At 51.2% G+C, this 117046-nt stretch overlaps 5 protein-coding genes and 1 long non-coding RNA gene across 10 annotated transcripts; 1 reads left to right on the top strand and 5 right to left on the bottom strand.

Annotated features, from left to right (window-relative positions):
* Positions 1-2285: 2285 nt before the first annotated feature.
* Positions 2286-26963, bottom strand: LOC109554305 (uncharacterized). Its single transcript, XR_002180138.2, has 2 exons — positions 2891-26963; positions 2286-2659 (listed from the first exon to the last, which is right to left on the bottom strand). It is a non-coding gene; the product is annotated as an uncharacterized lncRNA (long non-coding RNA).
* Positions 26964-32907: 5944 nt separating this feature from the next.
* On the bottom strand, positions 32908-54241 carry FRMD8 (FERM domain containing 8). Of its 2 annotated transcripts, XM_019955170.2 has the most exons (12): positions 54085-54239; positions 53690-53774; positions 53152-53375; positions 51884-52051; positions 49615-49716; positions 49228-49286; positions 48937-49103; positions 46460-46684; positions 44987-45110; positions 43937-44080; positions 37587-37785; positions 32908-34602 (listed from the first exon to the last, which is right to left on the bottom strand). In XM_019955170.2, the coding sequence occupies exons 4-12, from the start codon at positions 52014-52016 to the stop codon at positions 34484-34486; spliced, it is 1272 nt and encodes a 423-aa protein (XP_019810729.2). In that variant the 5' UTR covers positions 52017-52051; positions 53152-53375; positions 53690-53774; positions 54085-54239; the 3' UTR covers positions 32908-34483. The 2 variants fall into 2 exon arrangements, with proteins under 2 accessions (XP_019810729.2, XP_019810728.2); XM_019955169.2 differs by lacking the exon at positions 53152-53375 and having other exon boundaries at positions 54085-54241.
* Positions 54242-61410: 7169 nt separating this feature from the next.
* Positions 61411-67803, top strand: SLC25A45 (solute carrier family 25 member 45). Of its 2 annotated transcripts, none has more exons than XM_070782390.1 (6): positions 61411-61610; positions 63011-63054; positions 63242-63313; positions 63630-63815; positions 65960-66218; positions 66343-67803. In XM_070782390.1, exons 3-6 carry the CDS (start codon positions 63287-63289, stop codon positions 66609-66611), a joined length of 741 nt encoding a protein of 246 aa, XP_070638491.1. In that variant the 5' UTR covers positions 61411-61610; positions 63011-63054; positions 63242-63286; the 3' UTR covers positions 66612-67803. The 2 variants fall into 2 exon arrangements, with proteins under 2 accessions (XP_070638491.1, XP_019810907.2); XM_019955348.2 differs by lacking the exon at positions 61411-61610 and adding an exon at positions 61625-62102.
* Positions 67804-78895: 11092 nt separating this feature from the next.
* TIGD3 (tigger transposable element derived 3) lies at positions 78896-84620 on the bottom strand. Its single transcript, XM_070782994.1, has 2 exons — positions 81601-84620; positions 78896-80680 (listed from the first exon to the last, which is right to left on the bottom strand). Exons 1-2 carry the CDS (start codon positions 81813-81815, stop codon positions 79249-79251), a joined length of 1647 nt encoding a protein of 548 aa, XP_070639095.1. The 5' UTR covers positions 81816-84620; the 3' UTR covers positions 78896-79248.
* Positions 84621-84753: 133 nt separating this feature from the next.
* Positions 84754-97496, bottom strand: DPF2 (double PHD fingers 2). Of its 2 annotated transcripts, XM_019954958.2 has the most exons (12): positions 97343-97496; positions 92964-93124; positions 92472-92579; positions 91984-92147; positions 91080-91172; positions 90842-90920; positions 90291-90332; positions 89164-89301; positions 88908-89036; positions 88655-88767; positions 88048-88129; positions 84754-86051 (listed from the first exon to the last, which is right to left on the bottom strand). In XM_019954958.2, exons 1-12 carry the CDS (start codon positions 97372-97374, stop codon positions 85975-85977), a joined length of 1218 nt encoding a protein of 405 aa, XP_019810517.1. In that variant the 5' UTR covers positions 97375-97496; the 3' UTR covers positions 84754-85974. The 2 variants fall into 2 exon arrangements, with proteins under 2 accessions (XP_019810517.1, XP_019810518.1); XM_019954959.2 differs by lacking the exon at positions 90291-90332.
* A 9876-nt stretch (positions 97497-107372) lies between these two features.
* CDC42EP2 (CDC42 effector protein 2) lies at positions 107373-113556 on the bottom strand. Of its 2 annotated transcripts, none has more exons than XM_019955227.2 (2): positions 113155-113556; positions 107373-108802 (listed from the first exon to the last, which is right to left on the bottom strand). In XM_019955227.2, the coding sequence occupies exon 2, from the start codon at positions 108508-108510 to the stop codon at positions 107878-107880; it is 633 nt and encodes a 210-aa protein (XP_019810786.1). In that variant the 5' UTR covers positions 108511-108802; positions 113155-113556; the 3' UTR covers positions 107373-107877. The 2 variants fall into 2 exon arrangements, with proteins under 2 accessions (XP_019810786.1, XP_019810787.1); XM_019955228.2 differs by lacking the exon at positions 113155-113556 and adding an exon at positions 112460-113124.
* Between the last annotated feature and the right edge of the window lie 3490 nt (positions 113557-117046).

The following is a 117046-nucleotide window of genomic DNA, read 5'->3' as shown; positions in this document are numbered from 1 at the left end:
CAGGGAAGGGTATTTATAGAGACCCACCAGGAGTAGGCAGGCAGTGTGTGGGAAAGCTGCTGGTGTCCACTTCCTTCTCGCTTCACTTGTGGGGCCACTGGCTCTTCTGCTTGGTGGGAGCGTGTATCCTAACCCAGCTCCAGCAGGAGGCAACTTAAACTCTGGAAGTGGGTGTGGTACTCAAGACGGGGTGGGCTTTCCTCCTAGGCCAACTGTCCCTACAGTCCCCTGTGAAAATGGTTGAGCCCCTGCCCCGTGCCCTGCCAGGTGGTGTTGGGCCCTACAGAGCTGGCCCAGAGATGGGCCTGAAGGACAGTGCCCTTGGGTGGTAGGACTCTAGGGTGGTAGACCAGCTGTGATGCCCCCACCAGTCTCTTCCACTTCAGAACCTCTCTTCACTCAGACATGGCAGCTTTGGGTTCTCACAGACCTGAGTTTAAATCCCACTACACTTTCCTTGGTGGCTCAGTGGTAAATGTGCCATTGCAGGAGATGCTGGAGACATGGGTTTGATCCCTGGGTCGGGAAGATCTGCTGGAGAAGAGCATGGCAACCCACTGCAGTATTCTTGCCTGGAGAATTCCCTGGACAGAGGAGCTTGGCAGCCTACAGTCCATAGGGTCACAGAGGGTCGGACATGACTGACCATGCACGCACACATGCAAATTAAGCAATGTTAGCCCTGATTTTCTCAACAACCCTGCAAGGCAGGTATCACTGACTCTATTTTGGAAATGGGGAAACTGACTCTCACAGGCTAGGTTGGACTCGGAGACCTAGGTTCTTTTTGCCATGTGTTGGCTCCCCTCTGGCATTAACTCTGGTGCCTCTGTGCCTTTGCTCATGCATGCGCATAAGCCTGTCAGCCAGGTCCCACGGCTTCTTTTTGCCCTTGCGCCTGCCAAGCTTCAGATAGATGGGCACCTTGGTGGACATGGTGATCTCACCACCCAGGCCTGGACAGTCTGCTCGTTGGGATCATAGCCTCCTCTGTCTCCTCTTACCACCCTCCAGAAACACCATCTCCAAAGAGGGATTCTGTCACCAGAACTTGCCAAGGGGCTGAGGCATTGCAGATGATGGCAAAGCAGCCACTGCTCTCATTCAGGAGGCCCAAGCCAAGGCCCCTTATTAAGGAATTCTTTAACCAAGGCTGGCTGGCCCGCACCCTTCTCTTTCCTAGTTCTGCCCCCCATCCCTCCCCCGACCCCACTCCAGGCTTGCAGCCTGTGTCTGCCTCAGGCTTGTCCAGGTATGGGAGCCCGGCTTCCTGGGAGAACCTGTCCCATCATGTGACTGGAGTTTGAGCTGAGAAGACCTACAGGGGCCTGGTGTTCAAACTGGGCTCCGAGAGCCCTGTGTCCCAGGCCAACTTGGCATACCTCCCCTCCTGCTTCCAGCTGTTCTTTATGGGATGCGTGTTGTTAAAGGGAGAGATTATTGCAATGATGGGCAGGGGCTCCCTCGGGAATCGCAGGGTTTGACTGGAGCCCAGGCAGCCCTGCTCCGAGGTGCAGACTGTCAGCATCAGGTCCAGCAAAATGGGCTGTGATCCTCTTGACCTCTTGCAAGGTGGGAATGAGGGAAGCTGGTCAAAGTTAGGGGACGGGCAGAGGGAAACTCTGAGGCTGAGAGACGAGGCACCCAATGTCAGCTTGTGTTGGGGCTTGCCTAGGATCATAGCCACCCCTGTTGGGTCCTGAGCTGGGGTCTCCTGGGGTCCTGCGTCCAGTCCCAGGTGCCAGGAGAGTGCAGGCTCAGGGCCACTCAGGCCCCTCTTGCGTTTTCTGCACCGAGGCCTGCTTATTGTTGAGGCCCCGCTCCCCAGGGCCACTCCACGACCTGCCCACTTCGGCCAGGCCTACCTTGTCCACCCAGCCCTTCCTGGCCCTCAGAAGCAGAGAGGAGGGCAGTGGTGAGTTGATCCCAGGAGCCCTGGGTGGATAAGGCCAGGTGGGGAGCACACCCTGGCTGTCCTCCCCTTTCCACGTCCGCCCACCACACGTGGCCTGGGGGAGGGGGGCTGCAACCTGTAGAGCCCTTGAGCTCCAGCCACCTTCCATGTCTGCTGTCTCAGCCAGGCCCCTCCAGGGGTTGAGGGGCCGAGCGGGGCTGGAGGGCTCCTGGGAGAGGCCCTGGGTGCCCCACCCCCACACCTCTCTCCTTGGGGACCATGATGCCTGATGAGGCGGGAAGGGCCTGGAGTGGGGAGCCGGAAGGAAGCAGGGACGCTGCAGGGACTCGAACCCCAGCCCAGCAGTGCCAGGCGTGCCACCACCAGCGCCTTTTGCTTTTTCCTGCTCATTTTCTCACAGACTCAAAGGTGAAAAGCAAAACCTGGATGCGGCCATGAGCCGCATCTAGGAAAAGAAACACCTGCGGCGGCTCCGTGCTCCCCGTCCCCCAGGCTCAGTCCTCCCCGGACACCCCTTTCACAGGCACAGCCAGGGGACACGCGTCCCCTCAGCTTCACAGAGATGTGTCTGCTGTCGTGTTGCGCTGCACAGCGTCCGGGAGCACGTGACATCCGACGGGCAAACCCACCCACGAGTTACAATCCTGATGCTTCTAGGACAGGGCCAGCGGTGACAGGATGTGTATGGGTGCAGAAACCTCCGAGACCCTGAGACACTTGAGAAGTCACTTCTGCGTAGTAGGGCTGGGATGGGTGAGGGAAAGGAATTTTACTTTTGTTTTCTAGCTTTTCCATGGCTTGATTTTTTAACTCTATGCAGATTACTTTTAGGATGAAAGACAAAAATCTTAAGTCTTTCATCACAACAGGAAATCTAAGAGCCAGGGGAAACTTGAGCACTCAGGCCTAGCACCAATGCCAACGGTCCTGCAGGTCTGCTGTGCCCCGGCTGCCTGGGGTCAGAGACATGCCCACCTGCCTCGCCTGCTGTCCTCCGTCTCAGCCATCGTCATCTGTGGAATCCCTCCTGGGAACTGCCTTGACTGGAAGACGAAGTCGGAAGCACAGGGTCCCCACCAGTCTCTCCTCTCACCGACTCAGTGGGGCCTGCGTTCCAGGGTCCAGAGGTACAAGGGGCTCACTGTGGACCCTGGCCAGCACCTCCCGCAGCTCTCCCTCTCAGCCCCCTGCCCGCAGCACCCACTGCTCCCAGGCCAGGCTCTGCCTCCCCTGGGCCCACGACTGGTCCAGTGGGTGCACCCCTCCCAGCTCCGTAATCTTCATCCAGAAGTTCTGCCCCGGCCTCTCAAAGGGAGAGGGCTCCTGGCCCCCTGCTGTCAGCCCCGAGAAGCTCAGAAGCCCCTTCCTTTGCAAAGTCCAGATGAAAGGCTGAGAGGCTCAGAGAGGACCCAGACCTGCTCGGGGCCACAAACATCAGGCTGAGAGGTGTGAGCGGAGCTGACCCCGTTCACACACACCCCACACCCCAAGGCCTGGGGCCCACCAGGCGGGCTCAGAGCCAGGCCTGTGACCCGAGCCTCCATCCCCTCACCCACATCCCTTGTGTCCCTTTCCCTCTCTCTAGCCCATCTCCCCTCACAGCCTTCCTTCAACTCACCCCCCCCAAACACACAACAAAAGGCAGCACTTACTTATTGCAGCAGGAGAGAGAGAGACGTGCATGGCCATCTAAGTCCCAACCTGATGAAGAAGCAACAAAGCTCTGACCTTAAAAGGCCCCAGAAATGGGGGTAGTCAAAACACACTCTGCAAGATGAGCAAAGAGTTAATTTGACACGTTAGTGACAAGGCCCTCACTGTTTGTACTTTGGGAAACCCAGGGGGTGATCTACACAGGGAAACATGCCACCGACTAAAGGGTTGAAATTAAGGTGGTGTCAAGAAACCACCACACACTCATAGTCAGTGAGCAAATGTAAGCGCGTCACTGGCCACTGAGAGCCATCTGGGGGGCACAGGGCAGTGAGCAAGGAGCACTAGGCAACTGCTGCTTCCCTTTGGGGTTCCAGTGGGGAATGCAAGGCCATGAGGGATTTGCCCAAAGGCGTCTGTGACAGTCATCTGTCATCACAAAATGCTGGGCCCCAGCTGCTGTGGCTCACAAGGCACCAGTAACAGTCTCCCACCTGGGATGCCCAGGGGCCTCAACTAGAGCAGGTGCATGCTTTCAGAGGGTAACTGTGCCCACAACGTGACCTCAAGTGGAAAAAGCAAAATAGCACCAATTTAACAATGTAAAGTGAACACACATACATAGGCAGAAAGGCGTAAAAATAGTTTCAAATTCCAGTTGAAAATACTCTCCACAGGTACTTCAGTCAAATGCAAATGAGACATGGCCCGGCCGGGGGTGGGGTGGGGTGAAGGTCTGCCCTGTCTACATCAGACAAAGGGAATTCCAAGCAGGCAGCAGTCAAACAGGCAGATCTTGTTCCAATGATGCTGCAGCAAAACACAGAGAACAGAGCTGCTGAACCATCTTGGGGGACGTGGGGAGAACCAGAAGAGGTGCTGAGAGTGTAACCACATTCCTCATACAAAAAGACTGGATTTGAACCAGACCAAAAAACACACAGAAGGACTGATCCAGAATGTGGAACGTATCAGAGAATACCTTCTTGAGTGCCGTGGAACATTTATAAAAATAACACTTTAAGCAATGAACAAAGGGAGCCATAGATTCAAAAAAGCAGTAGTGTTTAGAACTACTTCTCGTCACTTCTTCAAGTAACCATTCAGTAAACCACAGCCTGATTACCATAGTTAAAAAACAACGTGTACCATGAAGGCAGGGCCAGTCGTCATGTTTACCTGTGTTCCTGGGGACCAGCTCAGGGTCTGGCCATGGAGATGAACGTTAGAAGTCAAAGCTTGAAGGAGGCGACAGCAGCTCACTGCTTCTCTTTGCTGAATTCCCTGTGTGTCTGCCAGGCCCCAGCCACCAGCTGGCATTGGTACATCCTCCTGGGTGGCATCAGTAGCCTCTCTTAGGCCCCACAGCCCAGTAGTTGAGGGCCCTGTCCAAGGTCACAGGGATGACAGAGCCACAGGGCTGGAGCAGGACCTCAGGCCACAGCCACCCTGTGCCATTCTCCACCTCCTTCCGTTGTTGAAAGTGTGTGAGTCTGAACATGAGTGAATGAGGTATGCAAGACTCTAGAAAGAGAGTAACAGAACAAAGTCCAAGGAAAGCCAGAGAGAAGAATGAAATAAAAGCAGAAATTTATGAATTACAAAATGAAAGCAGTAGAACTGGTTATTTTATCTAAAGCTGCTTCTTTGGAAAGGTCAATAAAATAGAGTTCTTAAAAGACTATTCAAGAAAAAGAAAAACCAGTAGGAAGAACATAGTGGAGGACTTCGTGGTGGTCCAGTGGTTCGGAGTCCACCTGCAGGGGACACAGGTGTGATCCCTGGTCCAGGAAGGTTCCACATGCCACCGGACAGCTAAGCCCGTGCTCCACAACTGCTGAGCTCACCTGCCCTGGAGCTGGGGCTCCACAGCGGGGGAAACCACTGACAGTGAGGGTTCTGCGCGGGCAACTAGAGAGCAGCCCAAGCTTACCGCAGCTAGAGACAGCCCGTGCACGACAACGAGGACTCAGCACAGTCAGCAATAAGTTCATTTAAAACAAAGAACAAAGTGAAGAAAACTACTCATAAGGATATTAAAATGTAAATAAAATGTAAAAGGATATTGCACACTAATACATATGAATGACGTGATTTTCTTAGAAAATAAACCTAAAAAGTGTATGATCAGATAGAAATATTGACTAGTCCAGGACTGAGTTTTCAAAGAATCACTCAACCTCCACAAAGAAGTGGCAAACACCCCACTGTGTGCGATCTGGGAAGAGAAGGCTGGGAACTTTCTATCCTTAGGTGTTTCTGTCATAAGGGACAGGAAGGGTGGCGCCGCCCCCTCACTTCAGCTTCACACATGCACCCCTCACTTCAGCTTCACACCTTTGGAGAGCGATGCACTGTTTTTACCCCCATTCTCAGGAAATTGGCTTTAAGAATTTAAGGAATTTGGCCAAAAGCATGTGCCCATAAGCACCAAAGCAGGGAACAGGGACCAGCTATCAGAGCTGAGCTCAAACCAATGCCCTGAAGTTATGTCTGCCTTTCCTGAGATCCCCACACCTGCCTGCCTGGCAAGGCCCCAAGTCAAAGTCGACCCTCTGGTTCATTTCTGTCAACAAAATAGAGCTCCAGGCCTGGAAAAGTTTGTTTCAGAAGTCAAAGGAGGGCTTACCATCCCATTAATTCTTAATCATTAGAAAATGCAAGGAGAAAACCCTGATGCTCCATCTCAAAAGATGCAGAAAAGACATTAATAAATCCCTATCACTGATTTAAAAAATACAATAGAAGCTTCCTCATAATCTACTAACAAATGATCCCAGTGCATCTAGCAGTGAACCCGCTGACATCAGTATGGAGGGACGGTGCTCCTCATTCACTTACTTCTCATTTAAGGTTCACACTCTTTTTTTCCCCAAACGCTTGTGGTTTCACAGAAGACACTTTCCCAAACCGTAATTCACACATCTTTTTGCCACATCTGAATACAGCAGTCCTATTTCCCCCACTTAAATCAACTAACTTTTAAAATATAAATTAACTTATTTCAAAAGACAGTATCAAGAAAGTAGAGTTGCAACCTACAGAATGGGAGAAAACATGAGGAGATCATATATCAGATAAGGGTATAGCATCCAGAATATAGAAAGAACTCACAGCTCAACGATGAGAAGACAAACACCCAATTGAAAAGATGGCAAAGGATCAGTATAGACACTTCCTTAAAGAAGATACACACGTGGCTAACAAACACGTTAAAAATGTGCTTGACGTTATCAGTCATCACAGAAAGGCAAATCAAAATTATGAGATGCCACCATCATTTTCACTCAGATGGCTACAACCAAAAAGGTAAGAACAAGTGTTGGCAAGAATGTGGGAAAACTGGAACCCTCGTAAATTACTGATGGGAATGTAAAACAGCATAGCTCCACTGAGAAACACTCTGGTTAAAGTTAAACAGAGTTGTTGTATGAACCAGCAGTTCCACGCCTAGGTATACACGAGAACTTAAAACTTGTGTTTTCACAAGAACTTGTAGACAAATGTTCACAGAAGAATTACTTCTAATTGCACAAATGGTGGGACAATTCAAATGTCCAACTGATGAATGGATAAACAAATATGGTATATCCATACCATGAAATATTACTCAGTCACAAAAAGAAATATTATTGCCTGCCACAACATGAATGAACCTTGAAAACACCACACTAAATAAGACAGACACAAAAGGACAAACATCGTATGGTTCCACTTATACAAGGTATCAAGAAAAGGCAAATTCACAGAGCCAGAGAGTGTAATAAAGGAACCAGGGATCAGGGGGGTAGGGTTGGAAGATGGGAAACTGCAAGGGTAGAGAACTTCTGTTTGAAATAATGAAACGTTCTGGAAATGGATAATGGAAATGGAACATTAGTGCATGTGAACTAATGTGAACACACAGTACATTCACAACATACTGAACATACTGCTGCTGCGTCACTTCAGTCGTGTCCAACTGTGCAACCCCATAGACGGCAGCCCACCAGGCTTCCCATCCCTGAGATTCTCCAGGCAAGAACACTGGAGTGGGTTGCCATTTCCTTCTCCAATGCATGAAAGTGAAAAGTGAAAGTGAAGCCGCTCAGTCGTGTCCAACTCTATTGACCCCATGGACTGCAGCCTACCAGGCTCCTCCGTCCATGGGATTTTCTAGGCAAAAGTACTGGAGTGGGGTGCCATTGCCTTCTCCACTGAACATACTAAAACCCACTTAATCATACACTTTGAAAGCAAGAATTTTACGGTACTGTGAATATTTCAGTTAAAAAAGGAAAAATAAATCTAGTTAAAAGGAAACTTTGTATTACCACAAGTGGAAAACAAGGAATTTCCAAGTACATGTTAAAAAAATACATAAATATTGAAATTTAAAATGTATATCAGCAGATCACCCCAACTCGCCTTGAGGACCACCAGCAGAACAATCACTCCCTTGGGCAACCTGGTGTGGGCTGCCTGCGTGGCCTCCTCCATTTGCTAATGGGTGGCTCAGAAGGGAACAGGATCACAATGTAATTACAGCCAATGCAAACAAGACAGGAGAGAAGCATGAAAACGGAATAAATCATATGGATAATATGATTAAAGATGACGTTAGTTACTTGGAAACCACTTTGAACAGTGCTCATGCCATGGCAGGCCAGCACCAAGCACAAAGCTTACATTGCTCCGTTAGTCCTCATCCCACTTCTCCACAGATAATACGATTAGCACTCCCCTCCCTGTACAGATGGGAAAACCGAGGCAGAGAGATGGTCACACAGAAATGAGGCAGGCCCAGCATGAAAGTAGGGTCACCCAACTCAAAAGTCCACACTTTTAGCCAAGATGCTATATTGCATCTCAACCGGCTCTAGTAATGAAGTTCAATGTGTTTGTTTATAAAATACATAAAACCAGTCTTACCATATGCTACCATAGTCAGAAAGTTTAATAGGAAAATGTATCCAACCACAATACAGAATACTTCTAGGAACATACTTTATAAACGTGCTTAATTTGAATGAAGTCTAAAATTCCCAAGAGAGGTGAAAATCATCCTATCCTGAAGTAACAGGGAGGCCAGTTCCTAAACGGGAAGTTTCAGTAACATATATATATAAATGCAATTCAACTCCAATAAAATCCAAATACTTGAAAAAAGAATGGTGGGGGCCTGTATTACTTATATTAAAGCAGATATTATAAAGCTAAATACTTAAAACATTGGGTTGGCACAAGGAAAGACATCAGTGGAGCAGACTGAAGAGTTCATGAACAGATTCAGAGTATTTAGCCCATAATTAACAAATCAGTAGAGAGAGCAATTATTTAGTAAAGGTGTGGGAAAATTTGTTAACCATTTCAAAAGATCTAAATTAGATTCTTACCTCATACGGTACACCAAAACTTCTAGATGGAGTAAAACATTAAATGTCAAAAATGAAACCAAAAAAGAACCAGAAAAAGGACTTCCCTGGTAGGTCAGTGGTTACAACTCTGCGTTTCCACTGCAGGGGTCTGGATTCGAACTAAGATCTCACAGGCTGTGCAGTGACGCCGAAGTACATAACCCTAATGATAAAATCAGATTTGGTTACAAAATTTAAAACCAACAGCAAGATCCAAGATGTAAACTTAAAAAGCAAATTACAAACTTTAAAAACATTTTGTAGTTATCTACAGTAAATGTCCTCAACATAAAAAAGGATTCTCAGGAAGCGATGAAAATAAAAGTGAAGCACAAAGCAGATGGAGAGACCAACTAACAAACACAGATAGTGTATATTCAGCCCTACAGAGTCATATGTGCAAATTAAAACACTAAGACACTGCTTAAACTGCCTATCAGTTTGGCTTAAACTGCCAAGAAAAGGGCAGGGCCGGGCTGAAGTGTGCTGGCCTTTCAAGAAGGCACTCAGAAACGTGAGACCAAAGCCTTCACACTGGCCATGCCCACTGAGCCAGTAATGTCACCAGTAAGAAATTCCCCTAAGGAAACAATCAGGTTTCTGCACAACGACATCTTCCAAGACAAAGAAAAGCATCCTGGTGTATTTCAACAGTAAATGAGAAAAAAATCATAATCAGAAAACAGAATTGTGTTGGGTTGAAAAACAAACCCATACACATTACCTCTGAAGAGACGCAGGCCACCACTGACGCACAGGTGAAACAGTAAAATAACTGAAGGGAAGGCCTGGCTGTCTCACCTCCAGTCACCTCCAGTCCGCCCCTAGTACAGACACCGCAAGTCTGGTACAGGAGGGGTGGGCCAACCCTGAGGAAGGGCTGCGCTGGGGAGGGTGGTCAGCGAGGGGACAAACAGGCCACTGAAGCAGACCCCAAATCAACTGCCGTGTGCCAGACAGGACAACATGGCTGTGGATGGCGGCCTTGAGACGCTAAAGCAATGGTAAATTCTAGTTTGCATAACCACTCTGATAAGGCAGGAAAGCATGCAAGACATTCTGTAAACAGTCTGTCAGGCGTTGACAGGAGAAAAAGGCAGTTCAGGGTCAGGCGCTGCTTTCCAGGACAGAATTCCCCTTGACATTCTGGGTACACAGATCATCCTAGCTGACAGGAGTCAGCCACACAGGGACAGAGGTTCAGAATGCAAACCCTCCTGCTGAACTCCCTTCCTAGGAGGTCACCTCCTAGAATATGCCCAATTCATTCTTCACGCTGGGTCTGCAGAAAGCTATTGGCATTGTTGGCAGTATGTTTTGGAGCATTTCACCTGTAAAGTCCACTGAACAGGACATCGTCAGTTCAATAGTGACAAGTACCCATTAGGCTCAGCAGAGACCAGCAGAAAAACATGTAAGTACTGTGATGGGGGTGGTCATGAGGGTGGCTGCTGGGGGCTCTCTCGAAGCAGGTTAGGACGCCCAGACACACAGGAAGAAAATGGCTAAAATAGTCATACAAATGTGTGAGAGTAACCGTTACAGAGTCATGAAAATATTAATAACAGACAGATTAAGATCAGTCTAATGGACCACAGCTTTCCACATCCTATGGACCCAAATCAAAATAACGGGAGTAAACAGGAGGACATGCCTTATCCTCGCACAGGGAGACAACAGCGTGAAGACATCATACGGAAGGAAAAGGAAACAGGCAAGAACCCCCAGGAAAATCTGGGAGTGAAATAATGAGGCGGGCCTATCTTCACCGTATAATGAGGCACAGAACTACAGTATTGAAAACTGGAACTGGAACATGGACAGATAAATGGTGAACAGGTACATAAACCAGTAAGTCATGGAGGGATGATAGGCTGATTACCAGTCACTCATTATGACAAGATTAAGTCCAGATGGAGCTAAGATTCAAATAAAAATAAAATCTTAAAAGAACTGGGTAAAACACAAGGTTTAACAAAAAATAATCTTGAGCTGGATTAGTCTTTCTGAAAGACAGAAAGTGAAGCCGCTCAGTCGTGTCCACCTCTTTGCGATCCCATGGACTGTAGCCTACCAGGATCCTCCATCCTTGGGATTTTTCAGGCAAGAGTACTGGAGTGGGTTGCCATTTCCTCTCATAAAATCCAGAAGTCATAAAAGAAAACACTCATAAAAAAGCTTAAATATATTTAAAACTCTTGAACACCAAAAAATCTAGAAGCATAAAATCTAAAGGTAAATGACAAACAAATCACAAAGGGTTATTAACTAATATGTTAAGAGCTCTTCTTTACCAGCTGAGCCACAAGGGGAGCCCTAAGAGCTCTTAAAATTCCCTAAGTACACACCCCAATAGAAATGCAAATCAAAACTGCAATGAAATAACTGTTTTTACTTTTCACACAGACAAATAACCAAGTTCAAGAACAGTGTCAGTAAAGGTGTAGGAAATGGTCAACCAGAACAGCCTTCCTGGAGTGTAAGCTGATGGCTCCCTCATGTTTGGAAAGGAAGAACTACGGGCCAGAATTTCCCTCAAAAGAAGCGTACGGCACAGATATAGCTGCCATGTACATAGAAACACATAGAAACTGACACTTAGCATAGATGTACATACAGTAAAAGTTGCTGGAAACAACCTTAGTTGTTCCTCAAAAGGGGAATGGGCAATTCAAACACGGACCTGCACGCAGACACTGGAGTGCCCACGGCAGACAAGAGCACAGGTGCACAGTGAGCTCAGTGCACCGTTATCTGAACCACGCGGAGTAACACAGGGCCTGTGGTTTATCAGGGCCTCACAGCAAAGTGCATACAAGAGCTCTCCAGAAAACTCCAGCAACTACCTGGCCACAATAGCAGTCTCTACGGGACGGGAGGCCGGGGTTAGAGGAAAACACATCACAGTAACTCTCATGGGTTTGGATTTTAACATGTGCAGGTTTTACTTTGAACATTTTTTACACCTTTAAGTTGAATTAGAGGAGTCTTTGCCCTTAGGGTCAGCTCAGGGCAGAGGCAGAGCCTGGATCTGACACCCAGACGGCGGGTCACACAGTTGTCACATCGAAAGAAGAGTAAGGGGGACATTGCAGCAATCACCCCAGAAGCTGCGAGGAGAGAACAAGGCTGGGGGACAGATCCCGAACTCCTCGTGACCCTACAAGGAGAGTGAGAGACAGAGGGATTCACACCTGTGTTCCCGCCATCGGGTGGCCTCTCAGAGGAGAGCGAGCATGCACCTAAACCAGAAAGCAGCCAAGGCAGCGCTGAGAAGACAGGGAGCACACTGTGCCTCACCTGAACACACCTCTTTCCCCTGAGGAGAGAAATGCCTACAGACAGCGGCCAGTCAGGTTTCAACAGACCAAACGCATAAGGTAATTTTGCAAATGTCACAACTGCTTTTCTAGAAGTTTGTTTTTCAACCTTAGGGGAAGAACACTGGAAAAGACTGAGGTTTGTTAGGCCTGTCCTTGTTTTGTGCTAAAAAGTCGGATACCATCTTCAGTTAAAATCTGGTATGAACAAGCAGTTTCAACTGAACTCCACAGCACATTAGGAGAAGACCAGCATTATTCTACTTGGGCAGCAGAAACTCTCAACCCACCGCACAAGACTGTGAGCCCCAGACCTGGACAGCACCAGGGCAGGCGAGCTGGGCGCAGGGCGTTTGGAGCAGGTGTGCCTGGAACTCACGCTTCCTGCAGCATCATGACCCGAGGGCTGGCATAGCACATGCACAGAAAAGTATTTGTCAGACGCTCACTGCAGCACTGTTTGTAGGCCAGAAAACCCTGGAAACCACCTTAAAAACTCATCAACAGGAAAATGGTTAAGATGACTAAAGATTAAGTAAATATTATAGAATCATGAAAATAATAAAGATGTTGCAGAACAGTCACACCACATGTTTGCGATTGAGCAGATAATAGGATAAAACTGTTGTATGTCCACAGAGGGGAAATCTCTGAAGGACAATAAATGAAGTTTCTATTAGTAACTATTCTTGGGAGAAGAACTACAGAGAAACATCTTCTATGTTTTTTTACACAGTGTTTAAAATTTAAATGCAAAACCAGTGATTTATAAAGGGATTAATATAAATTCTGCCACAAACATACACTCCACAGTCCCATCCATTATACAGTACACAGTATAGTGACATTAGCCACGAACTTACCTAAATCTTCCAGGTTTTGGTCCCTTCAAGAGTTGCTGCAATGCAGACAAGTGGAGAACAAAGCCACAGGGTGACGTGGATGGAGAGTGTTCGGCTGGGTACTCTCAGCAGCCTCATGACATGAATAATTTACAAAATTATACCTCAAGAAGATTACCAATGATGATATGCCTTGGATCTGGCACCTCCATCAGCTTCAAGCCCACAAATGTAAACCCACAGATGACAGGAGTCCACTGTACCCATTAGAGTCTCAGTGGGTCACTGTGAACACGACAGATCAAAGACAGCATCTGGCAGGAATTTCAGAGCTTGCTCTTCAGACTGTCTAAGAGGACATGGACATACGCACTACACTCTGGCAAGCACATTTGTACGCCCACTCTGGAGAACGGGGCAGAATTGAGTATACAACGTCTGACATTTTGGTACCGACTCTGAGAAACATTCATGTGTATGCACACAGGGTGTGTCTGACAATGATCACACAGCATCCAAAAGGACTGGAAAGAGTGTAAATATCCATCAGCAGCAGAAGCTCTAAATAACCCACGGAACGTCCAAGTGAAGGACTAGTGCCCAGCAGCTTAATACAAGGCTGGCAGTTCAACACGTACTCATGGGAATCTCCCTACTGCCAAGTGAAAAAAGCAAGTCAGTAATGATATATGCTATAAAACAGTATTTTACCACTTACATAGATTTTTTAATATTAGATGTGGATAAAAGTGTACAGAAAAACGTCTAGCAGGAAACAGCACTCAAGGTGGTAGGGGCTGGGGTCAGGGGGTGGTGTTTGGAAATGACAACCTAGTCAAACTTTAATTCTGTATAAGAGAGCATCCACCTACCACTTATCCAATGACACTGACCATAATAAAAAACAATGGGAAAAATGGAATCATTAACTATGTCCATATAGTCACATGAGAGGCTCCAAAACAACTACACACTAAGGTAAAGGATGAATGGTAACATCATTAAATGAGAAAATTCCAGAAACTTATATACTTTTTCTATAAAGTTAAAAACTACTAAAATGAAAATTATAGTTCATTTAGGTAAGTTTTTTCCTTTTTCCAAAGTTAGATGAGAAAAGAATAAGTAAAAGAAAAACTTAGTATTCAGGATCATAACCACTTTGGCTTAGAGGGAGGCAGGAAGGGGAACGAGCAGAACCACACAGGTGGCCAAAGTCAGTGTCTACAAGTCCTAGTTATATACTAGAAGATTCAGAAATGTTTGCCACAGCATTAAAACATCATGGAACCAAAAAAACGACAGCCATGTTTTATGTCTCGAACCAAAGATTAGCCCAGTTCTGTCTGCTCAAGTTCCAACAAAGAGAAGGAATAGTCTTGTCTTAAGGAGTATCATATCTTCCACTTACTAGATTTTATAATGAACACTAAGTCATTACAATCCAAAGCATTTGATTAGAAACAACAAAAACTAGAGACTAAAAATTTGAGAAGCAGATTCAGGCAGATAATGACAAGAAGCTAATACTGACAGACCTGGAACAAAAGAGTGATGACAGTATTTACTTGAAGTCTGATAATTCAACTCTGATAATTCAACTTTATCAGTGTAATTAGTTTAGAGACATCAAGTAGGCTGGATACATAACTCCTTAAATGGAGGACAGCATTTACTGTAAGGTGGGAGTACACACATGTTTAGCTGCTAAAGAAAAAGTAATCAGAAGCAAACCCAACAGTCTTAATTCATTGTTATTATTAGTCTTGTTACATCAATCTTTAAAATGTCTTTGTATAATACTTTCTAAGCACAACAATAAAAGGAAAAAATGAGAGTAAGTTTGATAATCACTGGCAAAAGCTTCCCTTCCCAACTATACAAGGAATTCATGATCTTTATAAAAATCAATATAGAAATTTTAAATGGTAAATGGTCAAAGAAAAAATACAAATGGTAAATCAAGTGGTAAAATAGACTAAAAAGTTATTACATAAATACAGGCTGACCATGTAAGTAGTTTTAAAATAAAGTAACAATAAATACTTTATAACATTCAACATGGCAACAGTTTCTTGGACATGACACCAAAAGCAGGGGAAACAAAAGTAAAAACAGATAAATTGAATTACATCAAAATTAGAACCTTCTGTGCATCAACAGACACAATCAACAGTGAAAAGGCAACCTATGGAATGGAAAAACATGTTTGAAACCATGTATCTGATAAGAGGTCAATATTCAGAATATGTAAATAACTCCCATATATCAACAACAAAAAATAAACCATTTTTTCAATGGGCAAAGGTGAAAGGACATTTCTCCAAAGATACAGAATTGGGCAGACAGCATACGAAAAGATGCAACACCACTACTAGGGAAGTGTAAATCAGATCACAACGAAATATCTCTTCACACCCGTTAAGATGGCTATACTAAAAACAAGTGTTGCTGAGGATATGAGACCTTGTAAATTGTCCACAGGAGTATAAAATGGTGCAGCTGCTACAGAAGATAGCATGAAAGTTCGCCCCAAATTTAAAATAGCAATATCCTATGAGGCAACAATACCCTTCTGAGTACTGTTCTCTATATCCAAAAGAATCGAAAGCAATGTCTCAAGAAGACATTGTACACCCATGTTCATAACAGGATCGTTCACAACTTACAAGTAGAAGCAACCCAATGTTCAAGGATGAGCTGGTCAATAGCTATGTCCAATATAAACAAGTTGTGATGTATACGTACAATGGAATCTTCTTCTAAAAAGGAAAAAAACCTTGACTCATGGTACAATATGCATGAACCTAGGGGACATTATGCTACATAAAATAAGCCAGTCACAAAACACAAATATCACATGATTCCACTTAATACGAGGTACCCAGAGTTCTCAAACTCATAGAAACAGAGAAGCAGAATGGTGGTTGCCCAGGGTTAGGGAGAAGAGGATGAGTTTAATGGGTACAGAGTTTCAATTTTACTAAATGAGAAAGTTCTGGAGATTATCTGAACGCTACTGAACTGTACAGTAGAATGGTTAAGATGGTGAAATTCATGTTATGCATATTTTACCACTCGTTTTTTAGAAAGTAGCAATAAATAAAACAGAAAAACCTGATGCTAGCAATTATGAAGGGAAATGGATATTCTCACAAGAGGAAGTGTAAGGTATCTGGAGAGTATCTGAGAGTCTGTGACAAAAGCTAGAAAACCATGCATGCTCAGTGCCCAGGCTGTGCCACCCTAGAAAACAGATATGGATATACATATATTTCTACCAATACATATTTACATATTTTCACAAAACTTAAGAGATGCTCATACTAGCACAACTGAAAACAGTTAAAACGCTGTTTACAACTTAAGAAACCGGCTCAATGTCTTATAGCATACGCACAATAGGATAAAGTACTGCAACTGTTCATTATGGTATTTTCTTGAGGTCATGAACCCCTTCAGCAAGCTTATGCCTTCCGTGGAAAAACAGTTTCAGAGCACTCACAGGCTTCTAGAAGAGTCCTCCATGGGATTTCTGTGGGAGAATTATTAATATTCCTGAGAAAAAGCACTTCCAACACATTTATTTGTGGACTCTGCTGATACAGGGAAATCTGCATGGAAACAAACTTAAGGTGGAAAACCAGAACAGCCCAGAACACGCACACGGATTACACGACATGAAAGGCCCAGAGAAGGCGGGGAACTAGTGGGAACCAGAAGGAAGAGGCTGGACCTAGGCTGGCCACAAAGGAGGCGAAGGAATCACCATCACCACTCAGTGGGGAGCGGCCACGTGCCAAATACAGACATCCATTCTCCCACCTCACACTGGAGGAAAACCAGCCCCGCGAGGCTCAGAAACTGCTCCCAGTCAGGAGTAGATCCGCACGTCTGTCTGCACCAGAACCGCCCCACCCAGGGGTGCCAGGTGGGCTCAGTTAACACAATAGCCACCTGCCCCCACGTCTTCAGCGAACTGTCCAGTTGTGACAAGTCTCCCAGCTGACAGCACTCTCTGCCACTCCATCATCCAGCCACAGGGAAGGAGCAAGCCCGGGGGCTCTGGGCGGGCACCAGGCCTCCTCTTGTATACATACACACACCCCCCCAGCCCCGACTGCTAATAAAACCCAGTTGGATTGAACGCTTAAATGTAAAAAAATGAAACCATACAATTGTCACAAAATAAGAGATTGATACATACTTTGGGGTTGGGAGAGATCTAGACATAACACAAGTACAGAAACCACATGAAGAATGATGGACTCAGAAACACTAACTTTTGTATGACTGAAAAATGAAAAGGCAATCTACAAACTGGGAAAATATTTGCATCAAACAGAATGAAGCATTATTAATACATAAGTGCTTTTACAAAATAGAAAAATGAGCCATTTCGAAGTACGAAGTCACACATGGACGCACATACAACACTGCAGATGTCGAAACACACGGATTTCAGCGTCACTAGCAGGGCTCACACACAAAAAACGCTGCTGGATCCAAAACGGAAGCAAAGGTTTTTAGTGTGAAACTACCTCGTTCGAGAAAAAGCGGGGCCAACAAGGTTTACCTTAAGATTGAGGATGCTATTTACAAAACCCCTCCCAGGAGGGCAACTTAGCAACATGAACTCAGACGTAAGAAGTCTGACAAAGGCAATTCATGTGCTGAAATACATTCATGTACCCCAAAGAAATACTATCAGGTATGATAAAGTTTGAGCTAGAAGGAGGGTTATCACAGCATTACTTACTAAAAAAAAGTGGAAAATAACTTACATGTTGTCTAAATGAAGATATTTTAAATTGATAAAGTCACACAATGCACATTATGTCACCACAAAGATGCCTAAGTGAAAAGAGTTGCACAACAGAATCTACAGTATAATTCCAATTTTGTGTAAAAAGGTATAAATATCCTATGCATAGGAAAAAAAACCAAACCTCTAGAAGCAAAGAGGCCAATAACAATTGTCAGTAAGATTACTGAGTTTTTTTTTTTATCAATTTTCTTATTTGTAAACTTTACAATAAAGCCCTTTACAACATGAGAACTAACACTTACTTGGTGCAACGCTGAGGGGCCCTGGAAGGTGGAGCCTTCAGCAGAAGGCATCCTACTTGGGAGACCAAGGGTAGAAGCAGCTGCCTTCACCCAAAGGTCAAGGCCACCCTCCCCAAATACAGCTTTCTTATTTCTGGTTATTTTTCTATCTTCCTCTTGTCATTTCCAGACTGCATCTGTATATTTTTGCATGTTAACCATTTAAAATTTACCACAAATATCCAAAGCTGTCTTGCCGTTTCATTTAACATCAGCACTGCACAATAGCAAGTACTGCTCAAGGCCAGAGGTTAACATTTCCTCCAGAAACTTAAGTACACAAGAGGTTAGCCCTGGCATAAGAGGTTCAAGGAGTCCCTTCATGGCCACAACCAGTAAGACAAACCAGGGGCAGCCAAGAGAGTGAAGTGGGGGTGAGGAACCCCTTCTGTAACACAGGCCATTTCCACAGTTCTCAGGGTGTCCAGTCTGGGCCCACAAAGGAGCCTCAACCAACACTTCCTCTCTGGCTATTTCTTTTTGAAAGGACTTCCAAATTCACCTCTTGTTATTTTTATACCCCATTACATTTAGCTGCACCAGGTCTCCATTGTCTACTAAATGCTACAAGCCCATTCACTGAATTTCATTGTACCATCCACTGCCTCTCAGAGTTCAGAGGGAAGGCTGAATTCAGATCTGTGTACGAAGACAAAAACTGATCAGCAGTGATCACCAACACCATCAATACCTTTGACCTATCCCACCTGACCTGTGAGCAGAGGGTAAAGAACAGGCAGGGCCCTGGGACAAGGCAGAGGCCAGGAGGGCATGGGCACAGCCTCTAGCCGCCTGCTCTGCTCCTGCACCATCAGGCCCACCTCACAGTCCCTTTTCAAAGACGAACATTTACACCCCTGCGGAGAAACCCTTCATCAGCCCGCCGGTCGCTAGGTAACAGCACCCAGAGGCACTCATAGCAGCTACCCTCGAGTTTGATAACCACTGTATAAAAACAAAAGGAAAAATAAGTTCTGAAAAAAAGGAAAAGCAGGCAGAGAGAGCTGAGCAAAAACAAGAAGGGCAAGGTAGGAAAGGAAGCCTCGATTGTTCTGGGGAAATCAGAGAACAAGGTGCCGAGCAGGGAAAGATCCTGGAACCTGGACAGCTGTGAGCCTTGGACAGGCGGGAACCTTATTCCAGTCTCTGCAGGGGCCACACCCAGCTGCTCTCCCAGCCCCTCACTGTGGTCAGAGCACAACCTGTCCCTGTCCCCTTCCCACTCCCTTGGACATAAAAGCCTTCTCAGTAGAAGCGGGTGGTGGTTTCTATTCCAAGTTCATCTCGCGCAAAGCAAAACCTTAGGGCCCCAATGAACACACAACAGCATCCCTGCTGGGCTCTCCCCGCCCAGGACACAGGGTCAGCTTAGACACAACACACACCCTGGATTCCAAATTGCTTAGCACAGCACTTACGCAACTCTTTAGTAAAATGAGATGTGCTTAAACCCAAATTCTAGACACATTCCAGCCTCCCAAAGACCACAACTACGTCAAACATATATTACATGTTCTTTCCATTTGTTAGGCTGCTTACAGTCATCGAGAGAGATCCCCTTTTTGACAACATCATTTGGAAACAGAATTGGGTAAAATTCCAAGAATTTAGGAAACAGTCCCCCCACCCTGACAATGACCTTCGTTGGCTTGTGCTTTGTCATCACATTTTGCACAACCATCACACACTCCCAGTCAGCAGAGTCCATCCCCAACTGCCACTGGGGATGCAGGCCATTCAGGACCTACCCGTTCTGTTGAGGTTACCACACCGAGCTCAACGAGCTCAGTCTGGAGTTATATTAGTGAATCCAAGCCTAAATCTACAGTATGAAGGTACATTTCACTTCATGATACACAGGCAAGATCAGGGTTGAAAAAATATAGCAATACAAGCAATTCTAATGAGTCCAGAACGCAAACCTTTATTCGTGCTGTAAAGGGGAAGAAAGTGTTAGTAGTCACATACATGATGCAACAAGGACTGGTTCTTACCATACAGAGCAACGTACAAGAACCCTTTCCACCTGTTTTTACAGTTTCAGTTTCACAACAGCTTACCGGAACATATTTCCCCACAGACGCATGACTAATACTCTAAATTCATGACAGTAACTGTATCACATGCCCAAGTTACAGGTTAAGATCGGATCAACATACTTGTAAACATTCAAGAGAGAACCCAGAAAAATTCCGTGTCGTAAGTATTGAGGGTTTAAAATTCTCAAAACGAAATTCAATGGGAAAATGGACAGGATAGTCACTGGTATTCTCACAAAACTACTTCCCTAAATTTTTACAAACACCATAATCCAGGAAAGAAACTCCCCACCCCCAGTTTTGCTCTTATTTCCCTACCTGATTTTGGTTAAGTTTCCCCTCTAGTACCGCCTTCACTTAACACAAACATTCAAACTGAAGATGGAGTAAACTATTAACTGGAACCTTAGCAAGGGTACCTAGATTGTTTGCTACCAAATATTACAGTAATTAGAGTGATCACGATTTAAGTTCTCCTTGTTACAATGAGGATGAAAAGAAAGCACTCTGGCTATTACTAATTACTCATCACAAAGAAAAGATAAGATGTTTATAAGGCAGGAAGTAACATATAAAACTCCTTTAAAAACCATTGTGTTTTCACTTTGCTCAAACTTTCAACTGCAAAATATCAAGTGAACAAAAATGTTACAAACCCAGAAGAGGGCATCTAAGCCTGTACCAAATCTCAAAATACTTTAAAAGCCCACAATTAGGGTACTGAAAGTCTTTTCTGAAACTAGTCCCTGAACATTGCACACCTTCAGATAAACCACTTAAGAAGCTTGCAAAGGAGTGAAAGATGTTAATCTGCTGATGCAAGTCCCTAACAATCTTTCAAGAGACTGATACCCAGGTTTCAGTTAACTTTTCAGTCTTCCCCTTCTTGTAGCAAAGCAAAACAATTTTGCTTTTTTCCTTCCCCACACTTAGCAGTTTTAAGCATTGTAGAAACTTTTCAAGTAACAATTTAACATTAACAATGTACTATTAACTAGCATTTTCTTTGCCTTTGAGCTCTATTCCCCAGAGCTCTGCCTACTGATCTTTTCTCCAGAGAATTCCCTTCAACCCACTTTCCCTACCCTCCCACCCTCCGCAAGCCACACCTAATCACAGCCTTCTCTTCAGCTCACCCTCCCCAGCCCAGGCTGTTTCCCACCCAAACCCTCACCTCAGGGCCCTCCCATTTGAACACGAAGATTCCTCTGAAATCTAATCAAGTAAGATAAATTAAGCATATACAGCAAGATGAACAGAAGATTACTCTTGGTACCCCAACTATTCCCTTCTGGTAGCAGAAGTGACCAAACGAAACCTGCCATTTTTATCACCATCTGGACATGACCATATCGCGCCCTCCCACCTAGCACAGCACAATGACACCCCACCCCCACCCCCACTTCGCCAGTTGGCTTCATTTAAGTCAGTTGGCTTCATTTAAGTATTTGCCTAATGCATTTCAGTCTGGAACGCTTCCCCAACACACACATTACATATCACACTAAGAATTCCTCTGACAAAAGCACAGGCAGGCAGGTGGGTAGATGAGGGTCACTGGGATCCATGTGCAAGCTCCATCTACAAGGCATCATCTGTGTTGTGGCATCAGCGTTAAAATGTTCTACAGCTTAAGAGTCTTCTGGAAACAAGGTTCGTAGCACACTAGTATGACAGGAGACAATTTAGAAGATGGCAGCATCTGAAACCTCCAACCCAGGAGACGTGCTTTTTGACATTCACGTGCCCAGAGATCGTTGCTCCCGGATCAAATACTCAAAGCAACACATCTGCTGACGGCCCGGCTCCATCTGCTTTGGCCTTTTAAAGACTGCCCCTCATAAGCTCATGAAAACCTTAAAGGATGGCCTCCTGAATACAGGGCTTCCTGAGCAAGGCCTGGAAACATGCCACTGGAGAACTTCCTCCTCCTAAGCCTCTGGAAATTCACTCTGCAGACAGCAATTTAGGCGGGCTCTTTCCTCCAGGGTCTCCCCTCCTGCACCGCTACGACTCACACTGGCCAGGGGCTCCATTTCTCCTGGTGCCATCAGATCGCCATGATGAACACTACAGTAACAAACCACCGTCTATGAGGCATTTTCGTAGCTTTTAGATGGTACCGTCGCTGCGGGCCCACCCAAGGGTGCACATTCAATCCCCACCCTCTCCACTGGCAAGCAACACCACCCCGCCCACCCAGAGTCTCAGCAGGGGATGCCTCTCCTCTCGACGGTTACCAAGATACCGACTCCAATGGCAACAACTTTCCCGTCTTACCAGATTACCAGAAGCAATGTTTTAAGTGAATGGGTAACCTCGAGAGAGTGAAGGGGAGGAGGGGGAGTGGGGGGTGGGCAGAGTGAGCTCGCAGAACAGGTTAGCGCAGAACCTAGAGGAAAAGTCCAAAGGGGAGCACTGCCACCTGGAAAATAAAGTGAGGGTCAATTTTGTCTGCCTACAGCTCCCACCTGCCAGACATAATAGTAACCGCTTGGACCGGCACCTTACCTCCTCACTCACTCCCTAGACCACCCTCACACCCAGACCTGGGTTTCACCAGGCTGGGCCTGGCTGGACCCTGTCCCGGGCCCAGCCAGACTTACATACCGCCCTGGGCCAGAGCTGTCAGCCCCGCGAAGCTAAGGGCAGCTTCCACCACATGAGGCCTCATCCCCAGGCAGGCTCACAACCCTTTGTCTGGAAAAAAAGGGGCTGCTGGTATTGACAAGTTCAAGTCCTGCCCTCCCTGCCCACCTGCCACCCTGCACCCCACTGCCTGCCTTCCAGCTCCTTTTCAAAGCATCGACTGACCAACTCCGCCTCCAGCAAGGGAGGCAAGACCCTCAACCTCCTCCACCTCTCCGTCTCTGTCTTCCTCCTCCTACACAAACCAGGGCACCGGGGGCCGCTCAGCCTAAGCAGGAGCGGCGCCCACCCGAAGGTCAAGTTCCCCTTCTCCAGCAGACAGCTGCGACAGCCAGGCCTGGGGTGTCGTCTTCCCCCTGGACTACTAAGAGCCCTTTCAACACAGCTCTCCCCAGCACAATTTCCCCAAGATCTAGTCCGCCCGTTAACCCTCCTTCTCTTGGCACCCCAAATCCCCCAGGCTCATCTAACTCTGCCATCTCTCTCATCGGTCCCCTAAGACCCTAAACTGGTCTACTCCGCCCTCCACAACTAAGCCCAGGCCCCCGGCCCTCCCTGTCGCTAACTCCTGCTGGACAGGCCACAACTTTTGCTTTTATAGTCCTGGGCCGCGTCACTGGGGCACTGCTCAACGGGACGATTCCTCCACTGCCACTAGAAAAAAAGTCCCTCCCCGACCCTGGCCAAGTAGACGACTCGGGGCGGCTCCCAGTTTCCCGAGTGTCCAGGTCTCGAATTCCCCGATTATCCCCACTCCTCTAAGCAAGTGCTTCCTGAGATCGACGACAGATCTCAAGGTCACCTTGCGGGGGAGGCGGATTCCAACGGGGACGAGGATGGGGAGAGAAATCCCCTTCTCAGCCTGTGATGGAGCCGAGGGTTGGCAGGCTTCCTGTTCCTTGAGGGGAGGTGTGGGTGGGGAGTGGATGAGGCGGGTTGGGGCTGCTCTCTGGAAGCGAAGGGAACTGCTGGGGGTCGCCTCAGGTCACCCCTGCCCAGCAGAAGTCCGAAAGAAGCGCCGGCAGAGCGTCTGGAAAATTCCAGGCGGCGGCCGCGGAGGGATCTCTGCAGAGGGCGCATCACTCCCTAGCGGCGGGGGTGGGGGTGGAGCGGCAGCGCGTGACTCCTCGGGCGTCGGCTGGGCCTCGTGAGCGCCGGTGACGTCAGCGCTGAGGCCTGCGGGTGGGAGCGGGGCGGGGGAGGGGAAGCCCGCGGCCCGACGGGCTGGAGCCAGGGCTCCGCCTGCGGGGGTCGTGGATTGTGAGCACGTCTGCACCCGGGCGGCTCTTAGAGAACCGCACCCACAGCTGTGCTCAGTGTCTCTGGCTAAGAAACATCGCTGTGATTTTTAAAACGTTGATTAAAAAGTTAAGCCCCCATGTTGCTGCTTGGTAGCTTGAGGGACGTGTGTCATCGCTTTGTTATTCTGTTACCAGGGGCCTGGAGGCTTGAAGTATTTCATCAGAAAAGTTGTGCCTGTTGGGTTAGAGTACTTTATGATTATTCATTCTCTATTAACTGGGAAAAGGTAGTTGTGAGGTAATGAAAAGCAAGAGCTTGTTTGTGCAGAAAACAAAACGTGTAATTGTATGGCAACAAGACTAAAAGGATATAGATAACCCTCTTTCTTTTGGGGTTGGGAGGTGAGGGAAAACATTTGGGGTGCGAAGGGAACTAGTTTGTCCAAGCTACTTGACAACCTGTGATGGGCCTCAGGGAGTCTGCCTGATGATTGTGGGGGGCACCTCCCGGTGACTGCCTACAGGGAGCAGGCCCTCAATGTGACTCTTCCAAAGTGGAAGCAAAAGCAACCCCGTGAGCGCCTGTCCACTTCACCGAGGCCTGGCAGCGCCTGCGGGACTGGTGAGAATTTGGAAAGGGTCGCTGGCACCTCCCTTGCCCATGTAGGGACCAGAGTAAGGGGAGTCGCAGCCCCAGACCCCCACGGGGCGTCCTCTCAGCCCTGCCGCATGGGATGGAAGGACGGTGGTCAGGAGTAAGGAGAACTGAGAAGGGCCTCTTGGACCAACTCCAGCCAGGAAGTCTTCTCCCAGGATAAACACCCACACCCTAAACAAACCCACCTGTGACAACAGGCTCCCTTGGCAACAAGGGGAAAACTGGGGAAGGAGGTTTTCCCCCTCAGCCTCTGCAAGATGGCATCTGCAGCTGCTAGGTGGGGGCTGGGGCCAGCTGCTGCACCCTTCCTGGTTCTCGGAAAACTGCTGTTGCTCATGTGACCGTCGACCCAGAAGGTTGAGTATGTGGCAAGCCCAGGCTTGTTCACAGGACAGCTCAGCTGCTCTCTCCAGCCAGGGAAAGATTATGGAAGCTCACTTTTCCCCAAGGTCTGGCTCATCTGTCTTGTCCTGACATTTCCGTAGGTGGGTTGGGGAGACTAGACCTGAAAGAACAGTGTGGAAAAAGGGAATTGCATGTCAGAATGTTCTAGAAAGGCTGAGAGGTGTGTGTAATACCAAGCAAGTACCTTCTCTGCTGAGTCACAGTACCAGGCTGTGGGCTCAGCTCTATATTTATCTACAAGGTGCCTGAGAGGATGTAGTCACTGCTGTGTGTCTGCTTGATGTCTCAGCTTGCTGCTTTCTGTGTGTTTGTCTCTCGGTCGTGTCCGACTCTTTGTGACCCCGTGGACTGTAGCCCGCCAGGCTTCTCTGTCCATGGAATTCTCCAGGCGAGAATATTGGAGTGGGTTGCCATGCCCTTCTCCAGATGCTGCTCTCTACCTGGTCTAATAACCTTTCTGATTCACACATACTCCCAAATTCCAGGACCACACCACCTTAGGTTTTCTTTTTCAGGAGAGCAGGAGTACGTGGAAGTAGGCACACAGAAAGCATTAGGATCCTACAGATCTGATGACTCCAGCACAAAAGGAATGAACCACCTCCTCTGTGCCCTTATGTCTGGAGGAGCCCAGCTCCATTTCAAGGACAAAATGACAGGGTTGCAGTGGGTCCTGGTTTGTTTCTCCTGGCCATGGACTTTTCCACAGCTAGTTTTCTTTGGAAACGGGATGTGGGACGTGTTTGAGCTCAGATGAGGGTAGAAAGCCACACAGGGACCACTCTGTGCTGCCTTAAGGGGCCAAGGCAGTGCTCACAGTACGGTGGACAAATGTGGGACCTGGGTTCTGCCTCTTTCTCTGCAAATAAGGCTAAAAATACTTCCATCCTGACAGAGGAGGAGGGGCAAGGCGGCCAGTGTGTCAGCAGATTTCTGTAGATCAAAACAAGCTGTTCCAGGAAACAGGCGTAAACAAGATGACCTTGGATCCCTGGGTGGGGCTGGGTAGTGATGGGTCTGCCACACCCGGGTGGGTGGCTGAAGCCTGCTGCTTCTGGCCAGCCAGCTTAGGAGCTCATGGTTGGAGGGGAAAGGAGGTTAGGAAGGACCCCTTGGGTAACCAGTGTTGCCCAGGATTTCAGGGTCAAAGTCCAGGTTCCAAGTCTTTTCTCACAGCCAGGGTTGCCTCCCCGACTTGTTCCGCAGCCTGCTCAGCTGGATTGTTAACTAGCATACACACCACCTGGAAAAGGATTCAGCAGAGAGAAGATGAGGGGTGAGGGACATCCCTGGTGGTCCAGTGGTTAGAACTCCTCACTTCCACTGCAGGGGGAACGAGTGCCATCTCTGGTTAGGGAACCAGGATCCCATAAGGGGTGAAGTGTGGCCAAAAATGGAGAAGGAGAGGGGTGAGAAGGGGTGGTACTTCAGGTTCAAATGGGGACAGGATGACAGTATTGCTGCAGCCAATAGAGAAGGTGTCAGAACCCTGCCCCCCACCGCCCCCAGGTCCAATTCCAGAGCCATGGCCTCCTGGGTCACCTTGGGCTCACCACTCACAGGAGACCAGCGGTGGGGGCCTTTTCCCTCTGAGCCCTGAGGCCCCTGGTCCCCGGGCCTGAGTGAGGAACTGCACAGTCACCGCGTACTGGCCCAGAGCCCTTCCTGCCCTGGCCCGCCTCACTGCAGCCCAGCAGGAACCACAACCGGGAACTCCTGCCCAGCCCGCCCTGGCCTCTGCTGCCCTGGCAGGAAGCGGGCCTCAGCCTGGGCTTCAGCCTGCTCCCCACACCCCCTTGCAGCATGACCCTGGCAGGCCCTCACACGCTCACAGCGCGCCTTCCTGTTCTCACTTCATAATTCTGATGAATACTGTCCTGCCTAAAAGCACTTCACCCAGTGGTCGCCTGGCCCAGTCCACACTCAGCTCCTCCTGGCTTCTGCCGGGGTCACCTTCTCATTGAGTCCCCCCGTCCCTACCCCTTCCCTGTGGCTCAGATGGTAAAGAATTCGCCTGCAATGCAGAAGACCTGAATTCTATCCCTGGGTGGGGAAGATCCCCTGGAGAAGAGAATGGTAACCCACTCTAGTATTCTTGTCTGGAGAATCCCATGGACAGAGGTACAGTCTATGGGGTAGCAAAGAGTTGGACATGACTGAGCCACTAACACCTTCATCCTACCCTACTCCACCCCCACTGGGACTTGAGCTCCTCAAGGGAGGGGTTTCTCTCTGTTTTGTCCTCCACTGGGCCCGGCAGTCTCTGAAAATGGCTCTGGCATGGAACAGACCTCCAGGCACGTGTTGACCACACAATTTACGTTGGTTTGGTTTTGTTATTTTGTCACTCAGCATGCAGGATCTTATTTCCCTGACCAGGGATTGAACCTGTATCCCCTGCAGTGAAAGCACAGAGTCTTAACCACTGGACTGACAGGGAAGTCCCTAACAATTATGTTTTGTAAAGGTCACTTTGCAAAAGGAGGTTATGGTTGGATGGCATCACTGACTCAACCAACATGAATTTGAGCAAACTCCAGGAGATCGTGAAGGACAGCGAAGCCTGGCAGGCCGCAGACCATGAGGTTGCAAGGAGTGGAACACAACTTAGCAACTGAACAACAAAAAGCTTGCTGTCCACTGTGAGGCTCTCAGTAAATATTTGGGATGTTTCTGGACAGATGGAAGGAAGGAAATGAGTTCCCAGGTCAGCAGCAGGCCCACAAGCTCGATTACAGGTCCAGCTCTGGCGGCCTGTCCAGCCCTGGACTCCCAGGTCTTGAGAGGAGGAGAAAGGAGAGGGTTGCTCCCTGTGGCCTCTGACCAGCAGTTCACATGAAGGGTGGCCCTGGTCACTGCTGAGCAGCTCCAGCTGGGCCTCCGAGGTGGTGCTAGTGGTAACGAACCCCCCTGCTAATGCAGGAGACATAAGAGAGGCAGGTTCGATCCCTGGGTCTGCAAGATCCCATGGAGGCATTGGACAGGACTGAAGTGATTCAGCAGGCAAGCTCTTTTTTTTATGGCTCCCCTGGTGGCTCAGCTGGTAAAGAATCTGCCTGCAATGTGGGAGACCTGGTTCAATTCCTGGGTTGGGAAAATCACCTGCAGAAGGGAATGGCTACCCACTCCAGTATTCTGGCCTGGAGAATTCCATGGACAGAGGAGCCTGGCAGACTGTAGTCCATGGGGTCACTAAGAGTTGGACACAACTGAGTGACTTTCACTTTCATTTTTTGGGCGGCTAAGGGAACCAGGGGGCGCCTCCCTCAGCCAGTGCTGGTGGGAGGCATTCCAGGGAGAGGGTGCCAGGGGTGGATACTCCCAGTGTATGTAAGACAGAGTGTGTAAGACAGAGGAGTAGATGGGCCAGCCCACCTGCAGTTCACACTCATTTTTTGGATCCATGTGTGTAGAAAAGTGGGAGGGAAGCAAGGAGGGGATGCTAAGTTAGGAGAGGGCTTTTCACAGGTGTGACCCACGCCTCCTCTGGGGGTCCCAGGCCACGTAGGTTCTGGGTTCCTGAAGTCCTTTCTTGGCCACTGCCAGGCAGCTCCAACCAGGACCACCCCCCTGTTCCTAAGGCCAGGCCTCGGGCCTCAGGCCATGCCTCCAGGAAATAACTTTGTCATTGTGTTTCCTGCATCCGGATGTTTGGGACTCCCTGCCACGTAAAGGGCATCAGGCCCTTGGTGCCTCAGCCCTTCTACCCGCCTCCCTGCCATCCCTGAGCCTTGCCCACGCTGGCCTCCTGCCTGGAGCTCTCTCTGCCCTTCTCCTGCCAGCTCCTTTACAGGTTCATGGTCCTTGTGCCCTGAAGCCCTGCCCCTAAGTGCTGACCAGATTCAGTTGTCCCCTCTGCCCCACCCTGAGCGGTTGTGTCCTCACCCCCAAGCCCCCAGCAGAGGGAAGGCCTGTGGAATGAGGGACTTGGTCCCACACGTCTTGCCCCCCTTGACCACTGTTGCCCCACTAGTGGCTTCCAGATCTCCTTGCCAGCCCCCCTGTTGCAGACTGTCAACTACAAATTGGCACGTGCCAAAAGCTTTGCCAAGGACTGAACAACAAGGCCATTTGCCATCTGCTTCTGTGGAGACTGAACCCTGTGCTCTGCAGCTGTTGACCTTCAACCCCTGGAGGGAGTTCCAGGTGGAGTGAGGCACTCTGTACCCTGGTAGGGCAGGTCTGTAGATAATTGGATATTTTCAGGAACTGATTTCATGGTCTCAATCCTGCATCTCCTCATATCTAGAAAAGCACTAAATCCCTTCATGATGACATCAGATGCTTGTGACTAGCAGAAAACCTCTTGTAAAGTAAGTGCTTGATTGCATGGAACTCCCCCTTCACCAAATCTTACATATTGACCTTCCGCCACTGCCTCTCTTTTGGACAAGGAAATGGCAACCCACTCCAGTATTCTTGCCTGGAGAATCCCATGGACAGAGGAGCGGTGCTGACACCTCCCATGTCTGGGTCTGCACAGCCCCCCTCCCCCTCTCCCAGACCCGCCTGCAGCCCCCACTGCCAGAGCTCGCTTAGCCTGCGTCCCTGCGGATGGGACTATCTTCCGGCCTGAGCCTGTCTCACCCCCTCAGTGACCTCGCTGGAGCACTGGTTGTTCAGACTCTCCTTGACCCTCTGAAGGAGACTTTTCTGTTCTGACTCCCTTTGGCCGCCTGAGTGGCATCGGAGGGAGAGAGAGAGAGAGAGAGAGAAAGGCGTGTGTGGTGCCAGGGCTGCCTCTGGGCAGAGGAATCCCTCCAAATGGTTCATCTGCCCCTGGAGGCTGCTGACCTTGATGCTGGGAGCGAGGCCTGTGCTTACTGACCCAGAGAGTCAGCTATCACCACTTCCCCCTCCTCCCCAAAGGCCAAGTTCAAAGGGGCAGGGGACACAGAGGTCCTGGGAAGAGCTGGAGCTATTATTACTCTGCTGCTTGCAAATTATACCTATGACAAGTAGCTCAAAGTAGCTGCGGGCGCAGTAGGGGTGGGGGAAGGGAGGTGCTTAGAGATGGGCGGGACTGCCAGGAAGTGGGGTGGGGGGAGGGTTGGGGCCTGGGACAGTCAGCTCCTCCTGTGCGCAAGGTGGGGAGCAGGGCGGACCCCGGATGTGCCCACCCCACTTCCTGGATTCCATGGTTTTAAATATTTTGACTCTGTTTTCATTACATACACACAACACACACACAATCCCAAAGCAGAATCTGTTTTCATCACACACACACACAGTCCCAAAGCAGAATCTGTTCTTGGGATGTAGATCCTGATCTTTGAAAAATATGGTCCCTCACCAACCTAGACAGCATATTAAGAAGCAAGCAGAGATACTACTTTACCAACAAAGGTCCATCTAGTCAAGGCTATGGTTTTTCCAGTAGTCATGTATGGATGTGAGAGTGGGACCATAAAGAAGGCTGAGTGCCGAAGAACTGATGGTTTTGAACTGTGGTGTTGGGGAAGACTCTTGAGAGTCCCTTGGACTGCAAGGAGATCCAACCAGTCCATCCTTAAGGAGGTCAGTCCTGAGTGTTCATTGGAAGGACTGATGTTGAAGCTGAAACTCCAATACTTTGGCCACCTGATGTGAAGAGCTGACTCATCTGGAAAGACCCTCATGCTGGGAAAGATTGAAGGCGGGTGAAGGGGACGACAGAGGATGAGATGGTTGGATGGCATCACTGACTCAATGGACTTGAGTTTGAGTAAACTCCGGGAGTTGGTGATGGACAGGGAGGCCTGGCATGCTGCAGTCCATGGGGTCACAAGAGTAGGACATGACTGAGCGACTGAACTGAACACCAACTGGGGACCACAGGGAGAAACCCTGTATCTGGTGCTCTTGAAGGCCCAAAACCCCTGATGGTGGACCAGAGGAAGGTGGCGGCGGTCAGAAGCCAGGGGGCCCCTCTGAGAAGCAGCAGGCATGCAGCGCCAGACCCGAGGAACGCAGAGCTGCTCCGGGTTCCGGGCTGCGTAGGATACGGGCAGGAAGTGCGGGATCCGCCTCTGCTGCTGAGCTGGAGAGGAAAGGGCGGGCTCAACTGCCCCCTGCTGGCCACAGCCGGACCAGCAACCTACAGGCAGCCGCTCCAGCTCCCCTGCGACTGCATACGGAGGCCTGGTCAGAGCCCGCTGAGAAGAGTCAAACCCATTGCCGCATGCAGCACAAAGCAGGAAAGATGGCGCGGTAGACAGAATAAGGACCCCCAGGATGTCTGCATCCTAACCCCGGAGCCTGTGAATGTTAAGTTACATGGCGAAGGGGAATTCAAATTGCTAATCAGTAGACTTTAATAGATGGACTTCCCTGGTGGCTCAGATGGTAAAGCGTCTGTCTACAATGCGGGAGACCTGGGTTCGATCCCTGGGTCGGAAAGATTCCCTGGAGAAGGAAATGGCAACCCACTCCAGTACTCTTGCCTAGAAAATGCCATGGATGGAGGAGCCTGGTGCAGGCTACTGTCCATGGGGTCGCAAAGAGTCGGACACGACTGAGCAACTTCACTTTCACTTTCAGACTTTAATAGGGAAATTATCCTAGATTATCTGCCTTCAGTTCAGTTCAGTCGCTCAGTCGTGTCCGTCCCTTTTGCGACCCTATGGACCACAGCACGCCAGGCTTTCCTGTCCATCACCAACTCCTGGAGCTTGCTCAAACTCATGTCCATCCAGTTGGTGATGCCATCCAACCATCTCATCCTCTGTTGTCCCCTTCTCCCGCCTTCAGTCTTTCCCAGCATCAGGGTCTTTTCCAATGAATCAGTTCTTCCCATCAGGTGGTCAAAGTGTTGGAACTTCAGCATCAGTCCTTCCAGTGAATATTCAGGACTGATTATCTGCCTTGGCCCAGTGTAATCGTGAGGAAGAGGAAGGCAGAAAAGCCAGAGAGAAACATGGAGAGAGAAGGCAGAGAGCAGTGCTGTGAGGACCCCACTGGCCTTCACTGGCTTTAGGGATGGAGGAAGGGGTCCCAGGAAATAGATTTATTCTCCCTTGGAGCTTCCAAAAGGAATGTGGCCCTGCCAACATGGATCTCAGCTTGGTGAGACTTCAGTTCAGACTGACCTCGAGAACTGTGAGATCATGAATGTGGGTTGTTTTATTTGTATTTATTTGGCCATGCCACATGGCTTGTGGTTTCTTCATTCCTCCACCAGGGATTGAAGCCGGGGCTTTAGCAGTGATAGCAGTGAGTCCTAACCGCTGGACCACCTGGCAATTCCCTGTGGGTTGTTTTATTTACTTTTTATCAAGTATTTTAATTGATTTTTTATTTTAAAAAGTATTTATTTGGCTGTGCCAGGAGTCAGTTGCAGCACTTGAGATCTTAGTTCCCCAACTAGGGACTGAACCTGTGCCCCCTGAATTGGGAGCATGGAGTCTTAACCACTGGACTGCCAGGTAAGTCCTTCTTCATGCATATTTAACAAAAAACAAATATGCAGCCTATAATCAACTCCCAGACTGTAATTAACACACTCTCATTATTTGATAACATAAACCACCCCACAGTTTGCTGGAAATGGATTTTATTAATAATAAGTCACATGATGAGATGGTTGGATGGCATCGCCGGCTCAATGGACATGAGTTTGAGCAAACTCCAGGAGACAGTGAAGGACAGGGAAGCCTGGAGTGCTGCAGTCCACGACTTAGCAACAGAACAACAATAACAAAGTTTGCTGGAAATTGATTTTAATAAGTCACATGATACAAAAGGATAGGAACATTCAAAGGGCACTTAGTGAAACACTGCTTTGTCCCGCAAGGGCAGAGAGAAAAAGTTAAGGCACAATGGATGCTCAGAAAACAGGAAGAGGAGGCTGAAGAGTCAAAACAAGTAATCTGTGTACACACACACACCCATCACGTCCCTCAGGCCCCTCAATCTGTCAGATAAGAATTCACTTGGCATCAAAACAGTGCATGGGAGCAGATAACCAGAGGGCTAGGAGCCGGAGGGGCTGAGAGCCAATGAGGTCTCCAGGAGAGATGAGATGTCCTCTAGCTGGGACATTTGCAAAGGCTGGAAACACCTATTCATTATGACAGATAACAAAGGCCCTACTGCTGGAGGGCAAGCCCCCCCCCCCAACATCTGGAGTGTTCAAGAGCCAACAAAGGGAGGAGGAGGTGAGTGGGCTCTGACATCCGGAGACAAGAGGTTCACATTCCCTTCCCCACATTCTCCACCGGGAAGGAAAGACAAAGCAAACCCTGTGTCGGGCTGGATCTGCCTCCTTCCTGTGGAAAGTCCCCGGAAGCGCCCCAGTGGTGGTGGTGAGGGGGGTGACCGCTGAGAAAGAGCCCAAGGCTGAGAGGCCAGCTCTTCTGGGAGGAGGCAGGAGGCCATGGGAAGAGCCCCACCCAGGCCACATCCACCGCCCTACAAGGTCCCCGAGAAAGAACAGACCCCTCCCTGCCAGGGACTTCCCGTGCATGGGCCTAGGGCTGGATGAAACCTCAGTATCATCCTGGAAGGAGCGCCAGCAGCTCCGAGATGGTGGGGGCACCCTCGTGAGTAGCCTGAGTTTGCAGGCTTCATGGAACCAAAGCGGATCAAAAAAAGATCAAAACTGAAACTGGAAGCCTCAAGGGGGTTTGGGAGCTCCTCTGGGTGTGGAATGTGGGCCCGCGGGCTGGTGGGTCCACAGGGCAGCCACCTCCCAGCACAGTGACATCACCAAAGATCAGCAGGCTTGCTTTCCTGCTGGTCAGAGTCTCCTGCTTACAAAGGAGACCAGAGTGAGGGGCACAGGGGGCCCTCCAGTTCCATCGAACTGGAGAGGGTTCTGTGGGGGCCTCACTGTGGAGGCCCCGACCCTCTCCTCGCAGGGCCATGTCCCAGCCTGGCCACATGAGCTGGAATGTGGGGATGTGGTCACCAATGTCCAGGGAAAAAACCAAAGACACACATGCTCCTCTGGAGTGTCCTGAACCCTACTGCTCAGCCACCTGCCAACCAAGGGACTTCAGAGCGGGGGATACTCTGTCTTGAGAGGGCACAAAGGCGAGTCCCTGGGTGGGAGGGGGTGGCTGGGGCCTAGTCAGATTGGTTCTGAGACTGCAGCGGAGCCCGGAGTCCAGGGACAGCAGGCAGGCTGCAAGAGGGTGCCTGCAGCAGCCCCCAGCCAGTTCTGCACACCCCAGCCCGGCACAGCAGCGGCTTGGCCACACACGGAGGCCGCCCTCCCCCCGGCACGCGCCTTCAGGCAGCACGATGCCCCCATGCTCTCCCGCCTGCACGGCGGCCCTCAGCCTTGCTCCAGGCTGTCGGCGGGCTGGACCACGGTGTAGCTCCCCTGGCCCAGGGACAGCTGCCGGCTGAAGAAGGATGTGGTGCGTTTCGGTTTCACCCGCTTGATCGTCTCACCTGTTGGGGGAACAAGAGGGACGCACTGAGGAGGGTGTCCCCCCGGGGAGGGGCCCGGCCCCAGGGGAGCCCCTTCTGGAGCCTGTTCAGGCTGAGCTCCCCTCTTCACTCCCACCAGCTTCGTGAGCCTCAGCCCGACCCCCAACCCTCCCATAGTGAGAGGATCGGGGTTGGGGGGGGTGCCCAGTCTCCTATATCAGGTCACCAGGGTTTCCATTTGATGGTGGGCCTGCTGTGGTGTCTAAACCTGTTCGAAAAGAGACTGGAGAGGGGTACAAACGTCCAGCTAAAAAAGAACTCACAGGGATGTCCTGGATAGTATAAGGAATATGGTCAGTAATACTATAGTAACTCTGTATGGTGACAGATGACCAGACTCAGGAAGATCACTTCATAACGTATAAAAATACTGAATCACTATGGCAAAATCACTATATATACGAATATATAATATGTCAACTGTAGTTCAGTTCTGGAGTAGGAAAGGGCAGCCCACTCCAGTATTCTTGCCTGGAAAATTCCATGGTCAGAGGAGCCCGGCGGGGTGTAGTACATGGGGTCGCAAAGAGTCAGACATGACTGAGCACACACATAATTCAATTACAAAAAAGAAGAAAGAACAGACCAACATCACAAAATACCTATAATACATACCACTGGCTGAAAATGATCCTTGATGAAACAGACAGACTTTTTCTGAGGGAGGGAGGAGAGGGTGGTGCTTGTGGAATTTTAGTTCCCCAACCTGGGATCGAACCTGGCAGTAGAAGCCTGGAATCCTAACCAGTGGACTGCCAGGAAAGTCCATAAAAAGACTTCTTAAAAGTTAAAAATTTCAAGCCAGGTGATCAAGGTCAACATCAAAAGTCACAAATCATGTTGATAATGCACCTTTGATATGATGTGGCAAAAATGGCACATTACCTCTGTGACCTTCCTCCCCCAAACCCTTCACTCTTGTCTAATAAGGAGAAAAACAGAAGAGAGATTCCAGTAAAGGGGCATCCTACAATATGCCTGACCAGTCCTCCTCAAGACTTCAAGGTCATCAAAACCAGGAAGGTCTGAGAAACTTGTCACAGCCAAGAGGAGCCTAAGGAGACACAACAGCCACATGAGGTGTGGTGTTCTGGATGGGACCATGCATCTGAAAGAGGATGTTAGGTAAGGTTAAAACTAAGGACTTCAGTTAATTTACTGCATCGTGTCAGTTCATTAATTCTAACAAACATACCGTATTAACATAATACGTTCATGTTAAAAAGCAAGTGACAAGAAAAACAGGCAACAGAAATAAATGGTAACGCATGATGAAAGTGAAAGTGGAGAGTGAAAAAGTTGGCTTAAAGCTCAACATTCAGAAAACGAAGATCATGGCATCTGGTCCCATCACTTCATGGCAAATAGATGGGGAAACAGTGGAAACAGTGTCAGACTTTATTTTTTTGGGCTCCAAAATCACTGCAGATGGTGACTGCAGCCATGAAATTAAAAGACACTTACTTCTTGGAAGGAAAGTTATGACCAACCTAGATAGCATATTCAAAAGCAGAGACATTACTTTGCCAAAGGTTCATCTAGTCAAGGCTATGGTTTTTCCTGTGGTCATGTATGGATGTGAGAGTTGGACTGTGAAGAAGGCTGAGCGCTGAATTGATGCTTTTGAACTGTGGTGTTGGAGAAGACTCTTGAGAGTCCCTAGGACTGCAGGGAGATCCAACCAGTCCATTCTGAAGGAGATCAGCCCTGGGATTTCTTTGGAAGGAATGATGCTAAAGCTGAAACTCCAGTACTTTGGCCACCTCATGCGAAGAGTTGACTCACTGGAAAAGACCCTGATGCTGGGAAGGATTGGGGGCAGGAGGAGAAGGGGATGACAGAGGATGAGATGGCTGGATGGCATCACTGACTCGATGGACATGAGTCTGGGTGAACTCCGGGAGTTGGTGATGGACAGGGAGGCCTGGTGTGCTGTGATTCATGGGGTCGCGAACAGTCGGACACGACTTAGCGACTGAACTGAACTGAACTGATGAAGAAACTGCACGGAAAAACGGCCCTGCTTCACCAGCATCCGAACACCAACTCTGATGAGCCCACAACGCTCAGGGTGATAACACCTGTCATGGGTGAGGATGGAGAGGCACGTGCGTCCTTCTCACTGGGGGGGTACAGTGGCTGCACACTTTGACCTGGCAACCCTATTTCCAGTAATTTATCTCGAGGAAACAGTTATGGATTCCAGGTAAGGATTTGGTATGCTGTTTATAGTAGCTGATGAACTACAAATACAGTTGGCCCTTAGATAACAAGCGGGTTGAGATGCCAACTCTCTGTGCAGTTGAAAATCCAAGTATAACTTCTCGCTGGCCCTTCATAGGGTGGTTCCGTCTCACCCACCAGTTCAATCAACTGCAGATCACGTGTGTATGTTTGTTAGTCGCTCAGTCGTGTGTCTTGCCTCTGCGATCCTATGGACGGTAGCCCGCCAGATTCCTCTGTCCATGGGATTCTCCAGGCAAGAATACTGAAATGGGCTGTCATTCTCTTCTGTAGGGGATCTTCCTGACCCAGGGATCAAAACTGCATCTCCTGCACTGCAGGCGGATTCTTTACCACTGAGCCAGCAGGCAAAGCATGCATTAGGGCACCTATGTCATCTTTACCAGCTGCACCGATTCCACAGGGTGTGTATCCGTCCTTCCTATACCCATAGCTTTAGTAACTAAGAACTACTAAAAACCAGTAGTTTCTAGTTTTTCAGACACAGCAGTGAGGGGCTCTTACTGCTGGGGCCCCAGAGAGAAGCCTCCAACTCTCCATCAAACGATGGGATGCTCAAACCCAGCCCTTGTCCCCCGCCAGGTCCTGCCGGCTGGAAGCTAACTCATTGCATCTGGAACTGCTTCCCACTTCCAGAACTCCCCGTGGTGTGCATGTGCACACGTGTAGGTGTGTGTGCACAGCATGAGGTGGTCACTCACCCTCCTCCACGTAGTCGATGGTGGAGAGATGCTGGATGCGGCTGCACACCACGCTGCCCTGCCTCCGCAGCTGGGGGCGCTGGTGAGGGGGTGGTGAGGAGCCAGAGGCCGAGGTGGGGCCGGCCTCCTGGGAGGCGGCGGGCTCTGCAGCCTGGCTCAGCTCGATGCAGTACTCGATGAGGCTGCTCATCAGCTCGGCCTGGGGAGGAGAAGGGGCTGGTGTGAGGCCTGGGGGGCTCTCTATTACCTGCTACAGAGCGAGAGGATCCAGACCCACATGCCCTACCAGCTGGTGGGGGAGGCCGATGAGGAAACAAATACCTTTTACACAATAGAAGAAGGGGAGTCTGCTCTGTGGGCCAGGGGAGGCACCCCATTTGGGTTGACTTCAGGGGTCAGATTGTTGCTGTTTAATTGTGTGGTTGTGTCTGACTCTTGCGACCCCATGGACTGTAGCGCTCTAGGCGCCTCTGTCTATGGGATTTCTTGGGTAAGAATATTGGAGTGGGTTGCCATTTCCTCCTCCAGGGGATCTTCCCGAAAGAAAGGAGAGTGAAAAAGCTGGCTTGAAACTCATCATTAAAAAAATAAGATCATGGCATCCGGTCCCATCACTTAATGGCAAACAGATGGGGAAAAAGTGGAAGCAGTGACAGATTTTATTTTCTTGGGCTCCAAAATCACTACGGATGGTGATAGCAGCCACGAAATTAAGATGCTTGCTCCTTGGAAGGAAAGCTATGACAAACCCAGACAGTGTATTAAAAAGCAGAGACATCACTTTGCTGACAAAAGTCTGAATAGTTTGAAAAGCAATGGTTTTTCCAGTAGTCATGTATGGATGTGAGAGCTGGATCATAAAGAAGGACCATAAAGAATTGATGCTTTTGAACTGTGGTGTTGGAAAAGACTCTTGAGAGTCCCTTGGACTGCAAGGAGATCAAACCAGTCCATCCTAAAGGAAATCAGTCCTGAATATTCATTGGAAGGACTGATACTGAAGCTGAAGCTCAAATACTTTGGCCACCTGATGTGAAGAATTGACTCATTGGAAAAGACCCTGATGCTGGGGAAGACTTAAGGCAGGAGGAGAAGGGGGTGGTAGAGGATGGGGTGGTAGGAGAGCATCACCGACTCAGTGGACACGAATCTCAGCAAACTCCAGGAGAGAGTGAAGGACAGGGGAGCCTGGCTTGCTAAATAGTGAGGTCAGCTGAGTGGGGTAGGCGGTTCCCCTGAACACATTCCTCAAGCCTTCTCAACAGACTTGAACATCACACACATTGACATAAAAGGTGACGTGACCAGACGTTAGAGGGCAGGGTCTGGGCACCTTAGGGCGGGGACGGCCAGGGCTGGCAGATCCACAGACAGAAAGTTGCCAGCAGGTGGCGTCGCCTAGGCAGGGTGTGTTCAGGGAGCAGGACACAGCAAGGACTGGGGTAGACACAGGCTGGCCTTGGACCCCAAGATGAGAACCCACTGGGGAGCAGGGTCAGAGGCCAAGGGGGCAGTCGGTGACTGCCTGCCCGATGGGGGGACCCGAGGCTGCTCCAGAGCAACACAAGCCGCCCTGAGGAGGGCAAGCAGGGCAGGAAACTGCATGGGAGGTCCGGGCCCCACACACCCTCCTCTCCTCCCTGAGGGAGCTGCAAGGAGCTGAGCACACCAGGGCGCCCTCTGAGATCCTCCAACACAGCCTGACGCTCCTGAGGTTGGGGGAGGCTGCCATTACAGCTCAGCTGCCTCCAACAAAATGAAATATTCATTCAGGATAAGACTCAGCAAGCTAGAAATGGAAGAGAACTTCCTTGACCTGATGAAGGGCATCTATGAAGAACGCATAGCCAACACCACGCTGACTTAGAGCAAGACTGAAGGCTTTCCCCTCAGGCCCAGGATGTCTGTTCACCCCGACTCACCAGGTGAGACCAGGGAGAGGCACGCAGCCTGCAAAGTTAGAACACAACTGCCCCCTTCACAGACAACGCTGAACGGCCCGGAGACAATCCCAAAGGAGCCTCAAAAAACCTGCTTTCAACGAGTGAGTTTCACAGGGTTATAGGATATGAGGAAAACAAAATCAACGGTGTTTCTATACGCCACAGCCAACAACTGGAAATTGAAATTAAAAAACGGTGTACCATCTCTGGCAGCACCAAACAAATAGGGAGGGGGATAAATCTAATAAAAGATAGATACGATATGTATGCTGAAAACCACAGAATGTTAGTGAAAGAAATCAAAGACAGATAAATGGAGATGTAAAATAAATGGACCAGGGGCTTCCCTGGTGGGTGAGTGGTAAAGAATACCCCTGCCAATGCAGGAGACACGGGTTCGATCCCTGATCCCGGAAGATCTCACGTGCCAAGGAGCAACTAAGCTGGTGTGCCACAACTACTGAGCCTGTGTCTAGAGCCCACGTGCCCCAACTACTGAAGCCCGTGCGCCTTAGAGCCCGTGCTCCACAGCAAGGGAAGCTACCGCAATGAGAAGCTCTATACCAAAACTCTGAAGTAGCCACCGCTCGCCACAACTAGAGAAAAGCCTGTGCAGCAATGAAGACCCAGTACAAAGTCAAAGTCGTGTGTTTGACTCTGCGACCCCATGGACTGTAGCTTGCCAGCCTCCTCTGTCCATGGAATTCTCCAGGCAAGAATACTGTAGTGGGTTGCCATTCCCTTCACCAGGGGATCTTCCTGACCCAGGGATCAAACCTGGGTTTCCTGCATTGCAGGCAAATTCTTTACTGTCTGAGCCACCAGAAAAGCCAAAAATAAATAAATAAAATAATTTTTAAAATGTCATTTAAAATAAATGGACTGGAAGATTTAAAAACATCTCTTCAAAAGACACTTTTAAGAAAATAAAAAGTTGTAGACAAAGTTATAGACTTTGTCAAGTTATTAGACAAAACGTTTGTAAAATATTTATCTGATACCCTTATCTGATAAGGGACTGGTATGCAGAACATATAATGAACTCCTATAGCTCACTAAGAAAACAAATAAGCCAGTTCAGGAACTTCCCTGGTGACACGAGGGATCAGAACCTGCCTGCCAATGCAGGGGACACGGGTTCGATCCCTGGTCCAGGAAGACTCCACGTGCTGCAGAGCAACTAAGCCCGCGCTGCAGCGACGAGCCTGTGCCGCGACCACCGCAGCCCCTAGCGCCTGGAGCCCTTGTTGCTCTGCAACGAGAGAGGCCATCGCAACAAGGAGCCAGAGCCCCGCCATGAGGAGTAGCTCCCACTTGCTGCAACTAGAGAAAGCCTGCACAAAAAGCAATGAATACCTAGCACGGTCAGAAATAAAACACATAAATAAGGCTATGTTACAAATTTCCCGATTTTAACCAAGTGGAGAAATGATTTGAACAGACATTCCATCAAAGACCTACAGATAACAAATAAACACACAGAAGGATAATCAACATCATAAGTCACAATGAAAATGCAAGCGACAGCCACACTGACCCGTCACTACCGCAGTCATTACAATGGCAAACCAGCCAACAACACTGACACCACCAAGCGCTGAGCAAGGATGCGGAGCCCTGGACTCGGACGCGGCCGGAGGGACTGCAGGATGGCACAGTCCCTTTGGAAGACGGTTTGGTAGCTTCCAGTAAGGCTGTTCTGATACAACCCAGTAACCCCACTCCTAGGTATTCACACCAGAGAACTGAGGCATATGCCACCCAACAGCCTGCACACAAATGTCTAGAGCAGCTTTATTCACAGAAGTCCCAAACTGGAAATACCCTTCAGTGGGTAAAGAGTATCCGCCCAGTGGAACACTACTCAACAGTCAAAAGGGAAAAACCGGTACACTGTGAAATGCGGACCATCTCAGGGGCGTGAATCTTAGTGAAAGTGGCCAGGCTCAAAAGGCTGCAGAGAGTGTGTATGCTGCAGCGTTGGGTCGCTATTTGTTCATCTACCAGCTGACAGGCATTCGTGTGGTTTTCAGTTCTTTGGTTATGACACACAAGCTGTATGAACATCTTAGTGTAAGTCTGTGTGTGGACATATGTCTCTTTCTCCTGGGTAAATAAGATAAGTGTGTTTATATGACATTCTGGAGAAAGCAAAACTCTAGGTACAGCTAAGAGGAGGTATCAGATAGCAAGTGAAGAGATGAGTCTGAAGTCAGAAGAGATATGTATAAAACAGTTAAAAAAAAAAAGAGAGAGAAAAAACTCCAAAGAAAAATTGGCAGACTTCAACAAACAGGACATCCACATGGCAGATATATATGAGCCATCTATATATATATAAAGGTTGAGCATCATTATATATAAAGGTGCTCAACCTCATTTGTGTGTGTGTATGTGGGGGGAATGCCAACTAAAATCACATGGAGATTTGGGGGTGATGGAAATAATGCCCATAAAAAATGGGCAAAAGATGTGAAGAGACGTTTCACTTCTAGGAAGATACGTGGACAGCAAACAAGCAGCTCTGTAGTTTGCCTGTGGTGGCGGTGGGTATGTGAACATGTTAAAACTCACCTCTCAAAACGGGTGCATTTTATTGTAAATTATATCTCATAAAGTTGACTAGAAAGTAAAGAAAACAAGCACGAGGAGATATCCCTCCTCAACCACCAGAGTGGCTGAAGGGACCAGTCGGCTCCTGGGCCTGAAGCTGGGCGTGCGCACAGAGGATACAGGCAGCATCTTCTGCCACAGTCAGAAGTGAACACCCAAGGGCCTGTCAGCAACGGGACAGAAAAGTCAAGAGGGGCAAATTCATACGCGGGACTGCCTAGTGCAAGTGGGAGACCACGGCACTGGCACCTACAGTGGGGACGAGGATGGAGCCCCCGATACAGGGCTGAGCGCGAGACTGGGCAGAACAGAACGCGCCGTGGGGACCCTCTGCCGTAAAGCTCGAAGCCAGGCACAAAGACTCTGGGGTGACACAAGTCAGGATGCGGGGGTCCCTGGGTGGGGGGCACGGCTGGGAGGGGGATCGAGGAGGGGACTTCTTAATCTGAAAGGTGTTACATGGGTTTCTTTTTTAAATATATAATTTATTTAATTTTGGCTGCACTGGGTCTTCGCTGCTGCTTGGACTTTTCCCTAGTTGCGGTTAACGGAAGCTACTCTCCAGGCACGGGCTTCTCATCGCGGTGGCTTCTCTTGTTGCGGAGTGTGGGCTCAGCAGTGTGGCACAAGGGCTTTTGGTTGCTCCTCGGCCTGTGGAATCTTCCTGGACCAGGGACCGAACCTGTGTCCCCTACACTGGCAGGCAGATTCCCACCCATTGTCCACCCGGGAAGTCTGTTTCACGGGTTTCTTTTAGGAAATGTGTTGAGCCATATACACTTAGGAGTTGGGCACTTTTCTGTATGTATATTGTAATTCAATAAAGTGGAGACTTCCCTGGTGGTCCAGTGGTTAAGAATCTGTCTTGCCATGCAGGGGACACAGGTTCGATCCCTGGTCAGGAACTAAGATTCCACATGCTGCAGAGCAACTAGGCCCGTGCACTGCAACCACTGAGGCTGTGTGCTCCGGAGTCCACACGCCACAACCAGAGGATTCGTGTGCTGCGACGAAAGATCCCGCGTGACGTGACAAAGATCACGTGTGCCGCAATTAAAACCCAATGTAGCCGAATGAGCATATTTTTAAAAAGAAAAGGATGTTTGAGATTTAGAAAAAAAAAAAACTGTGCTAAAGAAATAAAATAGAACATTTAGATTAAAAAAAAAAGACCTGGGTAATTCCCTGGTGTTCCAGTGGTTGGGACTCTGCTTTCATCACTCAGGGCCCAAGTCTGATCCCTGGTCAGGGAACTAGAATCCCACAGGCTCCAGTGTGACAAAAAAAAAAAGTCTAGGCCAGTAATAAGCGGGGGCAGAGGGAGCAGAGTGGCCAGGAGGGTTGAGAGGCTCAAGGCGGCGGCAGGAAGGGCCGTGTGCTTTCACCGATGGGGAGTCCCTGGAGCGTATCTCTGTGCTTGGGCAGGGCAGCACCGAGGCACACAGTCCTGGAAGGGCCCTCGGCCGTGACCAAGGTGGGAGGAGAAGGGGCAGGGGTGGAGTTTGGGGTGGGAAGACAGGGTGCTGAGCACACAAGAGTGAAACAAAGGCACGCTGGTCACACAGCGCTGGGCAGCCCCCCACCAACCACTGCCCCAGCTGCCCCACCACCTGGCTAGGCCTTCCCAACCCTCAAGGGTGGCTCCTGGTCGGCAGCAGTCAGCTCCGTGGTGTCCAGGCCCTCAGCAGCCCTCTCACCTCTTTGCTAGCCAGGCTGAGACCTCCAATAACCTGAGGCCCCTAAGTCCAGCCTCTCCACGCCCATCCCCGGGATGCAGGCAGCACCCACCCCTACCTGCTTGGAATAGATCTTGAGGAGTTTGTTGACCGGTGTGCCCTCGTTGTCACCGTCGAACTCCAGCCACAGCACAGACTCCTCCTCCTCGGGGGAGGTATGGTCCCAGGACAGCTCCTGGAAGCGCAGGCCCAGCAGGACGTGCTGGCCAGCGGGAGACAGAGCTTGGACTCCTCTGGGCTGAGGCCCACTGCCCTGCCCCATCCCCGAGGGCATCACTAGGAGGGGACACCTGGCCAGGCTAATATTTACCACCAAGGCTGAGCTGAAACTCACGTATGAGCTTCTCTCTGGAGAGGAATCCCCGCTTCCATCAGACCCTCAAGGAGGGCTGTGGTCCAGGAACTGAGACCCCCTAACCCACAGCCCTTCTCAGCAGTGGGACAAGCCCCTGAGAGCTGGGATGGGGGGCAGGGGAGACCCTCCTTCCCCAGAGATCAGCTGGGTGGCATCTCGGCAGGAGGTGCAGCTGGACCCGGCATGTTGGGGAGCAGGTGCCCAGGAAGAGCTGGGGTCCATCTCTGGGAACCACCAGAAGTCCCCCCAAAACTTGTCTGCTGGCATGGGAGGGACTCCCGCTCAGGTGCATAGAAGCCCCCAGGGCGGGCTGCTGACACCACTTCTACACAGGCTGAGACAACCAGCGGAGACAGCCAGCGCCAAAAGCAGGAGGCAGAGCAAGACTCCGACAGCCAGGAGGGCTCCCAATCGTGGGGTTTTTCCAGAAAACCACCAGTGTGCAGCCCCTGGTCGGGCAGAGCAGCCAGGCCCTGCCAAGCGCTCTCCACCAGCTGCAGCCCCTTCCCCCGGTCACCTCCATGCCCTGCAGGCTGGGCAGGAAAGCTGACCCACAGCAGGCTCAGCAAAGCCCCCAGAATGACAGTGGAAGCCCCAGAGACATCTGAGAGAGAGCGGCCAGAAAGGCTGCCCACCCTGCCCCGAGGCCAACCACAGGCCCCAGGGAACCAGGAAGGCCTGGGTAAGGACCCCACTGCCCGCCTCTCCACTGAGGCTCCCACTCCAGGTGCCCCCTGGAGGAGCAGGACGTACCTTCTCTCTGCAGTCGATGACATGCACGCCATCCAGGCTGATGGCCACAGACACTGGCTTGCGCCCGCCCCGGTGCAGAAAGCCCTGGGCCGGCTTGTCAATCTCGCCGTGGAAGAAGGCACACCTGGGGCGGGAAGCTGGGGTTAGTCTGTCCCCTCCAGCACCAAGAACAAGGCCAGGGTCGGGGTTCAACCACCAGTGAGTGCACCGGCCAGGCCCTGCCCCAGGCACCTGAGATGCTTACGCTGTTTGGGTGACTAAAGGTTAAGTGGAAACCCATCCCAGGGAGGGAGGAACAGAGGAGGTGGGCAAGAGAGAGGCTTTGTGGAGGTGGTGGCCTCTGAGCTGATCGGGCAGGATAGGAGGGCTGGAATAGATAGGACAGGAGGGGAACTGGGTGGCTCAGAGCGAGCTGGGCACCATGGGCAGAAGGCAGAGCATGAACACAGGTGTCAGACAGAGTGAGTGATGTTCCAGGAATGGCCAGGAGCCCGAGAGCTCAGAGATGGGAGCTGAAGCTGCTGGAGGCTGGGAGAGCCTGGGGGCGGAGGCTGGGAGAGCCTGGGGGCTGAGGCTGCCCACAGTCCCCCGACGGGCTGCTCAGGCAGGGAAGCCACTTCAGGACTCGACGCTGACAAAGGGAAAGGGGCAGGGGCCTTGGGACACGCAGGCACTGAGCTGCCACCCTCTCCCTCCGGCCCCCTCGTGGCCTGTCGCACTCCGGCTGCCCTGGGCCCTCACCCCTGGCTAAGCCAGTGAAAGCAAAGGTGTTAATCGCTCAGTCGTGTTCAACTCTTTGAGACCCTATGGACTGTAGCCCGCCAAGCTCCTCTGTCCATGATATTCTCCAGGCAAGAACACTGGAGTGGGTTGCCATGCCCTCCTCCAGGGGATCTTCCCAACCTAGGGATCAAACCCAGGTCTCTGGCAAAGCCAGAGCCTTAGTTAAATCCTGAAGCCCCAGGAGGGGAGCAGCACCGCCCTCGGCCTGAGCCTCGGCACTCTCTGGAGTGTGGCCACTGTCCTCACAGCTCATCCTGCCTGCCCACGGTCTGTTCTCTGATTCTACTGTTCGCTGTCTCTCTTGCCCCTAGAACAGCCTCTTCATGGGCAGGAAGGTGGTCTCTTTTGCTCACCGAGGGGTCTCTAGCACCTCAAGGGTGCTGGCACCCAGTAGGAACCCAAGAGCTAAGGGCTAGAAGTGCCTATGTGAACAAGAGCTGGCGGAAGGGGAGGTGGCAGGTCCACGGGCCACGTGACTGTAGCAGGAGAGAGGAGAGGACCTGCCCGGTGTCTGAGCTCGTGACAGGGGAACGGGAGGAAGAGTGTCCAGCCCGGGACCCGCGGAGCCTGAGGTGCTGGCATCTAGACGCACCTCGAGTGAGGACAGAGCTCAGTGGGATTGGAGATGGGTTCACAGGCCGGGGAGGGACACAGCGCCCAGGGCTGTGGCCGCACTTGGGAGCTGCTCACCCGTAGAAGGGCAGCTCGTGGCACTTGAGGAGGTAGGCGCGGTAGTGGGGGCTCAGGGAGGCCTCGCGCTCGCCGTCACTGCCGGCCGCCTCCTGCACCCGGCGGTAGGCATTCAGCAGGCCCTGCTCGCCCGTCCCGGCCTTGGCCCCACGGCCCCGGAGAGCAGCGAAAAGCCCGTGGCCCCGCTTGCAGAGGTGGGCAGGGAGGAAGGAGTCCAGCTTCTCCCTGTGGAGGAAGGGAGATGGGGCTGGGCTGAGGACGGCTCCGTGCCTGCGGGCTGGGAAGATGACACGGTCCTGGGGTGTGGGGAGCATGGGGGGCGCCTGGACACAAGCCCCCAGAGAGCCCACTGCCCCTATCCCTGCAGCGCGCCTGGTTGGTGAGAGGCCAGAAGGCAAAGCCAGGAGACAACATGAGAGCTGAAACCAGGCCCACCCCAGAACCAGACTGTGACCAGAGGGTCTCGGGATCAAGTCTGTGTCATCAAGTCAGGAAGCTTTGGATTCCTAAGCCAGCAATTTTACAATCAAAAGATAGTGCAAATGACCTAGAGCTGGCAATGTTCTGTTCTGCTGAACACAGATGTTAAAAAAAATCACCACCAGCACAGGCTCATGAAGGAAAGGGCATTTTCAATCACACAGACTCACGAATCCTGGCGTGACAGCACCGTGTCTCCCCCTCAGGCAGCCCTCCGACTGTGGCTGGGCTCCGCCCCTTCCAGTGGACCGCAGCTGGGGCTCGGGGCATGAGCGCCTCTCCAAGCCCGTTTCCCCATGTTTCAATGACAGGGATCCCTACTCATATAGATGGGTGCTGACACGTGCTTGGCACATGGCAGGGGCCGAACACACACAGTTGAGGTTGTCATTTTCACTGAAGAGGGAAGGAGGCTTTTGGAGGAGCAAGACTCCAGGCCACGGAGGGGGTGGCCAGCCCTGTGGCCCTGACACAGAAAGGAACATAATGCGGGGAGAGGCCTGGCCATAGAGCAGCAGGAGGAGGGGCGTCCAGGGGGCTGCCGCTCCACTTCTCAGGGCCACCCACATCTCCGCTTCCAGCCACAACTCCCCCTTGTCGTTTGGAAATCTGGCCTCCTACCCTCAGTCCATGGGGTCTGTGCAGGCTCATGGCGGGTCCAAGGGAGGATCTGGACCTCAGCCAATCAGTGTCCTGGCCACGCTGTCTCCTTTGGGTGGGCCTGGGCCTAGCCGTCATCATGAGTCTCAGGACTCTGGTCACGTGAGGGATGAGGTCTCTTCTTGCCAACGTGCAACCACTGTGGCCACTGGCCACTATGAGGCAAGAGCTTGCCTGAGTGCAAGCTGGTCCAGAGGACAAAGGGCTGGCCAAGGAGAGCGAGGACCGGGTCTGGTGGGTGGGAGGGACCCAGTCAGAGCCCCTGAACCTCAGTCACCCTCCACTGTCTCAGTTGTGTTCGACCTTTTGTGACCCCGTGGATTGTAACCCGCCAGGCTCCTCTGTCCATGGGACTCTCCAAGCAAGAATACTGGAGTGGGTTGCCATTTCCTTCTCCAGGGGATCTTCCTGACTCAGCGATCAAACCCGGGTCTCCATCATCTCCTGCACTGCAGGTGGATTCTTTACCCATCGAGCCACCTGGGAAGCCCTCAGTCACCCTGGGCCCGTCCATGTCCTGACAAAGTCCCTCAAGTCCAAACAGTCTGAGCTGGGTCTGCTGTCACCCGCAACAGGACCAGACATGCCATCACAAGAGCCGGGATTTCTATGGCTGCCAGCCTCAAGCCAGCTCAGCTGGGCGCGTTCAGGCTCCGCTGAGCTTGGGTGGCCCTGCTAGGCCCCAGCTGTTAGTCACCGGGCACAGGGCCCAACCTCTGCACATCCTTCCCCCCGCAACACAGCCATACACCGAAGGGCTGGTGTGGGGGGAACCCTGAGTCTAGGACAGGCTGTGTTTCAAGTACATCCTCATTGCAATTATTGCTAAACCTCAGGATTTGTCTACAGAGGTCAGAGGCAGGCCTGGTCTACTACCCGGGTAGACTCAATTGTCACAATCCCAGGCCCTGCCAATCAAAGAGCACAGTTTCTTGAAAGACAGCTGGGAAGCACGGACCAGCATGCTGGAGTGTCAGGAAATGGGGCCTCTTCCCTGGAGTTCAGGACTAAACAGGACAATCGGTGGCAACTGGGACTCAGAATGTGGTCAGTCCCCGGCGATGACTTCCAAGAGAACAAGCCCAGCTCCCTCTGACCTCAGATGGGGGCTGGGCTCCACCCTTGTGCACAAGTAGGGGTCCTCTCACGGGTATCACTTCACCTGTCTCCCACTGCCCAGGCCCCTCAGCCTAGAGCAGATGAGGAAGAGGAGGTCCAGAGAGGTGGGGTGACTCACTCAAGGTCACACAGCATCAGGGCCTCCTGACTCCAGGACCTGGCAAGACCACTTGGAACCAGGATTCCGAGACCAGGGGCTCCCCTCCATGGGCCCTCACCTCAGGGCGCAGGCGGTGGGCTGGCCAGGCTGGTAGGGCCCGAGCTGCACGCGGCACACCAGGGCACCCAGGGCCTCGCAGTCCTCCACGTCGCAGGGGTACCGGGAGGCCAGCACATTGCCCTTGGCCTCCTCGTAGAGCAGCCGCAGGACCTCCTTGTCATGGATCTGCGAGCCGGTGTGGCAGGGAGGAATGGCTCAGTCCAGAGGGACACCCGTGTCCAGGGGCCAAGGGCCAAGGGAAGGCTGGATACCCTGGGGAGGTAGTACTGCCTGGGGCTCCCTGACTCACCTGGAGCTCCCGCCGTTTGGGGAAAAACACGTTTCTCCGGAACTGTAGGGAAGGCTCATCTGGGGAGAGAGGAGGGGGTCACCGGCCGCCTTGCACAGCCACCCTGCCTTCCCCACTGAGTGACCCAGTCTCCTTAGTCTTGGGGGAGTCTTCTCCACCACCGCTCAGGAAACCCCAGAGCCGTCCAGAGATGTGTGGCTTATCTCGAGGTGCTCACTGTTCCCCTCAGCCCACCCTATCCTGGGCTCCCCTCCCGTGGGGGAGATGCCGGCCCTGCCCTCAGCGAGCGCAGCTCCACCTGCCAGGGGAGGTCTGGATGGGCCGGGAGGTCACACCCCAGACCCAGGTGGGCCCCCAAGCCAGGGACACACAGGCAGCAGCACTGACCCATGGCCACGTCGTCGTCCGGGGCGTCAGTGAATCGCAGCAGCAGCTCCTGCCACTGGCGGCCCAGCTTGTAGGGCTGGTGCTTGGGCTTCAGCTGCACCTCTGCGAGAGGAGAGGGAAAGCAGCTGTGAAGCCGTGAGCAGCGCAACTGCCCACGCTCACAGCAGCGATGCGCTCAGGGCCAACGTTCACCAAACCATGTCAAGTGCTTTACAGCAACTGCCCTGGAATAACCCTACTCTCACTTCATCCACAGGGAAAACTGAGGCTCAGAGAGTTTAAGCTGTTTGTCCAAAGTCAAACAGCAAGTGAGAGGGGGTCAGGTTCCAGGCAGCCAGCCTGACTGTTCCCTACAGTGCCCAGGGTGGGCTATAGCCGAGAGGCTGAGGCAGACGGAAGGTGCTGGGGGTGGAGGTCCTGCTGCCCCTGGCACTACCTGGAAAGCAGAGCCCAAAGCTGGTGACGCTCAGAGGCCCAGGGAGCTGTTCTCCCTGCTCCAGGCCCTGCCTGGGCCTCTCCCTTGCCAGCCCCCACCCAAGCATGTCCCCTGGGGGCTCTGGGCTCCAGATGGCCTTACCCCAAGCCCCCGCAGCTCAGAGGACTCCCGTTATCAGTATGGGACCCTGGTCCCACACTTCCAGATGGGGCCTTCCTGCCTAGAGGTTGTCCCCTCAGCGAGACGGACTGTCCCTGGAGCCCTGTTCCACGCAGAGTAACAATGGCACTCTGAAGGTCAAACCCTCCCAAACATCCAGCTTGAAGGGTGGCTCCAGCAGGCAGCACCCCTCCCTGCCTCACAGCCCTGGGGCGTGGGTCACCACCACACCCACTCTGGGGGCGGACTGGGGCCAAGAGTCCTGAGGGCCCGCGTCAAAGCTGAAGTGGCCTTTCAGCCTTCCTGAACCCAGCCTGGGAACAGAGTGGGCGCTGACCCCGTGCTGGGGCCCCCTGGCTGGGGTGGTGCCCAGCATAACCCACTGGCCACACAGGCAGCCCATTCATGTTCTTGTGAGGGGGCAGATGGAATGCGACGAGGAGGGAGTGGGGGAGGAAGTCAGCTGGCCGACTGCAGGGACAGGAGCTGAAGGCCGGGCAGGGGCCACATGAAACCACCACCCCCAGATTTCCAGAGACACAAGCAGAGGGGCCCGCAGTCCTGCCCGATAGCCAGAGGGTGAAGGTGGGGCGGCTGAGCTGGGTGGGGAGCGGCCGAGAGAGACTGGTCAGCAGGAAGAGGGTGGGCGAGAGCAACAGCTGGGCAGGAAGCTCCCACCGGTGGGTGGGGGTGGGGAGACAGGCATTCCCCTTCCCCCAAGCCAGCATATCTTCCCTCCAGGGCAGAGGCACAAACTCCTGGGGGCCCAGGGACCAGGCACACCCTTCTGCCCCTGTTTCTCTACAAGGGAGAGTATCTAATCCCAGAACAAGCCTGGCCCTGGCACCAGTTGGAGCATCCTCTCACTAGCCCCTTTCCCAACCAAGTCAGCAGGCTAGTGGCCCTGTTCAGAGGCCCCAGGGGGCTCTCTGCAAGCCCGCCACACATCCCCCAGGCCTGAGGGCTGGAGAGCCCCCACTGCCCTCACTCTTGCTACACTCCCACCTTGGGATCTCAGCCTGAAAAAGCAGGACAAGGTGATCAGAAACCGGGCAGGGCTGGAGGGTCCCTGCAGAGAAGCTGGGTTCCCACTCATCATCCGCGCTCTTTAAAGTCTCACCCTTGGGGTGGCTGCGTCCTGGGGCAGGTCCCACCTTCCTCCCAGCCTCCAAAGAGCAGGGTGCAGTTCAAAGAGGCTGGTTGGGGGCCCACCCAGGCTTCTGTTCCGATCTCTGTCCCACCACTCAATGCCCCCGCTGCTCCAAACCTCAATTTCCTCATCAGTATGACCAGGCTGGGCCATGAGGATAAAGTGAAACTCTACTTGCAAAATGCCAGCTCAGGTTGTGGCATGGACCATGTGCTCTGTGAACGTGCACAGCTCCCTCTCTGTCCCCCATCCCACTCCTCCTGATGATCAGGCTCCAGCAGCCCTGAGGTAAGGGGCAGGCATGGCCTCTTCTCTGCCACCAGCATCAAGAAAGGAGACGGGGGCAGAGAAGCCAGGCATCATTCCAAGGCTCTGGGTCCTGGAAGGCATGGGTGGCTCCAGGACACATGTGAGTCCCACCTTTCCCTGATGTAGAGTGGCCAGAGGTTCTAGAAGCTGCCCCCTCCTCCCCTGCCTGTGCCCTTCCAGCCCCCCGACCTGGGCTTCTCAGTGCCAAGCCTTACCCAGCAGAGGGGAGACAAGCCAGAGTGCAAAGGCGTCCAGGGCGATGTCTGGAAGCTGTAGGACCTCGCGGATGGCCCGATGCAGCTCGTGGGCGCTGAGTGAGGGCAGGTTCTCCACGGCCAGGGGCACCATCGAATCATCCGCCAGGTACACCAGCACGTCGGCTGCTGCAATGAGGGCCGGACAAGGTCAGCTGAGCCAGCTGGCACAGGTGTGCCATCTAAGCATCTTCCATTCCCCTGCTAGGGTTGGACCCTGTAACCCTTGGGGTGACCAAGGCTACACTCCAGAGGCAGAGCCCCAGCATCCCCGAAGGACACTGTGAAGAGTGCTTGTTAGCTCCATGCTGTCAACGCAGAGGCCCCAGGTTCAATCCCTGGTCAGGGAGCTAGATCCCACGTACCTCAACTAAGAGTTCACATGCAGCAACTAAAGATCCTGCACATGGCAACTAAGCCACAGTGCAGCTGAAATAAATGCATAATTTTTTTTTTAAGTCTGTTAGGACTTGCTGGAGACCTTCAAACCACCCAGGAAGACTGCAACTCTGGCCCAGGAATCAGCCTTGTCCCACCCTAAACCTCCAAAGTTTCAAACTGGGGCTGGCTGCTTCACCGGCAACACACTCCCCCTGCAGCCCCAAGGACTCTGCTGTGCTTCTCCCCTGAAAGAGAACATTCCACAGGTGGGACTGGGGCAGAGAGACTGAACCCATCCTGAGGTTACAGCAGTTAGTAAATCAAGCAAGGAGGAAGAGAGCTGGTGACAAGCTATTACCTTAAACAAGCCACTACCTCTCTCTGGCCCAAGCTAACGTGGGGACAGAGGAATCCCAAGGCCACCCCGCGGTATAGCAAGTTTCAGGGCTCAGCCTCCTTAGGATTCTTCAGGCCTCAGGACTCAACACAATGGCCTTTCAGAAGGACTTAAGTCTTAAACAGGCCAGCTGAGGTACAACCCTGAAAGCTGAGTGTTCCCTGGTGACAGCCTATGGATGCCTGTTTGGAGCCTGGAGCCCAAAGGAGACCCTTGGAAGGGCAGCTAGATTCAAATCTCCATCACTGGAACCACAGGCACTGTGAAGAAGCCCTGAGGGCTCCAATCCTGCCTGGCCTCCGGCTGGCTGACTGGCTTCAGCACACGCCTCAGGCACCAAGTAGGGCTAATTCCTATCCCCCACTACCCATCACCCTCTACCCCACCCAGAGCTTCTGTGAATCAAATGAGGTGAAGCCTGCGAAACACATAGATATAGTTTATTACTAACACAAATGAAGGTGCTTTTTGGATCCCCAGTCTGTTAGGCTCTAACAGTCACTTTCTTGAGAGATCATAAAATAATGTTCAGTTCAGTCAGTTCAGCTCAGTCGTATCGACTCTTTGCGACACCATGGTCTGCAGCACGCCAGGAGGCTGAAATTCAGAGGGACGTCTAGGGCAGTAAAGGCTCCAGTGTCCTGTACTTAACCTCTCTAGGGCCCAATTTTCTTCCTACAAAATGTAAATAACAGAGAAAGTGAATATGTCACTTTTCATTCATGAGATTTTATGTGAATTTCACAGCTACCTAAGGTTTTACAAGTGAGGAAGATTTACAAGTGAGTACCCAACTCTGCAAGTAGCCTAGTGTGACAGAGCCCAGGTCCTCGGACTGACTTGTCACTTTTCCACATCCCAACAGACCTTACTTGTTAATTAATAAATAAAATTCTCTTCAATGACAGAGATGATGAGCCAGGGCCACTTCCTCAGGGCTGGAACCCTAGGAAGTTACGGCGGGGTGGGGACTGGGGTCAGGGACCCACCTCGGGCTCCCACGGAGGACACACTGCTTCGATGGGACCGATCAGCTGGGCCGGGCTGCCCGGTACTGTCTTCCGGCCCGTCCATCTGCATAAGAAAAGAGAAAACGTTGTTCCTGGAGGGTCCAAGGATGGGGGTGCTGGGAAGCCCTTCAAGCTGTCACTGAGCAAGGAAGGGGTTCAGAGCTATCTACGAAGGTGAACACCAGGGCTGAAGGCACAGGTGTGCAGACTAGCGGGGTGAGGGACTGCGGGGGGCGGGTTCCTCAGTCAACTTTAGATCGGGGCCGTGGTGGTCAGGAGAAGGGTCAAGCTCGGCTCGCCGAGATGCCCAGGCACGACACTGCAACACCCCTGTCCGGGGCGGAGGCCCGTGCAGGGCGTCGCCGCTCTCTCACCTCGCAGGAACACAGCGCCCGCTGCCTCAGTCCAGGTTCCTGCCCTGACCCGGGCCCCCAGGTGCCGCTCCGACCTCACCGCCAGCGGAGACGCAGGATCCCGCCTGCGCCCGGGTTCCCGGGGCTGCGACGCGGAAGCCGGGGCGGAGGAAGCGCGGCGCGCACGGCCCCGCCTCTTCGGGCCGCGCGAGCCAATCGGAGCCCGGGGCCGCCGCGCACGCGCCCTGCCTCCCGCCCGCGCGCGCACGCCCCTTGCAGGCTCGCGTTTATCCCGGCCGCCCGCCTAAGGCTCCTGGTGGCCGACTGAAGAAACTGCCCCGCCACCTACCAGAGTAACTGGGGGGCCCGTGATCCCCACACACAGGCCCCGTCTGTTGGCCTGTAGCAGAATGTGGCGAAGGTTCAAGGAAATAGGGAATGGGGGCGCGAGCTCTGGCGCTCACACGCGTGTGACTTTGGGCTAGTCCCCTCACTTCTGAAAGGGAGATGCTTCGTGGGGACGTGTCCCGGAGCCACACTGTGCTGGGTGCTGGGTAAAGGTGATGCTGGCAACCTGCTGTACCGCAGTGCCTCGAGGCCGGGAGTGGGGATGAGGTGGTCAGTTCCCCACAGTGGTCAGGAACTGGGGTACCTGTCTTGACTATTGCAGACAAGTCCTTTCCCCTCGGGTCCCCAGTTACCCCTTCTGTCAGACGAAGACATTGGATTCGATGACCTCCAAAGATCCTCAGATTACGTGTCAGGAATCCAGGCTGGGCACTCTTGTTAATCCAGGGAGCAGTCACATGAGCCTTCACTATCTTAGACACACATCCTGGGACACCTTGCGGCATTCCCAGGCTGGGTAGAGGGGTTGGGGCCCAGAGGAGGCAGGTGTGAAAGCACCTATCCCCAGGGTCATGTCACCAACGTGTCCTGGCAAGGCCAGCATGTGTGTGCCTGGCGTGTAGATCTCAGAAAAAACAGGTCCATGGATCGCCTTCCTGAGACAGAGAAGCCAGAGATTGTTCCAAATGACAGCAATGGGCTGGGTGATCAGGAGGTGGGGTGAGGGGTGGAGGGTAGAGGGCTCACCTGCCCTGATTGCAGCGTGTTGGAAGGCAGCTCCAGCCTAACACAGTCCAAGTCTCAATATTTGAAACAGCTCTCTGCCTAGCCTCCAGGACCCAGGTTGCCCCACGATTGGCCCATTATATCTTGTCTTCCTTCCCAACATGACCTAAGGACTCAGGGAAGTTCAGATGTGAACAGTGGGAAGCGGCACCCGCCTCCAGGTTCCCGGCTCTGGGATGGGACACAATGGCTCGGTGTCTTCCCTAAACTGGCTGGGGTAAAGTGCAAACACAGTTCAGTACGTTGAGTGCTTACTGTGGTGTCGGGCTTGGGCTGGGGCAGGGCGTGGAGACCTCGGTGAAACAAGGCTCCTGCCCTCGGAAAGGTTATGTTATGGTTTCACTGGAGTGGGGGGTGGGTGGAGGGAGAGAGGAGAGAGAACACTGAGAAAGATGCATGTTTTTTTTGTTTTTGCATTAAAAATTTTTTAAAATTGAAGTATAGTTGATTTACAATGTTGTGTTTATTTATTTATTTTAAAAATGTTGGCTGCACCCTGTGGCATGCTGGATATAGTTCCCTAACTAGGGATTGAATCCATACCCTCTGCATAGGAAGGCAGAATCTTTACCACTGAACTGCCAGGGAAGTCCCAAGTTGCGCCACCTGGGAAGCCCTTAAAGCCCCATAAGGTGACAGAAATGCCATAAGAGCTATAAAATGTCAAAAGCAGGAAGAACAAGGTCCTCAATTCCTGAGCACCTACTGCGTGCTACGCCCTTTCATGTGTGTTTCCTCACATCAACCTCAGGGACGACCCTGTGAGTGCTGATAAGAATAATGGTAGCTGCTATTTGTGGAGCATAGAAAACGTGCCAGATCCTTTTCTAAGTGCTATAATCTTTCTCAGACATTAAGAGGTGAGCATCAGATTTCCATTTCATGAGAAAACAGGATCAGCAGGTTCAATAACAAAGCTGATGTCTGGCAGTATGTGTGGTGGTGGTGGTGAAGCGACGAACCCAGGTCCGGCGAGGAGGGGAGCTGGAAGAGATTCTTAAAAGCATTCCAGGTAGTGAGAGCTGCAGGAGCATGGTTAGGACACCAGGGAAGGCCTGAGCAAACAGCACAGCAGGTGGGAAGGTGGGGTGGCACCCAGTGGGGGTCAGGGATGGCATGAACACCAGGAGTAGAAGTATGTGGCGGGGGGCACGGAGGGGGGTGTTGGCAGGCAGTGAAGCCATTTTGGAGGTTGTGAGCTAGAGAATGTCAAGACCTGAGCTCTGCTTTGCCAGGCCGAGGGTTAACCTGGTAGACCTTGCTGGAGAATTGGAGAAGAGTTAGCAGGGCGTGGGGTTGCCCTTCTGTAAGGCTCTGGGGAGTGGTCTCCCTTGAGCTGGGGGCGTGTGGTAGGCTTAGGGGACAGACTGGGGCCCATTCTGAAGAGACAGGCAGCCTGATGGCCTTTACAGCCAAGAAGCCTGGGACTCAGCTATCTGCTGGGCTGGTCCCTGACTTTTGCAAACAGTAAAGGCCCACGGAGGGATTGCCCAGCATCACTCAGGAGAGAACAAGCTGCAAAACTAGGATTACAGCTTAGCCATCGTGAGGGACCAGGGCTCGGGAAGGTCTTTGGGGGCAGCCCAAAGAGCCCAGGATAGTTCCAGGGGGAGGAGGTCGGAGGTTCTGCTCCCACCCACGAGTAAGTGGTGGTGGGGGATGCGTTCTGCTTTGGTAGCTGTGGGAGAGGAGAAGCACCATCAGGACTGATCCTTGGGCTGGTGGGAAACTAAGAGCTGGAGGAGACCTGGAGGGGCAGGTAGGGGGTGTTTGGGAACTGTACATTCTTTGGGGCCCTTTGGAAACGGGGAGAGAGAACTGGAGACCCAGGGCTCTCTAATGCTCTTCCCTGACTTGTCCGCTCATTCATATCTCATTCACTGCCTACTCTGTACCACGCATAGTTCTAAGCCTTTAAGATAACATGAGGGAACAAAACAGCCAGAGATACCTGCCCAGACAGACAAGTTAATTGCTTGGTGTGTCAGAAGGTGATGAGTGAAAGAGAAGGTTGGGCTAGGGAAGGGGCACCGGGAACGCTGGGCAGGTGGGGCAGACGACAGTGGTCACCGAGCCAGTCAGGGCGGGCTCACTGTGTAGGCGATGTCTGAGCCCATCGAGAAGAAGCCAACTGGAGGAGGGAGCAGCGGTGTGGGCCATTGCAGGGTGTGGAGCAGGGGAGAGACATGGTCTACTTCAATTTCAGTTGCATTATCGGGCTGCTGGTGAAGGACAGGCAGGAAGGGGAAGTGGAAGGGATGGGGCGGGGGCAGAGAGGCCAGCTGCGGGGAGGTATTCAAGTGGCTGTGATAGTGGTCTGGGGCCAGGGCAGAAGCAATGGGGGAGCCGGCAAGAGATTGGATTCAGGGGTCTGTTTTGGAGGTACTATGAATACGTTTCCTCATGGAAAGGTGGTGAGGTAGAGAGAAAGGGAGGTGTCCAGGCAATTCCAGGGGTTGGGGCTGCTTTGGGGCCATCACAGCTTTCTCTGAGCAGTGACACCTGAGCCTGAGGTCTCCGTGCCCTTGAGAGAAGACCCCTTTCTCCTCAACCTCCACCCCAAGGCCCCAATTGCCCAACATTCCTGAGAATAGAAATCGGAGAGAATATTTCATGTTTGTCAATGTGAAGCCCGTGTTCCATTGGAGTGCCCCCATGCTCTCCTAATGCCATATTCCTCCGGGCTTGCAGCCAAACTTGCAGTCAGCACCTTGCCTGCATCCGGGCATACCTCATAGGAATACATGTGAGATTAACAGACAATCAGAAACATGATCCTGCATGATGTGGTCCTGAACGGGGACACTGACAAAAGGAATGTTCACTTACTGAGGTGTGGGGGAGTCACTCTGGCTTATACATGAGTTAACTTGAATTTGATGCTAACTAAAACAGCCTGTTTGTGGCCTATCAAACATACACTGTAGATCGGCTTTAATTATTGACCAGAAGTAAAGAACATCCATGTTAAGGGACTTCCCTGGCAGTCTAGCAGTTAAGACTCTGGGCTTCCACTGCAGGGGACGTGGTTTCGATCCCTGATCAGGGAACTAAGATCCCACATACTGGGCAGCCGGAAAAAAAAACAAAAAAAAAGAATGTCCATCTTAAAAATAAAGATGAACTGCCCCTCTTCCTGGGACACCAACACAGGTGCTCCCTCAGTGATGACACCCTTCCCAGGCACCAAGGCCATACTGCCTTGCCGTGTTTGTGCTGATTTGTTTTTCTGAAACTTTGAAGGAATATATCACTGATTCGCTTGATGTTCTTTGTCCTTGTCCTTGTTGTTCAGTCACTAAGTCTTGCCTGACTCTTTGCGACCTCATGAAGTGCAGCAGAGCAGTCCAGCGGGGCAGAAGACAGGCTTCTCTGTCGCTCACTATCTCCCAGAGTTTGCTCAAACTCACGTCCATTCAGTCAGTGATGCCATCCAACCATCTTATCCTCTGTCTTCCCCTTCTCCTCTTGCCTTCAATCTTTCCCAGCATCAGGGTCTATTCCAATAAGTCGGTTCTTTACATCAGGTGGCCAAAGTATTGGAGTTTCAGCTTCAGCATCAGTCCTTCCAATGAATATCCAGGGTTGATTTCCTCTAGGATTGACTGGTTGGACTTCCTTGCTGTCCAAGGGACTCAGGTGTCTTCTCCAACACCATAGTTCAAAAGCACAATTCTTCGGCGCTCAGCTTTCTTTATGGTCCAACTCTCACATCCATACATGACTACTGGAAAAACCATAGCTTTGACTAGACGGATCTTTGTTCTGATCAGACATAAAACTGTGCTGAAAACCATGCTTCTCCAGAGCTGTTCCTCAGGGTTATCTGAGGCTGTCTTCTGGGGCATAGTCTTCAGTTTGACTCAAATAAAACTCTTTTCAATTCTTATTGCAGATTGTTGTTGATTATTTTTGTAGACAACACCAATACCTGGAAAGCCCCTTTGATGGCCCCCCAAGCCTCCCAGATGACATGGGACAAGAGAGCCTCAAAAAGCACATGCCTGACCAGATCACCTTGCTGGCCGGGGCAGCTGAGACTGGAACTCAGTTTCAGATCAGATCAGATCAGTCACTCAGTCGTGTCCGACTCTTTGCGACCCCATGAATCGCAGCACGCCAGGCCTCCCTGTCCATCACCAACTCACGGAGTTCACCCAGACTCACGTCCATCGAGTCAGTGATGCCATCCAGCCATCTCATCCTCTATCGTCCCCTTCTCCTCCTGCCCCCAATCCCTCCCAGCATCAGAGTCTTTTCCAATGAGTCAACTCTTCACATGAGGTGGCCAAAGTACTGGAGTTTCAGCTTTAGCATCATTCCTTCCAAAGAAATCCCAGGGCTGATCTCCTTCAGAATGGACTGGTTGGATCTCCTTGCAGTCCAAGGGACTCTCAAGAATCTTCTCCAACATCACAGTTCAAAAGCATCAATTCTTTGGTGCTCAGCCATCTTCACAGTCCAACTCTCACATCCATACATGACCATAGGAAAAACCATAGCCTTGACTAGACGAACCTTTGTTGGCAAAGTAATGTCTCTGCTTTTGAATACGCTATCTAGGTTGGTCATAACTTTCCTTCCAAGGAGTAAGCGTCTTTTAATTTCATGGCTGCAGTCACCATCTGCAGTGATTTTGGAGCCCAAAAAATAAAGTCTGACACTGTTTCCACTGTTTCCCCATCTATTTCCCATGAAGTGATGGGACCAGATGCCATGATCTTCGTTTTCTGAATGTTGAGCTTTAAGCCAACTTTTTCACTCTCCTCTTTTACTTTCATCAAGAGGCTTTTCAGTTCCTCTTCACTTTCTGCCATAAGGGTGGTGTCATCTGCATATCTGAGGTTATTGATATTTCTCCCCGCAATCTTGATTCCAGCTTGTGTTTCCTCCAGTCCAGCGTTTCTCATGATGTACTCTGCATATAAGTTAAATAAGCAGGGTGACAATATACAGCCTTGACATACTCCTTTTCCTATTTGGAACCAGTCTGTTGTTCCATGTCCAGTTCTAACTGTTGCTTCCTGACCTGCATACAGATTTATCAAGAGGCAGGTCAGGTGGTCTGGTATTCCCATCTCTTGAAGAATTTTCCACAGTTTATTGTGATCCACACAGTCAAAGGCTTTGGCATAGTCAATAAAGCAGAAATAGATGTTTTTCTGGAACTCTCTTGCTTTTTCCATGATCCAGCGGATGTTGGCAATTTGATCTCTGGTTCCTCTGCCTTTTCTAAAACCAGCTTGAACATCAGGAAGTTCACGGTTCACATATTGCTGAAGCCTGGCTTGGAGAATTTTGAGCATTACTTTACTAGCGTGTGAGATGAGTGCAATTGTGCGGTAGTCTGAGCATTCTTTGGCATTGGAACTCAGTTTAGAAGATGCCAAACCCTGTGCATCTTTCACTCCATGTACATGTCTCCCCTTGTGGGGCAGAGAGAGATGACAGAGTAGGAAAAATCAAAGTACCAGACACTTATAGAAAACACAACCTATGAGCAATCATCTGATTTATAAAAAGAGGCAACAAAATTTTTTAAGTCGAAGTATCGTTTATTTATTGGAAAAGACCTTGATGCTCAGTAAGATTGAGGGCAGGAAGAGAAAGGGGTGACAGAGAATGAGATGGCTGGACGGCTTCATGGACTCAATGAACATGACTTTGAGCAAACTCCAGGAGATAGTGAAGGGCAGGGAAGCCTGGCGTGCTGCAGTCCATGGGGTCGCAAAGAATGGGACAGGTCTTAGGGACAGAGCAACAGTAACACAGTTGATTTACAATGCTGTGTTAGTTTCCAGGTGTAAGGCCAAGAGGCAACACATTTTCAAATGATACAAAATAGCATTTTCAAAACAAAGCATGTGTGTTTTGGGGCTTCCCGGGTGGCCCTAGTGGTAAAGAACCTGCCTGCCAATGCAGGAGAACTAAGAGATGCTGGTTTGATCCCTGGTTGGGAAGATCCCCTGGAGGAGGAAATGGCAACCCACTCCAATACTCTTGTCTGGAAAACCCCATGAACAGAGAAGCCTGGCCGGCTACAGTTCGTGGGGTCACAAAGAGTCGGACACGACAAAAGTGACTTAGCATGGCTTAGCTCATAACAGAGCAAGAGGGTGACTGGAGTAACCTTTCGTTTAGTGAGCTGGCAGCAGGGGAAGTAGGTTTAAGGAAGCAGAGAGGAAGACAGGGATTCCGGTCCCTGGCCTGTTGGCTTGAGTTGTTGTCCTCAGAGAAGTGGGCATCATAGCTTGGTCACCCCAGGCAGAGAGACACACCATCCTTTATACAACATGTCCCTAGCTCTCCCCTGGGAAAGAGGCTCCAGGAGGAGAAGGCAAGGGGGGCTGTTTCTGACACATGCTGTGGAGTCAGTGGTAAACAACCCTCGGAGAAGGCGGCTTCCGGCCCTGGTGAGTCACTCCTCTTGGCTGGGCCTGGTTCCTGGTGGCCAGCCCCCACCTACCCAAGCTGGGGTGAGCAGCCTGCTGTGCAGGGCTGGGGGATGAACAGGAGTTGGGCCAAGGGAGGGGGGCTCCTTAAATCCTTGTACACTGAGGCAGCCCCGGAGGGATGCCCCCAAGGCCCAAGCCTGGCTGCCGGGCCTGGTCATACCACGAGGCCCTCGCTGGCTGTCAGGGGGCTCAGGCCACGGTGGGCCATCCTCCCTGCCCCGTGAGATCTCACACTCTGCACATCTCTAGAGCTGGTTGGCTCCCCATCCTGGTCCCCTGAGGTCTTGGCACCCGGCCCTCACCCAGGGTTAAACATTAGTAGCAGATTATCAGTCCAGGGTCCGGGGAGGGTGGAATTACACTTTCACCAGCGTCTCCTCTGCTGGAGCCATCTGTGCCCGCCCCTGCCAGACATGCCCGCGGAGGAGTTTGTGGCCGGCTGGATCTCCGGTGAGACACTTTTCTTGCCTCTGTCATATCAATGCCAATTGCAGGTCACTCTTCCTGGGGAAGGTGGGTGACCTGAGAGGAGCTGAAGCCAAAGTCCTGGTGGCCTGGGAGTGTCCAGAACCAGCCATCCCTGGGCCTCCTGGGAGTTGCCCGAGGGGGCGAGGAGAGGATGGTGCAGTGGGCGGGGGCTACTGCCAAGCCCCAGGCTGCCCCCCGCCAACCTGGACACCTGTCAGGGGTGGGGCCGTGGTGAGCGCTCTCCCAGACTCACCTGCGCCGCAGATCCATCTCCAGGGCTCAGAGGACAGTTCACCTTTGACATCACCCGCTGTCCTGCATTCCGCTCTGGACCTCTGTCCTACCTGGCAATGGGCTGTGAGCCCTGAGGCCAGCTGTGCTGTCGCCCCGGCCCAGCATCTGAGTGACCTCCCCGAAGCTCCAGGACCAGCTTCTGCTAAGCAGGGCAGGACCAGGAGATGGGGAGATGCTGGGGGGCTGGGCCCCCCTGGTGCCAGCAGGCGTCCTCTCAGAGCCCCCAACTCTGCACTGCCCGGGCAGAGCGCTGGGAAGGCGGGGACTGGACCAAGGCCCTGCACTCAACAGCAGCTGTGAGCTGAAGGGAGGCCGGAGCCCTGGAATCCCCCAGTTAGACAAGTCAGCAGGATGCTCGGGGGTCAAGTCCGGACGGGCGATGTCCCTGTGTGTCTGGGGTTGGCTCCTCCCCTCTGCATGTGCGTCCTCCAGGCAGGGCCAGGCTCGCTCTCTCTCTCTGCTCCCCACACCTTCCCTGCCCAGTGCCTAGCACGGAGGAAGGTGCCAGGGGGCAACTTCTGCTCCCCCCTGACACACCCTGGCTTCCTCAGCCCAGTCCAAGGGGCCTAACTCCTAGCACCTTCTCGTCCCCACAGGAGCTCTGGGCTTGGTCCTGGGACACCCCTTTGACACTGTGAAGGTGAGTCTAGGGGAGGCGCCCAAGGAAGGAACGATGTCGCCTGAAGCAGACATCAGGGAGAGAGCAGGGCCTGGCTCGCGGAGACTCTCTCCGCCTCTCCTGCCCTGCTGGGGTCCTGCCCAAAGGGCCCAAGGAATGAGCCGGCTGGACACCCGGCCTTCCCGCCTGCTCTGTCCTCCCTGTCCAGGTGCGGCTGCAGACCCAGACCACATACCGGGGCATCGTTGACTGTATGGTCAAGACTTACCGCCATGAGTCGGTGGGTGGCCTGCGTTGCGGGGTTTGCATATGGGAGGCCTCTGGACTGTCGGGGCCAGCTTCCTTCTCTCCCAGCAGGGCTCTGCCCCCGGGAAGAGAGAAAGAAGACCCAAGTCTGGGGCCACCAGGGGATGGGCTGAACAGTAGCTTCATGCCCCCCAAAGTGGAGCTGAGGCCATCCCCGGCCTTAGCCAGCCTCCACCTGCCTGTGGGCGGACTTGGGAGTGGTTTCCAGCCAGAGGAGGCTGTGCCAGGCCTGAAGAGGGCCAATGGGAGGCTCCCAGAGCCCCTAGCCAGCTCGCACCGTGTCTCTGCAGCTCCTGGGCTTCTTCAAAGGGATGAGTTTCCCCATCGCCAGCATAGCTGTGGTCAACTCCGTCCTGTTCGGGGTCTACAGCAACGCCCTGCTGGCGCTGACGGCCACCTCCCACCAGGAGCGGCGGGCCCAGCCGCCCAGCTACACACACGTCTTCATAGCTGGCTGCACCGGGGGGTTCCTGCAGGTGAGGGGGTGCACAGGCGCGCGCACACACGCACACACGCACACACACACACACACTTGCATAGTGATGATCAGTTCACTCCTTTCCCTCCAACCCACCTCTAGTGACCCACAGCCACAGACCCCCGGCCTTCTCAAGGGGAACGTGAGGAGTGGTGGGGAAAGGCCTGCTCCTGGGACCTGACCTGGCCGAGCAGTGGCCTTCTAGGCTGCAGGTCTGGAGGGGAGAGTCATGGAGAACAGAAGGGGCAAGGGGCAAGAGAGCTGGGGTGAGGGGGGAGACAGTGCCAGGAGGACAGCCGTTGGTGCCCACCTCGGGGGGGGGTTCTGTTGCCGTCTCTGACCCTCACCTGTGGCCCATCCACAGATCTCGCTGGGAGAGGTCCAGGGTGTTAATTATTAAGTGACTAACCATTTGGTTCTGGTCTTTGTTCTCAGCGCTCGAGTACTGGGTTTTGGGGGGTGGGGTGGAGGGGACAGGGCAGCAGGGGGAGCCCTAGCTAAGGGGGGCCCTGAGTGCAGAGGTCCAAGGGTGTGCACCTGGCTCCACGCCCCCCCAGCTAGTACCCCAGGTCACCCTCTACTTGACACCTGCCCTGATGCTCTGTCCACTTCAGGGTAGAGAGCAAGGACAAAGAACAGAGTCAGGGGCTCATTGAGTGAATTAATAATTCATGAGACGTGAAAGGTCCAGGCTTTGCTTCTGCCCCTAGTGCGGGGTTCATGCCTGCATATTTCCCAAACCCTGAGACATGCATCCAGCAAAAACAAGGAAGAGAGTGAGCCTCCAGGCCAAGTGGCCTGATTTAGGCTCAACCGGGCCCAACTTCTCCATTTCCTTCCTCTCTGGTTCCTCAGAAAGCAGAACAGATGGTGGAACTGGGGACTGTCCAGTCATTGATGGGGATAGGGTCCAGGGACCACATGGAGCCCCGTTTACTACCAAGACCAAGGCTCTGATTTCCACCTGGGACGGAAAATGTATATTTTGCATGGAGATGGACAGGAAGACTCTAGTTAGCATAAAGCAGGGAATGACAACCTCTTGTGTACAAAAGTTGCATTTGACTCGGCTAAGTCTGGTATAGTGTCTGACATCCCCACGGCCCCTGTGGTGGGCACAGGGTGGGGAGGGCAGGGACCCGAGCCCACCCCTCCCCGCCACCCTGCCTTTGGCCCAGCCATGTCTTCACCCCCAGGGACCCACCCCCCAGAGCAGCCCTCAGCTCTGTACTGCCCATGGGCTCTGCTGGGAGGGTGACATCACAGCACCACCTCACAGGGAGGGACCCCAGCCCACGGCCCTTCCTGTGGGGGAGTAAGTAAGCCAACTGCCACCCTCTAAAGATCACCACCAGAGCCAGCCTGCAGGCTCCGCCGCCGTCAGCCGTCTCCAGGGCTGCGAGCTTGGGTACCTTCCACGAAAGAAAAACAAAAAACACCCAAGTCCAGAAATGATGTGCCGATCTCGGCTGGGACTTCAGTCCTCACCTGAACGTGCCCTAGTTGCACCCCTGACTCACACCTCGGCCCCTCCCTTCCCTCCGAGCCCCCAGCACCAATGTTACCCCACATCTGTCTCGTCCGCCTCAGCCATCGTGTTCGAGGACCGTCAGATCCCACCCTGTCACCCACCTTCTTGGGACGCTAGAGACTGGGGCTTTGTGAGGCCAATTTCCCCACCCAGGGGCCTCTGAGAGGCGTCTGGCAGCAGGTGAGGCCGGAGGAGTCTATGAAGTTGAGTCCTCAACACTATCGAGGTGACCTCTTTATCCGTGGGGAGGGGTCCATCCCCCGCGGTTTTGTGAGCACAGATGGAATTCTCTTTTTGTTTTTTTTGGGCCCCAGCCATGGCAATGAAAGCACCGAGTCCTAAGCACTGGCCCGCTAGGGAACTCTTTCTTTAGCGCCATGGGTGTGTCAGCAAGTTCGGCCGAGGAGAGGGCCAGGCCTCCTTGCTGTCAGGGGTCTCTGGCCCGTTCCCCACTGCGCGTGAGAGAGGCTGAGAGCGGCCACGGGAGCCCGCGAGGCCCTGCGGAAAGATGCTGCCGTGTCTGCTCGCTGCCTTCCTCCCGTCAAGACAACTCGGAGGGATTGTTCCTGTCCCAAGGTCCGCCCAGGCCCTTCCTGCTTCCTTCCCTACAGGCCTACTGCTTGGCTCCCTTTGATCTCATCAAAGTCCGGCTACAAAACCAGACGGAGCCCAGGGCTAAGCCGGGGAGCCCCCCGCCCCGGTACCGGGGGCCCATGCACTGTGCGGCCTCCATCTTCCAGGCCGAGGGGCCCCGGGGGCTGTTCCGGGGAGCCTGGGCCCTGACCCTGAGGGACACCCCCACTCTGGGAATCTATTTCGTCACCTATGAGTGGCTGTGTCGCCAATTCACGCCGGACGGCCAGACCCCCAGTAAGTGAAGTGGCGTCAGAGGGCGGGGGACAGAGAGGAGGAAGGAAGGGGAGGACGGGGAGGGGGACTGTGACGGGGGCTGTTTCGTCCCTCGGCTGAATGCCTCTCCACTCCTGCCCCCCAGGCTCGGGCACAGTGCTGGTGGCAGGGGGCTTTGCCGGCATCACCTCCTGGGTCGCCGCCACCCCCCTGGACGTGATCAAGTCCCGGATGCAGATGGCGGGGCTGAAGCAAAGGGCCTACGGGGGTCTGCTGGACTGCATGGTGAGCAGCGCCCGGCAGGAAGGACTGGGGGTCTTCTTCCGGGGGCTCACCATCAACAGTGCCCGCGCCTTTCCCGTCAACGCTGTCACCTTCCTCAGCTACGAGCACCTCCTCCTCTCCTGGGGGTGAGCCGCCGGGCGACTCCGGCAGCTCCCTGGAGGGACCACCGCCCACCTGCCCAGACTGGAGGCCAAGCTGAGAGCACTGACTTGTGGGTCTGATGCAGAGGGTGAACCCCCTTTTACCAAGTCACCTCCAGTGCTCAGACCAGATGGGGCTGGGGAGACGGCATGGGAGCAGGAGGCCTGGGGTCCCTGGCGCGCCCCGCCCCCAAAGTCCAAGGCTGGCCTGGGCCTCTTGGCAGCACGTGCCCTGATTCCTTGGCTTCCTAAATCTGAGAAGTAAACTCAGAGCCAGCGGTGCTGGTGACATTCTGGGCCCCCCACCCCACCCGTCCTGTGACTTTGCCTCTTTAAGAGCTGCCTGGTGCTAACCACCCTCCCTGGATTTGAGTGAGGAGATCCTCATTGGCCCCCCACCTCACTTCCCTTCAAACCTCTCCGTGCAGGACTTGAGGGTAGCCTTTATGCCTCCTCTAGTCCAGAATCCTTCAGTGACTCCGTCACCTTCAGGAAAAGGCCCCCTCCTCCCCTCTGCCCCCCAGCTTTCTTCTCCTTCTGTTCTCAGCAGCCCAGTCCTGCTTGAGGTCCCTGAACAAGCCGTACTCTCTCATCGCCTCCCATCTAGAAGGTTCCTTTCCTCTCAGCCAGCAGTGGGCAGTGCTTGCAGGCTGACTCCCCCATCCCAGGGCTGAGCCAGCTCCAACCTGGGCCTGTCTCCTGGAGTTCTTCCTTGGCTTGCCTCCCCCTGCCCGGAACTGACTCTGGGGTTTCCAGACCTTTCTGCTCATCCCCATGCCTTGATCACAGCCTTGGCCTATACTTAATCATGGTTGCGGGTTTGCTTCTCGGCTTCCCAATTAGACTGGGTGCTCCTTGAGGTCAAGGGTCCTATTTCTGGTCGTTTCCCAGCACGGAGCCCCATGCTTGAAGGAGCCTGATAAATGCTTGTGAAATGAAGCGCAGTCCTAACCTCCATCCTTCACTCCAACCACCACACCGTCCTCCCGGGCACCCTCTTACCGGCTTCCACTGAGATCCCCTCCCCCAGCCCCTCTTGGGGTCTCCAGCGGAGTAGTGTCTGCCTAGCCCAATCCCATTGAGGGCACTTGTTTTCTTCACCATCTCTATTGCTAAAGGGGAATTAAAAACTAGCTGAAAAGGTTCACTTAATTGGCAAATAAAGTGAGCAGACATCCTAATCTAGTCTGGGATCAACCAGGGCCCCCTCCGCCCACGCATGGTGACCTGAACGCCTGGGATGCCTGCCATTTACTGGGGCCCCCGTATAAAGACAATCACGGTGTTATCACCACGGTTCACACAGGAGGTGGCCTTGGCTCAGAGACAGCGCGTCACCCGTCCCAGGCCGCACGGCTGCTGCTTTACACAGCTCGCCTGCACGCATCTGCGCCTCCGCCTCCAGAGCTCAGTTGCTCTGCTATCCTGCTCTGCCTGGGGCTTGTGACCGTCTCCCACAAGACACCTAAGCTCAGATTCACCCGGACTCGACCTCCCCGTGTGCTCTTCGGATCCCTTGTTTATGGGATCATGTGAAACAGCAGCAGACAGGACCCTAAGCATTCTTCCCTTCTCACAGCATGGCCGCTGGGCACGCGGCCGCTGAGTGAGGCTCTGTTCCCCTCGGTGGGGACTGCTGCTTGGCTTCTTGCTAGCGACATGTGAGCAGAAGAAATGTGTGCAAATTGCCCATCGCTTGCTTCAGAGGAGTTTCCTCACTGTTGGCTGGAAATAGGGGCCACTGGTGAGGATATAGGGGGCTCCTGGAACCCAGGGACTCAGTGAACACTGCTGACTGGCCGCCCTGGGCTGCTGCATTCTGACATCTCTTTAGCCTTCACCCGAACTAACACAGTGGGTAAGGTCGGGGTGATCCCAGCGTGGTTCATGGAGCAGCAGCAAGAGGACTTCCTAGGGGGGGTTAGAAAGGCAGAGTCCCAGGCCCCACCCTGAACTGACGGAATCAGAACCTCTGAGGCTGGGGCCTGGGAATCAGTGTTGCACAAAACTCTCACTGTGATCTTCTGTTGTTGTTCAGTTGCTCAGTCGTGTCCGACCCTCAGTCGTGTCCCATGAACTGCAGCACGCCAGGCTTCCCAGTCTTTCATTATCTCCCGGACTTTGCTCAAACTCATGTGCATTGAACTGGTGATGCCATTTAATTGTCTCATCCTTCAATCTTTTCAATCTCGCCCCCTTCAATCTTTTCCAGCATCAAGGTCTCTTCCAACGAGTTCACTCTTTGCATCAGGTAGTCAAAGTACTGGAGCTTCAGCTTCAGCATCAGTCCTTCCAATGGATATCCAGGGTTTCTTCCCTTTGGGATTGACTGGTTTGATCTCTCAAGAGTTTTCTCCAACACCACAGTTCAAAAGCATCAGTTCTTTGACACTCAGCCTTTTTCTATTGTCCAGCTCTCACGTCCATACATGATTAGTAGAAAAGCCATAGCTTTGGCTATATGGACCTTTCCAGGCTAAAGTTTAAGAAATGGTGCTCTGGATGCTTCTAAGGGAAGAAACGCATCACCTTTTCAAGCTAAGGAAGCTGTCATTCTGGTGACTTGAACTCCAGTTCCGGTGGCCTCGTCTCTTACACAGATTTCACACAGATTCAGGCAGCCCATGTTCCTGGTGTGGAAAAACAGGGTCTGTCTGAGGCAGCCAGTGCCCGTTCTGTGCCCCAGTTTCCTCTGAGATCCCTTCTAACTGGTCCGTCCGTGAGCCCAAGTGGCCAGTCCAAGATCTCCAGGGTCACTGCAGTGTCAGGGATTTCAGGCCAGACACTGCAGTGTTGGGGAGTAGTCATCGGAACTTCTCAGGGGAGTCGGGGGCTGGTTCCGAGGGAGCGAACAGCATGCATGTGAAATAAGAGGTGGTTCTTAGAAATGGGGCAGGAGGCCAGAGTGGTCCTCTGTAGTTCGTCATTTCTCACCACCTCACCAGTTAGCAAGACAAGAAAATTTAAAAATGCTTTTTTTTGGACTTTCGTGGTGATCCAATGGTTTAGCTTCAGCACTTCCAATGCAGGGGGTGCAGGTTCGATCCCTGGTTGGGGGACTAAGACTCCACATGCTGTGTGGTGCAGCCAAAAAATAAAAAATACAACAGAATCACACAGCTTCAAAAAAAATTAAAATAATAATGATAAAATTTCCAAAATTCTTTTTTGACTTTTTTTTCCCCAAGATTTTTTGATGTAGATCATTTTTTAAAAGTCTTTGTGGAATTTGTTATAGTATCGCTTCTGTTTATGGGTTGTTTTTTTGGCTGCGCTGTATCTTCCTTGCTGCAAGCAGGCTTTCTCTAGGGGTAGAAAGCGGGGGCTACTCTCCAGTTGCGGCGCACAGGCTTCTCACTGCAGTGGCTTCTCTTGTTGCGGAGCATGGGCTCAAGGCGCTTCAGCAGTTGTGGCACAGGGCTCATTCGGTGTGGCTCACAGGCGCCAGGGCAGGCAGGCTTCAATCATGACACGTGGGCTCAGTCATTGCTGCTTGCAGGCTCTAGAGCACAGGCTCAATAGTTGTTGCACACTTGCTTAGTTGCTCGGCGGCATGGGAAATCTTCCCAGACCAGGGATCAAACTCATGTCCTCTGCACTGTCAAGCAGATGCTTATCCACTGTGCCACCAGGGAAGTCCTGCAACTTTGTTTTAATTAGATCCTTTGGGGGCTGTAATTCCACCCGCAAGCTTGCCTTTGCACTGCAGGGCACAGTTTCTGTTTCCTCGCTGTGTGGAGGGGCGGGAGCTCCCTTTGTGCTCCTCGTTAGAACCAGAGAGAGTGGCAGGCCCCCCTCTGGCTGGCCATGCGGTCCCAAGCCTGAGTCGCTTCCACTGGCCTATGGCAAGGGCTGCCAGCTGGCCTGGAGAACAGTGCTGTGGTGAGGTGAGGGTTAAGCGCAGTGTGATTAGAGAGAAAACAACTCACTCCTCTTGGAAAGGAGGGTGGAAAGACAAACAAAGATCAGGCAGGAAATGACCAAAGATATTTTTAAAAGCCAGATGGTTTCATATCAGCAGGGGGTCAGAATATGCCTGTTAAACTCCTTAAGGAATTAACACATGTTGTTTGGCCTTATTGGGCTTCCCTTATAGCTCAGCTGGTTAAGAATCCACCTGCAAGGCAGGAGACCTGGGTTTGATCCCTGGGTTGGGAAGATTCCCTGGAGAAGGGAAAGGCTACCCACTCCAGTATTCTGGCCTGGAGAATTCCATAGACTGTATAGTCCATGGGGTCGCAAAGAGTCGGACACGACTGAACGACTTTCACTTTTACGCATCATTATTTGAGACTCATTCAGAGAGGAGTCCCTGAGAACTAGGAAATAGTACAGGAACCTGCTTTGAGGTTGAACATGGGGGTGGTGTCTGAGGGTCACAAGTAAATGGTTTACAACTTGGGTAAACATGTTAAACAGTGTCTCATTGGATTTGGGTCATCAAATGTCGTACTTATTTTTTTAAGGTCTTTATTGAATTTGTTACAGTTGTGCTTATATTTTTTGTTCTGGTTTTTTGGCCCTGAGGCTTGTGGGGTCTTAATTCCCTGACCAGGACTCAACCTGTTCCTCCTGCACTGGAAGGTGAGGTCTTAACCACCGGACCATCAGGGAAGTCCCCTGTCGTATTTATTCTTACAGCATCAATCACAGTAGGAGAAATGGAGGAGATTAATTTCTGGGTATACAGACTTAAGGGCTACACATGCAGGTAAAGGGGGACAAAGCAGAACCCTGGGATGATTCTGGTTAAATCACTTTTGCCAGACTCACTGAGCCAAGAGGAGTCGCCCTTCATTGGCATCTCTGGCCTGAGTGCTGGCCTGAGCTCCCGGCCCACGTGGCCAACTGTCTCTGGTCGCAGATCCTTGAGCATCCCACACGTGCCTAGAGTTTCGGAGGCCAGAAGAGCAGCTTTCCTTCTCCCCTGCTCCCACTTCAAAAGGGTCCCCAACCCCTGTGAATCCTGCTGCTAAACTTGGGACTTATTCTCCCTTTTCCAATCCTACTAATGCACCCCAAGTCCTGCCTGGACAAATAACTTTTCAAATGCGAATCTGATCAGGTCCCTCTACTCCTCTTGCCCCTGGATGGCCTCCCATTGCTCTGAGGAATCGAGGCAGTTTCCTTCCACGGCCTGTAAAGCACTTGGACATTCCTCCTCTCTCGCTTCCCTCCCATCGCAGGACATCTGCGTTGTGCACGCTATTCTCACTCTCTGTGCCTCTGGCTCTCAGTTCAGCATCACCTCCATAGTGAAACTGTCCTCAGCTCCTCTTTCTAGGTCAGTGTCCTTTGGTTTAGAGAGGGTCTGAGAATTTGCTTTTCACTATATTCCTGGATGCTGCTGGTTTCAGCCGCAGTTTGAGAACCACTGGCTTGTACTTTGATGTTCTCTCCCCTTTTCAGTCTGTAATCACATACTTTCATTTGTGTGGCCCTGGTGGTTCAGATGGTAAGAAATCTACCGCAATGCAGGAGACCCAGGTTCAACTGCTGGTTGGGGAAGATCCCCTGGAGACGGGAATGGCTACCCGCTCTAGTATTCTTGCCTGGAGAATCCCATGGACGGAGGAACCTGGTGGTCTATAGTCCATGGGGTTGCAAAGAGTCGGACATGACTGAGTAACTAACATTTTCTCTTTGGTTATAATTGTCTCTTCTCTAAACTACAAGCTCCACGAGGCAGAGATCTTGACTCTTTTGCTCATTAAAACACTAGTGGGCTTACAGAAGCTCAATATATAATTGTTGAACGAACGAATGAAGGAATGAAAACTGGTCTTCCCCGCTCTAGATTTTACACAGAGCCCTCCTACTATAAGGCATTAGGTTTCAACCATGATAACAAACATGATTGTAAAACCATTGCTAACTTTGCAAGACGTGAGGGAACGTCCCAAAGACCCCTTCAAAACAAGGCAGTGAGCATGTGTTGGAACTGTGCTGCCCTTGAGGCAAACGGTGACACTGAGAACTTGAAGATGAAAGAAACACAGAAGAACAGAAGACTTTGGCCCAGAGAGTGAGGCAGCCGAACACAACCTTCATAAATTAAGTCAAGATCCTGGAAAGGGCTACACCTTTAGTGAGAGCAGAACAGAAAAACTCCACCCACCACTAGAGGGAACCTACAAAGAAAACTGCCTTTCCCTGTGGTGGGAAAAAATTCAAAATAAGATGGCCTCCTGAAACTCTGGTCAGTAACAACCCAAATAGGAAAAGAATTTGAAAAATAATAGATACATGTGTATGTATAACGGAATCATTTTGCTGTACACCTGAAACTAACATAACACTGTTAATCAACTATAATCCAGTTAAAATAAAAAGTTAAAAAAAAAAAAGATGGGCTCCTATGAACCACAGCATCTGCTACGGGAGTCCTTCAGCTCTGGGACACCTTCCTCCCAGGAATTAATTTATCATGAATGTACTGCCCCCTTGTGTCTCATAGGAATAACTACAGGTTTTTCCAAAGGAGAGTCCCCAAATGGGGATTTTCAGGTTTTCCAGAGATTAAGTGCAACCAATAAAAAAAAATTCCAGGACCAAAAAACCACCAGACCCACTAAGAAAAAAGCCACCACGAATTAAGGCATCAGGAGAAACAAAAGCAACAGATTTAGCCCGCCAGGATTTCAGGTATTACACTCAGCAAATGCAGAATTTAAAATAACCACGCATGAAAGATCTAAATATATAAAAGAATTAAAAGAGAGGAAACAAGAGAGTACAAAAATGACTATAGGGCTTCCCTGGTGGCTCACTGGTAAAGAATCCACCTGCCAGTGTAGGAGGCATGGGTTCGATCCCCGGTCCAGGAAGATCCCATATATCTCGGGGCAACTAAGTCCGTGTGCCACAACTACTGAGCCCATACTCTGAGCAAGAGAAGCCACTGCAGTGAGAAGCCCGTGCACCGCAACTGAAGAGTGGCCCCCACTCACTGCAGCTAGAGAATGGCCTGTGCAGCAGCAAAGGCCCAGCACAGGCAAAAATAAATAAATAAAATCATTTTTTAAAAGTTTTAAAAAATGAGTTATTGTTGTTGTTCAATCGTGTCTGATTCTTTGTGACCCCGTGGGCTGCAGCACGCCAGGCTTCCCTGTCCATCACCAACTCCCGGAGCTTGCTCAACCTCATGTCCATCGAGTCGGTGATGCCATCCAACTATCTCATCCTCTGTCGTCCCCTTCTCTTACTGCCTTCAGTCTTTCCCAGCATCAGGTCTTTTCCAATGAGTTGGCTCTTGGCATCACATAGCCAAAGTATTGGAGCTTCAGCTTCAGCAACAGTCTTTCCAATGAATATTCAGGACTGATTTCCTTTAGGATTGACGAGTTTGATCTTGCAGTCCAAGGGACTCTCAAGAGCCTTCTCCAACACCACAGTTCAAAAGCATCAGTTCTTCAGCACTCAGCCTTCTTTATGGTCCAACCCTCACATCCATACATGACTACTGGAAAAACCATAGCTTTGACTAGACGGACCTTTGCTGGCAAAGTAATGGCTTTGCTTTTTAATACGCTCTCTAGGTTTGTCATCGAAGGTGATGGCACCCCACTCCAGTATTCTTGCCTGGAAAATCCCATGGACGGAGGAGCCTTGGTAGGCTGCAGTCCATGGGGTCACTAAGAGCCGGACACGACTGAGCGACTTCACTTTCACTTTTCACTTTCATGCATTGGAGAAGGAAATGGCAACCCACTCCAGTGTTCTTGCCTGGAGAATCCCAGGCACGGGGGAGCCTGGTGGGCTGCCGTCTATGGCGTCGCACAGAGTCGGACACGACTGAAGCGACTTAGCGGCAGCAGGTTTGTCATAGCTTGTCTTCCAAGGAGCAAGCGTCTGTTAATTTCATGGCTGCAGTCACCATCTGCAGTGATTTTGGAGCCCCCCAAAATAAAGTCTGACACTGTTTCCATTGTTTTCCCATCGTTTTGCCATGAAGTGATGGGACTGGATGCCATGATCTTAGTTTTTTAAATGTTGAGTTTCAAGCCAGCTTTTTCACTCTCCTCTTTCAGCTTCATCAAGAGGCTTTTTAGTTCCTCTTCTCTTTCTACCATAAAGGTAGTGTCATCTGCATATCTGAGGTTGTTGATATTTCTCCCAGCAATCTTGATTCCAGCTTGTGCTTCATCCAGCCTGGCATTTCACATGATGTATTCTGCATATAAGTTAAATAAGCAAGGGGACAATATATAGCCTTGATGTACTCCTTTCCCAATTTGTAACCAGTCCATTGTTTCATATCTAGTTCTAACTGTTGCTTCTTGATCTGCATACAGGTTTCTCAGGAGGCAGATCAGGTGGTCTGGTATTCCCATCTCTTGAAGAATTTTCCACAGTTTGTTGTGATCCACACAGTCAAAGGCTTTAGTGTAGTCAATGAAGCAGAAGTAGATCTTTTTCCGGAATTCTCTTGCTTTTTCTATGATCCAACGGATGTTGGCAATTTGATCTCTGGTTCCTCTGCCTTTTCTAAATCCAGCTTGTACATCTGGAAGTTCTTGGTTCACGTACTGTTGAAACCTAGCTTAGAGAATTTTGAGCATTACTTTGCTAGCATGCGAAATGAGTGCAACTGTGAGGTAGTTTGAACATTCTTTGGCATTGCCTTTCTTTGGGATTGGAATGAAAACTGACCTCTTCCAGTCCTGTGGAGTTTCCAGTCCTGTGGAGTCCCTACTGAGTTTTCCAAATTTGCTGGCATATTGAGTGCAGCACTTAAACAGCATCATCTTTCAGGATTTGAAACAGCTCAGCTGGAATTCCATCACCTCCACTAGCTTTGTCTACAGTGATGCTTCCTAAGGCCCATTTGACTTCGCACTCCAGGATGTCTGACTCTAGGTGAGTGATCACACCATTGTGGTTATCTGGGTCATGAAGATCTTTTTTATATAGTTCTTCTGTGTATTCTTGCCACCTCTTCTTAATATCTTCTGCTTCTGTTAGGTCCATACCATTTCTGTCCTTTATTGTGCCCATCTTTGCATTGGAGAAGGAAATGGCAACCCACTCCAGTGCTTTTGCCTGGAGAATCCCAGGGACAGGGGAGCCTGGTGGGCTGCTGTCTATGGGGTCGCACAGAGTCAGACACGACTGAAGCGACTTAGCAGTAGCAGTAGCAGTTGCATGAAATGTTCCCCTGGTATCTCTAATTTTCTTGAAGAGATCTCTAGTCTTTCCCATTCTATTGTTTTCCTCTATTTCTTTGCATTGAAAAAAATGATTATATATATTAAAAAAACAACCCAAAAGAATTGTCACAGCTGAAGAGAAGCGGAAGGTAGATGGAGAGAGATTTCTCACAGGACAATGCAGATATAAGAAGACAGGGAACCGATCTTCCTGCTTTGGGGATCTCTGCACCCCACGTTCATCACCTCTAGACTGATGCTGATGATGAATGTAACAACAGCAATAATTTCTATTGTGTGGATGCGTGCTCAGTCGCTTCCAACTATTTTCTGGCCCCGTGGACTGCAGCCCACCAGGCTCCTGCGTCCATGGGATTTCCCAGGCAAGAATACTGGAGCGGGTTGCCATTTCCTTTTTTCAGGGGGTCTTCCTGGCCAGAGATCAAACCCGTGTCTCCTGCACTGGCAGGAGGATTCTTTACTACCGAGCCACCAGGGAAGCCCTCTCTAGAACGTCGTTATTTTATTTTCATCTTGCACTTATTGCTGTCCAAAATGACCATGTGTATTTCTTTACTTGTCTCTTCTTTATCCCCTCTACCAGGAAAGAAGGGCTTAGCGAGGAAGATCCTCTCTTTTTCCTCTCTGTCTTGTTCAGCACTAGCTTCAGGTCCTGGAATAGGACCCACTTCACAAGCAAAGCATTCAGTAAATGTCAGTGAATGCTGCTTAAATGAGCACATGGAGCCACCCAGGAAGAGGTAAGTATGACACCTGGTAACAGTACAAGAAAGGAAGACGTAATGGATGGGTTTAAAAAAAAGAAAAAAGGTTCTGGGATGAAGTCAATGAGAGAACCCCATGCTGTATCCTGCTCCTGCAACAGGAATAGGACCCCTGGGAACGGAGCTCATCCGTCCCCTCTGTTACTCCGGTCAGGTCTTCACAGATCCTCTAAGTTTTGGCTTCAACATTTAAAGAGTTATGTCAGAACTGGAATGACTTTAGAAAAGGACAACTTAAATGAGTACAGGCAGGGGGACTTCCCAGGTGGTCCAGCGGCTAAGACTCTCACTCTCAGGGCAGGGGCCCTGGGTTCCATCCCTGGTCAGGGAACTAGGTCCCACATGCTACAACTAAGAGTCTGCACACCTCAACTCAAGATCCCAAGTGCCGCAACCAAGACCCAGAGCAGGGAAATAAACAAATACAAGGAAAAAGGAGTGAATGCAGGTAGGAAAGCAGAATCTGTGGGGAAAAGCAGGTGATTTGGGATCTTATGTTGGGAGTGAAAGTTGGCAAGAAGCTTCAGAACAGTTTACGAGTGGACCGTGACATAACTTTGTCTCACTGTTGAGCAGCCAGGCATAGAGGTGGTCAGTGAGGACGACGAGCCAAACTGAAAGAACAGTTGGCCTTTATTCACTGAGGTGTCCCTGTGAGGAGCAAAAAAAGGCACCAGCTCCCCAGGGGCCCGTTTTCACCAGTCTGGAGGGGAGGGTCAGATGGCAGGCTGCTGGAGGGGCTCCTTCCACTTTATGGGCTCTGGGGGTCAGAGTAGGGGAGGGAGGAAGGGCTGGGAGTGAAAGATGCTGCATCAGGGTGGAAGAAGTGTCTCAGCCCGCAACCCCAGTAAGGATCCCAGTAAGACCCAGGAAGGGTCTTGGCTGAGGCCCCATGGGGAGGGGCCTGGGCTGGAGATGCACAGCTGGCCTGCGTCCTTGCCAGCGATGCCCCCAGAAAACTGCACTGTGCTGGCTTGTGATTCCTGCATTCGACCTGAAAGGCCACATGAACGATTTCTGCCATGAGCTGGACTCCTCACCAGCCTGAGTCTGTCTGCGTCCAAAGTCCCGATCCTTTCCAGGTAAACTATGCCCTTCCTGCCCTGCTGCCTCGATCTGGCTCGGGCTGCCCCATCTCTCACGGGGACCAGTGAGTTTCTCTTCCTCTAGGTCTCACATCTCTGACCCATCCTCCACATGTTTTCTAGAACCTTACAAATAACCTGAATCTCTTTGGGGGTGCCCCACCACTAGGCTCAGTGGGCTCCAGGCCCCTCCTGCTGTCCCTGGGCCTCCCTGTGCGCTCTGGGAAAAGCTGCCTCCAAGCCCCCTGCCTTTTGGCCAGGGCTGTCCTTGACTCTCCTGTCTGTCTGTCCTTCAGCTGCAACTCAAAGCTCCCCTCCTCCGGAGGCTTCCTGGGCTCACAGCCCTGTGCACACGCCTTTAGGATGGCCGTTAATCACACTCCACCGCCACTGTCTGCAAGGTCCTGCCCGGCAGGGACACGGCCTTTGCAACCTTGCCCTCAAGAAGCCTTGCTAAAGAGATGTGAAATAATCAGACAAATGAAAAAAAAAGAATGAATGACTTCCAAGTTCTGGCTCCTTCTGTTTCCCTAGAATGTTCTTAGCCTGCCCCTTTTCCTTTCTCAGACAGCACCCCAATAGAGGTGAATTCCCCAAAGAGGGAAATGATCAGAGAAGCAGAATGTCCTGGGAATCTGTCTGTCTGTTAGCCCATGAGGAATCCCCATGCCCAGGGCTCCTTCTTGCTGGAATTCTGGGAGAGGAGGTTCACTCCTGGTCATTTCTCAGACAGCTCTAGACATCTGCATGGCAGCAATCTTTGGCAATCAGTTTAAAAAATCTGAGTCTTGGGACTTCCTTGGTGATCCAGTGTGTAAGACTTCGCCTTCCAATGCAAGGCATGAGGGTTCAAATCCTGGTTGGGGAGCTAAGATCCCACATACTTTGAGGTCAAAAACCAATAAAACAGAAACAATACTGTAACAAATTTAATAAAGACTTTAAAAGTGGCCTGCATAAAACAAAAACAAAAAAACCTGAGTTGAAAGTTTCTATACCCTCCTTTCATGAAAATAATGGGCTTCCCAGGTGGCACAGTGGTGAAGAATCTGCCTGCCAATGCAGGAGATGCAAGAGACACCGGTTGAATCCCTGGGTCGATAAGATCCCCTTGGGGAGAAAATGGCAACCTACTCCAGTATTCTTGCCTGGAAAATTCTATGGACAAAGGAGCCTGGTGAGCTACAGTCCATGGGGTCGCAAAAAGTCGGACATGACTGAGCACACATACACACATAAAGATAAAACCTTGGCCGCTTTTCTGATTAAAAGCTTTATTTCCAGAAGCAGAACTGTTTTGAACACGGAGTTCAAGGGGTCGGTCTGTCTGTAAATTCCTATTCCACCTTCCTAAGTCCCAGCCTCCACAGAGGTTCCGAAACTACGCAGCTGAGCTTCACTGCCCCACCGCCCTGTGTTTAGACTCTCTTTTCTAGGGGTTGGACAACTTTTGCTCAGAGCCTAGACTTGGTCTCCCAACCTGTCTCCCTTCAACACCTTTCACAAAAGCTCCATTTCCACGGGAAAGAGACCAGCCCCCAACGTGCCTTCTGAGAGAGGGCGTTTCCATGGGAAACAGGAGAGAGGGCTGCGGCAGGAAGAGCCCTTCACAGGCAGCAGAGTCGCTCCACCCCCTCTTCACAGGCATAGAAATTTTCAAATAGCTCTGGGGTGGTGCCACTGCACTCCAACCACCTCCTCAAGGTGCCCAGAGCCTGGAGGGCATCAGCCTTGGTGGGCAGGGGCTCGAAGCCGTCCTCTCCGCCTCCCGCCTCGTCTGCAGGGCCCACCTCCTCTTTGCACACTCCAGACACAGGCTCCTCACTCTCCAGATCCACAAAGCGGGAAAATTCCTCGAGGCTCAGCCCACCGGGGACCTGCAGCACCTCTGAGGCTTGGTCCTGGGCCACTGGCGTTTTGCCGGGAGCCAGCCCTTCCTGAATGAAGCTGCTCACAATGAGCTGGAGAGGCACCTTGGCCCAGGCCGCTGCTGCCATGTGCAGAGCGTCCAGAACTGTGATGCCCGCCCCGATCTCGGCCAGCAACGTGCAAGCCCTCTCGCTCTGGGCGGCAGCCAATTTGCTCAACAGACGCCGCCGGTAATGGGCCTTAAATGCCCGGACCACGGAGCTGGGCAGGGGTTGTGTGGGACTCGCAGCAGACAGAGGCAAGAGCCTCACGTGGCAGAGCCCAGGCAGGCCAGCCACCTCCTCCACCACTTGGGCAGCCATCAGCAAGGCCACCTGCCGGCCCTGCCGCCCCATGTCCCGATCGAATTGTGACAACCACTCCGACCAGGGGATGGCCAGGTCAGGGTGGTAGGAGGCAGGCAGGGCCTCACTGCTGACCCCAAAGAAGCATCGTGGGGCAGCCTGGGGCCCACAGACCAACAGCCGCCGTTTCTCTGTGCCCCTGCTGTTGGCACACAGCAGCACCTGCACCCGATCACACGTACCCGCTCTGCCAGGCACTGCCCGATACAGCAAGGGCACTTCAACACAGCCAAAAATGTCCTCTGGGGAGAAATCTTTAAGAGAAAGAGGCAGCTGGGCCTGGGGAGTGGGAGCTGGGGGAGGCGGCTCAGGGGGGAACGGAGGCGCCAATATGTGGCGGGCCCCGAAGCCCACGTTGTTTCGGCGTTTCCAGCGGACCAGCCAGCCGATGCTGGGCACAAAGTCCTGGCCCAGGATGTCGGCCAGCTCCTTGGCTTTGTGGAGCAGCATGGGCCCTGTCACGTCCCAGGCCTTGGCCCGGGCAATGTGGTACCAGCAGAGCAGAGCCTCGTCGATGCCGCTGTACTTGGACTCCCGCTTGCGCTTGCGCTCCCGGTTGGCCGTGCCGCTGCACCAGTCCGCCAGCAGCTTCTCTTTATTCTTGCAGATGCGGGAGATCTGAGGCTGGGAGACCTGGAAGCGCCGGGCCACCTCCGACTGGGACATCTTGGACTCATCCAGGAGTTCCAGCACCTGGATCTTCTCGGCCAGGGACAGGGCGTGAAGCTTCTTCTTGCCACACAGCTCCATGGCCTCTCGGCGGCACCTGGGCAGGGAAGAAAGGGTGAGCGGGGGACTGACGGTGGAGGCCACGCAGGTTAGGAGAGGAGAGCAGCAAGGAAAAGAGAGTATATGAGGCAGGGAGACAGGTTGGTGTGGAGGGGCGGGGGCAGTCCAGGGAAGGCTGGACCAGCTGGGAGAGGGCGAGGGTATCCTGGGTAGGAGGTGAGAAGGCTGGGCTGAAAGGAAGGGAAAAGGCCAGGCTGAGTGGGCAGTGGGCCGGGCGTTGATGGGAGAATGACAGAACAGAGCCTGGAGGGGATGGCCCCCTGGTCAGAGGGAGAAAGGGGTCCGCGGGAGAGGGATGAATAGAGACGAGGGGACAGCTGCAGACACAACAAAGGAGCGTGGACGGGGGAGGACAGGGGCTGGGGCCGAGGGGGGCAGGTGTAGGGGATAATCAGAGCGGGCGGGAGGAACCCCCAGGACAGGGAGGGGGCTCCGGGCCTAGGCTGAATTTAGATGATGTTGGGGGCGGGTGGTGGAGTGAATGAACAGAGTTGGGGTGACAGGTGTACAGACGACAAAGAGGGACGGACTAGGGGCTGAAGAAGCAAGTCTAATTTGGGGCTGGGTCCTGAGCAGGGAAGGCTGGGCCGGGGTCCGGCCTGGAGAGGGGGTGGATGGAAACACAAGGCCGAAAGGCAGGTGCACAGGCGACAAAGGGCAGGAGGGGTTAGGAGGCCGCGGGCAGCGAGAGGGGCGGGTTGTCCTCAGCGGGGAGGCTTGTGGCCTGGGAGGGCAGGGGGACGAGCGTCCGGGACCCAGGCAGGCGAGGAGTCGGGCTCCGCAACTCGGCTGGCCTCTCCCTCTGGTGACCCGGAGTCCATCGGCAGGGCGGACCCAGTCATCTGCCTGCCCGGCCTCCCCGCCTCCCGGCTTCCAGCCCTTCCGCTCTGCACCCACCTCAGGCGCTCGTCCCGCGGCTGCCGCCCGGGTCCCAGCTCTGGCTGGGGCCGGACTCCCGAGCCCCTCTCCCGGCGGCTACCGGAGAGCAGGAGAGGGACGCGCCGAGCGGACAGAGGGGCTGCGCGGGCGGCGGGCGCGCGCACCCTCTGCGCGCAGCCCGCGCGGGGGTCTCTCCAGGCTGGGAAGACCGATGTCCGCCGCTCAGCATCCATCCGCCGCAGCCCCGCCCCGAACCAATTAGATAGGCCTTCGGTGAAGTCCGTCCCGCCCCCGGCTAAGTCTCATTGGACATTGCGAAAGTGGCGGGTCGTCAGGTCCCCGAGGGGACGGAGCTTTCTGCAAGAAGGGATGGCGAGGCGGAGACTGGTCGCGGCGGGAGTCCTGCATGCGCCGCCAGCCTCAGGGACCCGGCCCTCGGAGCCTGACAGGACTCGACAGCGTGGACGCAGTACGTCTTCCTGGCCGTGACCCTAGGCAGCTTCCTCATCTACCAAACAGATCTCGTTCCCCTTACCCAGTGGTCTTTGAAAAATAGAAGCAGGTTATAAGCCACACAAAAGATGTTACCATGGACAGCACTGACCTCAGGTCGGTCAGCCAAGGTACAACAGACTGTTGTAGCCATGCATTCTGGGAAACAAACTCACTCAGAAGGACAACGCAGATAGTGGAGTGCAGTTTATTACACCGGCGGGCCCAAGGCAGAGTCTCCTCTTAGGTAAGGACCCCAACCAGTTTTTGTGAAAACCTTATATACCCGTGAAGGAGGAAACAGAGGAAGCTTCATCTTGAAAGCAGGACTCCATCTTGGGCCATACTGTGGACTTTGAGCTGTATGCCCAGTATCTATGGAAATGACATACCAACTGGAAAACCAGACCCCCCTGGATGGAAAAGCCCCAGGGCTCATACCTAGACTCTCCGTCGCCTGAAAGAATACCCTGATTATCTGTGTAACCCAATGGAATCATAAATTTTATTATACTTCTTGGGGTATGACCACAGACCTATTGCTAATTGTCCACTGTTAACTACCTAGGCTACTTTGTATCTTTCTTTTCCTTTGTTCAGACTAGTTACAGGGAATTTGGGGAAGTGGGTTTGGGCACTGTACACTTAGGGTATATAAGGTTTTCACAAAAACCGGTCGGGGTTCTTGGCTAAGCGGAGACTGCTTTGGGCCTGCTGGTGTAATAAACTGCACTCCACTATCTGTATTGTCCGAGTGAGTTTGTTTCCCAGAATGCGTGGCTACAATACCCTAAGTGTATCTGCCCAAACCCACCTCCCCAAATTCCCTGAAACTAGTCTGAACAAAGGAAAAGAAAGATACAAAGTTAACCCATGATTCATATGCCTTAAGTCTACTGTGGTTAACAGGGGACAATTATCAACAGGCCTGTGGTCATACCCCAAGAAGCATAATAAAATTTATGACTATTGGGTTACACAGATAATCAGGGTATTCTTTCAGGCCATGGAGAGTCTAGGTATGAGCCCTGGGGCTCTTCCATCCGGGGGTCTGGTTTTCCTGTTGGTATGTCGTTTCCATAGATACTGGACATACAGCTCAAAGTCCACAGTCTGGCCCAAGATGGAGTCCTGCTTTCAAAATAGAGTCTATTCTGTCTCCTCCTTCAAGACTACTTGCTTGGGGCTAGTTCTGAGTTAGGGCATGTGGAGATTAATTTTTATTTAGTTTTGGTATCTTTTTGGCAAGACTCAAGTTCCTAAAGTCAAGATTTAGTATTCCTTTCCTTGGTAGACTTCAGTTCTTTGAAGTCCAAAGTAGACTTTAACCCCGCGTCTGGAGTGCCGAATCCTCAGCTCTAGACTGCTTTCCTCTCCCTTTAGTCAAGTCAAAGTCTGGGGCCACAGGTGAGTCCCCTTTCTCACAGGCTTTCCTTCCCATCCCAACCCTGATCCCTCTTCCATCCTTCTATGTCCCATCCTAAATCCTCCTTCAGCAACCTTTCCAAATCTCTTCTCAATGATACAGGGCTCTCATCAGCATCTCATCTTCTACACTTAGTCCACCAGCAAGGATCATTTCACTGCTTTACTCCCTCTGCTCCAGGCCTACTTCCAGGTACTGACAGGCGGATGGGGGCTGTGCTGTGTCCCTAATACGATTCCAAACTGGAGCACCTGGCTTACTTAACTGAGCACAGGGGCCCAGGCCACTCTGCCTTCCAGGAGGAACAAGTGGCCTTCAGGCTGGCCCAGAAAACCCTAAGCATGTTTCAGGGGGTTCATAACTGATTCATACCTTTCACGTGTTGGCTGAAGGAAAAAGAAACTCCTTTTTGTGCTCATAAATCTGTCTGGAAAGGCTGTAGCACTGCACTGTGGGCTCACTCACAAGGTTGGGGTCTCTCATCTCATGTTCACGGCTTATACAAAAAGTCATGTCTCATCATGATGTCATGAGTCTTCTTGTCATTCTATTTATATAATAATCAAGCTTCTGGACCTATTTTTAAGTATCTTAAATTGCAAGGTCAACTGTTATAAAGTTGTCATTACTTGCATGTACAAATCCAGCAGAATCTCCCCCAAAGACACAAAAATACAGAAACAAACAGGATTCTCAAGTTATTTTTAACTGCATTTAAAACATTATTTTTGCCTGCATTGGGTGTTCGTTGCTACACAGGCTTTCCTCCAGGTGCAACGCTCTGGTTTTTCCCTGCGGCGGCTTCTCTCGCTGGGGAGCGCGGGCCCTAGGATGTGGGCCTCCGCAGTTGCAGCTGACAGGCTCTGGTGCACAGGCTTACATAGCTGTGGCCCCCGGGTTAGGGTTAGTTGCTCCGAGGCATATAGAATCTTCCCAGACAAGGGATCAAACCTGTTTCTCCTGTAATGGCAGGTGGATTCTTTACCACTGAGCCACCAGGAGTGCCCTCAAATTTTGTATTAATCAAAACAACTTCATTTTTCTTTATAAGAAATTGTCATAATTTACATAAAAGATTAAAACAAAGTACCCAATTTTGTATCAACTTAATCTACTAAGGTTAAGCAAAAATTTTAAGTTGGGTGAAAAGCTATGCTTCAAAACATTTAAAACCACTGTCCTAAGGAAGTTTTAGGATAAAGTGGCCTTAAACAGCAAAGGAGACCTGGAGATAAAAGAATCCAGCAGAAGGCTCTGTGTAAAAATGTTTATTTGTACTAATGCTTAGAATATAGGAACTAAGGAAAGAAAGAAAAAAAAGACACCTCAACTCCAAAGTGACAGTGAATTAGGGCCTGCCCACAGCCAAGGGGAAGGACATTCCAGGCTGTCCTGGGATGAACAGTCCCCCCTATTATTTAAAGTGTCACCAGGCAGAAAATTAAAGAATCAGGGTGTGAAGACCTTACCAGCTGCTATCAAGTGTGCGAGGGAAGAAAGAGATGTCTAGGTGGCTTCCCCACGACCCAGGAGCCAGGATACACAGAGCAGGCGGCAGAGGCTCCCAATTCAGTTAAGGGCAGGAGCTGAATGCCCAGGTCCAGGAAGAACAAAAAGGGGATTTCGGAGGTAGGCTTTTTCATCGAGTTAAAAAACAGGCACATTATCCAATATCTCCCAGTGGCCCCCAAGCTTCTGGCCTGGCCCCATGATGCTTCCCCTCTCCCCACAAAACCAAAGGGAATAAGGAGGGGGATGGGGCAGAAGACAGAAAATAACAAGGGTGGGGAATGCTTCAGTCACTAGAGACCAGGGCCTGTGAGAATGAGACAGGCAAGCACAAGGAACAATCAGGGTGAGGCTGCTACTCCCCCTGGGGTAGGTTTGTGGGAACGGGGTAGAGCCAGGAGCAGGACCAAGAGCATTTACCTGGCTCAGGTAAAGGATCCTGGGCTGCAGAACAGAGGGCCGCAGGAAGCCACTCTGGGGGAAGGAGGCAGTGAGGCTAAGCAGCACGAGGGCATGGGCAGCTGCTTGCCAGCTTGCTCAGTTCTCACTCCCAGCTGCTCTGGCATATGCCCCAGTCTGACTCACCTTCACAGGAAGGGAAAACCGTGGGACCAGAGTGGAGGCTGAGCTGAGAGAAGTGAGCTGCTCTCCCACTCTCTGTTGGAGGACAATGTTTGAACCCTGGCCTCGGCCCAAGGTAGACAGAGTGAATGCTCTTCAGGGAGAGCAGGGAGAAGCTGGGCCCACAGCTATGCCCTGGGCCAGGGTGCTGCTCCGTTCTCCCTGAGGGCCTGGGGCCAGAGGTGGTCAGAGCTGCCACCTCAGCTTGCTGCTGCCAAAGGCAGGCTGGCATGACCACCTGCAATTCTCTGGACTTGAGAAAGAGAGGGGGAAGGGAAAGTGGGTATGAAAAACAGAGAGGAGAGAAACAGCCCTAGATGTATGAGGGGTTGGGGGTGGCCACATCAAGAGGAGTTCTGATTCTGGTAGATGGAAGCTTTTTCCTTCAACAGGTCCAGACACAAATGGCAGCTCCAACTTCCTGCAGAGAAGCACAGAGGGTCAGGAGGGCTCCACACAATCCTCACCTCCAGTGGCAGGACTGGCTACGGGGAGGACTGGAGATGTGCTGCAGCAGCAAAGTTTCAGTTATCTTGAGCAGGGACAAACTCTAGGTCTTCAAACAGCATGAAAAATAATTCTCAATGGAGATGAAAGAAAGCATCACCTGGAGGCCTATTTTAGAAGACAGATTCCCAGGGCCTCTGGGCCCTATAATTATAATCACTAAAGAGGACCTGGGGAGACAAAGAACTTTTTTAAAGCAACCGAGCTTTAAACTTGTGATTACAGAAGAGCCAGACTTTTGTTCTCATGGCCCCAAAGGCTAGAATAAAGATCATGAATAGAGGATCTAGAGAAACCAATACTGATTCCACAGAAGACAGTTTTCTGCAAAGCCCACAGACAGAAGAGACGGGCTCTCCACTGTCACCAGCTGTCTGAGCAGAGGCTGAGGACCCAATGAGAGGAAAAGGGGGCCAGCTATGATGATGCAACTTACTGTGACCCAAGTCTGGTTTCATTAAAAAAAAAAAAAAAAAACAGGAAATAATATTCCTTATAAGCAAAATAACTGGTTTATTTTGTTCATTTATTAATACTTGCTACAGCTAAATTCTTCTATGCCTTGAGAAACAAAATTAGCCCTTATTACCTCAAAACTATAAACACAGTTGTACATACGTGTATTTCAACATCATTCTGAGGGAAAGAATCCATAGCTTTTATCAGCTCTTCAGAGGTGACTCTCAAAAAGCTAAGGTCCTTCCTAACCCAAACGTCAATATATAGCAGTTGATAAATTTTTTCTGTAAACTGCCAGACAGTGTTAACTGCTTTAGGCTTTGTGAGCCACACAGTTTCAGTCATTTTTTTTTTTTTTTAATTCTGTTTGAAAATGTAAAAATAATTTTTAGCTTGTGAATTATGTATACTAGGTTCGGCTCGATTTGGCCTGGGGTCATAGTTTGGAACTCCTGGCCTAGAGGCTAGACCATCTGATGGTTGTGGCGGGTACTCCCCAGCTGTCTGCAACTCTCTACCACAGCAGTGTCTGACAGCACTTCCACAGGAAAGCCTTTCTACAGTTCATGCAGAATTGTGCCTGTGAATTGGTATTTTATGGTTAAAAAACAATAGAACACAAAACATGCTGCTTCTCCCTAAATGTGGCCTGACAGATAAAACAAACAAATGTGGTGTGACAGATGAGCAAGACATCCTCCCTGCAGCTGTTAAAGGGCCCTCAGACTTTGTCAGTGGCATCCTCCTAGGGGGTGACAGCAGTCTGACCTACACTGCAAGTCAGCTCACATCAGGCAGTGAGCTACTTTCTCTCGCCTGCAATGTTGGCCCACGTCCTCTGTCACAGTAACAGCTCCTGGGCTTCATGTACTCCTGAGTAAGCTTCTGAGTTTCTATAAAGGATGGACTTCAGCACGGAAATCTGGTGCAAAGAGGACTTGCGGAGAGGCAGCCACTTTTTGGTGTCCCCAATGATTTCATTGAAGACCTTCCATAAATTTGAAGCATCTTACTAAACACTGCTGGAGGGCCTGAGCAAACTGTTCAGGTCCCAGGTTCAGCTCCCTCTCCCAACTGGTGGAAATGAACACTCAATCTGTCAGGCATGGAGTGGTGAAACCACAGTCCCCCACTGGACAAACTATGACTGAGTTTTGTAGGCTGGTTGAAGGATAACAGATCTCTCCTTCTGGTAATTATTTTCTGCTCAGCATCTGTTTTCTTTCAGGCTGTCCGTTTTCTGTGGCTGTGCATGTTATCTGGTGATAATGTACAAACGTTAAACCCCAAAGGTGCAATGCTAGTAAAGCACTCAGAACTGAGTGAAAGCTAAGAGCCTACTCCCTAACCTGGAAGACTGTATCACTGATACAGGAATACACTCACTATATAAGTGATTTTCCAAGTCACTAATAAATACTTGTTCTGAGTAAGAGTACAGGGAAACCTACCTTCAGGAGGCTCAGACATGGACGGGGTTAGACAATACATGTGGTAGCCACGATCGCAGTCATCACAGAAGAGCAGCTGGTCCTAGAGGAGGTGAGATGGAAGAGGAAGGGGGAGGTGAATGACTCCCCTTGCCTGGGCCGCTGGGAATGGGTTAGAAGGGCTCTTCCAAGAGGGGTGGGGGCAGATGGCAGGAAGAACAGACGTGGGACCCTCTGGCCAGAAAACTACTGCTGTCCCTCTCCATCCAGAAAGTCACTGTCATCCCACCGGGACCCCAACAGCCTCAGAAAAGCTCTATCTGAATCAGTTATTCACTTACTCTAACAGTTAACCACACTACTGCATGGAACGTTCTCTGAAGGGAACAGCATAAAGATGCCACTCATTTCCTTGCTAACTGTTTGTTCACACAAGAGGGTGACGCCCATGAAAGTAGGGACGTTGTTTGTCTTTAGTGTCCTGAGTGCCTAAAACAGGGTCTGACACAGATACTCAGTGAACACCTGCCAAACAAATCAAAGTTCCTCCTGGTGGAAAGGACAGGAAAAGCAGAGCAGGAGTGTGCTGGGGGGGGGGGGGTGGGGGGGGTGGGGGGGGGACACGCACGTCATTCTCGGAGGTGCCGCAGATGTTGCAGCACTTGCACTCGATGCACTGCCAGCGGTAGGTCTTCACTGCTGCCATCATCACAGGGGTGAACTGGAGGCAGGACGGATGCCCTGTGGAGGAGAGCGAGCGAATCAGGGAGCTGAAGGCTGGGGAGCAGCGAGGGGACCCGGCTATGACAGCCACTGGGATGCTGGTGAGCCACGGGCCCTCAGGGTCTGGGTGTCGGCAGGGGCTGCACTGGCTCAGATACCTGAGCGGCCACAGTCAGAACAGGACACCAGCTCCTCGGGCTGTCCTGTCTTCTTGTTGATCTTGGAGTCCCCCAGACAGAAGTCGCAGTAGTTGTTGGGCAGGGCCAATCCATCAGGACCCTTCTTGGCTATAACGAGAAAGGGAAGAACTCAGATGACACCCATGCAGGCCTCTGGGTCTCCTGACATCCCCGCAAGGAGGGTTTTTCACAGCCCGGCCGACTCCTGCTTGCCCCGCCCCTGACACCAGCTTACATTTCTGCTCCTCGGACCTCTGGGAAACTGGGGTGGGTGGCTGTGAGTCTTCCTTGTCCTCGCCCTCCTCCTCAGCCAAGTGGGAGTGGGCATAGTGGTAACTCAGGCCTGGTCGGTTCTTGTAACGTTTTCCACAAACTGAGTGGGGAGAAGATTGCAGAGAAAGGTGTTAGGATCTGAGGGTACCTCATCCCTGCCCCTCTAAGCTGTGGGCTCCACCTGAGGCAGAGGTAACCGCCCCCATCAGCTCTGCTCAGGGACAGACGTCTACTGAGAACCGCCTCCCCGTGGCCAGGAACAGCAGGCCTGGGGCTCAAGCTTCCACGGCTCCTCCACTTACTAAAGCCCAGAGCACGGCCACCTCTGCTCCTCCACTCAAGCTGTCTGGGAGACTGAGCTGTTGCCTTCTGCCTGCCCTGGGAATAGTCTGGGGAGCTCCAAGTCAGGAAGGAAAGGGACCTTCTATAGTATTGCAATAATTTTAAAATAATGGCAGGCAGGAGGAAAGCTAAGACTCCAGACTTTTTTTATCTCTCAGTAAATGTAGGCTCATGCTACTCCCCAAATACAACATAGCCCACCTCTGGATCTCTTGGGGAAAATCTATCAACTGAGTCTCCTGGGGTAGCTGTCCCCCAGAGAAACTCAAAGACATGCCCACATCAGTGCTCTATCCAACCAACGACCCCTCAACCAGCAAGGAAAGCAGATCCCCACGAGGCACCCTGTACCTTTGAGCAGTGATACCAAGAATAGGGGGTAGCAGGAAAGGAATGGGGAAGGGATGGGAAGGGTGGCAGGATGGTGGGGAACATTAGCTGACCACCACATGTCTGTTTTGGGGAAGCGGAAGCAGAGGGATCTGGGACAATGGGTCCCTCAGAATGCTTCTAAAGCCACCCCATGCAGTGGGCCCAAGCAGCCCTAGAGCAACATGGTGGGAGACAAGCAGGGAGAGGCAGCTTCTGGGACTGTGAGCAGTGGACCGCAACAGAAGGGCCAGGGCTCCTCTCTCCATGCCATTCCAGGGACCTTAACACTAGCGTCACAGATGAGAAAGGCAGGAACAAAGGGAGAAGGGAAAAAGGGATAGGAAAACCAAAAGTCTGAGAAGTTGAGAGAGCTACCTCTCTGGGGCGCTTTCGAGGTATGCTTTTGTTTGAAACTATCTGAAAGACAGAAAGAAAAGTCATGAGAAGAGGGCCTTGGTACACTTGAGACAGGTATAGCAGCAGCAGGAAAGCAGAGCAAACGAGAGAGAAACCCCAGTGGCGACGGTGCTCCCAGGGTGGAGGGACAGAAGTGGGGCGAGTCAGAGAAAAGGGGAAGAGGGAACAGACGCTGGAAAAGTTAGCGTTGGACTCCTGGGGCCTGACTGGATTGGGGCCAGCAGGCCCAGATGTCATCTACTGAGAGGCCAACTCTGCCTGCTGTGTGTCCCTCATGGGCACCCCCACCCCAGAGGACAGGAGAAATCTCCCCCAGAGCATGCAAGGCTCACCCGTCGTGCAGCAGAGGCCAGGGCCTCTCAGGGATTTCAGAGGGAACCAGTCAGCAGGCAGGACAAGAGTCCAAGCTTGTTTTACCACTTTGAGCAAGAATACAACCTTCCCTCCTCTCATATCCCGAGGAGCTGGGTCCAAGGCAAGGACTACCCACCCACTCCTGAGGCACTCACTGTCACAGGCATAGGGTTTGTCCCGATCCTCCAGGATGGAAGCGTCCAGCTTCTTACGGGCACTGCCCACACCTTTACTCTGCAAAGAGCAAAAAGATGCCCTTACTAAGGTGTCTAGGCCTGAAGAGTTACTCTCCTGGTAGTGGCTGCTAATCTCATTCAGGAAGGATGATGGCAACAACAAGTGGTAAGACAGTGGGACTCTGCAGGCTCCCCAATCCCCCGGGCTGCCCCTCACCTTGGACTTCCCCTTGCCCCGACGCTTGGGAGTGTCTTCTTCATAGTCCTCATCATCAAGGTCATCCAGGAAGTCATCTGGTTCTAGGATCCGCTGAGTAGACAGGAGGATTAGGATGGGCAGAAATGAGAACATCCAACAGCTCCCCCACGTTGGGACTGGCCAAGGCTGCCAGGGCCGCCTCCATGACCCAGCGGCTCCACTCCAGCCTCACTCCTCACTGCTGTTCTTTCAAGGCTTTGGGCTCTCCTTTCTCTGGGCCTTTCTTCATGTTGTTCCCCTAGCCTGGAATGCCTTTCCCACCATCTCCAAGTAGCTAAATCAAATGCCACATTTTCATAAAACTTTCCGATACCCCAAGTGGCATGCCCTCTCCTGCCTCTGATCTGCCACCTGGGAGCATGTCAGCAGCGGTTCCCTTCCAACACCTAACATCCCAGAGTTAAACTATGCTGCTTACTAGTGGCAAGTTTTTCTTTTCACTAATGTGCTGCAGCGCCGCCCCCCACCATGTGAAATGGGCAAAGGTACCTATTTCCTAAGATCGTAGAGACTGCAGAAAATGACGGAAAAGTGCTTAGCACAGTGCCTGACGTATTTTTATGTACAGTTTTCGCTTCCTTGTTGGCAGGGACATCACCTAGGTAACCCCAGGCACTAAAAAAACTCAGGTGGCAACAGAAGATGAGAGTCTATAGTTACCAGAAAAGGAGCAGGAAAGATGGGATGGTGACAATGAAGCCCATCAGTACCCAGTGCTCATTAAGGAATGGAGCAGGAACAGAACAGCAGGGGCCCCTCCTGGCCCATAGCTTCTGCTTCTATTCTGATTACCGGCTGGCCTCTGATGAAGAGGAGACTGGTTTCTACCACAGTTTCCTTAACCACAGTGTTAATCGTGTACCTTCCGTGCTCGACTGTTCGTCACAGGAAATTCGCCCAGGCTGTCATCATCAACTCGGGGATCGGGGGCGCCTCGCTTCTCCAGGGGGTCGGTGCGTAACAGAGCCTCTAAGCTACTGCCATCCTGAGAGATCAGCCCCTCCTTCTTCAGGGTCTGGTCTGTGTCTGCGGGCAAGGTCAGGAGGAGGTGAGGCTCAGAAGGGCTGAACGCAGATCTGCCTGGTCTACAGTGTCAGACCGATCACAAGCCAGTCACTGCCTTCTGGTCTCTGGGTGCCCAGGAACCAAGATGCTCTGGTTTACTTGGCACCATAACTTGTCTGTTTACTTGTCTCTTAACTATTAGGCTGAATTCTTTACAGAAAGACTCACATCTCATTCATTTTAGTATCTTTAGAATCTAGCACCAGGCCTGGTACGTAACAGGTGATTAGCAGGCCTCTGACTATGCAGCAGGGTATATCCCGCTCAGGAGGGACTATGCTTCACCTGGTTTAATAGATGGGAAAGAAAGCCTTGGATCCTCAGGAGGGTGGGCTCGCCGCTTTTTCCGCCAGCGCCGGGCAGGGTAAGAGTACAGCTGCCCAGAGGCCAATCCTAAGGAAGGAAGGAAAAGAGAGAAATCAAACCCTAACACAGCTCTAGAAAACAGTATCAAACACTTTCCACATGAGTACCGTTCTAGAGCAAGGGAGGAATATGGCTGGTGAGCACCTGGGGCTGGAGGAGGCATGGCTTATGGACAAGAAAACAGATTAAGCTCAGGAGCTTTGGCTAACACATAGCTCTCCAGAGCCCAGCAAGACCCTGAGCAGTGTAGCCCTGTGGAAAACAAAAGGTGTTTCGACCTCTCCAGGATTCTAATCAAGGGAAGACCGTATGCATCCCTGGGTGGAAAGCAAAAGGGAAAACCTATTCAGCTGGCTCATCACCTAAGATGAGGAAGCTGCTTCCTCCTTGGGCTCCTGAGTGGATTCTCACCTGGACCCCGATGTCGCTTTTCCATCCAGATATAACAGTTGCTCTGGGCTACTCCCGTCTGTGAGTCCAAGAAAGGCAGGCGTACGCTGCGCTCAGCACAGAGGCGGGCGTTGTAATTGTGGCACTGCTCCATGGCATCTTTGTAATACTGCTCCCCAAGGCTTCAGGAAAGACAAAACTCAGGTGTGACTGCGCACGTGTGTGTGTGTGCTGGGCTATCCCTCTCCCTTGCCATCTGCTTCTCTAGAAGGCTCAAGGGACTGGGAGAATGTCACTCTGCTTTTATTTGCTTCCATTTCTGCCTCATGGGACACCAAACCCCTTCACTAGGCCATTATGAGGAAAAGTACCTTACAAATAAATTACCGTCAGAGCACATGATTGCACCCTGTGTCTAATCAGTCCTTAGTCTAACCCACAAAGAGGGGAAGAAAATAATGTTTGTTCTGTGCCTCTCCAACCCTTTGGTAACCAAAGTGCTACTTCTCTTAACCCTCAGGATTCTGAGAAGCTGAAGTTACTCCTGTTTACAAACAAGAAGAGTTCAAAAGATCTGGGGGGACTTACTAAAGTTTATCAAACCCCATCTATACAAAGAAATTCAACTTAGCTGTAACAAAAAAAAGGAAGCTCTTCATGTACAAATATTAAACAATCTCCAAGATAACTACAAAAAAAGAGGGGCGGTGGGGTACAGGGCTGAGGAGTGTTATGGGATGTCCCTAAGTGGTGGAAAAGAAACTGTAGGCGTCCAAGGAGAAAAACCAGGTGACTAGGGGACTTTCTCCTTTGTGCCATTTTATATCTTTTGAGTTTTAAACTAGGTATTTGCCAAGTAGCTAATTCTATATACTAACTTTACAATCAATAGAAAACATTGGGAAATATGTGAACACCCTTGAAGCCTACTTTCTACTGAGTACCATTACACTGATACAAAACCTGTTTGCAGAAAGGCCTATTCTAGACCCTTCTCCATTCTCAAACAATTTTTTTAAGAAAGAACCTTTTTGAACTCAAAAGACCTCCTTTGAAATTTGAACTTTTTAAGAGCTTTAAAAAGCTGCAAAACTGCAGTGCCAGGAGTAATCTGGTTCTAAGAAGCATGTATATAGAACCAACCTTGTTCTCATCCTTCAGGGTTTAACAAGCACAGTAATACTAGAGCTTAAATTAATACAATTCACATTTATATATTTGAGCAAACTTTTTCTTTCTACGCACTAAGTGGCTTGAAGGATCTTAAAGTTTGCCAACCAGGGATTGAACCTATGCCCTTAGCAGTGAAAGCGCCAAGTCCTAACCACTGGACCGCCAGGGAATTCCCCTTGATTGATCTTAAAGTAAACTAACTGAGGGCAGATGATTTCTTCCCCACAATATCCTCAGCACCCAAGAAGGTGTCTGGAATATCCTGACTCAGAAGTAAAAAGATCTGGCTTGGCTGCAAGTCACCACATATATGTGGACATTTAGTCAACCCATGTGGACCTCAGGTATGCTACTGACTAGGGTGGCTGAACTAGATAAGCTCTGACATATTCTACAAGAGGGAGACTCCAAGCATGAGAAGTTGAACACAGTAAATCTCTGTAGCTTATGTTCATAACTCAAGCTGCAGCAACAAACCCTGCTCTGGAATGTAAGAGGGGCTTTCACGGGGCAGCCACAATAGACCACTGAGGCACAGCTTAGAACGTTCCCAGCAACCAACAAAGATATACACTGCACGCAGGCAGTGACACAAGACAGTCTGGCTTGATTCAATGTGCTGTAATGACTGTAATTTGAGGCCGACATGAAGCCTGTGCTGGAGAATAAAGAGAAGGAATAGGCTCATATTTGCTCGCCTTTAGGAGGCAGCCATGTCCTCACTAAACAGAGAAAAATTGGATAAACAAGGCTGAGTGCAGCAGCGCCTTTGTTTCTGATGATGGAAATTGATACTGACACTGTAAGTCAGATGGAAGGAAGGGCTAGACAGGCTGAGAACTGCAAAGTCAGAGCAAGGAGGCTGGAAACTGTCAGGGGTGGGGGTGGGGTTGGGGTTGAGGTATGGATGAGACATGTTCTATCAAAGCTCCTGTGAGTTAAAAGGGATTTCAGAAGGTGGGGCAAACTGCATTGTGAGTGAGAGAGCTGATAAAGAAATACAAGTTGGAGGAAGAGAGGATCTGATGAGGATAGAGCAAAGAAGAATGAGAGCTCTCTTAAGAATCTAAGGCTCCTACTACAAGAAATTTTAAGCTAACATTCTCCATATCTTGTTACCTAACACAGAGGATTTCAAAACCAGTCAGCAACCACAGCTCTTTTATACTATTATTTTGCCCCAGTAAGACCCCTTAAAGATTGTTTCAATTCTGACACCACATTTGGGAGGGATGGAGAATTTACAAAAGGAAAATTCTTCTCCCAGAACAAGATGCAAGTCAGAAAAGATGAGCTAGTAGTCCTGACCTCAATGTAAAACCTCAGCAGTCAGACGACTAGGCACACCGTGGTCAAGAAAAGCGTCTCTTTCCAGGACGAGAACAGTACAGGAAGACTGGAAGTCTCTTTTTAAAGAGCAGGTTCTGTAGGAAAATGTATTAACTGTGGTCCACAGCTCTTTACAGCTAGAACTGAGGGAGCAGAAAGTTGGTTAGTTATTACTGGTACTCAGGAATCAGCGGTTGGTGACCTTCACTATCTCTACAGATCTTTAAAGAGAAATAAGAAGTCAAGTTCTGTTTAAACGGGCAACCCCTCACTTCCAATACTGCATGAAAGGGTTGGTGACCTTATTTCTCAGATGAAAGTCTTCCAACCTAAACAATCTCACTACGTAAAACTCTTAAACCTAGGCAACTTTTGACATTCCCCCATTACAGTAAGCTTTCCAAGGTAGAAGCTTTGATTCTTTTTTGAGAGGCATGAAACCTGTGTAAAACCTCCCTTTACAATGGGACAGGGGCAGTCAACAAAGAGAAAGACAGGGAAACAAAGAAAGAACATCTGAGTCAGTATGGATAACATATAAATGGTAGATCAGCAGCGTCATTTCTAAACTGAGGGAAATGTCAGCTTGGAGAGAGTGCTGCGGAAACTGAAGTGGGCAGATCAGAGAGGAAGATAATAGTGCTGGGAGTAGGGGTGGCTGAAAGAGGCAGCAGGATGGAGCTGAAAGCATGTTAGAAGAAAAAAAAAAAAAACGACCAAAAAACCCACAAGGAGAAGGCACTTAGCTTAATGGAAGTGGGAAAGCATTCTCAAAGAAAAGGCTCCAGGTAGGAGGAGGGAGAGAAGCAACGTCCCCTTAGAAAAAAGGCTCTTGAGAACAGTGGGGCTCAGTCTACTACAAAGACAGATGAGAAGCTGTGTGCCCCTTAGAAGAGTTCCCAAACCTTTACCTTCTCACCCAGTCAAAATCCAAAAGCCAAGTTGGACAGCTGGTCACCTCATTTTTCCTACCGCTGCACCAAGCCAAATGTGTCCATTAAAGAGCTTGCTGTATTGGCCGACGGGGGTGGGGGTGGGGGTGGAAGACCCCATTGGAAAACTCATTTAGATTCTTCTTCGGGGAGGAGGCTGGGTTAAATCAAGTCCCAAAGCATCTTTAACTCACAGCTAACAGGCCATTCTCAGTTTGCCAAACAACCATGAACTTTAACTTCGCTTGAAATCTGCCCAGTCCAAGAGTATTGCAGAGCGAAGACGGCCGACCTAGATGCCCCTAAGGGCGGCCAGGGCGTCCTGGACTGCGTCCGCCCAGTGCCCACTTTCCGATGGCTGGGACTGGCCGGCGCCAAGCCCCTCTTCCCTGAAGTTCTTTCCCTCTGTATCTGCTCTTCCACAAATTCTCCCCAGGAATATTTTTGGTCTCGGGTACCTGATACTCAAGGACCACCCCACCCCCGCCCCCGCCCGCCCAGGAACGTCACGGGGCTGTTCAGAACAAAACAGCCCTGAGCGCTCAACGGCGCCAGGGCGGCCAAGCCTGCTCCTCCGGGGCCCGCTGCGGGCAGCCGATGGGGAGGGGTCGCCGGCCGCGCTTCGCGGGGGTCGGCCCGGCTCTCCCGGACTGAGGCGAATCCGGGACCGTCTCCCGTACGCAACAAGGGCGCCATACTCTGGAAACCTTTCGCCTGAAGGAGCGCCCAGCCCCACAGGGAGGCTGCCCGTTAGGGGCTCCCGTGTGCCCCCCTCAGGGCCTCCACAAGTTTCTAAAGAAGCGCAACGTCTTCTCCCGAGTCTCCTGTTGCCCTCCCCTCCAGGAGTCGATACACGGCGTCTCCAGGCACGTCCCTCTCTCCGCCTCGTCCGTTCCCACACCGCCCCCTGCTTCCAGGTCCCTTACAAGACCTCCTAGCCTGGAAGAGAAAGAAACGGCCACTCACAGCTTCACTACATTTTCCACCACGGCCGCCATCTTCCCGGCTCCTCTCCCTCAGGCCGGGAGGCCCGGAGCCCGCAGCGCGCAGGCGCTGGGACCGCAGAGAGAAGTAATTTCCTTGTCCTTCTGCGCAGGCGGCACTCGGGCGCGTGCGCCCGAGAGCGAGCGACGGAGAACGAGCTTCTGCCGGGTTCTCCCCAGCCTGGAAATCTGGGGACGAATGCGCAGGCGCAATGGAGGCGAGCGCGCGCCCCGAGGCTTCTGCTCCTATTTTGCCTCATCCGTTTAGTGAGAAGGGAGAAGGGAGAAGGGAGAAGGGAGCGAGGATCTGACCAGGTCCAGAAATGAGAAGGTGAGAGGTTGGTGAGAACTGGCAAACCCAGAGGTGGTCTAGATGGAGGTCATGCGTCCTGTTACCTTTCTGACCTTTAACCTCGTGGTTAATAACCCTTTGCCCTCACGTACAGACTAGGGGCTGGTAGGTAGCCGAAGGTAAGAGCAGTGCACACTCCTTTTGGGCTGCCCATTTTAGGGAGAGAAATATTAACTGCAAGAACCTGACAGATCTTTGGCCCGAATATTGGGGTCTGACAAAAGTTCCCCCACCTTCCTGCCACCAACTTAATTGATCCCCACCTCTTCTCCCCTGCTTCCTACCCCTAAGCTCTTTTCCTCCTCTGAAGAACTTGTCTCTTGCAACTTCCTCTCCTGTACCATTCACTTCTCCTTCACTATGAATCATGCAAATTCATCTGCAAACATGGCTTAATATCCTCTTTTTAAAATATCAGAGCCCTTCCTTAAGCCCTTTCTGCCTTTATCACCCTCTTTCTTTTCACCCTTTCAGAGCACATATTCTTGTTTATACTTACTATCTCTGTTGATTGATTTCTGAGTGTCTCTCTGCCCAGTTTAATGGGGATTTTGTTCTCATCAGTTCATTGAAACATCTAACAAAGACACCATGATCTCCATTTCAACAGATTTAGAGATCTCCCTGTCTTTATCAGGGAGGAAATAGCAACCCACTCCAGTACTCTTGCCTGGAAAATCCCATGGACGGAGAATCCTGGTAGGCTACAGTCCATGGGGTCGCAAAGAGTCGGACACGACTGAGCAATTTCACTTCACTTCACTTCACTGTCTTTATCAACCTATCAGCCCCCATGACAACACTGGCCATTCACTTCTTTTTCAAACTCATCTCTGAGACACACACTCTCCTGGCTGGCTGCCTATCACACTGGCAGCTCCTTCAGCTTCTTTTGCTGGCTCTCTATCCTCACATCTTCCTAGACCTGTCAGAGTCCCCAGGGCTTGGTCTTTGATCCTGATAATATGCTGTATTTCATCAATTCTAAGATGCACATAATCTCCCCCCCGCCCCATTTTAGTATTTCAGAATCAGGACATATCATCATTATGCCTTAAAATCAAGTTTGGGAGGTGAGAGTTGAGTGGTATTTGTCACTGTTTACCCTGCACCAAGTTTGCAGAATAGATGTCAGCAGCTTGGAAGGAAAACCTAGGGACAATACTGTTGCACTCTTGTTCCCCAAATGATTGTGGGAATCAAAGGTGACACCAGAAGAATTCAAAAGTATGTGTTTCAGCATAAATGTTTGTGAAAAGTGGAAGTGTTAGTTGCTCAGTTGTGTTCGACTCTGCAACCCCATGGACTGTAGCCCATCTGGCTCCTCTGCCCATGGAATTCTCCAGACAAGGACACTGGAGTGGGTAGCCATTCCCTCCTCAGGGGATCTTCGAAGCTCAGGGATCAAACCCCAGTCTCGTGCATTGCAGGCAGATTCTTGACTGTCTGAACCACCAGGGAAGCTCCCACCCCCAAATTCATAGGTTTAAGTCCTCCCCACTAAGTCTGATAGTATTTGGAGGTGGGATCTTTCAGAGGTAATTAGATGCGGCCTGAGGGTGGAGTTCTCATGGTGGGATTAGTGCCCTCCTTAGAAGAGGAAGCTGGAGATCTTTCTGTGAGGAAAGGCCATGTGAGGACCCAGCAAGAAAGCAGATGTCCACAAGCCAGGAAGTGGACTTCCACCGGAACCAAATTGCTGGCACCTTGATCTTGGATTTCCCAGCCTCCAGAATTGTGAGAAATAAATATCTGTTGTCTATGGTACTTTGTTACAACATCCTGAGCTAAGACAGTGTGTGAGTACTGAAGCTGAACACACACATACCCTCTGACCCAGCAATTGTATTCGTGCATGCATATATGGAAAACCATGTATAAGAATGCTCACAATAGCATTAATTGTATTGGCCCCAAACTAGAACATTCCAAATGCCCATAGCACTAGAGTGGATTAAGCAACATGGAAAAAAACAAACTATTGCTACACAACAACATGAATGAATCTCAAAAACTTAATATTTGAAAAAAAGAAGCCAATTTCCAAAGAGGACATATTGTGTGATTCCATTTATATCAAATAATCACACATGCTAAACTATGGGGCAGAAGTCAGGAAAGTGGTTCACTTTGGAAGATAGTAACAAGGAGGGGGCATAAGGTGGCTACAAAGATGCTTGTAATATTCCTTGTTGGGTTACACAACTTTGTTCACTTTGTAAAAATTCATTGACCCACCCAAGATTTGTGCGCTTCCTGTAGGTACATCTCAATAAAAGTTTTAAAATAAAAGATATTAGTAATGATAAGTAGCCTAGTTCTCTGTTATTGGAAAGGCAGTTTATGAGCCCAGTGCCAATGGCTTTTGATTCTTTTAGGATTTTTTCTTTATTTATTTGGTTGTGCTGGGTCTTAGTTGCCACACGTAGGAGCTCTGATCTTTGTTGCAGCATGTGGGATCTTTAGTTGTGACATGTGAACACTTTGTTGGGGCATGTGGGATCTAGTTCCTTGAGCAGGGATCAAACCTGGGCCCCTCTGCATTGGGAGTGTAGTCTTAGCCACTGGACTACCAGGGAAATCTCTGTGTTAGGATTCTTTTAAGAAATGCTCCATCATTGAACAGTAGATCCTCTATATGCTCTGAACCAGTGACTGATACATATAGTGTTTCTCTTACAGAGAAGTGGAAGTGGGAGTGCAGCCTCTTGCAATCTCAGCTAATGGTTCTTTTGCAAAATGTTTTGTTTTCGGTTCTCGCCACTCTGGGCTCTGGCTGATCCAGAGCCTTTGGGACACGAGGAAGGCTTCCACCAGGGGGCGCAATAATGATTTCTCTGAATTACTAATAGGATCTGAGATTGCCAATGGGCTGTTTTGAGTTCTACCTGTCACTGGGCAAGAAAGTAAAAAGGAAGTATCATTGATGGCTGGGGTGATTGATTCTAATTGTTTAGGGTAAGCAGGATTGCTGTTACCCGTTGAGGACAAAGAGAAATGTAAACAAAACCCAGGAGATCTTTCTAATATTGCATTCAGGTGGTTAATGGGAGACAGGCCTCCTGGTTGGGTATTTAATTCCAACCTTTCTACTGAATAGAAAATAAAAAAGGGAGAAATAGAAAATAAGATTTTTCCTCTTTTTAAGAGGAAAAAATCTTAAAAAAAGAAAAAGAAAAAATCTTAAAAGCATTGACAAGCTAATAATATAGTGAAGAATTACTGATCCAACATTTAGAAAGTTGAAACCCAGAGCTGTAAGCCCAGAATTCAAGACAGTTTTTGTCTTGGGGACATTTACTGATCTTGAAGATATAACTGAAACTCAGCTCTTATTTGGTGGTCTTTGGTGGGGAGGGTCAAAATCAAAACTCAGAGCCTGTGCAAGGTCAGATACTCCAAGTCAGATACCCCGCTACTAATACATATATACTTTAAGGTGTGATCCCAACATCAATGGACTAGTGGTCCCGGGAACTCAAGCCTTGAATTTGGATTAAAGTGGACCCATCCTTATAAAGCTCAACATTCAGAAAACTAAGATCATGGCATCTGGTCACATCACTTCATGGGAAATAGATGAGGAAACAGTGGAAACAGTGTCAGACTTTATTTTTTGGGACTCCCAAATCACTGCAGATGGTGATTGCAGCCATGAAATTAAAAGATGCTTACTCCTTGGGTGGAAAGTTATGACCAATCTAGATAGCATATTGAAAAGCAGAGACATTACTTTGTCAACAAAGGTCCGTTTAGTCAAGGCTATGGTTTTTCCAGTGGTCATGCATGGATGTGAAAGTTGGACTGTGAAGAAAGCTGAGCGCTGAAGAATTGATGCTTTTGAACTGTGGTGTTGGAGAAGACTCCAACCAGTCCATTCTAAAGGAGATCAGCCCTGGGATTTCTTTGGAAGGAATGATGCTAAAGCTGAAACTCTAGTACTTTGGCCTCCTCATGTGAAGAGTTGACTCACTGGAAAAGACTCTGATACTGGGAGGGATTGTGGGCAGGAGAAGAAGGGTATGACAAAGGATGAGATGGCTGGATGGCATCACCAACTCGATGGACATGAGTCTGAGTGAACTCCGGGAATTGACGATGAACATGGAGAAGGCAATGGCAACCCACTCCAGTACTCTTGCCTGGAAAATCCCATGAACGAAGGGGATTGCATGGTGGGCTGCAGTCCATGGGGTCGCTAAGAGTCGGACACGACTGAGCGACTTCACTCTCACTTTTCACTTTCCTGCATTGGAGAAGGAAATGGCAACCCACTCCAGTGTTCTTGCCTGGAGAATCCCAGGGATGGGGGAGCCTCGTGGGCTGACGTCTATGGGGTCACACAGAGTCGGACATGACTGAAGTGACTTAGCAGGGAGGCCTGGCGTGCTGCGATTCATGGGGTTGCAAAAGAGTCGGACACGACTGAGTGACTGAACTGAACTGATCCTTATAATGCCTCTGTTCACCTAGTAGAAGTGAGCATGTTTGGGACGAAGAAATATCCTTTTTGAAAGAATGTACTGTCATCCAAGGCCTTAAATTATGTCCTAAAAGTACTTTTTCATATACAATATCCAGCACTTAGTCAAAGACAACCAGGCACAGAAAAAAAACGAGAAACCTTGCATAAGAACTGACTGCACCCAATAGAAAGCACAAATTGACCTACAGAGATTACAGATGCTGCAATTATCTGATACCGACCATAAAAGAACACTGCTTACTGAGTTTAAAGAAGATAAAGACAAGTGTAAAAACATCTGCAGGTGACAAGTTTCTGTTAAGTGTCACAACAGAATTTTTAAAGAATCACATCGAACTCCTCCAACTGAAAAATACAATAACAGAAATTAAGAACACGATAGATTGGTTAAAAAGAAAATTAGACACAGCTGAAGACAGAATGAGTGTGCTACCAGAGTGGTCCCCAACCATTTTGTTACCAGAGACCCATTTCGTGGAAGGCAAGTTTTCCATGGACTGGAGGAGGGCGGGATGGTTTCAGGATGATTCAAGTGTATTACATTTATTATGCACTTTATTATTCTTGCATCAGCTCCACCTCAGATCATTAGGCATTAGATTCCAGAGGTTGGGGACCACTGAACTGTATGATATGCAGGAAGATATTATCTTGTCCTTAATACAGCATGGAAGACATATGGACAGGAAATACAGAATTAGGGTAGAAACAGGATAAATATAGAGATCTGAGATATATTTAATTGGAATCTCAGAGGGTGAAGAGAAAGAAAAGGTGTAAAGGCAATATTTAAAGAGAAAATGATCAATAATTTCCCAAAAGTGATGAAATACACCAACTCACACATTGAAGATGGCAAAGAAAGCCCAAGAAAGCTCAAGAAAGACTTAACAGAAAAAATACTGACAAGTTGTGACATCTGTAACTTACTTTCAAAAGGTCAGGAAAAAAGTTTTTATATTCAAGAGAGAAAGCAAATTAGGAAAAACGGTAATAATTGGCAGATCTAGATGCAGATATGTGGGTGTACATTGTTGCTGCTGTTCAGTGGCTACGCCACGTCCAGCTCTTTGCGACTCCATGGACTGCAGCACGCCAGGCTTCCCTGTCCTTTACTATCTCTCAGAATTTGCTCAAACTCATATCCATTGATTCGGTGATGCCATCCAACTGTCTCATCCTCTGTCGCCCCCTTCTACTATACTTTCAGTATTTCTGTAGGTTTGAAATGTTTCAAAATAAAAGGTTTGGGGGAAATATCAGTTCTCTACAGGGAGATCCACCAAGTGCTCAGATTCTTGAAAAAAGTAGGTCTGGGATGTGTCAACCTGGTGAAGAACCCTGAACAGGCAAAATGCAGGCTGGAGGCAAAGCGAACAGGAGCCGTGTAGCAAAGAAGAGAGGTTATTCATACCAGCTACAGCTTTGTTGTAGAAAAGTCTATAACTTCTACATATATTTCTTTTCTTGCTGTGTCAAGTATAATTTTAAATATATTTTAATTCTCCCACGCTTCTCTGTTTTTCTCCACTGTTGTACACAGTGGTGATTAACTGTACAGTGTAGTTTATAGTTTGCAAACTATTGAGATGAGCTGGTAAAGAACTGCAGGGGTAATGGGCATCATCTCGACATCCTGGACTCGGAAGTGGATGTGATCCTTTACAAGGTTTTGAGTTGTCTCCCTTTGGGAAATGAGTGAATGCATTTTTTAAATTGTTATTATAATAATTAATGAGTTAGTATTTATTTGGCTGTCCTAGGTCTTAGTTACAGCATGGGATCTTTAGTTGCAGCATGCAGACCCTTAGTTGTGGCACGTGGGATCCGATTCCCCACCAGGGATCGAACCCGAGCCCCTTGCATTAGAAGCACGGAGTCTTAGTCACTGGACCACCAGAGAAGTCCCAAGTGGGTGTGTTTTTGACAGGGACAGACATATTATACCAGAGGTGATATATACAGGTTATAGAAAATAATATATGTAATATTTTTAAGAGTAAATACTCCAATAAAGAAGTGCATGGATGTCAGGCATTTAAAACAGTGGACTGTGGGGATATTTGCTTTTTTTTTTTGGCCATACCACATAGCTTGCAGGATCTTAGTTCCTCAACCAGGGATTGAACCCAGGCCCACAGCAGTGAAATCACTAGTCCTAACCACTGGGAAACCAGGAAATTCCTGTGGGATTTTTTTTTTTTTTTTTGGCCATCCAACAACTTCACTTCCTATATAGGGGGATTCCTTTGTGGGAGTGGTATCTGTAGGGAGTATGTACAGCTCTATTCAAACTGAAGGGGGAAGGTCCTTCACTCCACTTCTGTCCACCTTAGTCCCAAGTTTAGATAATCCGATGCTTCAGTTTCCCCATCCAGTTCCCTTTCTCCACCCAGGCATGGTAGCCCCGAGCGGGTTCCCAGAGTCCTTTGAATGTGCCTGCTAGGTAGGGAGCAGTTCCAGGGACCCAGGACAAGAAGGTCCGCCTTCCATGGCCACTTTATCCTCATCTCAGGTCTGAGGTGACGTGCTGTTTTCTGGCTGGGTGAAGCTATAAGGAAAGTGTCGTGTTTCCTGTCTTCCCCTCCTGGGCAGATGGGGCCAAGTCACCCAAGAACTGAGGGGGAGCCTGCAGGCAAGACGGTGCTGGCCTTCAGCTCCCCACCCTTTGCCTTCATACATTACCAGGGTCTGAAGCTGAACCCCAGTGGGAGGAGAGGGTTGCAATCATGTACGGGCTTTGGGGCCTCACAGACCTGGGTTCAAAATCCCACTACAGATACTGCAACCCCTATTCTCTAAATGATGGCCAAAATTTCTGATTAAAACCAAAAAGTTTGCAGGTGGGTATGTAAAATGGTGCAGCTCCAATGGAAAATGGCTCTTCCTTAAGAAATTAAATATAGAATGATAATAGGATTCAGCAATCTCACTTCCGAACACATCCCAAAGAAGTGAAAGCAGAGACTCAGATATATGTACACCCATGCTCATAACAGCATTATTCACAATTGCCAAAGGGTAGAAGCAACCCAGTACTCTTGCCTGGAAACTTCCATGGACAGAGGAGCCTGGTGGGCTGCAGTCCATGGGGTCTCGAAGAGTCAGACACGACTGAGCGACTTCACTTTCATGCATTGGAGAAGGAAATGGCAACCCACTCCAGCGTTCTTGCCTGGAGAATCCCAGGGACGGGGGAGCCTGGTAGGCTGCCGTTTATGGCGTCGGACAGAGTCGGACACAACTGAAGTGACTTAGCAGCAGCAGAAGCAAACCAGGTGTCCATTGATTGGATGACTGGATAAACAAAACGTGGAATATACAGACAATGGAATATTGGGTGCTAAGTCACTAAGTTGTGTCTGACTCTTTATGACCCTATGGACTGTAGCCCACCAGGCTCCTCAGTCCATGAGATTTCCCAGGCAAGAATACTGGAGTGGGTAGCCATTTCCCTCTCCAGGAGATCTTCCCGACCCAGAGGTTGAATCTGTGTTTCTTCTCTTGCATTGGCATGTGGGTTCTTTACCACTAGTGCTATGTGGAAAGCCCAGTGGAATATTATTCAGCCTTTTAAAAGAATGAAATTTCAGTGCCTGCTACCGCATGGATAAACCTTGAAGTTGTCATGCTAAGTGAAATAAGGCAATCACACAAAAGACAAATAACATGTGATTCCACTTGTGTCAGGCCCCTAGAGAAGTCAAAGTCATGGAGACAAAGTAGAAAGGTGGCTGCCAGTGGCTGGGGTTGGGGGATGGGAGTCAGTGTTTAGTGGGTATGGAGTTTCACTTTGGGAAGATGGAGAAAGTTCTGGAAATGGATAGTGGTGATGGTTGCAGAATAATGTGAATGTATTTAATGCCACTTAACCATATGCTTAAAAATGATTGAAATGGTAAATTTCACATTATATATATTTTATCAGTTTTTTAAAAATCACTGAAAAATAAAAAGGTAGTATGGCCAAGAAAAATGTCCCCTGCTCCAATTCTGCCTCTGCCTCTAGTATGAAATCTTGGCCTAGAAATAGGAAAGGCTGGAGGTGAGGTGGGAGTCAGATTTGTAGGGTCAAAAGGATGGAAAGGAACCAGCAGAGTGGAAGAGCAGGGGTCACTGAGGCCAGCACGCGCCTCCAGACATCAAGCCCCACCCTCTCTCTCAGTCCCCACTTGGGGCCAATTCTCTTCCTGCAACAGCTTTTTCCTCTCTAATCTGTGATCTATCTCCCCCTTGGCCTCTGTAGTGACCCTTCTAAAACCTGGGTCTGACCACATATCTCTCCTTCATAACCATGTTTGAATACCTTCTATCTGCAAATAAAGAAATGTTATCCCTGATTTTCTCAGCAACCCTGCAAGGCAGGTGTCGCTGATTCCCATTTTAGAGATGGGAAAACTGACTCTCAACAAGGCTAGGTTGGACTCAGAGACCTAGGCCCTTTTGGCCAAGCTTTGGATCCTCTCTCATTCACTCAGGTGCCTCAGCGCGTTTGTTCAAGAATGAGCATAAGCCCGTCTGCCCTCAGGCTTGGCTCAGAATCTTGACACCACCCCACCCTGCCCCAGGCATTCATGATTTTGGTGTCTTCTTCACGGTGTTCAACACGGTTGAAAATGCACTTGATTACAGATTTGCTATCCTTCCCCCCACTAGACTTCAAGCTCCAGGAGATCAGGGGGTCACGTCCCAGCACCTGGAGCACATGTGATGCGCTGTAGACCAACAAGCAGCACTGATGAGATGGGTCCACTGAGGAACACAGTCGGATCCCTCCCAGCGCCAGGTCTAGCCTGCCCTTCTGCATGCTGCCTCAGTCCCCTGACGCCAGAGAAGCTATTGGTCCCTTGCACTAGGCCTGTGGTTATTCCTTGGCTCTTGGGCCTCTCTTGCTAGACCTCAGTCTCCCAGGCCCAGTGCCTGGCCTACTCCAGCTACCTCTCATCAGACACCCCAGTCAATGTCAGAATATCCCCAGTTGGCACTTGGTTTGTTCAGGCTTCATTCTCACTATGGGCTCAGAATACCGTACAGTTTCTTCCAGAAGGCAGGCCTTTCCTGCACCCCATCCCACCATATAAAGCCCTCTGGGGCTGGAGTGAGTTAGCCCGAAGCTCCCAGAGCCTGGCCTGTCTTGAGGAGGGGCCCGGAACAGAGTACCGGGAACACAAGTACTAGCAGCAGCAAGTTTTATTGCAACTTGAATCCCCTGATCATGTGGGAGGGGTGGGGTGGAGGGACACCGGTCACTGATGCCAGGTTCCCAATCCACAGCATGGAGCCAGAGGTCCAGTTGGCTGTGCCCCGCCTCTTCCCTGGCCCCCCTCCCATCAGGGTGTCATCGAGGCTGAGTTAGAGGCAGGTGAAATGTGGAGTCCATTTCAGCAGAGCCTTCGTCTGAGGGATCTGAGGAACATTTGGCGGTGGGGGTCCAGGTGGCCCGAGACACACAGGGGCGCTTTGGGCTGACGTCGGCATGTGTCCTTGTGGGGCTTAGGCGGAAGCAAAGAGGCCACTCTGTCCATGTGGAGAGGGTGGGAGGGAGGGAGACAAAGGCTCAAAGTGAGAAATCGCTGGCCAACAACCACACAGGTGGGACCCAGGGACCTCGAGTCCTAGACCAGGGTTGGTGTCCACCCCCTGCCTCGGTGGCATTCACCCCACTAGCCGCCCTCGGGTCCTATGTGGGGATCTGCAGGTGGCCCAGGTCTTGGTCCATGATCTGGAGGACGTCGTCCAGGATGGAAGGCCCCAGGTCCACGTGCAGGGACAGCAGGGAGCTGGCGTGGGACAGGAAGGGCTCCTCCGCCCCGGACTCGGTGGTCAGCTCACTGTGGGCGGCGCCAGCCTCTGGGATCCTCCACACGTCCACAGTCCCCGCCTCCTGCGGGGAGGCCTGCGGGGTCTCCAGGTGCAGGCGAGGGGGTTTGGGGGGGGCCTGGGCGGCGGGCAGGGTGAGAGCCTGGGGCCCGCCGATGACCGGCAGGGAGATGGCATTCTTGAGCAGAGGGGACGGCCCGTCCGGGAGCTCCCGCCCGCACAGCGTGGCCGTGCGTGTGAACTGGAAGGGCATCTCGAAGCCGCTGTCCTCCTGGGTCTCGTCCACCGCCGTCCCCGGCAGGAGGTGGAACTTGCCCTGCAGGAAGGAGATGTCACCGAACGTGTCGTTGCCACCTCCACTGCCGATGTGGATGGTGTGGCGGAAGTCCCCCAGCGGCGGGCTGATCATGTCCGAGGACAGCAGGTCCCGCAGCTTCTCCTTCTTGCCCTTGCGGCTGCCGCGCTTCAGATAGATGGGCACCTTGGTGGACATCGCGACCTCACCCCCGGGGACCGGGACCAGCCACTCGCAGGACCGCGCCCTCCGCTGTCTCCTCTCACCCCCGTCCACCACAAACACCCAGAGCGAGGTGTCCAGACACCAAACACTTGCCAAAGGGCTAAGAAACGATCAGCGAAGTCAGAGGGCCGAGACAGCCAAAATCACTTTCTCCCAAGAAGGCTGAAAACGCTTCTGAAAACCGGAAGCAGGCAGGCGCAAAGCTGGTAGGCAGCAACTCTCCGGGCTTGTCCTTGAGAGATTCTTTCCGGTCCGGGCTGAGGAGCTGAAACACGAAGGATATGAGTAAGAGATGGAAGGACAAAAGCGAGGCACCTGTCTGGTTTCCAGGTGCCTTCAGGAGCCCCAGGAGCCCATGCGGGGCTTACTCTTGTGGGGAGCCCTCCTGGAAAGATCCTGTGTTCCTCCACAGATTTACTGCGGCCTCAAGGCCTGGATCCCAAGCGCCAAGCCCCTCCCTCTGTGAGTGGGGACCCTGAGTGACAGGCCTGAAGTCACATACACAGCCCTGGTTCTGGTCTCCTGCTCTGAGTCCACAGCTCTGTTCATCTTCATCATCTGCACTCAACTGTGCCCGAGACGTGACCAGTGCCGTCATCAGGGGTGGGGGCGTGGGGGGCAGACGGGGGCACTTGTCTCAGATTTGTCTCAGCTCCTGACTTGACCGAGGATGGAGGTCTTGTGACCTCTGTCTCACCCACCTGGGCTGGGCCCAGGACTGGATGCACAGCAGGTGTTCAGCCCACCCAGCCGAAAGTATACCGGTTTGGCCCAATCACATCCCACCTGGAAGGGAGATGCCTGCTCAGAGCTTCCCTTTTCTCTTCCTCCCGGTTAGGAGTTCCTTATGGGCAGAAACTGAGTCTACTGTAGTTTCTGCCCCTCCTTTCTGTCCCAGCAGCTAAGGAGAAGAGGGAGTGGAGGATATAAATACTTGGGGAGTGGAGGCTCTGCTCCATGCCTGGGATTTTGTTGCGTTCTTTGCAAACCCATCTCATTCAATCATCGCAACCGCTCTCCTTTCATTCCCATTTAAAATTAGAGCTCTCGGAATTTCATAGTGGTCCAGTGGTTAGGACTTGCAGTCACTACTGTGGGTCCAGGTTCAGTCCCTGGTTGGGGAACTAAGATCCTGCAAGCCACATGACATGGCCAAATAAATAAATAAAGTTAGAGCTATCAGACATTCTGGAGAGATTCCCATAGGCATTGCAAAATGAGAGAAGCAAAAATGCAAAAATGTAGTCTAGAAGATCCCATTTGCTGAAAGCAGTTCCGCTCCCCACTCCCCATACATGCATGTATGTGTACCTACACATACAGGTCTGCATAGGATTATATCTTATATCGGAGCAGGAAATAATATAGAAGGCTGGCACTAGGTTGGCATAGGGGCTACCTAGAGGCAGGGGGGGGCAGGGATGGAGTGTGGGGGTCTGTGACATGGGAGGAAAAGTTGCCCTCAATAAAAAATTATCTTTAATATCTGGTCTCATTACTAAAAAATGATATACATAAGCTAAGTATGAAAGGATGGTTGCCAAATGTTGATGGTAGTTCTCTAAAGATGGTAGAATTTCAGGTGACTTCCCCTTTCTTGTTCATACTTCTATAAGCTCAAATTCTTAATAAGAAGCATGTATTATTTATGAGCAATATTATTCATGTAGTCAGAATAAACACAGATATTTTTAAGGTGGAAAAAATAAATACACTCTGGAGGGATGTCATACAGGTTTAACAGAAAAAGGAAGTGGAACGAGCACTCCCTCTAGTTCCCACAGCAGGGGACTGGCCTGGTGTGTAGAATCAGCGTGAAAGGCAAAGAAACTTGTCCAAGGTCGCCCAGTGGGTGACCACGTGAGCCCACCCTCCTGGGGCCAACAGGGGCTGAGCAGGTGGGAAATCGCTGGGGAAGGGTCAAGCAGCCTCTGCCAGTTCCTCTGCCCCATTCTTCTTCTTCATCTTTTTTTTTTTTTTTTAAATATTTATTTATTTATCTGACTGTGCCGGGTCTTAGTTGTTGCACTAGGGTCTTTAGTTGCAGTAAGCAAACTCTTACTTGAGCACATGGGATCTTTTAGTTCCCTGACCAGGGATCGAACCCAGGATCCCTGTATTGGGAGCACAGAGTCTTAGCCACTGGACCACCAGGGAAGTCCCCTCTGCATTCAGCCTCAGGAGCAGGGTGAAAGAAGAAGGAGGGGGCTGGCAGGAGGGAGCAGGATGGAGGAAGGAGGATGCAGGAGAGGCAGAATCCCAACTACAGTCCTCCCCCCAGCCAGGCCCTTACTCAGGAAACCCCACCCCAGGACGGGACAGCTCGGGTCAGTGGTGCTGAGCCAGAGACCGGACATCTTGCCCCTCCCAGAGCACCTGCAGCTTAACAGGAAACAAAGGAATGACTCTCCAGTGGCAGAATTCCAGCTAAGCTTGGAAGGAGCTGGAGCAGGGGGAGGGAGGCAGGACGTGCTCTGAGGTCCTGGACTCCCATCACTCATTTATCTAAAAGACATTTATCTGTGCCCACCATGCCAGGTCTGGAGGCATGCTGACATATATCCTATCTGTCCCCCTGGCAGGCGAGAAATCCTGGGATAGTTTTCCTTCCTTTTCACTCATGGAGAAGGAGGCCAACTGGTGGGATCTGCCCAGAACTTGGGCCAGACCTCCCCCCTCCCCCCGCCCTCCATCATACAGGGGCGCCAAGACAGCCTGAGTGTTTCCACAACAGATCCGGCGTCCCTGACAGCTCTCGCGCTCTGAGCCAGATGTATCCACCCAATTCCAGATGTGAGGAGAACTGAGGCTGGGGGGAAGGGTTGGGCCAGTGTCAACCACCAGGGGAGAGCTGGGAACTGCAACCATCAAGCCCCAAATATTCAGATTTGGCAACACCAAGACCCCAGGCTCCAGCTAGCCTTGCATGGCTTCCATTTTAACCTCCGAGGCACAACACAGTGTCATCACTGGCCTTTACAGAGGCAGACGCTGAATCTCAGAGACATCAAGCAACTTTGCCCAGGTCACCCAGCTAGTAAGAGGAAGAGTGGGCACTGCTACCCAGCTGGGTTCCAGTGTCTCTGATACAATGGGCCATACCATAGTATGTGCACTGCCTGGGGAGCAAGAGGGAAACGGATCCATCTGGGCTGGGGTTGCCAGGTCCCCAAGCCTCCTCCATTTAAGTCCTACCTCTTGGCTGCTTCCATGTCTCAACGTGCAAGTGTCCAGATGTATGAGAATGAGCTGTCCATCAGGACAAGGCTCTAGGGGCTGGGCTGGGCTGCACCCTGCAGCTTTGGGAGGAGCAGACAGGAGCCATCCCAGCTCTGTGGGCCTGCTCTGGAAGGAGCCCGGGGCCTCCTTTAGAGAAAATGACTTCTTGGAGGCAGAGCCCCCTCCTCATAAGGAATACTAGGCCACTTCCCACCAGGGGTGATCCAAAGGCAGGCCCCTAACCTTGAACTCACTGCTACCTGGAAAACATCTTTTCTCTCTGGGCCTCACCTTCCTCATCCATGAAATGGGATGACAACAAGGCCATTACCAGGGAGTTACTGGAAGTCAGAGTGTGGATGTAGGAGGGGGTTAGCGGGTCACTGTCAGCCTTGACATTTATTCAACCAAATACCTATAGGGACTTCCTCAAGCATTCTGGTTCTCCGGGGACAGTGCTCCAGACAAGACCGAAAAATAACAGCCCCTGGGCCGAGGGGTCCACCGGTACAGGCGCCCTCGCTGGCCGCGGGGTCTCCCAACTTCCCTGTGCAGAGCGGCGCTCGGTTCCGTGGCCACCAGGTGGCGCGCGCTTTCCCTCTACCGCCCTTGTCCCGGAGGGGTCCTGCACGCACCGGGGTCTCCAGCGAATCTACAGATCTAGGCGGGCGCTTCCCAAGGAGAGGCACGCAAGTTGGCTTACCAGGTGCGGACTGTCTGCAGGATCTTCTTCCCTTGGAGGATTCTGGGCTCACAACCAGACAATCGGGGGAAGAGGGAACGATCGGGGACCCTGCCCGGGTATCCAAGCTCAGGGAGGAGCCTCCCCTGTGCTTTCCGGCCTAGGCGATGTCCGAGTGTCCGCTCGGCGCAGGGCCAGAGTTCGGGCGTGCGGCCCCCGCCCCGTGGCTCCGGCGGGTCCTGCTACTCAGCCCCAGCTCGGGTTCCGGGGCCGACCCCCTCCCCGCCCTCTACCCGAGCGCAGCCCAACCCAGTCCAGATCCGTTTCAGGACACTCGCGGCCACGGCTAAAGATAGGAGGACACCTCACCATCGACTAAAAATACGACCCCGGGTTCTGGCGAGGGCGCTGAAAGGCAGGAGGGCACTCCTGGGTCCCGGGGGTGGGGCGGGGGGCCCAGCGCAGCATGGAGGACTGGACCGGGAATTCGGGTTCGGGATGCGCGGCGCCCCGCAGGCTGAGGGGAACGCGGGCGTGGCCGCCGGGACCGAGGCGCGGGTGAGAAATGCCGTGCATCTCATGGCAGAAAGGACCTACGTAGAGATGAGTTGGGGACCGAGGAGCGATCGGGGATGAGGCGCCTTAAGGATGCACCTCTCGAGGGACCCCCCGCCCAGGAGCCGAGGTCTGGCTGCAGAGTTCGTGCCTGAACTCACCTTGACGTGCGTTTAGGCGGCTGACCGGCGAGAGGCGAAAGCGCAGGAGCTGGACCGCGCGGCTGTGGGATAGACCTGAGCTGCGAACTTACAGGGAAGACCGTGGCCCCTATGGCCCCGCCCCCTGCCCGTAGAGCCAATGCCGGAGCCGCTCCATCTAGGCCACACCCACAGCCTCGCCCCACTCGCGGGCCCGCTTGGGCTCCCTCTTCCGAGGCGCAGCTGAGGGGTCCAGCAGCCGCAGGACCGGGGGTTCTGTCCGAACTCGGGCCGCTGCGGGCTGGGCCGAGTCGAGTGATGGGGCTGGACTCCGCGGACTCCGGCTATGTCCGTCAGAGCCAAAACTCTCGGTTCTATGAGGGCCGAGCGGGGAGGTAGCCGGAAGACCGAATTCTTTAGAATTCAGAAGAGGAGCGTCCCTGGAGGGTTCCCTCCCTGGAGGGCACTGGCATAAAAGTATTGAGTGACTGCTGAGGAAATGAATGAGGCCTCGGAGGCGCTTACGTCAATATATTACAGACTTCCGAAAGCTTTCAGGACTTTGCCGTCCCCTAGAAAAGAGGGCTTTGAGGGTGTGCGCGGGATGAATGGCCAGGCCACGCCCGTATTTACCGTATTTATCTTCAGGCCAGGTGGCTTCCGGGGCGGGGGTGGGACTGGTACTCAGTCTCTTTACAACGTTGGATGGGGCCTGAGCGGCGGCAGGGTGAGGTCCTGGGGCTTGCGGATGACGGTGACCAGGAGGCTTATTGATTGGTCGGTTGGTGGGTTCATTCATTCAGTAGAAGAAACATTTACTGAAAGGCAGATCCTGCAAAGAGTGGATGGTAACGAGGTAAGGGGACCTGACAGCTGTGACAGTACAATGTGACCAAGATGATAAAATCTTCCATACTGTAAAGGTGGGAGGGGAGGAGAGGGGGTCAGGAAGGCATCTTGAAGGAGGGGAGGATGCTGAGGGTGGAGGCGAAGGTCACCTAAGCCAGGAGGGAGGGAAGGATGGGGAGAAGCAGAATCCAGTAGGCAGAGTAATGGCTCCCCCTAAAGAAGGGAAACCTGTGGATGTGTTTTGTTACATGGCAAAGAACAATTAAGTTTGCCAGCATCACTACGAACAAAGCTAGTGGAGGTGATGGAATTCCAGTTGAGCTATTTCAAATCCTGAAAGATGATGCTGTGAAAGTGCTGCACTCAATATGCCAGCAAATCTGGAAAACTCAACAGTGGCCACAGGACTGGAAAAGGTCAGTTTTCATTCCAATCCCAAAGAAAGGCAATGCCAAAGAATGTTCAGACTACTGCACAATTGCACTCATCTCACACACTAGTAAAGTAATGCTCAAAATTCTCCAAGCCAGGCTTCAGCATCATGTGAACCGTGAACTTCCAGATGTTCAAGCTGGTTTTAGAAAAGGAAGAGGAACCAGAGATCAAATTGCCAACATCTGCTGGATCATGGAAAAGGCAAGAGAGTTCCAGAAAAACATCTATTTCTGCTTTATTGACTACGCCAAAGCCTTTGACTGTGTGGATCACAATAAACTGTGGAAAATTCTTCAAGAGATGGGAATACCAGACCACCTGACCTGCCTCTTGAGAAACCTTGTTTCTCTAACTGTTGTCAGGAAGCAACAGTTAGAACTGGACATGGAACAACAGACTGGTTCCAAATAGGAAAAGGAGTACATCAAGGCTGTATATTGTCACCCTGCTTATTTAACTTATATGCAGAGTACATCATGAGAAACGCTGGACTGGAAGAAACACAAGCTGGAATCAAGATTGCCGGGAGAAATATCAATAACCTCAGATGTGCAGATGACATCACCCTTATGGCAGAAAATGAAGAGGAACTAAAAAGCCTCTTGATGAAAGTGAAAGTGGAGAGTGAAAAATTTGGCTTAAAGCTCAACATTCAGAAAACAAAGATCATGGCATCCGGTCCCATCACTTCATGGGAAATAGATGGGGAAACAGTGTCAGACTTTATTTTGGGGGGCTCCAAAATCACTGCAGATGGTGACTGCAGCCATGAAATTAAAAGACGCTTACTCCTTGGAAGGAAAGTTATGACCAACCTAGATAGCATATTCAAAAGCAGAGACATTACTTTGCCAACAAAGGTCCGTCTAGTCAAGGCTATGTTTTTTGCTGTGGTCATGTATGGATGTGAGAGTTGGACTGTGAAGAAGGCTGAGCGCCGAAGAATTGATGCTTCTGAACTGTGGTGTTGGAGAAGATTCTTGAGAGTTCCTTGAACTGAAAGGAGATCCAACCAGCCCATTCTGAAGGAGATCAGCCCTGGGATTTCTTTGGAAGGAATGATGCTAAAGCTGAAACTCCAGTACTTTGGCCACCTCGTGCGAAGAGTTGACTCATTGGAAAAGACCCTGATGCTGGGAGGGATTGGGGGCAGGAGGAGAAGGGGACGACAGAGGATGAGATGGCTGGATGGCATCACTGACTCGATGGACGTGAGTCTGGGTGAACTCCGGGAGTTGGTGATGGACAGGGAGGCCTGGCGTGCTGCGATTCATGGGGTTGCAAAGAATCGGACAGGACTGATCGACTGAACTGAACTGAACTGAACTGAATCAACTGACTTTAAAACAGAGAGATTGGGACTTCCCTGGTGGTCCAGTGGTTAAGAAGCCACCCTGCAATGCAAGGGACATGGGTTCTACCCCTGGGTGGAGAACTAAAGATCCCATGTGCAGCGGAGAAACTAAGCCGGTGCACCCCCAGCTAGAGAGCCCTTGTGCTGCAACAAAATATCCCATGTGAGGCAAGTAAGACCCAATACAGACAAATAAATGAATTTTTAAAAATTGTGTTGTGCTTTTAAAAAACAAAACAAAAACCCAGAGAGATTATCCTTATTATCTGGGTGGGTCCAGCACAATAATGACTGATGGTTCTTAAAGTGGAAGAGGGAGACTGGAGTGTCAGAAAAAGAGATGTGATGAGGCAGGAACGCTGTATGCTGCTTAGGAAGATGGAGGAAGGGGCCACAAACAGGCAGCCTCTAGAAGCTGGAAAAAAACAAGGAAGCGGGTTGTCCCCTCGAGCATCCAGAAGAAACACAGCCCACTGAGCTTGATTTTAGACCCATGTTGGAACCTCTCATCAACGGGACTGGAAGTTTATAAATTTGTGTTGTTTTAAGCCTCCAACTTATGGAAGTGAGAGCTGGACAATACAAAAAGGCTGAGCACCAAAGAACTGATGCTTTGGTATTGTGGTGCTGGAGAAGACTCTTGAGAGTCCCTTGGACTGCAAGGAGATCAAACCAGTCAATCCTAAAGGAAATTGGTACTGAATATTCATTGAAAGGACTGATGCTGAAGCTAAAGCTCCAATACTTTGGCTACCTGATGCGAAGAGCCAATTCAATGAAAAAGACCCTGATGCTGGGAAAGATTGAAGGCAGGAGAAGGGGATGACAGAGGGTGAGATGGTTGGATGGCATCAGCAGTTCAATGGATATGAGTTTGAGCAAGCTCTGGGAGTTGGTGAAGGATAAGGAGGCTGGCATGCTGCAGTCCATGGAGTCCCAAAGAGTTGGACAGGACTGAGCGACTGAACAACAACAAAGCCCCCACGTTGGTGGTGATTTGCTACGGTAGCAATGGAAAACAAATGCAGGGAAGTTTCAACTGTTAATCTGGAGCCTTCCTGGCCACTCCTTCAACTCCCCAAGGAGCGTCAGTTAGGTGGATTCTGCCAGGACTGGCCTAGTGGCTCAGAGGAAAGCTGAGACCTGGACAGTGGAGGAAGGGGGCCCTAGGCCAAGTTGTGGTGTGGGTGGGTAAGTATTGTACCTTCCCCCTTCCTACCACCCAGGCTTTGTCAGCCACCAACTCACCCAGGCCGGCCTGTGCCCCTTGCCCAG

The sequence above is a fragment of the Bos indicus genome, chromosome 29 (assembly GCF_029378745.1).
Source record: "Bos indicus isolate NIAB-ARS_2022 breed Sahiwal x Tharparkar chromosome 29, NIAB-ARS_B.indTharparkar_mat_pri_1.0, whole genome shotgun sequence".
NCBI classification, from domain to species: domain Eukaryota; kingdom Metazoa; phylum Chordata; class Mammalia; order Artiodactyla; family Bovidae; genus Bos; species Bos indicus.
The sequence above is the reverse complement of the archived record's forward strand: the minus strand, read 5'-3'. Positions and strand labels throughout refer to the sequence as shown.

What these genes read in the sequence shown, in the direction of transcription:
- FRMD8 (XM_019955169.2), bottom strand. Translation starts at nt 53,774, where the DNA reads ATGGACGGGCCGGAAGACAGTACCGGGCAGCCCGGCCCAGCTGATCGG. An exon ending in GCTTGTCTCCCCTCTGCTGG is followed by an intron (nt 49,717 to 51,883) that starts GTAAGGCTTGGC and finishes CTCCTCTCGCAG; the next exon opens with AGGTGCAGCTGAAGCCCAAG. An exon ending in CACGAGCTGCCCTTCTACGG is followed by an intron (nt 45,111 to 46,459) that starts GTGAGCAGCTCC and finishes TTCCCGCCCCAG; the next exon opens with GTGTGCCTTCTTCCACGGCG.
- SLC25A45 (XM_019955348.2), top strand. Translation starts at nt 62,066, where the DNA reads ATGCCCGCGGAGGAGTTTGTGGCCGGCTGGATCTCCG. An exon ending in GCACCGGGGGGTTCCTGCAG is followed by an intron (nt 63,816 to 65,959) that starts GTGAGGGGGTGC and finishes CCTTCCCTACAG; the next exon opens with GCCTACTGCTTGGCTCCCTT. An exon ending in GCCGGACGGCCAGACCCCCA is followed by an intron (nt 66,219 to 66,342) that starts GTAAGTGAAGTG and finishes CCTGCCCCCCAG; the next exon opens with GCTCGGGCACAGTGCTGGTG.
- TIGD3 (XM_070782994.1), bottom strand. Translation starts at nt 81,815, where the DNA reads ATGGATGCTGAGCGGCGGACATCGGTCTTCCCAGCCTGGAGAGACCCC. An exon ending in CCGCGGGACGAGCGCCTGAG is followed by an intron (nt 80,681 to 81,600) that starts GTGGGTGCAGAG and finishes TTCCCTGCCCAG; the next exon opens with GTGCCGCCGAGAGGCCATGG.
- DPF2 (XM_019954958.2), bottom strand. Translation starts at nt 97,374, where the DNA reads ATGGCGGCCGTGGTGGAAAATGTAGTGAAGCT. An exon ending in CGAACAGTCGAGCACGGAAG is followed by an intron (nt 91,173 to 91,983) that starts GTACACGATTAA and finishes CTGTCTACTCAG; the next exon opens with CGGATCCTAGAACCAGATGA. An exon ending in GCGGCACCTCCGAGAATGAC is followed by an intron (nt 88,130 to 88,654) that starts GTGCGTGTCCCC and finishes CACCTCCTCTAG; the next exon opens with GACCAGCTGCTCTTCTGTGA.
- CDC42EP2 (XM_019955227.2), bottom strand. Translation starts at nt 108,510, where the DNA reads ATGTCCACCAAGGTGCCCATCTATCTGAAGCGCGGCAGCCGCAAGGGC.